This window comes from Spermophilus citellus, assembly GCF_964194105.1.
Source record: "Spermophilus citellus genome assembly, chromosome: 4".
Taxonomy (NCBI): Eukaryota; Metazoa; Chordata; class Mammalia; order Rodentia; family Sciuridae; genus Spermophilus; species Spermophilus citellus.
Genome location: NC_138185.1, coordinates 148,998,783 through 149,142,961, shown reverse-complemented (window position 1 = coordinate 149,142,961; position 144,179 = coordinate 148,998,783). Strand labels below are relative to the sequence as shown.

The 144,179-nt window shown below is 36.2% G+C and overlaps 3 protein-coding genes across 7 annotated transcripts; 2 read left to right on the top strand and 1 right to left on the bottom strand.

Annotated features, from left to right (window-relative positions):
• Positions 1–10,911: 10,911 nt before the first annotated feature.
• On the top strand, positions 10,912–11,315 carry LOC308647799 (dolichyl-diphosphooligosaccharide--protein glycosyltransferase subunit TMEM258-like). Its single transcript, XM_081292278.1, has one exon. The coding sequence runs from the start codon at positions 10,945–10,947 to the stop codon at positions 11,182–11,184; it is 240 nt and encodes a 79-aa protein (XP_081148404.1). The 5' UTR covers positions 10,912–10,944; the 3' UTR covers positions 11,185–11,315.
• Positions 11,316–30,917: 19,602 nt separating this feature from the next.
• DDHD1 (DDHD domain containing 1) lies at positions 30,918–113,250 on the top strand. Of its 5 annotated transcripts, XM_081288773.1 has the most exons (15): positions 30,918–32,165; positions 67,544–67,717; positions 68,607–68,627; positions 74,899–75,000; positions 77,156–77,284; positions 78,718–78,865; positions 84,238–84,344; positions 88,524–88,630; positions 93,623–93,885; positions 95,604–95,679; positions 99,889–100,038; positions 102,160–102,412; positions 103,409–103,600; positions 105,845–105,928; positions 110,587–113,250. In XM_081288773.1, exons 1-15 carry the CDS (start codon positions 31,310–31,312, stop codon positions 110,766–110,768), a joined length of 2,844 nt encoding a protein of 947 aa, XP_081144899.1. In that variant the 5' UTR covers positions 30,918–31,309; the 3' UTR covers positions 110,769–113,250. The 5 variants fall into 5 exon arrangements, with proteins under 5 accessions (XP_081144899.1, XP_081144900.1, XP_081144901.1 ...); XM_081288774.1 differs by lacking the exon at positions 68,607–68,627 and having other exon boundaries at positions 110,587–113,249; XM_081288775.1 differs by lacking the exon at positions 105,845–105,928 and having other exon boundaries at positions 30,919–32,165; positions 110,587–113,249.
• Positions 51,570–52,193, bottom strand: LOC308648365 (interleukin-6-like; the record flags this gene model as incomplete). Its single annotated transcript, XM_081292989.1, has 1 exon — positions 51,570–52,193. One exon carries the CDS (start codon positions 52,191–52,193, stop codon positions 51,570–51,572), a length of 624 nt encoding a protein of 207 aa, XP_081149115.1.
• Positions 113,251–144,179: the final 30,929 nt, after the last annotated feature.

The following is a 144,179-nucleotide window of genomic DNA, read 5'->3' as shown; positions in this document are numbered from 1 at the left end:
TTATCTAATTATAATAATCTATTTTAATCTCTGAGCATTCCTGCATTAACACAGGAGTCATGGAGGGACACCTCATGACTCAACCATAACACAAGCCTATTATTCCTATTTAACAGATGCAAAAATTAAGTTGACAGAAAGAAAGTTTTAATAGTTTCCCAAGGATACATAGCTAATCAGTGACAGAACTTTGGTGGGAAACCTTATACTCAAACCATAACAAATAGACCCATTAAGATGTCTATGAACCTTCAGACTCAATTCCTGAGAGCAGGATGCCATCTTGGTCTTTGATCTTTAGAAAGTCTCAGAATCCCTAGAACAAGCACCTCTTCTTGAATGGTAACAATTAGTTTGTGGTCCTGATTATCAGTAACTGACTGTGATGTCTCTATCAAGAAAGATCAGAAAAACCATCAGAGGTCCTAAGGCCTCTTACAACTGATATTTTCTCATGTGTTAATTAAACATACCTCTTAAAAATGGCTTATATGCTATTATCCTACTAAACTCCTTCATGGCCACCCCAGAAAATAAATATCAACTCAGGCTGGATCAGCCCAGTGAACCCCAGATCAAATTATAGTGTCCAACTAAGCACCGTTCCAGCTCAGCTGAATTGACAAATTGAAATTGATAATTAAGATGTTGTTTTAGTGGAGACACCTTGGGGTATTTTTACCATTATTGCACAAAAGAGAAAGTAAGCTTCATTATTTCCCCACTCTCCACTGTCTAAGGCCCAAGGGCACGTTTCCAGGTGATTTGAGCCACCAGTATGTAGCAGGGCAGGTGGGTCAGGATGGAGCTAGGTTCTCACCAGCCTGAGGCAGAGTAACATGAAGAGCTTTTAAATCTGGGTGTTAAGGCTCCATCTCAGAATTCCTGGTTCACTAGGTTGGAAGTTTTGCATTTCTAAAATTAGTTTCAGGGCTGGGGATGTGGCTCAAGCGGTAGCATGCTCGCCTGGCATGCGTGCGGCCCGGGTTCGATCCTCAGCACCACATACCAACAAAGATGTTGTGTCCGCCGAGAACTAAAAAATAAATATTAAAAAAAATTCTCTCTCTCTCTCTCTCTCTCTCTCTCTCTCTCTCTCTCTCTCTCTCCTCTCTTAAAAAAATAAATAAATAAATAAAATAAAATTAGTTTCAATATGACTTGAACTGTTAGTTGTGCAGTTGGAAACTTACTTCAAGAACTATGGAGATAGGAAATCTTGAGGAGTTGATACTTGGAGCCAGGTTTAATTATTCCTGAGAGGTTGTCAAATTGGAACATGGTTGTATCCAAGATTGCTGGTGGAGAGAACCTCCACAGATGTCTCACCATGGTCCTTGCCTTTCCTATTTTGAGCTTTCCTAGAAAAATTCTAAGAGCTTTCTAAGACATCAGGTGTATCTCTTTTCAAAGTCTTATGAAATGACATACCAATTGAAAGGACTATGTTCCCTCTTGAATCATCTGTCTTATTGCTATGTAATGTGAGAAGAGCACTTTAATGAAACTCTTGTGTTCCAGCCTTATATCAATCTTTTATGACACATCCTTGATCAACAGTAACACGCCCCAAGTTAATCTTAAAATGTGGTCTTCTGACACTCCTTATGAATGCTACTGCACACAAGGAACCACAGTGGGGCCAAGGAAAATGCAGGTATCTACATGGATTGCCTGTAATGCAGTTACACTACACAGTGGGAATAAGGGTTGAAAGCAGAAGAGGGCATGTGGCATTGCAAGAGCGTGAACAAAGTTCTGTAAGAGTCATGAAGGGGTCATAGTTCAGGGAGAAATCACTGAGAGTTTTATGGTATGGATTTTTTGCCCTCAAAGTTTTGAGCTCCTGGAAATTAACCCTTTGTTACTTGGTGTTTTCATATTTTTCACAGTACTATGAATGATTAATCTAACCTCAGTGGTATAACCTTGTCTTCTCTAGGAAATAAAAAGAGAGCTGCATAGGAAAAAAGAAAGTAAAAGGTTACTGATGTAAAGGGAAGCCAGAAGTAATGGAAGAATGAGTGGATACTCATAGTAGTTCAATGAGGGCAGGATGCCATCTTGGTCTTTGATCTACCCATGGCACTGTAGAAAGTCTCAGAATCCCTAGAACTTCTCTCTAAACTCTCTCTCTCTCTCTCTCTCTCTCTCTCTCTCTCTCTCTCTCTCTCTCACACACACACACACACACACACACACACACACACCTTCAACCCACTATGCCCTTTGCAGCTTAGCCAGAGACAAGCTAGCTGGATAATTGCAATTTTAGAGCAGCAAAGGGCATGAAACAGGTTATCAGTGCTAGGGGTGTAGCTCAGGTGTGCAGCATCACCTAGCACATGTGAAGCCCTGGGTTCCATCCCCAGCACCACAAATAAAACAAAACGGAAAAAAAATGAGTTATTAATGTTGGGAAAAGTATATCTGGCAGCCGTACCCCAGAGAAAAAACCCCAACATGGCGCCTAAGGACTTCTTCTTCCTACCTTCTTCTTTTCTGCAGTGGCGCGAAAAGTTCCCGCCCTTGTGAACTCTCCCGCCGGTGCCAATTTCAAATCTCGCTGGCGGGGAACCTTAGCCCCAATGAGAACTAATTCCTGGGCGCGGGAGCTGATATCTGGAAGAACTTGCCAATAAACGGGTGGCGTGCCATTTATCTAAGCCCTACCATCTCCCCTTTAGTTCTATATAAGCACACAGCTTTTTGCAATAAAATTGGAATTCTCCCGGCGAAGTGTCTTTGCGTGGGGAATTCTTTCAATTAATCTTATAAATCAGAGCTGTTATAACAATCATATTTGTAGTTTCACTGGGACCTGCATTCATATTTAGCATTAGAAAGAATGTGCTATGTATACTGATCTCCTGAGAATTCCAAAACAGTGAGAATGAATGAATGGAGTGAGAATGTATGTGGAATTCAAAATGTGACACAACTTTCTATTTAGTATATATTTAGTTCAGTTAGACAAAGGCTTTTGATCATACTTAAATTGAAATGGAAAAAAAAGTAATATTTTAAGCACAAAAATGAGGGAGAAATACCTATACTTTACTATTATATTACAAAGAAAAATTTAACTGTTGTTTCAGTATATAATGTTATGGTTTTCAATTTTATTTAACTACTCTAAGTATATTTCATTTTAAAAGTCAGACTAGAGCAAAAATATTATGATGATGAAGGTAGTTGTTATTTAAATAACAACAGTTTCCTTTTAGTTCCAGATCCTGGGAGACTACATCAATGAACTGTCTTTTATTTAAATGATTGTTTGATGTATTTACGACCATGCCTCCTAACTGCTGCTGGTGATTGATTAGTCATATTTGTCCATTCTGAGCTAAGCAAGTTTCCCTCCCACCCGACATCAAAGACAAAGAAAAAAAGTCTTAATTATTTATAAAGCAAAAATGGAATCAATGGAATCAAGGCAATGATGACTTTGGCAGAAATATGGATATCTATGGGGCATCATAGAAAGCACAATATTAAGTTTTGTTTTTAACTAGCTATAAGACGTTGAATAGCTCATTCAAATCTCTGGGTCTTAGTTTCTTCTTCTATCAAATAGAGTGAATGGACTTTTCTTTGGATTATGGCTTCAGTGTGTCTCCTAAGGTTACATGTGTTGAAGTTTAATCCCCATTTTGAAGTTAACAGGGTGGGAACTTAATCCAGCAATAGTGTTTAAAGGTAAAACCTTTGGGAAGTGATTTGGATTAGGGTGGAGCCTCCCTGGTGGCTTTATAACAGAAAGACCAGAAAAGACACATCCATACTTCCTGTCTCTTATCATGTGATGTCTTGCAATTATGATCAAAATTTGACAAGCAAGTCATTACCAGAGGCAGGCCCTTGAATCTTCAGAATGAACTGTGAGCTATATAATCCTCTTTTCTTTATATAGTTACATAGCCTCAGGTATATCATTATATAAATGCAAAATGGGCTAATACAGAATTGTAATTGTAACTGGTCCTGAACTATAAGCTTCAAACTTCTCAGTAGAGTTTGTTAAATGTATTCATGCCCATCCTCCCATGCCAGCTCCTACACTCCAGAGCACTATATCAGAGGCCTGGCAGGTACATTTCTAAAAGCTTCTCTATATCATACTGAATGGTCTTCTTGTTTATCTTCTCTACCTATCACCTATACTTTTCTAAGCTATGAAATTGATCTTTAGTTTCTCTCATTTTATCTTAAAGTTGAGTCAAGTAAGAGAAGTACTTATATGGAAATTAAAATTTGGATATTTATTGAACAAGAATGCTTTTTTCTCATATTCTGGTTGAAATCTCAGAATTTTAAGACCTAAAAACCATCACAATCTTAGGCTACCTCTAGAAACTTCAAAAATGAGATGTGATTCTATAGCCTTTTAAATCTTGTAAAACTTCACTGTCTTCAACACTTGGTCTGTTTCATACTGAAATATCTATCTAGATAATCTATCTATTTATTTTAATCTTTGTTTAGGAAAAATACATTCTTTATAGCTTGGATAGTCATTTAATCATAATCAATAGCATTTGTTAAATGCTTTCTTGTGCCTGATCTCATGCTAGAAGATACACAAAACAAATTTAAAATAAATTATTGCTCTTCTCTGAGAATGTTTCAAAATCAATACCCTAAATGTCTAACCTTGAAGATATACAGTTTCATGGTCTGACACATAGAATTTTCCATTGATCCATCGTGGATTTTTCTCCCCCAAGGGATTTGGATATTTCTTTATTTTTATCCACAGACCCAGCCTCCCGAACCTCCCTGTTGGGGATTGAACCCAGGGCCTCATGCATGCTAGGTAAGCATTCTACCACTGGGCAACAGCCCCAGCTCCAGATCAGCCTCTTAAAAAATAAATATGCATTTTCATTCTGATTCAATACACTAAAAAGCAGATTTGATTCCTTGACTTCTGGGAGCATCTCAAGTCTAAGGAATATGGACACTCTTTTAGCCCCCAAAGCCTAGCACACTGCTTGGCACAGAATATATGCTTAATAAATGTTTAAATAGATGGATGTGTATCTCTTTTTTTCTGGCTAACTCTCAAAGGCAAGAAAACAGTAGTCTGCCTCAACAGTTCTGAATCTTCACACATATTATCAGGAGAATGAGCATCCACCTTTCTTGTCTTGAGGTTTCTGATTTCTGGCATTTCTTCCCAGTGGCGATGCCGTGAACAGACCAAGTGAGGAACTATGAATGGGCAGTTATATAATTTATTATTTCCATTGATTTTTTACTTCAAGGGTTCTCATCACTGCCCGCTGATTCCTGAGTTGCCTCAATCTGGCTTGCCTTTTGTAGCAACTGTAACAGCTACAACTTCTGAATAGTTAATATCTGCTAACAGCTGTTCACATTTATCTTTGTCTGTACAGCATCCAGCACAGTGCTTGGATTTAATATCAGTGGGTTCAATAAATGTTTAAATTAAACTGAATTGCAGAAGTCAATGTGTTTAAAAACTATGAATGCTTGGCTCCTATGCCTAGAGATTCTGATTTAATTGGCCTTTATCAGAGTGTTTAAAAGTTTTTTAGGTGACTCTAAGGTACAGCCTAGGCTGAGGACTATTAGATATTTTTTTTAAAAGAGAGAGAGAGAGAGAGAGAGAGAGAGAGAGAGAGAGATAATTTTTTAATTTTTTTTTTTAGTTATTGGCGAACACAACATCTTTGTTTTGTATGTGGTGCTGAGGATCGAACCCAGGCTACACACATGCCAGGCGAGTGCGCTACCACTTGAGCCACATCCCCAGCCCTAGATATTCTTTATAAACACTGTCTATAGTTAAGAGGGAGATTCGTGGTTCATAAAAAGCCACAGAGTGTTAAGAAGGGATTAACATCTTAACAGAAAATTTTCTCCCTAATGTAGTCACAAAACAAAGCTCAGAAAATAAAGGAGGTACAGAGAGAAATTAGCTCAGTTGCCACTCCCTTTATTAAACCTTTCAATGGTATTTTGATGTTCCTAAGATAAGATCAGAGATTCTTAGCATGACCGACAAAGCCTCTGTCATGACCCCAATTTGGCTGTCCATCCTCATCTGGTGCCACTTCCTCCCTCACTCACTTTGAAGCCAGGTTGCTGGCCATCTTTTAGTTCCATGGACTGCCAGGCCCCTCCACTTCCAACCCTCCTAGATGCTGTGTCCCTCTTCCTGGAATTCTGCCCACTCTTTATCCTTACTCTGAGCGCACCCATCCTTTTGTCTTGCTAGCTTCTACTGACTGTGGAATCCCCAATTGCATATCACTTTGTCATGGAAGAATATTTTCCTTGATCCCCTCAGGCTAGAGATTGCTGGTCTCGTAGCACTTGTCATAGCACTCATTATAGCTATCATCAATGATGTATTAGGTTCATTGTTTAAAGACTGTCTTCTCCATATAGGGATGGGATAGGATCTGTCTTGTTCATTCATTAATAGGGCTGTGCTACTGAATCAATCTACAACTTTGGGCATATTATTTAACCTCTCCAAGTTTCAAGTTGCTAATCAGTAAAATGGTAATATCAATATACCTATCTCGTAGGATTTCTATAACAACTAAATGAGGTCATTCATTCAGAAGGCTTGCAGCCCAAAGTCAGTGCTAAGAAAAATGTTTACAGTGATTCTTCTGAAGAGGTCATTAGCTTAGATGTGGTTCCAGATGAACTCCTAAGTTTCCTTCCAAATGCCATCTCACAATTGTATGATGCCATATAGCTTTAGAATTTAGGAACTAAAGCTAAATGTCAAAATGTGAACTTTATAGTAAAATAAATGTGATAAAAGTATTATATGCATGGCTTGACACAGTGATATTGATGTAGACAACCACAGTCCCACTTATCTTGTGATATTTTACACTCCTGATGACAGAAAATATATTTTATTGATGCATAATACAAAAAAATGTGAACTTTATAACAGATAAAAACCATTTGGATAGCATAAATTTAGATATGAAGCATAGGGGGGGTTATGATCACCTCTCCTCAATTGAATTTGCCTCTCCTTGCATGCTGAGCTACTTGGTAAGCAAACCACAAGGAAGAGCAGATAGGGCATCCTGGAGTGTTTTAGTCAGGTTTTTCGCTGCTGTGACTAAAAAATCTGACCAGAACAACTATAGAGGAGGAAGAGTTATTTGAGGGCTTGTGGTTTCAGAGGTCTTAGTCCATAGAAGGCCAGCTCCATTCCTCAGGCCTGGAGGTAAGAATGAACATCATGGCAGGAGAAGGTGGCAGAAGGAAGCAGTTCACATCATGGTGAACAGGAAGCAAAGACAGAGACTTCACTCACCAGATACACCCAAAGCCAAGCCCCAATTCCCACCTCCTCCAGCCACACCCTACCACTTCAGTTATCACTCAGTTAATCCCTATAAGGGGATTAAGTCACTGATTGGGTTAAGACTTTCACAACCCAATCATTATCTCCTCTGAACCTTCTTGCATGATCTCACACATGAGCTTTTTGGGGACACCCACATCCAAACCATAACATGGAGGCAGAGTGGCTCTGAAAAAGCCACTGAGCCAAGCCACTCACAAACCAGGAGAGTTATCCCTCCTCCATGAAAGAGGGAAGAAATAGCCTGCCTTTCCCTTCTGAGGAAGCCGGTAGATCATCCACTCTCCATGGAGATGTGAACAGTGGGAAATGAGAACTCTTTCCCTCACAATGGAGTATCAATACCAGTAGAATGGTGTTTTCCACAAGATAACTTAAAGATTTTCTTTGGAAAAAAAATCAACTTACACTGTGCTATACATGGTATGTCTGGTAATAGTGTGCACAAAATTTGGTGAATGATTTCTTTTGTATTCCAAACCAGATGGTGTTTCTCAGTGTCTAGAGGCATAACAATATGTGAATATAACATTCAGAGTCTAAATTTGAGACACCTCATGAAGTTGAGGTCCAAGTCTACTCTGGCCTTCCACACTAACTGCCCACCTCTTGCTTCTTTCAGGAGAGACACTGATTTTCAGGCTGGTGTGGGATTGTGACTAGTTTTTCAAGTGTTGATATCAAAATGAGAAAAAATAAGTTATGTAATTGCTATGGTCTGAACATTTGTATCCCCTCATATGTTGAAATCCTAATACCTGAGGTGATGGTGTTAGGAAGTGAGACTTTGGAGATGTGATCCCCCATGAATGGGATTTCTGTCCTTATAAAAGAGGCCTGAGAGACCTCTCACCTCTTCTACCAGATGAGGACATAGCAATAAGACAGATGTCTATGTGCCAGGAAATGGGCCTCACTGGACCCTGAATCTGTCACCATATTAGTTTTGACTTGAAAACTTCCGGGCTTGTGAGAAATAACTTTGTTTATAAGCCACCCAGTCTATGATAGTTGTAGCAGCCTAAATAGACTAAGACAGTAACCATGTTCTTCATGAAACTAAATGTATAAAGCATTATGAACGCGCTTATCATATAGTATTTAAAACCATGGGCTCTGGAGAAATTGTTGTTGTGTTGTTGTTGTTACTTTGAACACATTACTTCATTGTTCTTTGATGTCCTCATCTGAAAAATGGGAATAACAGTATCCATCTCACAAGGTTACGTGAGTAAAATAATACATTGGAATGACTTAAAAGATTAGTCGCTGTTATTCAATTTGAAGATGTTTCTTTGTTCCGGAAATACACCAATCCTCTTATTTTGGAATTTAAATGTCTTTCTTTATGAAATAATGCCAATAGTTTATTATAAATCTATTTTAATTTTTTTTACTTGACAGAATTAAAAGTTGGCAACCTTAAATTAGTCTCTTCAAGTTTTGTTTTCAAAATTAACTTATTCACGAAAAGCAAATATCTAGAAACCACGGAACTATAGTGGAATGCTCTTGCTTTCATTTTTTTTAAGACATTAAAGATGAGGAGATATATATGTGTCAACTAATAACTTTTAGAGTATTATGAATTCTCCTGCCCCTTTATCTATATAATTTACTTTGCTACAGATGAACATCTAAGTAAAGTTCCATTAAGGACCCTCCAGGGCTCTGGAAGCCTGTGAAATTGTCTACAGGTTAAACAGTCTTTGCTTATAGGCAATTACACTACTTATTTTCCTAGACTTGGTATCCAGTAGTGTTGAATTTATGATAAAAATTACTTGATGATGCTAATATCTAGATGACAACTCTTAACATTCTCCAGTACTTGACTTTCAGCTGAAGCACTAAACAAACAAAATACGCACACATGACTGACGGAAAGACCTTGGAAGGTACTGGATGAAATTGAACCTTATTCCTATTTTCAATCAGACCTTATGAAATTGCTATTACTAATACGATGCAAACTCATATTTTGAAATAATTTTGAGATTAAATAAGGAAATAAGAACCTATGTTATTAAGGAAATGAAAATTCATGTCAGCAATAACACCCAAAAGTCTACGAATTCTATTGAAATGAACTTGAAAAGTCCAGAGCATGCTCCCAGGATTCCCTTCTCACTTACACTACAGCATTGCAGATTAAAACTCTGATTAATTCTGGCCATGACCACACTTAAATGGTAACATGTTATAATGTGAACTAATGGCCTTTTGCTTTAAACTAATACGTGGAGGAATCTTTCACTATTAAATCATCTGAACTGCTCTAGCCCATTTCTCCCAACCAGCTCTAAGCATCAGGTTTCTTTGAACGGACAAAGGACTGGTCTCTTGTCTGACTTTTGATCTGCCTTCCATGACAGGCCTGCTTTGAAAGGAACAGAGAGATTAAGGAGATGACTGGCTGCTGGAAATGTGACAAGTGACAGTTTCCATCAGCATTTATCACTACTTGGCAAAATCTAGGGAAGTCTTGGAATCAGTCCTCTGTGAACCATGACAACAATTATAAGCCACCCTGAGTTGTGCTTCCAAATCCAGGAGTACATGTCTAATATCATAACCAGATAACAAGCCTCCAACTGTGAAAATCACTAGAATTTAATCTTTCCCCTGAAATAAAACAATCATTCATTGACCAAGAGATGTGTATACATTATCTTTAATCATTACAATAACCTCTAAGATGATCTCTATTTTATGGTTGAAGAAAAACAAGACTGAGAAATATTTGGTCATTTGTACAAGAGCATACAGCCATTAAGCATAGAGGGCAGGAACCAACTCAGGCCTGTCTAGCTCTGAAGCCCAGGCTTCAGCCGATGTGCCCACCTGTCCCTTACTGTACACAAGGTAAGACTGCTCTCTGCAAAATTGGGCTGTGCTTGTGAAGCTATCTTTCCATTAAGCTTTGTCCCCAAGTACCCTCTTTGTACTCAGAGGGGACCAACCATCAGGGATTCTTAAGTGTTAGGCTTGTTTGTTCGTTCCTGTCATTTTTCCAAAACCCAAAACTAGGCATAATGTGTGCATTTGTTTCAGGGCATCTATTTCCCCTGGGTCTTAAGTTAGCTCAACTCAACCCTACCTTCACCTCAGAAAAGTCTCTCAAGCAAGTTTATTAACCATCAGCCTATAATTCTTTTGCCTGATAATGCTTCAGTGTCTGATCCTGAAGATGTGTTCTGCTGGTTTGCCACCAAGAAAATCAGAGGCATAGAAATTTGTTATTTATGATATTTAAATTAACTAGTTCCTAGTGATGGAAGGATTACAAACAAACTTGTTAAAAAGAAGTTTTTGTCAACTATAGTTCTTATCCAAAATATGATATGTTTGTCAGTGAAGTGATTGAAGACAAATTAGAGCATAGCTTTAACACCTTTGTTTGTGTTCTAGTCCCAGTGTGGCTGCCAAATCCACCTCCTCATGTTTGGGCAATAACATTCCAAGGGGAATCCTAATGTTTTAAACACACATCCAATGTCTGGCAGAAAAAGAAGGCTCAGAATTAGGAAGGCAGGAGAGGTGGCAGAGTGGCGGATTACCGTGTGCCGGGCAAAATGGAGCTCGAGGCCATGAGCAGATACACCAGCCCAGTAAATCCAGCTGTCTTCCCCCATCTGACTGTGGTGCTTCTGGCTATTGGCATGTTCTTCACCGCCTGGTTCTTCGTTTACGAGGTTACCTCCACCAAGTACACACGGGATATCTACAAAGAGCTCCTCATCTCCTTGGTGGCCTCACTCTTTATGGGCTATGGAATCCTCTTCCTCCTTCTCTGGGTCGGCATCTACGTGTGAGCTCCCAAGGGTACCCGTCAGGTGGCTTCACTAAATCCCTGCTTTTGTAAATTAATTTTTTTACTGTTGCTAGAAGTGTCCCACCTACTGCTCAAATAAAGGCAGATGTGTGACAAAAAAAAAAAAAAAAAGGAAGGCAGGAGAATGGTGCCTAAGTCCAAGAGTTAATAATCTGACTGCTACTTACCTGATAAATTTGCTAAGGAGACATTGAACCAGTTGTGCTCAGGTAGGCAGGATAGTGGAAGGCTAAGAATATTCCAGGTAGGGGCTGGGGATGTGGCTCATGTGGTAGTGCGCTCGCCTGGCATGCGTGCGGCCCGGGTTCGATCCTCAGCACCACATACAAACAAAGATGTAAGATGTTGTGTCCGCCAAAAACTAAAAAATAAATATTAAAAAATTCTCTCTCTCTCTCTCTCTCTCTCTCTCTCTCTCTCTCTCTCTCTCTCTCTCTTTAAAATAAATTAAAAAAAAATAATATTCCAGGTAATTCCTATGCACTGAGCCTGGCCTACTTACTTAAGCAAAAGTGGAATGAAAGGACTCAACTGGCTGGGTATGGTGACCCACGCCTGTAATCACAGCTGCTTGGGAGGCTTAGGCAGGAGGATTGTGAGTTTAAAGTCAGCCTCAGCAACTTAGCAAGACACTAACTTAGCAACTAAAGCAAGAACCTGTTTCTAAGTAAAATATTTTAAAGAGGGCTGGGTATATGGTTCAGTGGTGAAGTGCCCCTGGATTCAATCCCTGGTACCAAAATAATAATCATAATCATAATAATAATGTTAGAAGATCTTAGAAGACTATTACAGCCATATGTATTAGATCATCTTCCCATAAATTTATGGGGATGAGATGTCCTAGATCAACTAGGTTTGATGTTAACAAATAACATCAATTCTAATGTGCCCACTACTAGGGCTAGACAAGGTGTTAGGAAAGAAAAAAGATTAGGAAAACAACAACAAGGTATAGCAGCACCAATTCAAATAGATCAAGGAACAGACAGACATGGGTAGGATTTTCAGAAAGGGCCACTGAGACAATCAAAATTACTTGGAAATCAGAAAGACCAGTGTGGGTTCCTCAGTGGCCCCTGACTAAAGAAAAGATACAAGTAGCCCATGATCTGGTCAAACAACAATTAGCGGAAGGACATTTACAACCTTCCGTATCTCCCCATAATACTCCCATTTTTGTCATCAAAAAGAAAACGGGTAAATGGAGATTATTGCAAGATTTAAGAGCCATTAATAATGAGATGGTTATTATGGGACCTGCTCAATCAGGGATTCCTCAATTGTCTGCTTTACCAAAAATCTGGCATGTTTTAGCTATAGATATTAAAGATTGTTTTTTTTTTCGATTCCAATTCATTCCGAGGATGGTCCACGTTTTGCATTTACTATCCCTGCATTAAATCATGAAAGTCCTGATGAAAGATATGAATGGAAAGTACTCCCTCAAGGGATGGCTAACAGTCCAACTATGTTTCAAATCTATGTTAATAAAGCAATCCAGCCACTTAGAAATCAAAATCCTGAACTAAAAATATTTCACTATATGGATGATGTATTATTAGCACATAAAGATAAAAACACATTGCTGGAATGTTATGCCACACTTACAAACTTATTAAAAAATTATAATTTAGAGATAGGAATAGATAAAGTACAATTTAATTTTCCAATTAATTATTTAGGAGTTCTATTATCCTCAACTATGGTCCGTCCACCAAAAATTCAAATACGAGTAGATCAACTCAAATCACTTAACGACTTTCAAAAGTTATTGGGAGACATAAATTGGATAAGGCCTTATCTAGGCATACCAACAGGAGAGTTGGGACCTTTATTTGATATTCTAAAAGGTCCATCATCCAAATTCACCCCGAATGTTAACTCCTAAAGCTAGAAAGGCATTAAAAATTATTGAAACATATATGGAAAATATGCATCTAGATAGAATTGATATAAGTTTGCCTTTATTATTTATTGTACTACCAACAAAAAATATTCCTACAGGAGTATTTTGGCAAGAAGGTCCATTATTGTGGATACATTTATCTTATTCTCCTAACACTATTCTTACTAGGTATCCTGAGGCTGTAGGACAATTAATACTCAAAGGAATAAGAGCAGCAAAGGGAGTGTTTGAAATTTCTCCCAATAAAATTATTACTCCATATACTATGGATCAAATTGATGAGTTAGCTAATGAGTTAAATACTTGGGCAATAATCATGTGTAAATCTAATGTTTCATTTGATAATCATTTACCATCAAATCCTTTGTTGTCTTTTTGGTCTAAGCATCCTGTAGTTTTTCCTAAAATGACAAGGAAAACACCTATCATGAATTCTCCAAATATATTCACTGATGGGTCTAATAACGGTACAGTAGCAGTAGTTACCCCTGATCAAACTTTTACATTTTTAGTACCCAAACAATCAGCTCAAAAGGTAGAGCTTAATACAGTTTTACAAGCTTTTGTGATGTTCAAAGATTCTGTATTTAATTTATTTTCTGATAGTCAATATATAGTTAATGCTATTATATCCCTTAAAGATGCTGGTAGGATTTCCCCTTCCTCTACTGTTTTCTTTTTGTTTTCCACTATACAAAGTCTAATCTGGGACAGAAAAGATCCATTCTTTATAGGACATATTAGGGCACATACAGGATTGCCTGGAGCCCTTAGTTTGGGCAATGATTTAGCAGATAAAACTACACATGACGTACATATTTTCTCTACATTAGAAGAAGCTACAAATTTTCATAAAAGGTTTCATGTTAATGCTAATACTTTACAAAAGCATTTTAAAATAACTAAGGAACAAGCCAGGCATATAATAAAACAATGTCAAAATTGTGTGACCTTTTTACCACAAGTTAATCTTGGAGTCAATCCTAGAGGACTGATACCTAACCATATTTGACAGATGGACGTCACACACTTGCCAAAATTTGGAAAATTAAAATATTTACATGTTACAGTTGATACTTCTTCTGGATTTTTGATGGGCTCCCTTCATGCCAGAGAAAAAACTAAAGATGTTATAGCTCATTGCTTACAAAATTTTGCCACTGTGGGTGTTCCAAAACAGTTAAAACTGTTATCAAACAGTCCTGGTTATACTTCTACCTCTTTTAAACAATTTTGCTCATCATTTGGTATTACTCATATAACAGAAATCCCATACAATCCACAAGGACAAGACATAGTTGAAAGAGCTCATCAAACTATTAAAATGTACCTATTAAAGCAAAAAGAGGGAATTGGAAAGGGGTATATATCCCCCAAAGATAAACTTAAAATAACCCTTTTTACTCTAAACTTTCTAAATTTGGATTCATCAGGGCTTAGTGCTGCAGAAAGACATATGTATCCGAAAAATGTACATAAGCCTAAGGTACTTTGGAAAGATATTCTAACAGGACAATGGAAAGGTCCTGATCCAGTTATTGTCTGGAGTCGGGGTTCCGTTTGTGTTTTTCCACAGGGAGAACAGCAGCCGATTTGGATTCCAGAGAGATTAACTAAAGCAATTTCTACAGAAAAAGATGATTTGACTCAAATCCATAACAGCTGATATCCAGAGCTCTAGCTTGGCTATTCTTACATCTGCGACAGTGATTAACCAAGGTGTTTTTTTCAATATCTATTTTATTATTGCATTTTTCCCACATCATAAAGTTCTATTTTATTTTTGAGCTCATACAAACCTAGGTTAATGTTTTTCTGATCAGTTTTATTTTTTGACTGTGTTTTATTTTTTGACTGTGGAGTTTTTAAACATTGCAATGGAGATTTCTCCTAGGTAAAGCTACAAGGCCTTTATTGTCTTATGTGTTGTATGTTATGTGTGCACACTTCTGTTTTGTGTTGTATGTCTATATGTGTATATGTCTATATTTCATATATGAGGAGCGCTCATGAAAAAATGGATCCGAATTTTTTTTTATTCACATGATTTAAATGATTTAATTTAATTTAGGTAAACAGCTGTTAAGGATTGTTTTTAAAGGTGGTTAACAGATCTTTTTGTTTACTAATTTAAATTAAGTAAACAGCTGTTAAGGATTGTTTTTAAAGGAGGTTAACAGATCTGTTTGTTTACTTTCACCTTTCCTTTTCATTATATTTAATAATTCTGTTCAGGATAATGTCTCTTTAGCGTCATTGCCAGAATTCCCATCTCCATCCCAGTGCCGGTGAAGACTGAGTTAAAACCAAACTACAGCTTCTATAATAGCTATCACAGTAAACTGCATAAACTGTTGCATCAATGAATATAACTCAACAAGTAATGCTCAATCAAGGACTCGATTTACTTTGGGAGGAAATGGACATATTGATAGACTCTTCCACTTTGAACTGCTTGCAGAACTTGCCTGGACTATATATCAGTTGTATGCATTGTGAACTATCGTCTGGTGCAGCGAATTGTGGTACTGCTGGCATATCTTTGCTGATGGTGTCACCAGTGATGCAATTTCCTTGCCAGTGCACCCCATGTTAATTGTGGTAATGCTGGCATATCTTTGCTGATGGTGTCACCAGTGATGCAATTTTTCCAAAGGAGCCATCAATTGGCTTGGTGTCGTGGCATTTCTGTATCTTCCTCCCTTCTACTAGTGATGGTCTAAAATTTGGGGGCCAACAGAGGTGAGGCAAAGAACCTCACCCCCCCACTGGCACCAAGGCTAAATTTGGGGGCCAACAGAGGTGAGGCAAGAACCTCACCCCCCCCCCCACTGGTGCATAGGCCTATCCACAAGCATGGCTGTGACGGGTTGATCTGATTGCAGTGGTATCAACCTAAGACAGGAAGCTGACGCCTAAAGGTCAGTTTTCCCATGATGGGTAAGAACCACATGTTGAATTGGACAACCTACCAGGCACAGTCCTTAAGCCACATTGCTTGTTGTTTAATTAATCAGAAGGGGGGAGATGCTGAGGGCCATTGCCAAGTAAGAATGATGCATCGAAATTTCCTTGCCAGCGTACCCCATGTTAAATGGACTTGCCTTGGAATTTCGCTGTTGACATTGCATGTAAGGTGACCTTGCTCAAGGACCAGGGCGGATCCGGGTTTATTGCTGATCAAGTTTGAGGAAGTATCCCGGTCCTTGGGTTTAGGGCGTTCCCGGTTTAAGACAAGTTTAAGGCGTTCCCGGTTTAAGACAATATGGGTTTTAGGGAAGTTGGAGGTTGAAGATTATTGCTGCTGGAAATAGGGCGTTCCTGCTACCTGAGCTCCCGTTGAGTTCTCCTGAGATTCAGAAAAAAAGTATTGGAAAAGAAAGCCTAGTGGAGTAGGTGAATGGGGCAGGAGCAGAACTGGGATTTCCCCAGAACATGTGTGTAGAGGCCGGTGTGAGTTCGGGAATAAAGAATTGCTGTTTGAATCTACAAAGCTGTGTGGTGGCTCGTGATCTTGTGCCTAGCCAAGACATTGACAATCTACAGTGATGCATTCCTTTCTGTTAACTGTCCTCTTTTGGTTTTTTGTTTTTGTTTGTTTGTTTGTTTAATTTTAATTTCTTATAGTAGAGATTGAACCCAGGAGTATTTTACAACCAAGCCACATCCCCAGCCCTTTTTTTATTTTTTATTTTCAGACAGGCTTTCACTAAGTTGCTGAGGCTGGCCTCAAACTTGCTATTCTCCTGCATCAATCTCACAAATTTCTGGGATTATAGGTGTGCACCCCAATGCCCAGCCATACTGTTCCCTTTTAAAATTTAAATATTCCTATAAGGACTTTTGATATGATTGGATTTATCTCAATATTTTCCCTCAGGGCAGAGAAAACCAAGATAACAGAAGCACCTTAGGACTAGAAAGCAATAAAAGAAAGAAGAGTGGGAAGAGAAGTGGTATGCAGTATCATCATTCTCCAATTTTGCTGTTAGGACAGCACTGGACTTGTGAAGATCATGTCCTATAAAAGGACAATGTTCGTTTACATGTTTAAAATGAAAAAGTCAAAATAGTGTAAAAGTCTATTATTTTTTTTGCAGTACTGGGGATTGAACCTAGGGTCTCACACATGCTAAATAAGTGCTCTACCACTGAGCTACATCCCCAGGCCTGGTCTATTATTGCTGACTTATGCTCCAAATTAGAGACTAACTGTTGAACCATGAATTCTGGTGTAGTTGGATAATATTTTGAGATATTAATCTAGAGTTTCTCTCCTTCCTCCATCCATCCTTCCCTCCCTCAGTCCCCTCAGCCAGTAGTTCCTAGCACCACCCTGCCCTTCCCTGAGCCCTGGAAGCCAGGGCATTCCCTAGTCACTGTCTTTTTTGGCGGGGTGGAGGGAGAGACCAGGGATTGAACTCAGGGGCACTCAACCACTGAGCCACATCCCCAGACCTATTTTGTATTTTTTAGTTTAAGACAGGGTCTCACTGAGTTGCTTAACACCTCGCTTTTTCTGAGGCTGGCTTTGAACTCAAGATCCTCTTGCCTCAGACTCCTGAGCTACTGGGATTACAAGTTTGCACCACTGCACCCGTCCCTAGTCACTGTCTTCAGGGTAGAGCCTGGGCAGCCTGATAGGTGAGATCTTTCAGTACTCATTCAACCAGCTGTCAGTGAGTAGAAATGGCTGTGTGATGGTTCCTTTGCTCAGAAGGCCTGAGATAGCCTCACAGAATTTTCTGTATGCCACGTGGCACTTAAACAATGTTCTAAATGTGGCTCAGAGAGGTCTAGCGGGGCTGGAGGGGGCCTTTAGATTGGGACAAAGAAGATGCAACAGTGATCTATCTGTAACAACCAGGAAAACTGGTTGTTCCTGGACCATCTCGCCAGATGTTCCAGGAAGCAGAAATGATGAAGTTATAACAGATGCTCCCAACTCTGACCCTCCTTGGCATAGGGGAGCACCCACAACTCAGATGCAGAGATTTGTTTTCATCCAGGTGGAAAAGAGAAAAAAGAAAATACCTTTATCATGTAATTGAATATGTAGCCAAACATGTGTACCTACTACATGAGTTAGCAGAACAAATTACAATTTATCTAAATAGAAAAGCAATTTTAAGAAATAAAAAGGGCAAAAAGTTTACATAGAAGTAAATTTGGAGCCTTTGCCTCATGTCATGTGAGTCACACTGTGACACAGGATCCTGTTCCTGGGACCCCAGCACTAGGAATTCCTGCTGGAGCAACACTACCCACCTCCTGCTCCAGAGGCTTTGCCCAGCATATGCAAATTGTCTGGGATTGTAGTTCAGTTTGCAAGAGTTACAATACACTTCTTTCAGACCCCAAATTCTGAAAATTCCTTTGCAAGAACACTGAAGCCTAAATACTTTAAGAAAAGAAAGAGCTTGGAGTTGAAAGAAAAATATTGAATAATATAAAACACAAAAATAATATACTAATGAAAAAAAGAGAAATATAAGCAAGACATTTAATACAAAAAAATCATTAAACAGTTCTATGCCATAGTCACCCTCTTCCATTTCCTAGAACACCCCCAGCACAGACTATTTCAATAGTCTTAGTTTCCTCTGGATTAACATGATATATCAAAGTTCAATTATCTACATCTTGGTTGGGGCTAAGAGTGGCATGCTAGATTCCCCCATTTGGCAAAAGGGCAAACAAGTTTATGTAGTCATGGATGCCAGACTTGGAGGCGGAAAAAACAATCACAGAAGGTCACAGCTAGAAATAACCTTAGCTCAATTTCCTCAGATAACAGACTAGAAAAGTCAGACCAAGTGAGGGTGAAAGAGTTGCTAGAGATCACATGTCTAGTTAGTGACCAAATTGAGTCTATAATCTAGGTTTCCTAATTTCCTGTCCCATATTTATTCCTCCCTTTCATTCCAATGTGGTGATATTAGCTATGCATCTTGAAACACAGGCTTTCTCTGATGTCTAATTAAGAGTACTATTATGGTTTGGACCTTTAATGTTCCCCAAAAGGCTCATGTTTTGAAAGAATGGTCCACAATACAACAAGGTTCAGAGATGGGGCCTTTGGTAATGATTAGATCATAAAAGATGTAACCTCATTAGTGGATTAGTCCATTTGATGGATTAATAATTTGAATGGATACTGGGTGGGAACTGTAGATAGATGGCAGAAGTAGGTCACTGGGGATATATATACCCTTTCTCCCTGTTCACTGGATGCCATAATCTGAACAACTTTCCTCAGCCCCACCCTTCTGTTATGATGTCACTTTGGGCCCAGAGCAATGGAGCCAGCTGACCGTTGACTGAACCTCTGAAACTGTGAGCCCAAAATAAATTTTTCCTCCTCTAAGTCATTCTTATCAGGTATTTTGTCACAGCAACATGAAGCTAAGACAAGTACCAACATTTTTATTCCCATGTCTATAAAAATAAAGGGTGTTGCTAAGGACAGCAGGGATCAGTAAGAACTAAAGTGTCTTCCTCCAAAGAGAAAGTTACTACAGCCCAAATATTCTGTTTCCCACAGCTGGAGCTTTGTCTAGAAGGGTTCTGAAAAATACTTTTGCGAAATAGCAGTAAAAAATTTTTAAAACTGTTAATTAGCAATTAACTGTTTTAATTAACAATTTTCAAATATTAATAACTTGAAAGCTATTAATTTATTTATTTTTCTTAACCCATTACTTGAATAGAGCTCGTGGTCTAGATGACAGCAACCTTTAGTTGGGGAAAGGACAAACCATCATTGCATCAGCATGTCCTTAGTGAGCTCTAGGGAACAAGATTAAACACAGAAAGTAAACAGAAGAAATCTGGGCAGGAAAGATGGGATTTTTCTCAGTGTTACTGCCAAACAGAATTGTTATTCAGTTTTTTCTTTGAAAGAAAGAAGTAACAATTATGTTCACTTAGGGAAAGATATCTTCTAAGAAACTTGCATTATTTTTAAAATTATGTATTAGAAAACTCTTTGCCATTGGGGTACAGCCAAACTTAAGGAAGCCTAGTTTTGGTGGGCTACAATGAAACAGAGGACCACCATTAAAAATATAAGGTATAGTCATTTTAAGGAGGTTGAAAAAAATTTCTTATGTTCCACAGGAAATGAGGAAGAAGGCAGTGGCAGAGGGGCACTTTTTGAATGCAGATGTCTTTTAATATTTGTGGAAAGACTTTCTTTAAAAAGTCACTTCAATTTGAAAATGAGTTGTTGGCTGCTTTTGTGTGATATCATTTTATATAGAGTACCATGATTCATTAGCATCCCTTATCAGGGCACAAGGTCCAGTGAGAGACAGTATAACTGAAGGAAGAAATCAGTAAATAATTCAGTCCTGTCTCATGGGTTTTTCCAAAGCTAGATCTCCCATGGCATGCTTACATAAACCATTTCTGGAAATACCCCCTCACCTTTACATTATAGTAGCAATCTCATCTTCTTTAATTCATCCTACACTGACTAATTAATCTTCCTTTAAAAAATAAAAAAGAAGATATAATGGATGAGATATTACTGTCCTGCTAAAGTACCTTTCAATGTCTTTATATTATAGACAATAAATTCTAGTCTCCTGGGCATGACATTTGGGATCCTCTGTGAAGGGGTACAAACTTTGCTCGGCACAATGTGATGTGCAAATACTGTTTTTATTTTACTTTTTTCTTCTTTTTTTTGCTAATGTGCTAGAACATTTTATCTTATTCTTCTAACAGTTTCTCAAGTTTTCCTTTTCTCTTTTGCCATAACTATTCATAGCTTCTGTTCAGTATTCTGATGAAAACTTATTACTTTGCCCATCTTAGTAACTATTTATTAAAACTTACAATCTTGTGCCAGTCATGTTTATAATAAAATTTTCAGTTTGTTGATTATATTAACTTACAGGTGATTTTATTTCTAGGGCCAGAGTTTGTCCTCCTTTTAATTCAGGTCTGGAATCTTTTAAGAAACTCTCTCTCTATTCTTATTTTCTACTCAATTCATAGTAACTACCCACAGTTCCAGTTCCAGGCACAGCTGTCCCTCAGGATCCACAGGGAATTGGTTCCAGAACTTCTCAAGGGTACCAAAATCTATGAATATTCAAGTGTCTTATATAAAATGGCATAGTGTAATTGGCCCTCCATATCCATGGCTTCAGTCAACACTGGATCCAAATATTTGGGAAAATCAAATTGTATCTGTGCTGAACATGAGTTTTTGTTTCTTTTTGTCATTATTTTCTAAACAATACAGTAGAACAACTATTTGCATATCATTTACATTATATTAGGTATTACATTATATTAAGTATCTAGGGATATTAAATTATATGGGGAGATACAGGTAGTTCATATGCAAATGCTATGCCAAAAGGTCTTGAGCATTTTAGGATTTTGGTATCCAAGGCACTAGGGGAGTGGGGGATCCTAGAACTAATCCCCCATAGAAACTGATTATTGTATTTGCAAACAATGTACATACACACCCATCATTATACTTTAAATCTCTCTAATTACTTATAATACTTAATACAATGTAAATATGATGTTTGTAGTTGTTGTACTGTATCATTTAGAAAGTCATGACAAAAAATGTTTTTTACATGTTCCATACAGAATAATTTTTTTCTTAATGTTGTCTATCAGCTGTCGGTTGATTCACTTCCGCAGAAGCACCAAGAGAGCTGACTTGATGTTATACATCAACATTGACTGGTCTTACAAGTTTAGACTCTATGTCTTTGCCAATCTGATAAGGATTGTTGTGTTCATGGAAAAGACCTATCCTTTTCCTTCTAAGTGGCTCCTTTGTGCCCAAGGTAATATTGATGGACCTGAGTCCTATATATGTGATACATTCTGCCTGGAATATTTGTCTGCACCACCACCCCCATCCCCCAACCTACTTTTTAGTTACCTTCTATTCACCTTTCTGGTCCTAGTTAGGTATTTCTTTTTCTGGGAAGGTTTTTGTGACCAAATGTCCCCCCCATGTTTGCCCTCCATAGATGGTTTGAGCATGCCTCTAAATGCTATAATAGCATCCTTCAAGGCCCCCTCCATGGCTCCTTTCACATACTACAACTATATATTTAATTGTCCACCTCTCCCATGAGACTGTAAATTCTGTAAGGGTAAGGTTATCTTTATGTGTAATAACCCATAGGCATAGTGAGCATTTGATATGCATTTGTTCATTGATCTTTTGTTAGTTGCCCCTAATAATTCAGAACTCTTAGAAGTCATTTCAGTTGTTCCTTATCTTACAAGTAGGAAAATATTGCCTGGCCATTATTTATAGTAGGTGAAAGATGCCATTGAGAATAAAATTCTCTTTGCTTCTTTTTCTCCCCTAAGAATTATAACATTGAATTCCTCTAACTTATTTTCACCTCTAACTTAAACTATTAAGTCATCAAATTCAAAAACTCCAAGAAAGTTTCATTTAACTTAAAATTCAAATAACTCTAGTGGGGTCTCCATAGTTTACATGGTCTTTGAAAGAGATTTGATATTTATAGGCACAAAGAATCTTACAGATCCTTGGATTCTGCAAAAGAATATTTCAAACCATATTAAAGAGTGTGCTAAATTTTAGTTCTGAAAACACCATAGATGGAGCCACTGGTGTAAGATGGCCAGTTGTATTAAGTAGGGGACAGTTCAGAGTTGCAACAAGGATGCCACGTGACCTAGAATTCAGGTCTATGGCCTATCCAAGAAATTGCATTAAGATAGAGGAAGCCAAAAAGAGTTTGTCAACCGCTTCAGAGAAATGAATATGAGTAATTGCAGGCACTTTCGAGCACTGAGACCTTGAGTTCCTTTCCCCTGACCTCTGCATGGTCTGACCAAGAGTTCTGGAGAAGAACATGGTTAAGTGATTAAGGAATCCCAGGGCTAGAGAGAAATGCAAATAAATAAGGTATTTTAGATGCTAAACACCTTTGGTTCTACTTTGTAAGATTTATAGATAATAGGAGACCAAAGGCAAAAACCAAATCATTTTTAAATATAAGAAAGTCTTTAGTTGCATAATGTATTTTTGACAGCTATGGCAAGTGACAGTCATGGGAGATATCACAAGAGCTTTCACATATACCATCTCATTTGTGTCAATCTTTACCGCAACAGTAAGGCAAGTGTTGTTTTCTTCTTTTTTTTTTTTTTGTTTTTTGTTTTTTTCTAAGGCAAGTGTTGTTGTGTTATTATTCTCACATACCTGATGAAGAATCTGAAGCTCAAACTCACGTAGGTATTCTTTGTCAGAACTGAAAATGGAACCTCACCCTGTCTGCAATCTACGTGTGACTTCTGTGACACTTATAGATAGTGATTTTGTTCCAAAATGCCACTTAGCTAGATTGACATGGTCATGCAGGAGAGTACTTGAGAAAGAGAAATCTCTAAAGTGAGTAGGCATGGTTGATTATTAAATAATATTATTTTCCATTTTATTTTACTTATTTTAAAAGCTAATTTTTAAATTTTAGAAGTACCTATGTATGCTTATTGTATAAAGTTCAAATAATACAGAACCTAAAATCTACCTTTATTTTCTTTCCACCATCCAGAATAAGTATGTGGGTTGTTTAGAGCTTTTCTTTCAAAGTTTTACCAGTGCTTTACATATACGTAAAGATAAATAAATATGTGTGTGTGTGTGCGCGCATATATATAGTGTGGATTTGTGGGATTTTTCTTTGTATTGTTTTTCTTCTTTGGCTATATTGAGGATTAAACCCAAGGCCTCATGGATGTGAGACAAGCACTCTACCACTGAGCTACATACCTATCATTTTCTTTTAAAATTTTGAGATACGGTCTCAACTAAGTTGCTTCAAATTTGTGATCCTCCTGTGTCAGACTCCTGAGTAACTGAGATTACAGGCATGCATCTCTGTGCTCGTTTTGTTCATGTTTTTGATGTAAAAATGAAAATAAACCAGAGATAAATTTCTGCAACTTGCAATTTTCATTTAAGATGCCTTGGAGATTTCTGGGCCACTACAATCTTTTAAATTGTTCTTTGCATAGTCATATTATGCAATAGGTTATTTAGCTATTTTGCTATTTTCATTCTTATGTCAACATATTTTCTACTACAGATGGCATTTTGTTTTTGTTTAGTTTGTGATAATTGTCAGTTTTCAAAACAGAGATGGTATAGAAATGATATTGTCCTGTATTTATATCTATGTCAGTAAGGGTTTATGAAAGATAGTGTCTCTCCATCCTCCTTCCCCAAATATTTTGTAGAGAAATTACCGATAAGAATATCCATAACCAAATATATAATACTGTATTTATCAACTAAAATTCAGGTGAAAATCATAATTCCCATTGTCAAATAATAATTTATTTCCTTGTTTACATATAAAGAACAAATATCAATAACCAATTATTTCATCTTATGGAGACTACAAATCATATAATTAATCTGCTAGAAGACTCAGAGCCAAATTGTGGCCCATCTCCATTTTCAAATATATAGGACTTTACCCAATATGTTTGATTTCCTGAATTCTTATGTTTCCAAACTCAATTTTCCCCTTTCTCCAATTCTCTTCAGTTTGTTGTTGGAATGTATTTTTAGAAATCACCTTAAATCCTAACCAAAAAGTGAAATGATAGATAATTGGATAGACAGATAAATGAATAGAAAGGATTGAGTCAAAAGGCACCATTTCCTGAACTATCCTCTCAAACTATTTTTGTTTTGCAATGAATCATTGCCTTTATTATAGTAGGCTAATTAAACAATCTCTTTTATATTATACCCTTTTCTGTATTTGGAATGTTGAACTCCTGCATCTGTTTGTATGATCGTTATATTTACCATTTTCATTTTGATATACAAATGTTCCCCAAGTAAAACTTTAGGTTTCAACTGTTAAACAATGTAGATTAAATATTAGAGGTTTCCATATTCATATTCACAGTTCATAATTGGTTGAAGAAAGTCTCCCCCACCCTGCCAGATTCTTGTCTACCTGGACCCTCAAAATGTTACCTTATTTGGAAATATGAGTCTTTGCAGAAGAAATTACTTAAGATGAAGTAATTCCATGTTAGAATGGATCATAAATCCAGTGACTGCTGTCTTCATAAAAAGAAAAGGGACTCAGTGACATGGAAAAGAAGGCCATATGTCTTCAGAGGCAGAGATTGGAACAAAGCAGCTACAACCAAGAAACACAAGGAACACCTGTAATTGTTGGCATCCACCAGAAGACAGGTGAGAGGGATGGAACAGTTTCTTCCTCAGAGCCTCTAGAAGGAACTAACACTGCTGAAACATTGATTTTTAGACTTCCAGCCTCCAAAACTGTCAGAGAAGAAATCCCTGCTGTTTTAAGCCAGGTAGTTTATGTAATTTTTTTTACAGCAGCCTAGAAAACTTATCCTTCTATATCTTCCTTAAAATTATCTCAAGAGCAGTTGTTGTTTATAATTTCTAACATGGTGCTGTGGTTTGAAAATAGTTTGTCCTCACTAAAACTCATGTTGAAGCTTAATTTGTCAGTATGAAGGTGCTGAAAGGTGTTGGCACCTTTAAAAGGTAATTAAGTCATGGAGGCTCTATCCTCAAGAAGCAATTAATGTAGTTCCCACCAGGTGGGTTAGTTATCTCTAGAGCAGGTTATTATAAAGTGAACCTGGCGCTATTTATAAGCCTCTCCAAAACCCATGGCACTTGCTTCCCCTTTCCATTTCTCCACCATGACATGAGGCAGCATCAAAATACAATACAGCATGAGGCCCTCATCCTAAGCCAAGAAATTGTTGACACACGTTCTCACCCACTTACAGAATCATAAGCTAAAGTAAACTTCTTTTCTTTACAAATTACTCAGTCTCAGGTATTTTGTTATAGCAACAGAAAATAGACAAAGGCACATAAGTAGAAATATGAGTGATCAAAGTTTATAATTTTTAACTTACCCAGGAAATTAATATTAATAATCAAATGAAGGACCATAAGTTCTCATCGATGATTAAGAATTAGTTTGAATCTTAAGTTCTAAACTTAAGTGAAGAAAGAATGAATTCCAAATGCAGGGCCATTATTACTCATTACTTATATCTAAAATAGAGGTTGCTTAATCTTCAAGATAAAATTTCTGAAGAACTTTGCATTCCTACCATCCCTTTAAAATTTGTTAAAATTGTATCCAATGGTTAGCTAGTATGGTTCAAAAATGTAATAAGAGAACCATGGAAAAGTTTGCAAGATTATGAGCCTAGAATATTTTTGTTCAAGCTGAAACTTTAAATCTGAAATGCTGACATAAGAATAAACATATTTTCTTAAGCAGCAGATGTAAAAACAGTAAGTCAATTCTGCCACTACAGAAACTCAGCAAATTACTCAGAGTTGTGCTAGTAGAAACCCCTATTGGAACATAACTCCTCTTTTCCTAACTTGTTATATGAAAATCAGGATAAAACAAATACATTAAAATGCTACTTATAAATCTCTCTCAGCACAATATTATTACTACCCATTACTGTTACTGAAGATTCATATGAATCATATATTTATACTTTGTGAAAAAAATGTGTGCTTTTAATTCAGATCTGGGGTGAGGTAGTAAGAAAATCCTAAAGAATAGAAGTCATTGAATACATCTATTCTGTATCTCATGGCATTCTATGGCAATGGCTTAACTCACTTTTCTGTTCAGAAAGGGCAGGAATATAGATAGCCAATGTCTTTCTGACATTAAAAAAAAAGCTGATGAGGATTTTGTGTTGCCTCCATGGAATATGCATCAATATTGTATTGACTTACATTTTCTTTCATTTGAATATATACTTTCAGCACCATTGACCTCTATGGGATAGAGGAATATAAACCATTTTTATGGGGTATTGGTAAGAACAATTTTGTGGATATGCCTTTCATAAATCTTTAGGTAACTGCACTTGATTATTCTAAATTTTAAGTGTGATTTCAGTTAAAAATAAAACAAAAACATCTTTAAAAGAGCACTAGACAAATATTTGTTGAATAAATAAATGGAAAGATGAATGACTTTATTCATTATGTATTCTGTGTTCCTTCTGCTCACCATCTCCCTTTGGATTGTAATTTGTTTCCTCTATTGATCTGTCTTTAAGGGAATGACCTCTGTGGTGGTGATGCAGCTATACCAGCCTTCCATTTATGTTCCTCGTAAGAATGAAAGAGTTGCTATTATAGTTTATTTAAAGATACTACTAGACCGTGAATGCTTGACTTTTGAGCCTAGCAGAGTGCCTGAAACTTGGTAGACACCTATTTGGGGCTTAAGTAGCTCCCAGTAATGGTTCACAATTCAAGAAAGATGCAAGATTCTATATGCACACCATTTCCTGCCTTCTTTTCTCTGAATAAAAAAACATTTAAAAATGCATCAGCATTGAATCTTAAGATTAAAGTCAGATATAGTGGTACAGTTACATAATCCCTGCTACTCAGGAGGATGAAACAGAAAGATGATAAGTATGAGGCCAACCTGACCAACTTGGCAAGACTTTGTCTCAAAATGATAAAATAAAAATGGACTGCGGATGTAGCTCAGTGTTACAGACCCCTGTGTTCAATCCCTAGTACTGGGGGAAATAATGTTGACCTATCTCAGGTATTTTTTCATAGCCATAGAAAGCTAACATAATACCTAATATGCATCCAGCGAATGTTCTCTGTTTCAATCAAGGATGTTGTTCCATTTAGTCAATACACTGAAAACACTCTCATTTTAAGAAATTGGATAGATACTAATCCTAAACTAAAGGAAGTAAAATTTAAAATGTAGTGGGTGACTTATCAAATGAGATACAGCAGGTGAGCAGTTTGGTTATATGTCTTCCTTGTTTCTGCATTTTAAATATACGTATTCCATTGCACACTTTGGAAAGACATTTCAAGTGTGAGTGTGTGGTACTGACTCAGAATAAATTACATGGCATAAGACTGTCCCCAGTATTGTAATACAGGTGAAAACAGGTTAAAATGAACCACAGGAACAAGCTTTATAAGTAAAATGGAGAATAAAAGGCAAAGATGGCAAGAAACTGAACCATGTAAATTTTGAAAGGTGAGAAGGGGAAGATGTCCATTGTTGCCAGATAGCCCCTGCCAGACCCTAATGGGGAAAAAAGGATGGTAGAAAGTGCAGGTGACTATTTGCCTTTTGTAGTACAAACCAACTGGCTTTACCTCTTTTTTCCTTTCCACACCAAGAACGCCCTCATACTTGGTTCTACACTGCTAGTTCTAGCAGCAGAAAAGCTCATTAATGTCAGAAGTCTGAATCAACACATATTTTCCTTCTGCAAAGGAGGCTTAGTCTTGGGTAATTAAAATGTAATAGAATGCTTTACACAGACCTAAGGAAGTTCAGATACTTATGTGTCCATTGAATGAATTAATTATGTGGAATTGGTGAGGAGCCACTTGAAGCCTGTTTTAGAAGGTGGGGAATGAGGGTCCCAACCACTCTTCCCTCTTGTCAAGATTATATAACCTGAAAAGATGCTTTAGAAAGTGAATGAAGCATAGCAGCAGGAAGCCTCAGATAAAATATGACTTTCTAAAGCAGAAAAGTTGAGAAGAACAGTTTCATGACCTTTTTCTTGATGTGGCTAGGAAATGAAAAAGAAATAAACACACACAGTCACTTGAAATTAGATACTATACTTTCAAATATCTTTTGCTCACTATTGGCCTGAAACCTACTACAAGTTGTCCTACTAGTCCTAGCTAAGGGTCAGAAATAAGTTCAACACCCACACCAAATTCTAGACCTAGACAGCAAGTTCAGAGAGAGGTGAAAACACCCTTCTCCTGGCATCCAGATTATGTTGAGAATCAACATCTTCAAGAAAGATCATTCTAAGAGTGTGACTTTACCCAGTGAATCACAGGAAGATAATGTTTTCAAAATAATCAAGTAAGCACAATACTTAACAATAGAAATATTCATTCAATACAAGGCAACAAGTATTTTTATTTTACAGAGGATAATATTCACCAATAGGAATAGCATCATCCTTAAGAGTAAAATTTACTAAAATAATCTGACCAGATAACTATACAGTTAGGCTGTATTCTATCAAGAAACATAAAGAAATAAGATTTTTAAATGCTTTGATATATTTTTAAAAATTTTTTTGTAGTTGTAAATGAACAGAATGCCTTTGTTTATTTTTATGTGGTGCTAAGGATTGAACCCAGTGTCTCACACATGCTAGGCTAGTGCTCTACCACTGAGCTACAGCACCAACCCTTGATATCTTATTTTTAAGCCCTTTTGTGCTATCTTTCACACTGTACTATAATTTACCTGTTTACTTACCTATATATCCCACTAGCTACAGGTTCTTGAAGAAAGAACTTAAGTCTCTCCCATTATCTTTTGTATCAGCAGCTAGTACAGAATTTCCCGGCACATAGGTACCTATCAAAACACTGTAGAATTAATACTTTCAGGGGTAGTTAAATAGATGAAGGTGCATGTGCAAGTTCATATTCTGCATATTGTCAACAGAATCATTAGAGGAGAAATTGAGATACAGGTACACAGAAGGCATTATGAATGGAAATTGATCTTGGATGCTTTGAATTAGGGCTGCAGTTTATAATTGGTCAGGTTGTTCACTACACAACATTAACCAACCAAAAGCACAAAGTGAAGCAGAAAATCTAGCCCATGCTTCACTTGCCAACCCATGAACCACAACATCACTCTGTATCTGCTTATAGGAAGCAATGCCTTTTTTCAAATTGTCATAAAAGTATTATTATACATGCTGGAGGTGGTCCTGATTTGTGTGTGTGTGTGTGTGTGTGTGTGTGTGTGTGTGTGTGTGTTTCTGATTTTGTAACTCATTTTCTGGGATCTCCTTTATATAGTTTATTTATAAAATAAAATAAAATTTTATTCATCACCCTGTGTTGAGAATACAGAGAAATACAACGAAATCTCTGATAAGAAAATTGCCCTACCAACCTGATTTCATTGCAAAGAGAGTAAATGAAACAGTGAGGATTTCTATTCTTGAATTGAAAACACTGAGGCTGGAAATTGGGTGATGAATAAAATTTTATTTTATTTTATAAATAAACTACATAAAGGAGATCCCAGAAAATGAGTTACAAATCGGAAGCACACACACACATACACACACACACACACACACACACAAAAAAAAAAAAAAAAACCCTGAAAGAAATCTTTAAAGGTCATAGAATTCATCACTAAAAGAAATTTTTATAGTTCCCCTGGTTCAATAATCTGTTAATTTTACAGATAAGGAAAGCACAAAGATCAGAAAGATTTGCCTGGAGTTAGTTAACAAAGCTGTCTAAAACCTCTATTCTAAATTTCAATTGAATAATCTTTCTACTACACCTGGATGGACTTGCCATCATTATCAATAAATATTGACTGTGCACCTATATGTGGGAAAAGCTGAGACTTACACACTTGGTTTCCATCAAAGGCCTTACAATGTGGTTGAGAAAACAGGAAGTATCGAAAGGTAAGCAATAATATGTGACACACGAAGGGAGGTTGACTCCAGTTTCTGAATGGGAGTGATGACAATTCTGGAAATGCACCAGGTGACAGTGAAGGCCCAGGTGAGGCTGCACGTGGATTTGAAGTCATGAAGGTGAGCACGCAACTTCCTGGGGCCATTTGGAAGCACAGCTGAAGCCTCCGGTTCATGACCCAAATTGTAAGGATGAGTCGGGGAAAGCCTCACCACAGTTGGGATGGGAACTCTAAGGGGGGGGACAAGGCAGCAGTGTAGCAAGGCTGGAGAGACTGGGACAGGTTGCTGATAAAGCCCAAGGTTGGCGGATGACCCCAGCCGACCCTGAGCTCCAGGCCCAAGGGATACGGAGGAGTGGCGCCCACAGAAACCTGGCTTCCGGGGCGGTACGCGAACGTGGGGCGGGGCCGGGGCGAGTAACGCCCACGTCTGGGTGCGTCACAATGGGGCGGGCCGCAAAGCGCGGCTGCGGCAGCCGCTGGCCTCGAGGGGGCGGAGCTGCCCCTGCTGCCGCCGCCGCCGCAGCAGCACTATTCGGGATTTGAAAGATTAAAAACTCCGGGTGTAGGGGCCGGCGGCGTTGAATGTGTGGCGGAAGCGCCTGGGGCCACGGCTCGGCGCGCGGCCGGGCAGCCGGCAGCGTCTCCACACCATGAATTACCCGGGCCATGGGTCCCCGCGGATCACTGAGCATAACGGCCGGGGTAGCGGAGGCTGGGAACTGGTCTCGGATGCGGGGTCGGCATTCGGCGGCAACGTCTGCTGCTTCGAGCACCTGCCGGGCGGGGACCCGGGCGAAGGCAGCGTGGCCCTAACCCTGCTGCGCGGGGAGCCCGGGCTGCATTTGGCGCCGGACGCCGAGGACCTCAACCACCTGGCGCTGGAGTCCTGCCTCAGTGACGAGAACTATGATTTCAGCTCCGCCGAGTCGGGGTCCTCGCTGCGTTACTACAGCGAGGGCGAGAGCGGCGGCGGCGGCAGCGGCAGCACCCCGTCGCTGCCGCCGCCGCCGCCGCCGCAGCAGCAGCCGCCGCTGGTCGCGGCGAACTCCGGGGGCAGTGGGGCTGCGGGAGGGGGTTCCGGGGAGAGGAAGCGAACCCGGCCCAGCGGCCCGACAGCCCGGCACCGCTACGAGGTGGTGACGGAGCTGGGCCCGGAGGAGGTTCGCTGGTTCTACAAGGAAGACAAGAAGACCTGGAAGCCCTTTATCGGCTACGATTCTCTCCGCATCGAGCTCGCTTTCCGGACCCTGCTACAAGCCACTAGCGCTCGGCCCCAGGCCGAGGACCCGGATAACCAGCATGTGTGCGGCCCGGCTTCCCCGCTGGGCCGGGCCTCTAGCTCTGGAGAGGAAGACGAGGAGGACCGCGCCTGCGGCTTCTGCTCGCGCGCCGCTGGGCTTGAGCCCCAGATGGAGGAGCTGGTGAACATCGAGCCGGTTTGCGTGCGCGGCGGCCTCTACGAGGTGGATGTGACCCAAGGAGAGTGCTACCCAGTGTACTGGAACCGTAAGTAGCAGGCCAAGGTTGGGGCGGGACGAGCTGCCCTGCAGGGCCCGACACGCACTGGAGCTGGTTATGTGGAAGGCGCGGGAGGTCTGACGTTTGGTCGGGTTAGGATGGAAATTGTTCAGGGAGAGCCAGCCGGTGAAGGTAATGGTGCAGATGGCAAAGCCCAGGCTGTTTAGGGTCTGGAGGAGAGGATTCCGCCCGAGGTAGCGTGTCCTGGGTGAGCCGAGTGCTGCTGCCATCCCTTGGAGGTAATCCAGGAACCGGTCCCCAATCCGAAAGGTTTCATTTCATGATCCTACCAGAGCTTTGTCCACCCGGGCATCTGATTCGGTCTCATCTACCCTGAATCGCCTATTATTTAAATAGAAGCATTTCCTCTGGCTGTAGGAAGGTTTGAGAGGATCTGTATGAGAATCAACAGTTCAGTTATGGATTTAGCGGGAAAAAAGATTAATCCCTGATGGGAAAGGAAAGGTGATATGTTGTTCCCACTGGGTGCGTTCAGGAAAGGTGGAAAGCACTGCGGTAAACAGGTCTGACAGTGGGTCCTCGAACTCTCAGGAATACTTGATTTTTTCTCCTAGGTTCTCATTTATATATTTTAATTTTGCCGCTCAATCTTGAAAAATGACAAGCCCTATGCCTCGGTTTCCTCATCTATAAAGTGGGGATATTGTAAACGAGAAAATATACCTAAAGGGCTTGGAACAGTACTCAGAACACATGTGTTATATGAGTATAAACAATATTCCCTAGACAACAGCTGCATCTAGGCTTAGAATTAAATTAGGAAAAAGGCGATCAGAAATATCTGCCACTGAGTGCAGATGTTATATGTGCAATATATGGTAAGTATTCAGTAGTGACAGAAATTCCTGGCAATCAGTAATTTGAATATACAATATTAACTGTTATGGGCCCAATACCTGAAATGTTTTCATTGATTGTCATTATCTTTAGGGTTTCTGTACATCTTATAACATTCTACTTTATATTAATTGTATGTATTGATCACTTAGCTTCCTTTCAGTGTGTTTAGAGACTTATGGACACAGTCTATCACCTTTATCTTTGTACTCTCATAAGGCCTAGTGCAATAGGTATTCAATAACTAGGTATTAAATTACAACCAGTGATTCTGATAATATTAAAACATTGATATGTTAAGCACAAGTTACTAAGATAGCAATTACAACCTGTGCCAAATCATCAAACTAAAATATGCACTATGTCCTATTATGCTTTAGATGACACTAAAGGCATTTGATACCATGTTTTTAAGGTCAGATCCTTGGGATATTCTGTTACATCACCCTTTTGATTATAAGCCCACTACGGATGGGGTATGCTTGTATTCATTCATGCAGTTCTTTGGTATTTACTGAATAATTGTATGTGCTGACACAGTACTCCTGTGAAGGTATTAGGAAAATTAGGAAAAAGAAAAATTCTTACCTTTCAGGGGCTTCCCACTTAGTGTGTCTTTAAGTGACCTAAACATCCTTGTAGTGTTTTGTTTTGTTTCCTGGAGATAGAACACAAAGATTTAGTGGAGCCGAACAGTAGAAGAAAAATGCAGATCATCTTTTGAGTGGGGACTAGAAACTGAGAAATGAATCTTACCCTTAGGTTAAACTGAAGTGTTCATCTAGAATACTGTATGTTCTTTTGGTTAATGGTAAGATTTGTAATGCTAGCTTGGTGTTTCGGTTTACAAAGTGATTTTTGACATTTATTCTTTCGCTGTATTGGCAAATCAGTGCTAACTTTCAGCATAGGAAGAAATGAACTCAGTGAAATTAATTAACTTATCCAAGGTCACTCAGTAGACAGTGATAAAGCAGTTCATTAATCCAGTGGGGAATACAGTGAGGTATCCAAAAAACTTCTGACCCATCCAAGGGTGAGGATATCAGGAAAGCTTCCCAAAGGAGCAGGGTGACATAGGGAAAAGCATTTCAGTTAGATGGAATAACATATGCAAGGACATAGAGGAATGAAACAGCATGGCATTTTGAGGAAATGAGGGTAGCACCTGCAGGGGCCAAAGACACACTGGATGGATTTGGGAACTGAGGCTTCTCCAACCTTCTTTCCTGAGATGGAAACATTTAAGGGCTGGTGTTTGTTATGGGACAGAATGCAGACTGAAGCACAGTTGGGAGAGTACCGTACAATATAAATTTGCAGTGCGAATAAGGCATTTGGACTTTATTCTGTGAGTCACAGAGATCCAACCAGTTGAAAGTTCTTTGAATCTCAGGTGTGATAAGTTCCTATGCAGTGGTTGGATTGGAGAATGGGAAACATTTGTCATTAGAATATTAGTGTCATAAATTCATCAAGAAATGGTGAGGGCCTACAAAAGTTAACCTGAAGGTAAGGTGAACTGAGGCTTCTCCAACCTTCTTTCCTAAAGCAGATTAGCTATTTAAGGCCAATTATAGCTTATAAATTAAGAAAATAATTTATATTATTATCATAAGAGCAACACCTATTTTTTCCTCCATGTTTGTATTTTCTAAATAGCACTCTACAAGATAACAACCCTGTGTGTCCCAAAAACATCATACAAGCTAAATGAAAATATAGTATTTTTATGGTGCTCTATTAAGTATTCCATTTCTCACAAAATCCACTGCAATTTTGTTCTAATCGGTTCTTTAGATGTCTGTATTATATTAGTTGTCATACCTTGCATTCAGTTCCAGTGTGGTCTCTTCATCATTTCTCAAATGGAGGAACTGTTAGGATACTTGCAGCTTTTGATCTTTACCCCATATCAGTAAAGAATTCGATTTTTCATTTTAGCCTCTTTTGGAAACTTTCTGAATAGTGGTAATGAAAGTTTTAAAAAGAGGGCTAAGTTCCTACGTAGAATCCTACAAATTCCTACATAGGAACTATATAGGATGTAGAAGTTCCTACATAGAATGGTGGTAGGAGTCCATTGGCCATTTAGATTTTTGTGTCCTAATTTATCCCACTGCATCTGGATGTCAAGGTGAATAAGTTAACTACCCTTAGTCTAAAAGAAAGGAATTAATTTGTTCTTCCTTTTGAACTTTACTTGCAGATAAAATTTGAAGTACTTGGGCACACAAGAACAGTATTTGACTTTTATAGATAGGAAGTCAGTATTATGTATTAAAAATTCAGTTGTCCGAAACTTATTTTTGTTTTATCATATTGTTTAGATTTTCTTCTGGCTACATGTGGGCATTTTAGATAAAAACTGATTGTTGCTGAGTAATGGCAGAGTGAACTCCCCTGTTTCCAGTGTTCCTCCTAACTACTTATATTAACTTCATAGACTTGTTTTGAGAATTAGTATATACAACATGCTTGAAACAGTAGGTTGGCCCATAGTATAGTGTTAACTCTATCTATGTGGATCTCAATAATTATGCACCTTAGTTAACTAGTTCAGTGCGCACAGTTTGGTGTTATTGGCCTACACCTCATCAAAAGTGAAAGTCTATAAAGGATATTGGCAAGAAAGTGGCCAAAGCATTTAGTAATAACTGAAGACATATAGAACATTATAGATATATTTCACAAGCTTAGAATAATCTTGTAGCAAGTCCAATGACATTGATATGTTGTGCAGTATATACTACTAGATAGAGAGTATGTAATTTCTATTCATTGACCAAATCAATAAAATTACTTAATTGATCAAAATTGTATATGACTGTGTAGTTTCCAGAAGCAATCAACTACAAATCACAGGTTTCTCCTCTACACTTTCTGGTATACTTTTATATAAGGTCTACTTTTATATAAGGTCTACTTGCATTGTTATAATTTGAAACCACTTTCAGTTTCAGATACTTTAGAAAGTAACCAGTTGTCTTTATGATATGTTGAATTGAAAGGGAAATTATATTTCCAACAAAATGAGAGAAAAATTGGAGCTTTCCCCCCAAATATATGAGGTTTATTAACTTGGCATAGATGTAACCAGCTATTATTCATTCAAGAGTGAATAAGAATTCTTTATGTGACTTAGAGCATCATGGGAAAATAATGGAGTCCAAATGGGTTTTGTGTTTTGTTGAGATCATTGATAAGTTTCTGCCTCCGGAACTATAGGAAGTAGAGACCAGGCATTAATATGCCTGATCTTGAAAAAATGTTGGAAACTTACTTCCTATTATTTTTTAACTGTTTTAAGTCCTTACTAGTCCACACTTGAAAGCAGCCTGGGCTACATTGGAACTATGACTCCTCAAGTTTACAGAACCCTGGCAGAAGTCTTCTGAGAACCCACCCTATCCCACATCAAGTCCTCTGTAGAGTGCATTTTTCAGTGAAAAAGCACAGGGATGTGAATAGTTCCAAAGATGGAGGACGGGACTTAGCACTACCTGACAATGCAGTCAAGGTTTCCATCACGTTTTGCAATGTGCCATTAGTTTAAAAAATGATCTAACATCATTTATTGATGTGTCTTATTACATTATTATTACATTGTAATAATAATAATAATAATAATATGTTGTACCAATGCTTTATATAAATGTTTAGAGTAATTAGTATGATTTTCTTTCCTTTGTCAAACTCTTCTTTCCTCCTGTACTATTTTGTTATAAAACAAGCTTTTTGTACTGTTTCCTCTTCCAAATTTATTTCTTGGGTCTCTTATTTTCTCATCAGTTCCTGTGGTTTGTGTTTTGTGTTTTGTTGAGATCATTGATGTCTGGAACCCTACAGCTGATCCTTTTTGGTAGAGAACAAGAAAAAGCTGGATGTGCTGGTCAAGGAGTGATGATGGACACCAAGGGGAGAAGAGTGGGAAGACAGGGAGAGGAAAGGGAAATGGGGAATGTATTCACAGGAAGCCTAAGATGAAGATTTTTGGCAGAAAAGATTGGGAGGTAAATAGAATCCCTGATAATTGGGGAATCTGTTTTTAAGACCTTTATCTTTTGATGAGTCGGATGGAATTTAAACTGTACATGCTATCAAAAAAAATCTAACAGTGATGAAAGGTGTAGATGCAAAGAATTCTGTCTTTTTTGCCATGATCCATTCCTATAAGGTCAGTTAAAAAGTAGAACATATTTTATAGTTCCTCTCTTTTGATTTTGCATCTATAAGGAGAAATTGGCCGACAAGAAAATGTTGAATTACAAATGACTGGTTATTGGGATGAAAATCTTAATACAGATACTTTTTGATGATATCTCTGAGTTAGGGAGCAAGTGAAATTTAAGGTTAAACAGTTGGAATTGCTTGTGCCAGAGAGCTATAGACACACATAGAAAAACTGATACGATTGTATAGAAGTAATTCTATTTTAGTGTACTGCTTCATAGTTTTATCAGATTGCCAATAAGAATAAATTATGTTTATCCTAATGCTTTATTATATTAAGCTGTATCTAGATAATCTTTATAATCATTGTTCTTGTGCATTCAAATAAGCGCTATTGATTGACTGCCAGGGGCCAGGCCAGACTTTGGAAATTACATTGGTATATATTTTCTGTATCCCAATACCTCAGATATCTGGAGATCTTAAGAGAAATTTAAGTTTCATCTGAATGGTGGATGCATTTTCAAATAGTTGTAAGTTAAGCTTTTATGTGTTAGAATATAATTTTAACTCTTTTGAGTAGAAATTCATTACTAATTCTCTCTTGATGTGCTTCTCAATGAATCATTATTCTGAACACTAATGGAGAATAGTCCTTGAGACACATGATATGGGACAAGAAGTTGATGAACTATGCTAAAACTTAAGGTTTCTGAATCATAAGCTGTGAATGTGCTGCTCAGCAACTTCCTATGATGCATAGGGAATAGAATTGGAATTATTTCCGAACTTTAGTGTAGAAATAGTTAATGCAGACTCACTCTTATATTTTACTACGTAATAAAAATGGTTAACTTTTGGTTCATATTTTATTGACTGAATCCTTTATTCTCATTCTAGAGAATTGCTTCTAGCTAGACCTCTGATAAGACCTGCATTTTAAAACATTGTGTTTTCACCTTCCTCCAAGTTTGTTTATGATTTGGAAAACAGTTTTGCTTCAAATCAAAAGACAATCATCAGAGAGTCTCCTTCAGAGTAAACCAATTGAGCACCACTCAAACTAAGAAATGCACAGGGTGGCTGCTGAAGAACTGTCTGTGGTGCGCACTCTTCCAGTGTGCTAAAATGAACCTTTACTGTATGGCTAGCACTGAGACAAGAGTACATATCTGTAGGTTTATGACCAAGTGCTTGCCTTTGCTCATCATTCTCATTGTACTGCCAACCACTGATAACACTTCTTACGTAGGATTAAGATAAGTTACCTATATCTTGCTCTTAGTCTTTCACTAGAAAAAAATAGGACCTCATATTTTAGAGAATCTTTTTAGATATAGTTGCAATTTATTCTTTAAGCTGATTACATTCATTTAGCCTATTTTATTGTTTTGTATAAACTACATTATCTATTCTACTTTCTTTGATAGGAAGAAAGATTAACTCTACCTCATAGTGTGTACCCCAATTCTGAATGTAGGCTTGACTTTTTTGGAATTCTGATTGCCTGGCATGTCTGTCTTTTAAGGAAAGATTTACAACCCACCAAAGAATATGGTAGGCCACACCTAAAGAGTAGACTTGGTTCACATTTGTTTTCAAATCACCTTTCACCTTAACACAGCTTGTCAGGTTTCCTCTTTGCTGCCTCCATTCAGTTATAACTAGCTTTTCTAGAGAGGCAGCATTATGTAGTGGTTAAGAATGTTAAGGGCCATGGGAGCCAGACCATTTGGGCCCAAGACCCAGCTCTGCCATATACTATTTGTTTGACCTCAAGCTACTTCAATTTTCTGTGCCTTAGTTTCTTCTTCTGTAAAATGTGGATGATAGTATCTGCCTCTTAGAATTATTTTAGTAAATGAGTTAAAACATTTAAAAACTTGAAATGAATATATTGTAAGTTCTATATAACTATTAATTATTACTGTTTCTCCGTTTTCCTGCCTTTTCTGTGACTCCAGATTTATACTCTACGTGACATTCTTGACTCTTGTTTTTATTTTTATTTGTAGTCTCTTTCATGACTTTATATCTTCTTGACCTGCTGTCTTGGTGATCACCTCTTAAATAGGCAGAGCCCTGGAGCCCCTGTAACTGTCACCTGCCCCTGTGAGAAGCTGTCATTTTTGCTTGGCTTCTCAGGCCTAGAAAGATCTGTGCTATTTGAGTCTTCCTGACTTGGCCCTCAGAGAAGTGTACCTGTAATTCTCTTGTGAATCTACTGCCTATGGGAAAGAGGAATTTGTTCCCATTAAAACATTCTAAATTCTTAAGCTTCTGCTTTTATTGATTGATATGTAGATCCTCTCACCGAATATAGGAGGAACTGACTCTACCCCCAAAGCTCATTTAGATCATCTCTACCCCCTACCAGGATTTTTGATACAATTGAGAACTTTACAGTTTTCTGAAAGACTGCTCAGTTTTCAATTGAGCAGAGCCAGTAGTGTTCTTGGTTTTCTGCCATGCTGGCAAGGGGAAAATGGCCCACAACAATCCCTTACAGTGCAGGAGACCTCAGTATGCAGACTTTGATTCCTCCTGACCTGCAGCTGAATGAAGAATGACAGGGACAGCAACTAGGCTGTGGCAACTAATATAAGATGTGATTTGAAATAATCTTGAATCTACCGTTAGGGATTTGAGGTAGTCTTCCCTTCCCTAGTTTGGCAGTAAAATCTGTATGTGTTCAGAGAACAAATCTTTATTGTCAAATTGCTTTAGTTTGAATCTTTGATTTACTATATATAGCTCTTTGACTTTGAACAAGTTACAGTCTCTCGCTGGCCTAGTTTCTCCTTTGCAGATGGGCATTACTCTTACTCCACAGTTATTATCAAGATAATTATGATTACTATTACGACTCTGTTGATGTCTCACTAAGTTACCCAGGCTGGTCTGAAACTTGCCATCCTCCTGCCTCACCTTGTAAGAAGCTGGGAGTGAAATGTGCCACAGTGCCCAGCTCAGCAGACAGTTTGTAAGAGATTTTAATGAACAATTTTTGCTTCACTTTTGAAAGGTATTTGTGCAGGGTTTTATAATCCTCAGCTAACTTTTTTTGTTTCCTTTAGAACTTTAAACATGTCACTTCATTGTCTTTCATTGTGGTTTCTGATGAGAAGTTTACAGTTATTTTAATATCTTCATTCTTTGGGGTGTCAGCATTCTTATTCCTGGTTTATCCCCCATTTATCAATGACTTCTAGCAATTTTGTTATAATGTGTTTTAGTGAGATTTTCTTCATATTTCATCTGGGTAGTACTGTTGAGATTTTAGGTCGTGGAGTTTAGTTTTCATCAAATTTGTAAAATGTTGGCATTCTGATTTTCATTTTTTTTTCTTTGTTTCATTTTAGATAGTTTCTATTGTTATGTTTCTATTATGTGTTATTGAATGAATATGTCCTGTTGCTATGTTATGAGCTTAAAGAATTTCACTCACTTTCTGCAATGTCTGATATAATGTTGATCTCATTTAGTTATTTTCCATCTCTAGAAGTTCAATTTGAGTTTTTATTTGTTGTGGTTTTTGTTTTTTATCTATAAAGTATAATGTTATTTTACATGTTTTTCTACTAATTTTACCACCTTAATGTGTTTCTGGCCAGGGAAAAGTCAAGCTCAACAATACTACAGGCCGAGTTTTGTGCTTTGCATAGCTTAGGTATTCTTTGGATTTTATAGAATTCCTGTAGTATTGTTGAGCTTTGTTCAACGTACATAATTAAGTGACTTCATGTTAGTTTGATTTTATCAAGACTTTCTTTTAACCTTTGGTAGGTCAGAACAGTTTTTGGTATGGAAATGATTTATCCCTACCACATCAAAACTTTTCAGAAGACATTGGTCAATTCCTTGTGGATTAGGTGTTTGTATTCTGGCTGACTGGAACAGAAACTATTCTAAGCCCTATGTGGGCTCTAGAAATGTCCTGCCTTTCCATGGCTTCAGGCGTTTTTCTCCTGTGTGTGCAATAAATGGTACTTAGCCAAAGACTTTGAAGAGACTCTTCTGGAGATGTCCAGCTCTGCCTTCCTGGATGGCCCTCTAATTTCCCATACTTTGCCTCATAAATTCTGACCATTTTGCCCTCCCTCAACTTTGAGTTGTTTTACAACTCAACAAGATTGCTAGTTTTCATTGGATTACCTCTCTATATACCATAACCTGAAATCCTCTCCAGCACTAAGCATAAACAGCAGTGGGAATCCTCTTAGTCCTTCTGCCAGTTGTACAGTATCTTAAAATCATCATTTCATATATTTTTGTCTGTTTTTCTATTGCTTAAGGTGGGATAATAAATGTAGAATGTGTTACTCAATCCTTGCTGGAAGTAGAAATGTGTCCTTCCAATTTTGCAATTGATTTACTCTCCATATTTATCTTTTTACTTCTCTACTAGGCACAATGCAGTACTCTCATATACTCCATGCCTTCCTGCCCAGGAATGTTGAAATGGAGAACAGTAACACCTTTAGTGAGCCGATATAGATTAAATGGCTGTTTGTCAGAGTTGACTTGAAATGTCTTCTACAACTATTTTTATGGGCTTTAGGATAGAAGTAATTGTTAGAATTTCATATTGAAACTGTTTGCTAATGGCTCTTTTTTACCTGTGGCCTAATTGAGCCAATTACTGCATTTAATGATCCCAAAATGGACTGAATGTTTATAACTCCCCTAAAATTCATATGACCTTCGAGGTGATGATAGTGTGTGGAGAGAGCGGGCTTTAGGAAGTGATTATGTCATGAGGGCTGAAAGGAATCAGTCCTTTTAGAGGGGAGCCTGAGGGAGTTTGTTTGCCCCTTCTGCCATCTGAGGACAGATCCTCACCAAACACTGAACCTGCCAGTACCTTGATCTTAGACCTCCCACTCTCCAAAACTGTTGTTTATAAGTCACCTAAGTCTTTTGTTGTAGCAGCCTGAATGGACCAAGACAGCTTCCTAGTCTCCACCTTTCTTTTTCAGTCTTGTTTTTTATAACTCAGTGTAAAAACTGACTCTTACAGATCTGTTTTCACATCAGAGGACCTGCTTTTTAGGATACCGTCAGGAAGTAAATCAGCACTGAGCCAGTCACAGTGTGTCCACAGAGCTCTCCTCTTCAAGTCTTAGCATATATGTGATTCTTGGTTCTCTGGGCTTGCTTCTTCATTTTTTCTAGCATAGGGTTTTCATTTTGGAATTTGGGAAAAAAATAGTAGGAAAAATGGGCTTTGGATAAACCGAATGGCTAAGACTTCCAAAAGACTAGTCTTTCCCCACTATCCACTTTGATACAGAGGTTGAACCCAGGGGCAATCTACCACTGAACTACATCCCCAGCCCTTTTGCTTTTTATTTTGAGACAGGGTCTCCCTGAATCTGGGGTGGTTTTCAAATGTGGAATCCTTCTGCTTCAGCCTCCTAAGTAGCCAGGATTACAGTTGCGTACCACCAGACCTGACCAGAAAGCTACTCTTGATATAACCAGGTTTAACTACTACATGTGGATTTAGAAACTTTACAACATACTCCATAAGTCAGAATAATGCCATAGCATGGAATGGCATTTTAGAGTTTACACAGTGCTTTTACATGTTATTTTTATTAATGCCCATTGTTGCCCCTCTGTGAGACAATAGTGTTACACATGAAACACTGAGCCTCAGAAAGGTTAAGAGATGGAACTGGAATTGTAGCCCAGGCTTCTGAGTCCTTAACTAGTTCTCTTTCTATTTTGTAATGTCTGTGATCTCACAATTTACACCATCAGAACAGATATGAAGGTTAGGTTGCCAATAGTTCCTAACAACCTGGATTATTTTATATTAACCTATATAAGGCTTCCTTGTCCTTCTTCATTACCATTTATTCCACCTGTTTGATGATTTTCTAAAAATATTTTTCAAATAAATTTCCTGTTTTAGGAGTATCTTATGTTTTCCTCTGCTTCTTTTTGCATATGTTTAAGCTTTGCATCTGTGCTCATTAGCATTCTGAATTTGACTATACAAATCTTTCATTTCTCTTTTTTCTCTAGTTCCTCTTTCTTAAAAAAGATTTTGGTTTTTCTTTTGATTTCTACAAGGTTTCAAGTTTAACTTTTTTTCCAAGCTTAATTTTTGATGTGATTGTTTCATTTATAGTTAGTCCTCCTGAAGAGTAAGCATTTGACAATCTGACATTTGCCATCTTCCTAATGTACTTTTCTTTTGTAACATGAATTGTTTTGTTTCAATACATGTTTAAAAATCTTAATTCATCTATTCATATGATGTCTAGTAGGTTAAAAAAGGGTGGGAAGTGATCAGCTCTACTTCAAGTGAAAAACTCTTAAGAGAAAATTGTGCTTGACTTAAGTCTTATAGAAGGGCATATTATATATAAGCTGAAGGAATGTCAGGTATAAAGACATGGAGTCCTAAAGAAGGCCAGTACATTCAGAGGTTCTGTTTGGAAGGGGCATTAGGAGTATGGTAGAAGAAGAAAACTAGATAGATAGGGACTAGAATTTTGTCCTGTAAGAATAAAATATTGATAGATATAAAAATGGAGAAGTAACTTGACCAGATTTGCGTGTTTAGATTACCACGTTGACCGCTGCATAGAAGATACAAGGAAAGTTGGAAGAGTTAGTTTACAATGAGGAAACTCACTAGTTTTCTAAGTGAGACAGGGAGATTCTAGGGTGGCATTCTGGTTATTGGAGGGATGGAGAAAGATGTCAAGGTGATAGAATGTGCAATATCAGCATTGCAAGTGAGAGGATGTGTGGACCAGGTTATCTCTGTTTTTTACTTGGTTGGATTGTGGGAGAACAAACGTTCCATCCAGATCCTCTTTGGGGTGGCAGAGAGAAGCTAAAAGTTAATTTTGACATACTGCATCTAAGGTAGCTACTGCACAACCAGGTGGAAGTGTCCAGTGGACAATTGAGTTATAGATTTGGAGCTGAAAAACAGTGCTGGAATTCAAGATTCAAAGATCCTCAGTCATTTAAACCAATGGTCTTTAAAATGGGTTATGCAAAACAGTGCATTTGGGGGGTGACATAATAGAAATATTTGAATTTATATTTCTTTCTTTTAACATTTCTATTTTTGTATGTCTTAGAATGGATAAAACATTTCAGAAGAGTAATAATGCGTGTGTGTGTGTGTGTGTGTGTGTGTGTGAACATGTTCAAAATATTTTTAGCTTTTAGCTCTGAATGATAAAATTTGGAAATAACTGATTTAAACTGGTTGGGAACCATTGGTCACTTTTGAGTACTTTATAATACATAACCTGAAAATCTGCTTTAAAAATACATGTTTCTAGGGCTGGGGTTGTGGCTCAATGGTGGAGCACTTGCCTAGCACGTGCAGGGCTCTGGATTCAATCCTCAGCAACACATAAAAATAAAATAAAGGTGTTGTGTCTAACTACAACTAAAACAAAATATTTTAAAAAATACATGTTTCTATTGGGCATGCCCATAATCTCAGTGAAATCAGAAGGCTGGGGCAAGAGAGTCATAAGTGTGAGGCCAGCCTGGGCAAGTTAATGAGACCTTGTTTCAAAATAAAATTTTTCTAAATGCTTGGGATGAAGTTCATGATAGATTGCCTAGCATGCTCAAGGCCCTGTGTTCAGTCCCTAGTACCAAGAAAAAAAAATACTTATTACTGTACCCTGTCTCCAGAAACTCATTTATTAAATTGTGTGAAGGAATATGGAAAATCTTTTAATTCCTCAGTGCATATGAGAGTATTAATACTCAGCCAGGTTTGGAAATCATGGGTTAAAACATGGAAAACATATTGAGTAGAAAGAGTAGACAAGGGCTGGGGATGTGGCTCAAGCGGTAGCGCGCTCACCTGGCATGCGTGCGGCCCGGGTTGGATCCTCAACACCACATACAAACAAAGATGTTGTGTCCGCCAAAAACTAAAAAAAAAAGTAAATATTAAAATTTTCTCTCTCTCTCTCTAAAAAATAAAATGATAAAAAAAAAGAGTAGACAAAGTTTGAATAACACTCTGCTGATTTTAAAAGTTTCAGTTATATTACTACATATTTTTATTTCAGGCACTATTGTAGGTGGAATGGCTATAGTTAGCATAGAATTGATGATCTCCACTAATCTAAAATTAGCATTGAAAATTCAAATATCTGGGGCTGGGGATGTGGCTCAAGTGGTAGCGCTCTCGCCTGGCATGCGTGTGGCCCGGGTTCGATCCTCAGCACCACATACCAACAAAGATGTTGTGTCCGCCGAGAACTAAAAAAAAATAAATATTAAAAATTCTCTCTCTCTCTCACTCTCTCTCCTCTCTCACTCTCTCTTTAAAAAAAAAAAAGAAAATTCAAATATCTGTTTTAATATTGTTTATTCCATCTTTTGGCAGAAGTTTCTGTCCCATATCTATGCAGAGTCTATCAATTTTTGTTTTTTGTTATTGTTTGTTTACTTAATCAAGTACCTAGAGAGAAAAATTTCCCTAAGCCTATAAAATTCTGCATTACTTTCACCAAAATATTATTTGCATTACCAAAATATTATTTGGAAGGCTCAGTATAAAATGGCCTATGATTTAAAGTCTGTCCACCGAATTGAAATGAGATTGCTAAAAATGTCTAAAATCTGCCTTTTATGAATTAAAATTTGAGAAAAGAATGAGAATAATGTGAATGCCTCAAAGGATCATGTAACAAAACTATTGAGAATCACTATGGGTTGAATTGTGTCCCCCTGAGATTTAATACAATGGAGCTCTAACCATCAATACCTCAGAGTGTGATTATATTTGCAGTTAGGACTATAAAGAGGTGATGAGGTTAAAATGAGGCTATGAGGTTGGACCCTGATCTACTCTAATGCAGTCTGGACTGATATGCTAGTAAGGGGAGGAAATGTGGACCTCCAAAGGAAAGACTATGAGAGGACACAGAGGTATCATAAGAAATTAAACCTACTAATACATTGATCTTGAACTCAAAGATGCCAATTATAAAAAAATTAATTTCTTTTGTGTAAGCCACCTATTCAGTACCATTTTGTTATGACAGCCCTAGCAAACTAATAGAGATAGTAAACCAATTAATCAATTTTACAGTTATATGGCTGAAGAAAATGCATGTAGGTTTAAAAATCCATTTAGCAGTATTTCTTAAAAGACTTGGTGTTTAAGGTATAATTATACTGGCCAGAATATCTTACCTCTTGAGAAATTTGCCTGAAGTTGATCAATGGAGATATTATCTTTAGCCTAAGCCCGCTTTAGTATTCATAGTGTGATTGTTGCTTTCAAATATGACCCAAGGTATATTTTGAGGTATTTCTTTCATAAAATAGAATTTTGTATAATTGCTAACTCTAATCCAACTTTACAGTTATAATATTGTAGCCAAGCTAAATAATGTTAGGATATTAACTATGGCTACTTTTGCCTGCATTATTCCCTCAGTGAACAAGCAAGTATTCAGGTGTTTGAATGTAAGGTAATATTTTGATATTTAGTTCCTAGTTTACTTCCTTTCATTTCATTTACCAGTTAAATAATGATTAACTCTCTGCTTAACTTTTTTATCTTACCAATCACTTAAGTACTATCAGTTTATTATTTTAATTGTTTATTTTATTATGATAGATTTCAAACATATGAAAAAACAACATAACCAATAATCAGTAATCCCTTTAGCTAGCTTAAATATTAAAATTTACAGATAGAATCAAAATCTCCCTTTCCTTTAATCCAGATGTGACTTTTTTGAGATTTATCCATGCCAACATATCTAATTCCAGATATTTGTTTTTATTATGCATAGTACTTTTCCATTGCATAAATATAGCATAGTTTTATTTTCCTCTTTGGACATTTAAGTTGTTTGGAGTTTTTTTTGCTATTGTAAACATTGCCATAATAAACATTTTTATATATCTCCCTTGTGCATCTGTGCCAGAATTTCTCTAGATTGCATACTTAACAAATGTAGTGTTTCAAATTCTGTTTCTCTCTTATCAGTGAGTCTGAGCATATTTTATGTTATAAGTGTATTAATTATTTTGTTATATCAGTTAAAGTCCAATGAGATGTCAGAAACTGCTCATTCATTTCTAACCAAGAAAGTGTAACATAAAGACATTAATGTAGGAATAAAGTAATGGGGCAAAAAGAACCGTATAAAGAATATGGAAATAGCAGATACAGGTAGCAGCCACCACCCAGAGACTGAGAGCACACAGGAAGAAGACATTCCCTTTCCACTTAAGATTTATACTAGTTAGAGAGTAGCAGTGGTCACTGGAGTGCAGTCCCATTGAAATTGCTAGAAAATCTGCTCTGTTAGTGCTGGAGGAGAGCTTCACAGGGAGTCATGTTGTCTTGAAAGCTGCCTTAGAGTGTGTGAAGGGCAGTTCAAGGGGTGGTGCCTAGCAAGCAGGTGATATTCCACTATAAAACTCACTGGGGAATTATGGTATCAGGGGAAGCTGCACATGAGAAGATGCCATGTCTCAGCACCAGAGCAGTGCTGAAAATTGAAATGTGCATCCTGAAGGAGCCCAACAAAGTAAGCACACTGGCACCAAGAAGAGAAATCCCTTCCTCTTTCAGCATTCTTCCAGTGTCACCTACTGGCAAAGCCCAGCTTTGGGTCAGCTGGCAAGGGAAAATTATTTAGAGTTCACCTCTGCCTTAGAGCATGTAAGGAAGGATGGATTGGGAGCTGAGAGGCAGTGAATTGGTAACATAAATAATATCCTTTGCCCATATTTTAAAACTGAGTTGCTTAACATTTTTTATTTGTAGACATTTTTTATTTTTAAAGAAAACAGAATGAAGGCATTTTGTTTTTTATAATCACATTTAAATTCTTACATACTATTTTGTCAAGTGACTTTAATTTAGTTTATCTTCTTTATATTCAAGCACTCCAGGATTTTCAGTACCATGAATAACATACTAACAGTTCTGTAAAAGTCAAGCCAGGGCTTAGTGATAGGTGTGAAGATGGTCTGCTATCATTGTGATAGTAAAAAAAGTTGTAGGCTCCTTACTTGCATTAGTGTAAGTGTAAGATGCTATAATGACTATCCCATGTATTAATGCAAGTAGGATTAGATATTTTGGTAAACAGATTCATAAATTATATTAATAATGTAGAATCATAGACTAAATATGTTGGATAGCATGGACATTGAGAGTATGCAAAAAGAATATAGTTTTATTTTTGGTAAGGAAATCACTTGAGAAAAGAACTATTTGAAAGACTTTGATAAATTAATTAATTTAACAAAACTCCATTCAGTCTAAACTAACCTGGATAAGTTGCTAACTTGTCTGAGAGTGATACAGAATATCAGTAAAGAAAGTTGACAGTAGCAACTTAGACAATGTTTGATGTATTTCGGTGGTCAAAAGCTCTTCAACTCTGTTCCCACTGCAATATCCATAGCTTCCACAAGGCTTTTATAATAAAGGTGTTGGCTAGAAAATGTACAAATCCATTTAGCATATTCAATTTAATAAGGGGGAAATGTTAAATACTTTAAAAAGTTTTCCATACTTTCTGGGTTATCAGTCAATTTTGATGACATCTTAATTATTCAGATTACTACATTTCAATAACCAAAGTATTATTTCATGACACTATTTTTTTATTGTTAGAGCTTTATAGTTATACATAGTAGTTGAGTTCAGCCTGACAAACTGATACATGCATGGAAATCAATTTCAGTACATGATCTCCCCTTTTCCCTCCCCCTTTTCTCTCCTTTCTGTTCTCCCTCCCCTCTCCCATTCTTCTTCCTCTATTCCACTAGACTTTCTTTCACTCCTGTATTAATTCGTATTTGATTGATTCACTATGTTGTCTTATACTTCCCTCCCCTTTTTTTAATTTTACTCTAACTTCCACATATGAGAGAAAGCATTTGAGCTTTGAATTTCCGAGTTTAGCTAATTGACATGTAGCATGATATTCTCCATTTCCATGCATTTACTGACAAATGCCATACTTTAAATTCTTTTTTTTTTTACTGAATAGAACTCCATTGTGCGTGTGTGTGTGTGTGTGTGTGTGTGTATGTGTATTGCCATTTCTTAATCTCTTCATCTATTGATGTGAATCTGGGTTGATTCCATAATTTAGCTATTGTGAATTGTATTACTGTAAACCCCGAGGTGGCTATATTGCTGTAGTATGCCAACTTTAGATCTTGAGAAACTACCAAGTGGGATAGCTGGGTCATATGGTAGTTTCATTGGTAGTTTTTTGAGGAATCTCCATACTGCTTTCCAGAATGGTTGTACTAGTCCAACCAACAGTGTACACAAATGTATCTTTTTCTCCACAACCTCACCAGCATTTATTGTTATTTGTATTCTTGGTCATTGCCATTCTGACAGTAATGAGATGAAATCTTACTGTAGTTTTGATTTGCATTTCCCTAATTGCTAGAGATGTTGAACATTTTTCATCTATTTGTTGGCCATTTGTGTTTCATCTTCTGAGAAGTTTTCATTTCATTCTTTTGCCCATTTATTAATTGGCTTATTTGTAGGTTTTGGGTTTTTTAGGTTTTTTTTTTTTTTTGAGTTCTTTATATATTCTGTATATTAATTCCCTACCAGAAAGGTAGCTGGCCAAGATTTTCTCCCATTATTAGGCTCTCTATTCAAGCTCTTGTTTCCTTTGCTGTGCAGAAGCATTTTAGTCTGATGACATCCCACTTATTGATTCTTGGTTTTATTTCTTGCACTTTGGAGGTATTATTAAGGAAGTTGGTGCCAATACCTATATGATGGAGTGTTGACCCTGTTTTCTTCGAGCAGTTATAAAATTTATGATCTAATTTCTTTTTTTATTGGTTGTTCAAAACATTACAGAGCTCATGACATATTATCTTTCATACATTTGATTAAAGTGGGTTATGAACTCCCATTTTTACCCCAAATACAAATTGCAGAATCACATCGGTTACACATTCACATTTTTACATAATGCCATATTAGTGACTGTTGTATTCTGCTACCTTTCCTATCCCCTACTATCCCCCCTCCCCTCCCCTCCCATCTTTCCTCTCTACCTCATCTGCTGTTGTTCAATTCTCTCCCTTGTTTCCCCCCCCCTTTCCCCTCACAACCTCATATGTAATTTTGTGTAACATTGAGGGTCTCCTTCCATTTCCATACAATTTCCCTCTCTCTCCCTTTCCTTCCCCCCACTCGTCTCTGTTTAATGTTAATCTTTTCCTCATGCTCTTCCTCCCTGCTCTGTTCTTAGTTGCTCTCCTTATATCAAAGAAGACATTTGTCATTTGTTTTTTAAGAATTGGCTAGCTTCACTTAGCATAATCGCTCTAATGCCATCCATTTCCCTGCAAATTCCATGATTTTGTCATTTTTTAGTGCTGCGTAATACTCCATTGTGTATAAATGCCACATTTTTTTTTATCCATTCATCTATTGAAGGGCATCTAGGTTGGTTCCACAGTCTAGCTATTGTGAATTGTGCTGCTATGATCATTGATGTGGCAGTATCCTTTTCCCCATATCCTCGCCAGCACTTATTGTTGTTTGACTTCATAATGGCTGCCAATCTTACTGGAGTGAGATGGTATCTTAGGGTGGTTTTGATTTGCATTTCTCTGACTGCTAGAGATGGTGAGCATTTTTTCATGTACTTGTTGATTGATTGTATGTCCTCTGAGAAGTGTCTGTTCAGGTCCTTGGCCCATTTGTTGATTGGGTTATTTGTTATCTTATTGTTTAATTTTTTGAGTTCTTTGTATATTCTGGATATTAGGGCTCTATCTGAAGTGTGAGGGGTAAAAATTTGTTCCCAGGATGTAGGCTCCCTATTTACCTCTCTTATTGTTTCTCTTGCTGAGAAAAAACTTTTTATTTTGAGTAAGTCCCATTTGTTTATTCTTGTTGTTAACTCTTGGGCTATGGGCATCCTATTAAGGAATTTGGAGCCCGACCCCACAATATGTAGATCGGAGCCAACTTTTTCTTCTATTATGATCTAATTTCTAAGTCTTTGCCCCATTTTTTTTCTTTAAAAATGTATAAATTAGCAATTTTATTGAGGTAAACTTATACATTCCAAGAAATGATCTGGCTCTGAAACAGGATATTCAAACTGCCTAGACTTTTATATCATTTCAAAACCATTATATAAAATATTTCAAGTGACACTTTATAAAATTATAAATATAAATCACATATAAATTAACTCAAATCTCATAATTAAAATAGTGTCCTAACGCTCATACTGTCAGTTCTTTGTAGAGAACAAGATAAGGTAGGTACCCAGTGGACAGGACATGTTTTCTGACCATAGGAAGCAATGCCCATGAACCAATAAGCTTAGATGCCCACTATGCTTTCTGAACAGCTCTCAGGGTGAACTGCAGGAAATCCTCAAAGTTGCTCAAGATGAGTTGCATGGTCATGACCTTCTGCCAATCATTCTGTGACTCCAGTTTTGCCAACAGGTGGATATTTGCAGTTGGGCTAGGGAAGACTATTTTATTGGGATTCTTCACCTCTTGTTTCAGAATCTCAATCAGGGCTTTGGAACTGAACTGCACATGTTCAGCTCTGTCCCTGTTATTGCCTTCCTGAAACTTGTTCCGGATGTACCTCAGGTAGACCTGAAACTCCAGAAGCCCAGAGGTGATTCGCACAAGGCAGTTGTCCCGATTGTATCCAGTTTGGAAGCATCCATCTTTTTCAGTCATCTTTGGAAGGTTCAGATTGTTTTCGGACATTGCCACATGGCTCTTGATACAGGTCTCATCATTCTTGCACAGCTCTTTTCTCATTTCGAAGACTTCCTTGATGCGGTAGGAAATCTGTCCTGCGGTTTTTCCAGAAGAGGCATGTGTTGGTTTATTTCGAGTGACACTATTCTCTCCATCTTCTCTCTTAAGTTCTGAGGCGGGGAAGGCAGTAGCCACCACTAGGAGCAGCCCCAAGGAGGCAATTGAGAAGAACTTCATGGCTGTTCCTGGAGGGCAGATGGAGCTCTCTTTCTTTCCTGGTGGGCTCAAGAGCTGAATGTGCCTCAGACATCCCCAGTCTCATATTTATTGGGAGTTGAGGCTCTAATTTTGAGACTCTCTTTGCCCCATTTTGATTTGAGTTTTGTGCAGGGTGAAAGATAAGGAGTCTAATTTCATTTTTCTGCATAGAGCTATTCAGTTTCCCAGCATCATTTGTTTAAAAAGCTGACTTTTCTCTAAGATATATTTTTGGCACCTTTTTCAAATATCGGATGATTGTAGGTACATGGATTTGTCTCTGTATTTTCTATTCCATTGGTCTTCATGTCTATTTTGATGCCAATATCATGCTGTGTGTTTCTACAGCTCTCTAGTATAATTTCAGATCAGGTATTGTGATGCTTCCTTCCTTGCTCTCTCTTTTTTTTTTTTTTTTTTTTTTTTTTGCTTAGTATTGTTTTGGCTATTTTGGGTCTTTTATTCTTCCAAAGGAATTTAAGAATTGTTTTTTCTAATTATGTAAAGAATATCATTGGTATTTTTATGGAGATTTCTTTGAATCTGTATATTGCTTTTGGTAGTATAACCATTTTGACTATTAATTCTGCCTATTCAAAAACATGGGATGTCTTCGCATTTTTTAAGGTCTTCAGTTTCTTTCTTCAGTGTTCTGTAATTTCATTGTAAAGCTCTTCTGCCTCTTTGGTTAGAGTAATTCCCAAGTATGTATGTATGTATGTATGTATGTGTGTATTAGATTATTGTGAAATGGGATGGTTTTCCTGGTTTCTTTCTCATCTGTATCATTGTTGAATTATAGGAAAGCAGTTGATTTAGGGGTGGTGATCTTGTATCCTGCTACTTTGCTAAACTCATTTATAAGCTCTAGAAATCTTCTGGTGGAATTTTCTGCATCTTCTACATATAGGATTGTATCATTGGCAAACAGAGATAGTTTAACTTCTTTTCCTATTTGTATCCCTTTGATTTCCTTTTCTTGTCTGATCACTCTGGCTAATGTTTTTAGGACTATATTGAATAGGAGTAATGTGAGTAGATAGCCTTGTCTTATTTCTGAATTTACTGGAAATACTTTTAGTTTTTCTCCATTTAGTGATATCAGCTTTGGGTTTATCGTAAATGGCCTTTATGACATAGAGGTAAGTTCCTTCCAAGCCTAGCTTCTGCTGCATTTTGAACGTGAATAGGTGTTGGATTTTATCAAAAGTCTTTTCTTCATCTATTGGGATGATCATGTGATTTTTGTCCTTAATTTTAAGTAATGAATCACTTTTATTGATTTGCGTATGTTGAACCAACCTTGCATTTCTGGAATGAAACTCACTTGCTCATGTTGTATCATCTTTTTGATGTGTTTTTGAATGTGGTCTGCTAATATTTTATTAAGGATTTTTGTATCTATGTTCATTAGGCATATTGGTCTATAGTTTTCTTTCCTTGATGCATCTTTGTCTGGTTTTGGTATCAGGGTTATACTGGCCTCATAAAAAGTATTTGAGAGTGTTCCCTTACAATTTTGTAGAATAATTTAAAAGAATGGTGTTAGTTTTTCTGTAAAGGTCTAGTAAAAGTCAGCTAAGAATCCATCAGGTCCTGAGCTTTTCTTTTTTTGAAGACTTTTAATTGCTGTTTCAATTTCATTGCTTGATGTTGGTCTGTTTATGTTTTCTAGATCTCCTGATTCAATTTGAGGAGGTCAAATGTGCCTAACAAATGTATGACACTAATTTTAATGGGGTTATCGAGCAAAGAAATTGTATCTGAATAATTCTGTAAAAGAGGAATTTTTATATTTTTTTATTCTAATTGGTTATACATGATAGTAGAATGCATTTTGACACATCATACATAAATGGAGTATGACTTCTCATTCTTCTGGTTGTACACATTGTAGAAACACAAGTCATGTAATCATATATGTACATAGGGTAATAATGTCTGATTCATTCAACTATTCTTCCTACTCCATACCCCTCCCTTCACTCCCCTCTGCCTAATTCAAAAATACCTCTATTTTTCCATAGCCCCCCACCCCTTATTGTGGATTAGCATCTGCATATTAGAGAAAACATTCGACCTTTAGTTTTTTTGGGATGGGTTTATTTTGCTTAGCATGATATCCAGCTCAAGTATATTACATATTAGGCATTAAAGTGAAAAACTTTTAGTTTGACAAGTCTAATATATTTGTTTTTTGTAACCAAGTTTAAAGATAGTTACCAAAATACCAAGTTGCCTACTCTAATTTTACTAATGCTTAACAGCTTTTGCATGCCCTACACAGGGAAGTTGAAGTCTTTTAGAACCTGGTGCCTCTGCTATAGCTCCACGGAAGTCATTAGCACCATTACCTACTCAATCCTAGCTGCTGTTAAAAAACAAAAATTTTACGGGATATAGTTTCTGTCCTAGAGAAGAAATATATACCTGGAGGCCTTAGAATGCATTTTTCCTTAAGGAAACCTTATAAAAGATGGCTTGGTAGAAATAGTGCATTAATACATTAAATATATAATGGTTTAAGGAGGCCTCTCTGGGGCTAAGCTGGGATCTGAATCATCTTTTTTTAATTTTTTTTTTTTTAGTTGTTGATAGACCTTATTTTGTTTATGTATATATACATGGTGCTGAGAATCGAACCCAGTGCTTCACACATGCCAGGCAAGTGCGCTACGGCTGAGCCCCAGCCCCTGAACCATCTTTTATAGCATTAATTGTGTAAGAAGTATATTCAGAGTTCCTAGATAGTAAGTATACAACAAATCTTAAAAATGAATAACAGCATTTTCCTTAATTTTCTACCCTTCTTGTCTTCCATGTCTCCATTCTCCTCTCTTATTTCTAATTGTTGGTTGATCTCTTCTTCCCTTGAATACCAGTGCTTCACCATTACTATTTTTTGTGACTTCCTTCTTCCTTAAGTCAAATGTGATCAGATGTCCATTATAAATTTTTGCATAGGTGAATTTTAGCCATGCCTTGGATCCTAAATGGGAAAAGCTCTAGGGGCATGGATGAGCTCCAGGGAAAAGGCCCTTAAGACTTCCTTTCTGTTCTTATCATACATTGCAAAATAATGTAGATATAAATTCTTCTCAAATACAGAGCTTTAGAAATCTTATTCTTGTCCCTGCTGTCTCCTGGTGTGAATATAATTTTTTATACCTAAATATCTTTATTACAAACCTTTCCCCACCCATGCCCAAGAGATCCACTCAACATTTGCATAAAGGAAATGTTCATAGTATAAAATGGGCCCTGGAAGTTCTTCAACTTTCCAGTGAAGAACTCTTGTTCTGAGGACCCAACATGGCGGCCGGCGAGGAGGCAGCACTTTCAGTGCCTCCGCAGTAACGGGATCAGAGACACCCATTAATACACCTACATGTGACCTGCGGAGAAACTTCTAGCAAAATTCCGCTGAAAGGAGACCTGCCGGGAATTAGTAAGTTTAATGGAGGTGTCAGTTCGTCCAAGACGAGTGAATCTCGGCAACGCGGAGCAGGCTGCCGCCGAATGGCCGCTGCCCACACGTTGCAGCGAACGTACGAACGGCCGCTGCCTGCCTGGGCCCCCGCTGGCCCGGCTCTGTGAACCGCCTCTGACGGTTCGGCGCTGCAAACAACGACACCCCCCCCCCACGCTCATGTGAACAGCTCCCGCCCACTCAGCTATGCAAAAGGCCCCGCCCACATGGCGAACGGGCCCCGCCCGCGTGGCTCTGTGAACAGCCCTGCCCACACGGGGGAATCAGGAGTGGCGCGGGACCCGCAGTGCGGAACTCCCAGCTACCGCTCCCACCAGTGCTGACAACGGAGGTCTCTTGCACCAGCTTCCGGGGGCGTGGCTACCAGAGGGCAAGCAAATTCGCTGGGGGTTCTCAGCCCCAAGCTCTACAAACTTAGGGTCCGAGGGAATGGCAAACAGGGAGAGTGTGCCCAGGCGTTCATGAAAACATGGCTCACAGGAGCAGCAGACCTGGCGTGTAGCCAGTATTGTGGTGAGCGTCACCGGTGAGCGGGGCCTGGCTCGAGGAAAAGTGGGGAAGTGACTAGACACAAGAGAAGGCCCTATGCACTCAGGATTGGAGACCTGCCCATTCCGAAGAAGAGCTGCTGCACAGTGATTGGCTCCTGCCTACTGAGAGGAGAAGCTTGGCCCGGTGGGCACAGCTCCACCTACTGGAAGAATACTTAATTGAACTCTAAGACTGCATTTATAAAATTTTTTGTTGTTGTTGTTGTTTTAGAATTTTTTTAATTCATTTTATTTTATTTTATTTTTTAATTTTAATTTTTCTTTTTATTATTATTATTATTTTTAATTCTTTTTAATTTTCTATTTTTTTTCTTCTTCTGTCTTTTCATTTCTTTTCAATTTTCTTATTCCCCCTTCCTTGAATTCTACCTGCTTAATCTAATTCTCTTTAGTGACTTCTTCCCTTCCCTTCTAATACCTTTCCTCCCAAGCATCAAATAAATTTACAGGAGTAAACAGTAACTCAGCACTCAAACAGAACAAGAAGCAACATGAGCAGCATGAAAAAGCAAGGAAGAAAAGGTGTACAAACAATGCAGGACAGCCTAAATATTCAGGAGGATATAGAGTCATCAGAAAAATGGTCATATAAAGAACTCAAGGAATACCTTAGACAGATGGAATGGAACCTTAAAGAGGATACAAGACAGCAAATTCAAGCAGCGAAAGAACACATTGAGAATGAATTACATAAACAGATAAAAGAAGAAGTAAAGCATCTTTATTAGGAGATAGAGATTATAAAAAAGAATCAAAGAATAATCTTAGAAATGAAGGAAATTATAAACCAAATTAAAAACTCAAATGAGAGTATCACCAATAGAGCGGAGCAAGTAGAAGCCAGAACGTCAGATAATGAAGACAAAATATATCTTCTTGAAAAGAGTATAGCCAACTCAGATAGGCTGGTTAAAAATCACGAGAGAAACATCCAAGAGATATGTGATAACATAAAAAAAAATTTAAGAGTCATCGGGATAGAGGAAGGAATAGAGATTCAAACCAAGGGAATGAGTAACCTGCTAAATGAAATAATTACAGAAAACTTTCCAGAAATAAAAAGGGAAACAGATATACAAATTGTAGATGCATACAGGACACCAAGCATACAAAATCACAGTAGACCAACGCCAAGACACATTGTTATGAAGATATCCAATATACAGAACAAAGAGAAAATATTAAAAGCTACAAGAGAAAGGAGGCAGATTACATTCAGGGGTAAACCAATAAGGTTAACAACGGATTTTTTATCACAGATGCTGAAAGCGAGAAGATCCTTGAACAACATATTTCAAACACTGAAAGACAATGGATGCCAACCAAGAATTCTGTATCCTGCAAAATTAAGCTTCAGGTATGACAACGAAATAAAAATCTTTCATGATGAACAAAAGCTAAAAGAATTTGCAGCCAGAAAACCAGCATTGCAAAGCATCTTGAGCAAAACACTACACGAGGAAGAAATGAAAAACAATAACCAAAGCCAACAGGGGAAGTACCTCAGTAAAGACAGACAGCGGGGGGAAAGCTAATCATGGAGAAACAAACCAAATTTAAAAAAAAAAAGAGATAAATAATCAAACATGGATGGAAGTACAAACCATATATCAATAGTAACTCTAAACGTTAATGGTTTAAACTCTCCAATAATGCGACATAGGCTGGTAAGATGGATTAAAAAAACAAATCCAACAATATGCTGCCTCCAGGAGACACACCTGACTGGAAAAGACATACACAGGCTGAAGGTGAAAGGTTGGGAAAAAATATACCACGCACACGGTCCTTGCAAGCAAGCAGGGGTGGTCATCCTCATATCGAATAAAATCAACTTCAAGACTAAGTTAATCCAAAGGAATAAGAAGGACATTGCATACTGTTAAAAGGAACCATTCACCAACAAGATATAACAATTATCAATATTTATGCACCAAATAATGGTACTGAGAAGTTCATAAAACAAATTCTCCTCAAGTTCAAGAATCAAATAGACCACAATAATCATGGGTGACTTTAACACACCTCTCTCACCATTGGACAGATCCTCCAAACAAAAGTTGAATAAAGAAACTATAGAACTCAATATCACAATCAATAACCTAGACTTAACTGACATATATAGAATATATCAACCATCATCAAGTGGATATACTTTTTTCTAAGCAGCACATGGATCCTTCTCAAAAATAGACCATATATTATGCCATAGGGCAACCCTCAGTAAATATAAAGGGGTGCAGATAATACCATGCATTTTATCTGATCATAATGGAATGAAACTGGAAATCAATGATAAAAGAAGGAAGGGAAAATCCTATATCACATGGAAAATGAACAATATGTTACTGAATGATCAAGGGGTTACAGAAGACATAAAGGAAGAAATCAAAAAATTGTTAGAGATAAATGAAAATACAGACACAACATACCAGAATCTATGGGACACAATGAAAGCAGTTTTAAGAGGGAAATTCATCGCCTGGAGGTCATTCCTCAAAAAAAGGAAAAAACCAACAAATAAATGAGCTCACACTTCATCTCAAAGCCCTAGAAAAGGAAGAGCAAAACAATAGCAAATGCAGCAGAAGGCAAGAAATAATTAAAATCAGAGCAGAAATCAACGAAATTGAAACAAAAGAAACTATTGAAAAACTTAACAAAACTAAAAGTTGGTTCTTCGAAAAAATAAATAAGATTGACAGACCCTTAGCCATGCTAACGAAGAGAAGAAGAGAGAGAACTCAAATTACTAACATACGGGATGAAAAAGGCAATATCACAACAGATGCTACAGAAATACAGAAGACAATTAGAAATTATTTTGAAAACCTATATTCCAATAAAATAGAAGATAGTGAAGACATTGATAAATTTCTAAAGTCATATGATTTGCCCAGACTGAGTCAGGAGGATACACACAATTTGAACAGACCAATATCAATGGATGAAATTGAAGAAGCCATCAAAAGACTACCAACCAAGAAAAGCCCAGGACCGGATGGGTGTACAGCGGAGTTTTACAAAACCTTTAAAGAAGAATTGATACCAATACTTTTCAAGTTATTTCAGGAAATAGAAAAAGAGGGAGCCTCTTCCAAATTCATTCTGTGAGGCCAACATCACCCTGATTCCAAAGCCAGACAAAGACACCTCAAAGAAAGAAAACTACAGACCAATATCTCTAATGAACCTAGATGCAAAAATCCTCAATAAAATTCTGGCGAATCGAATACAAAAATACATCAAAAAAATTGTGCACCATGATCAAGTAGGATTCATCCCTGGGATGCAAGGATGGTTCAATATATGGAAATCAATAAATGTTATTCACCACATCGATAGACTTAAAGATAAGAACCGTATGATCATCTTGATAGATGCAGAAAAAGCATTCGACAAAGTACAGCATCCCTTTATGTTCAAAACATTAGAAAAACTAGGGATAACAGGAACCTACCTTGACATGTAAAAGCTATTTATGCTAAGCCTCAGGCTAGCATCATTCTGAATGGACAAAAGTTAAAGGCATTCCCTCTAAAATCTGGAACAAGACAGGGATGCCCTCTATCACCACTTCTATTCAATATAGTTCTTGAAACACTGGCCAGAGCAATTAGACAAGACGAAAGAAATTAAAGGCATAAGAATTGGAAAAGAAGAACTTAAATTATCACTATTTGCAGATGACATGATTCTATACCTAGAAGACCCAAAAGGGTCTACAAAGAAACTACTAGAACTAATAAATGAATTCAGCAAAGTGGCAGGATATAAAATCAACACACATAAATCAAAGGCATTTCTGTATATCAGCGACAAAACTTCTGAAACGGAAATGAGGAAAAACACTCCATTCACAATATCCTCAAAAAAAATAAAATACTTGGGAATCAACCTAACAAAAGAGGTGAAAGATTTATACAATGAAAACTACAGAACCCTAAAGAGAGAAGTAGAAGAAGATCTTAGAAGATGGAAAAATATACCCTGTTCATGGATAGGCAGAACTAACATCATCAAAATGGCGATATTACCAAAAGTTCTCTATAGGTTTAATGCAATGCCAATCAAAATCCCAATGGCATTGCTTGTAGAAATAGATAAGGCAATCATTAAATTCATATGGAAAAATAAAAGACCCAGAATAGCAAAAGCAATTCTAAGCAGGAAGATGAATCAGGCAGTATAGCGATACCAGATTTCAAACTATATTATAGAGCAATAGTAACAAAAACAGCATGGTACTGGTACCAAAACAGGCGGGTGGACCAATGGTACAGAATAGAGGACACAGAGACTAATCCACAAAGTTACAACTCTCTTATATTTGATAAAGGGGCTAAAAGCATGCAATGGAGGAAGGATAGCATCTTCAACAAATGGTGTTGGGAAAACTGGAAATCCATATGCAACAAAATGAAACTGAATCCCCTCCTCTCACCATGCACAAAAGTTAACTCAAAATGGATCAAGGAGCTTGATATCAAATCAGAGACTCTGCATCTGATAGAAGAAAAAGTTGGCTCCGATCTACATATTGTGGGGTCGGGCTCAAAATTCCTTAATAGGACACCCATAGCACAAGAGTTAATAGCAAGAATCAACAAATGGGACTTACTTAAACTAAAAAGTTTTTTCTCAGCAAGAGAAACAATAAGAGAGGTAAATAGGGAGCCTACATCATGGGAACAAATTTTTACTCCTCACACTTCAGATAGAGCCCTAATATCCAGAGTATACAAAGAACTCAAAAAATTAGACAGTAAGATAACAAATAACCCAATCAACAAATGGGCCAAGGACCTAAACAGACACTTCTCAGAGGAGGATATACAATTAATCAACAAGTACATGAAAAAATGCTCACCATCTCTAGCAGTCAGAGAAATGCAAATCAAAACCACCCTAAGATAACATCTCACTCCAGTAAGATTGGCAGCTATTATCAAGTCAAACAACAACAAGTGCTGGCGAGGATGTGGGGAAAAGGGTACTCTTGTACATTGCTGGTGGGACTGCAAATTGGTGCAGCCAATATGGAAAGCAGTATGGAGATTCCTGGGAAAAATGGGAATGGAACCACCATTTGACCCAGCTATTGCCCTTCTTGGACTATTCCCTGAAGACCTTAAAAGAGCGTACTACAGGGATACTGCCACATTGATGTTCATAGCAGCACAATTCACAGTAGCTAGACTGTGGAACCAACCCAGATGCCCTTCAATGGATGAATGGATTTAAAAAATGTGGGATCTATACACCATGGCGTATTACGCAGACAAAATCATGGAATTCGCAGGGAAATGGATGGCACTAGAGCAGATTATGCTTAGTGAAGCTAGCCAATCCCTAAAAAACAAATACCAAATGTCTTCTTTGATATAATGAGAGCAACTATGAACAGAGCAGGGAGGAAGAGCAGGAAGAAAAGATTAACATTAAACAGAGACATGAGATGGGAGGGAAAGGGAGAGAAAAGGGAAATTGCATGGAAATGAAGGGAGACCCTCATTGCTATACAAAATTACATATAAGAGGTTGTGAGGGGAATGGGAAAATAAACAAGGAGAGAAATGAATTACAGTAGATGGGGTAGAGAGAGAAGATGGGAGGGAGGGGGGGGATAGTAGAGGATAGGAAAGGTAGCAGAATACAACAGTTACTAGTATGGCATTATGTAAAAATGTGGATGTGTAACCGATGTGATTCTGCAATCTGTATTTGGGGTAAAAATGGGAGTTCATAACCCACTTGAAGCTAATATATGAAATATGATATGTCAAGAACTTTGTAAGGTTTTGAACAACCAATTAAAAAAAAGAACTCTTGTCCTTTTTTTTTTAAAATTCCAATAAAGGCCTTTCTTTATTGTTTAAATTCCAATAAAGGCCTTCTTTATGTTTTGCTAAAATTATAATTACAATAATGACTTCAGTTTTTTTTCTGATAAATGCTTTTTGTAAGTGTTGGTCTTTACATTAAGTTTAAATTGACTTTCAGTGACTATTGTTATAAACTAAAAAAAAAAGCAATATTTTGGATATCTTGTTCAAATTTATTCTTTGCATCAGTTAATCCTGAGCAAAATTTTTCTCTGGTCCCAATCTGTAACTACAAAGTGATGTTACATTTAAAAACTATATATGTGCAGGTGTATATCAGTTAGCAGTAGGTTCTATAAAACATTATAAAAAAGCCAAAATGATAGTGTCTTAAATGAGTACAGTTCTCGCCACATGAAAGAAGTGTAGCTGTCCAAAGTCCAAGGCTATGTGGTAGGTACTATGGCTTGTTATTCACAGGAGGAATTACCATCCTTTGTAAGTGACTTAGTTCAGAAATTCAAGGCATACAGGTGACACAATTGCTTCTGAAATTAAACAAGTAAAAAGTGGGAGTGCATACTTGGATTAGACTGAAGCCTACCTAATAAGGGATAAGTTTTCGAGTGACACAGTAAACACAGCTTAGTGTCCAGTTTAGTTGTAAAAAAGCATTTAAGGAGGGCAAATTTGGATGACTCCAAGTTTTCTGACTTGATCAATCAGCTAAATACAGTCAGCATTCCCTTCACTAAAATAGGGAATACAGGTTGAGGAACAGATTTGTGTTTTGTTTTGGTTTTTTCTAGGAATTGAATGTGTTCCATAATTATTTGTGGTTCAGCACAACTAAAGAACCTGTGTACCCTGGGAGAGAGCTAACGGGGTGCTTTTCTATTTGGAAAGTTGCATAGTTTAAAATAACTTGAAGAAGTTAGGAGTCAGTTTAGGTTGGAATCTTGTTTTACACATTGCCATTTATGTGCTTTTGGGCAGTTGATTTAGTTTCATTGACTCAGCTTATTGGGAAATAAAAAAACTATAATTTAAGATTATTAAGATTAAATTAGTTGAGCTTCTTGATCTGAAAGGCAATGGAAGCAGTTGTGTTAGACCACGATGCAAAGACCATGGACTCCAATTGAAATCAAATTAAAGCAAGCTTATAATTTCGACCAGCCGGGCAGGAACAGAAGACAGCCCCTTAGCTTGGAGCACAGCTTTATAGCACAGAAATTTACGTGAAGCGGGCTTTGAGAACTTACAGATAACAAAATTTTGACAAGCATAGCAGAAAGGCTAGTTAATATTTTAGCGGGCCCTGACATCAGAATTTATGAGGGTCATTAGAGCTTCAGAGAGCGTCGTTATCTGGTCAGGGAGAGCCAGGCATGAATTCAAGGCACGGGCAGGCATTCCAAGCAAGTTTAGAAATCGCAGTAATTTATAGCAAACCGAAATTAGCTTTTCATGCCTTTTGGTGAGATGGCTCCTAATCTTAAGAGGGAATTGGGCTGGGTTTATCAGTTGTCCAAATCTAAATCTCTCCAGTGTCTTGACAAAGAACCATAAGACCAAAAAGGATATTCCTCACACCTTCAACATTCCTATGATATAGGTACCATGAATTTTTCATTACCTTTATGTAAACAAACATCAAGTTAAAACAGTTCCTGTTGCTGCTATAAGCCTGTGAATGTGAAGAGTAGGCAAGAGGAGGCCTAAGAAGCAATGAAGAGGAGAGGGGAGATAGGTTAACATAAACCACAGTCGCCCAAAGAGAGAGAGTACCAACAGTAACTGCTAAAATACAAATCCTATAATTAGCTACAGGGAAGGTGTGTGAGGGAGGGGAAGGGGAAGTGAGAGGGACCAGAAGTAGCAGCAACTGAGAAGTAGTGCTCCTGGAAAAGGAGATGAAGAAAAGCATGGTAGTGAAAGGAAAGAAGGAAGTAAGGACAAAAGGGAAGGGCCCTAGAGAGATAAAAGAGAAACAAGGCACATCCCCCCAACTCCACCCTGACATTGTCTGTTAGAGGGGCCCCTTTCCAGTGTGAAGAAGCAAAGATTCTTAAACTGAGAACTCTGCCCACAAAATGGCCAAGAATAGAATGAATTAAATGCTATACAAAGCTATTTTAAGAAAAAAAAAAAAAAAAACAGAAAAATGTGAATGAAAGCATTTCATTTGGTAGAAATTCTTCCCCCAAAAAGCAAACACAAAACAAAAGGAACCTATATGTCAGTGTTCCAACCTAACAAAATATTCTCAAGCTAACTTATGGACATACTCAAAACAAAATACCACGTAGAAGCAAAAATTGAAAATCTAAGAGACTACAAAAAAAGGAAGAACTGTGACATGTTTGATTAAATTCAAAAGAAATTGAAGAAAAAGGCAAAGCTGGGCATAGGGATGTAGCTGAGTGCTGGAGCACTTGCCTAGCAGGTCAGGTGCAAGGCCCTGAGTTCAATCCCCCACAGGCACCCCCCCACACACCCTCAAAAGTAAAGCCACATTATATCCAGGGGAGATTAAATTAAAATAAAAATTTAATTGGAGGACTGGGGATGTAGCTCAGTTGGCAGAGTGCTTGCCTTGCAAACACAAGACACAAGGCCCTAGTTCAATCTCCAGCACCACAAAAAAAAAAAAAAAAAAAAAAATCTACTTGAGACCATTGATGAAAAGAAGGAAAACAGCTAAAAGAATGAAATGAGATACAGAAAGAAGTAAATAAATAAATAAAGCAAGCAAGCAAGAAAGAAAACTTTAGAGAAAGAGTAGTTAAACTACAGGCAAAAGAAGACCCAAACACTTAAAATTTCCTTGGATTTAATTAGTCCCTGAAGAATAAAAGTCAGTAGAACAGAACTAATTAAATCATGATGCAAGGAGAAAAAGTATCTCACTACTAGTAAAGGAAAATTAGAGAAATAAAGGAAAATTAGAAAATCAGATTCCTTAAGAACAATATTCAAAAGAAAGCTACAGTAGAACATCATTTTTTACAACTCTAAAGTGCAGGCAAGTGCAGTTTGAATGTGTAAGAGTTTAGAGACTACTTAGTAAAAATTTAACATACTTAAATATAAATCCAAGACTGAAACAGTGGTTGGGACATGAGTATAATTGTTATATGTTCTTACAAAGGGAAAATAAAAATAGAATAATATAATTCTCTATTGTATACAGAGTACGTTGGAGTCATATTATCATATAAATGGACAGACCAAATAATAAAAGGTTAAGTAAGCAAAAAGGAGATTTGACACACACAAAGGTATACACTAGAACAAAAATGCAGATCTTTCTTAGACCAAAAGAAAGTACAAAACCACAAAAATACCATATAGAGAAAAAAAGAGGGGCTGGGGTGGTGGCTCAGTGGTAGAGCGCTTGCCTAGCATGTATGAGACACTGGGTTTGAGTCTCAGCACTGCATATAAAAAAATACAAGTCCATTGACAACTAAAAAATATTTTTTTAAAGTATGAATGATAAATTTGGCAATTATAAAAGAATAAGAGTTGAGTTCAAATATAATATAGCTATATCAAAATTACATAGCCATATAAACATTAATGGACTTATTCAAAAGAAAAATATTTTCAAATGACATCATAAAGCAAAACCCAATTGGATGTTATAAACAAGAGACATGTCTAAAAATGTGATTAAAAAAAAAGATTTAAAGGGATGTAGCCAAGTATAGAGATGTATGCCTATAATCCCAGTGACTCGGGAGGCTGAGGCAGGAGGATCCCAAGTTCCAAGGCCTACCTCAGCAACTTAGTGAGATCCTGTCTCAAAATAAAAAATAAAAAGGACTGAGGGTATAGTTCATTGATTGAGTGCCTCTGGGTTTAATCGCCAGTACACAAAAGATAAATAAAGAGTATCACAGGCAAATGGAAATAATAAGAAATCAGGGGTTGATAAATAAAGTAGAATCTAGGTTTAAAAAAAAAAACTTGACAGAGTACACTTATAATATTAAAAGTCATAATTTACAATGAAGTTACAATGTTTTTTGTATGCACTAAATATTAGCAAACACCACCACATAGCAGAATTACTATAGCAGAATATTGGAGAATGCAGGAAGCAACAGAAAAACATAAGAAAATTTTAACATCATAGTTCAAATCTAGTGGGGTCAGATGTTTCAAAATCACCTTGTTCATTTCCTGTTCCAAACCTAGAATTAGCTATTTTATAAAGGAGACTTGGATTCTTGTGAGAAATATTTGGAGATCTTTATATTGGGGGGGCGGGGGGTGCTCACATATTCAGTCTTTGTTTCTAGACTTCTCTAGCTTGAACTTTTTTTAAAAAATGCATCCTTAGTTCATGCTGACATTTATAATTATGATTACAAGGGTTTTCTTTGATTTTTATATTTGTATCTCTTGTGTTAAAATTCTAGTTTCCTAATGATTTTAATAGATCAATACATTCACCTTAACCTATGGTTGAAAATGAGCAGTACCAATTTTCTTGTTAAAAGTGTGATTAGTGCAGAGAGTTTAAGATAATATATGTTGGGCTGGGGATGTGGCTCAAGCGGTAGCGCGCTCGTCTGGCATGCGTGCGGCCCAGGTTCAATCCTCAGCACCACATACAAAGATGTTGTGTCCGCCGAAAACTAAAAGAATAAATAAATATTTTTAAAAAAAGAGTTTAAGATAATATATGTTGTTCTTTATGTCCTTAAGATATTTCCTAATATATATGTTTAAATTTAAGTTAAGTTGAAATGATTTCTCTTTATACGGTTAAATCACCAGCTCCCTACATAGTTTTTTTCATTTTGCTTTTTACTCTTAGAGTTTTGTTATTTTTATTCTGATTTATTTTTCCTTTATTTTAAAACTTTAAGGATTCAAGCAAGATAGCTTAACTAACAGCAGAAATAAAAGTTAGGCTTTTGGAAACAGTGTTTAATTGGAGAAAAGTTATTCAAGAAAATTGTTCTTGATTTTTTTTTTCTAAAATTGATGAGCAATTTATTAAGAGTTTCATTTATCCCCTGTGTGCTAACTGGGATCCCATAACTTTCAAGGGATCCCTAAAAAGTATGTCACACACACTATTTCCAAATACTAGTTCTGGGATTTTAATCTCAATATATTCGATATATTTGGAATTCTCAGTAAAGCCTTGTATGAAACTTCTTAACCCTTTAGTCTCCTTATTATGGTTACTCAAGTCCTCAGTTATATAAATAGTTGCTTATCTGTCTGTCTACTGCTAAAGTAATCTTTATGTGTAATATTGAAGTAAAATTTATGCTGATACACCCTGGCTTGAAATCTGGATTTTAAAACTTTAAATGATTATACTGGGTCATGAAAGTCTGGTTTTGTGACAGTAGCAACAATAAGTAAGATTGTAATTATTGTGTCTCATTTTAAGTGGTTTAATTCTACAATATATAATTTTATCATTTTTCTTTTCAGAGGCTGATAAAATACCAGTAATGCGTGGACAGTGGTTTATTGATGGTACTTGGCAGCCTCTAGAAGAAGAAGAAAGTAATTTAATTGAGCAAGAACATCTCAGATGTTTTAGGGGTCAGCAGATGCAGGAAAATTTTGATCTTGAAGTATCAAAATCCTTAGATGGAAAAGATGGTAAGACCAGTTAATATATTTAATACATTCTGTAAATTGAGTAAATTATTGATAAAGTTTAAGAGTAGCTTATAAATTCGGTAGTAGTAATTCAGGAGGATTAAAATTTATAAAATTGGGCTGGGGATGTGGCTCAAGCGGTAGCGCGCTTGCCTGGCATGCGTGCGGCCCGGGTTCGATCCTCAGCACCACATACCAACAAAGATGTTGTGTCCGCCGAGAACTAAAAATAAATATTAAAAATTCTCTCTCTCTCTCTCTCCTCTCTCACTCTCTCTTTAAAAAACAAATTATAAAATTTTGTTTGTTTATTTTTTGTGGTTATGGGGATCCAACCTAGAGCCTCAACATAGTAAGTAAGCAGTGTACCACTGAGCTATAATCCCCAGCCCTAAAAATATTTGATAACTATTCTAAAATTAAAAACTGCTATAAATTTCAGAGCTGTCTCAATATTTATTTTACTAAATATGTATGTTTCACTGCATGATACTAACACCATGTATTGCAAATATATGTATATATTTTACTCCCTAAATTAGTCTTTTTTGGCAGTTTTTTAGTTATCCAAAAAACCTTGAACTTAGTAGAAAAATTCCTTATTATATCAAAGAAGCAGTTTTGTTAATGTTGGTTCTTTTCCTAAAGTTTAAAAACCTGTAACTGCTTTTGTGTATTCTTAACTGGTCTCTCCAATGAGAACATATCAATTGCTAATTCGAAATAGTCTGCCCCTTATATATCCTTATTCAGTATTTGGATATGTTTGCAATAGTTAAAAATATAATAGTAGCAAAGATTGCTGTGTTTTCATTATGTGTCTGAATCTTGAGTAAACTTTAAATGCATGGTAAAGTTAAAAATACTTCTATTGTTCCATTTACTGCAGGCAGTGGGATCAACTATTCTGGTGAGTATAAATGTACAGGTAGATTAGAATGTATAGCTATCTCTAAATTTTTACCTTAAAGAGTTTCTTCATCCATGCTTGCCTCTATTTGGAAGGTTTCTTGGCAAGCCCTACTGAACCTAGTGAATTGAGGAAAAAAAATACAAAGTGAGAGATTTCTTCCTCCTAAAACATTTCTAATGCAGAAAAACTCAATATTGATCAGGTAATTCACAGACTACAGCTTGAAAAAACAAATTACATGGTTGGAAATAATTGTTCATATAACAAGTAATGGCAAAACAACAATAAGCTTTATATTAGCCGAAAATTTTTTTCTATTAGTAAGTTCTCTTTTTCTCTTTTCTTCTCTTTATTCTTTTATCTTTTTCTGAATACACACACACACACACACACACACACACACACACACACACATGAGCATGTAAATTATACAGTTTAGCTTATATCAAATTAAAATATCTTTTGTATCTACTTGGTTAAAAGTTTGTATAACTGAGAAAAGTTGTGACTTCTTAATAAATCTACCAAATTTGTATAATAGTTCTGTTATGTGCAGATATTATATTCTAGGAATTTGAAATTTATTTTCTCATTTTCTTATCTGTAGAATCAAATATGTCCTTATTTCACTGTAAAATTCAACATGAAGGTTTTATATATCAATATTACAAAGCAAGTTCAGTATAAGAACCATAGCTATATTCCTACAAACTGCTATAGAAATAATATTTTATTCTTGTTCTAAGAAAAATATTTATACAAATAACTTTTGTATACTTCTGGTTTTATGTTAGTAACTAGAATATTTTATAACCTCCCATCACTGCTACCAGAAAAATCTCAGACCTACTTTTTAATATCTCAAAGATGGACCCATTTTATCATAAAATAGTTTCCTTGCCTTTAGTGAATTATGAGTTTTAGAAATTTTTTCCCATGTGTTCTTAAGTCTTCTACCTCAAAAATGTTAATTCACCTTAATACTCGTGCATTAAACAAGTCTAAGAGGTTGGAGGAGGAAAAGGATAAGTCTGTAAAATATTAGTACAATGTTCTCCTTTCTCATACCGTATTGAAAACATTTTTTTTTTTTTTCCATTTGCTTTGTCATCCTGTGGAGGTTAATCATCAGCTCTGTTTCACTTGTAGATCCCTGGTCTTATCTATTTGGAATCTTTTTTCAATTCAAATTAAACTTTCATATATCCATTTACTCTTTTCCCTGCTTAGATGTTAAATGTAGCAAGATTCTTCAGTTTTCCTCAAAAGTGCCCCAATTTAAAGAAGTCTGATAGGAGAACATGGTTTATTTGTGTAAATAGGTTTTTTAGTGTATGTCTTTGATGTATCAATCCTAGGATATTATAGTATTGTGGGGTTTTTTGTTATCTTTAAAAATATACATTGAGTAGTAAAATTCTAATTAGTAATAGCAATATGGTTAAACTGATAAAAGCATTTTTACATTATAGTCTATCAAAAATAATGATTCTTTGAGGTTCATTAGAAGAAAATTTTATTTTTTTAAAATATGCCATGACACAAAGGTAAAGATTCAGCATGCTTTGTTACTACAGATTACAAATTCAATTCAGAATAAATATAACACTCATAATTTTCCATCATTTTGTTATTCAGTATTATATTAAACATACATTTATATATTAAAATGTGACATTGACTTTGAAGATTATAGGAAATTTTGTAGTACATTTGAAAATTATTGCTGGTCTTAAGGAAAGAATATAGCCCCCTGAAAAGCTACCATCATTGGGAAAATAACTCAAACTTAATCCTGTCTACAAAGATTAAAAAATATGATCTTTTAATTATTTTGCTCTTACTTCTAAGCTTTTAAATTTTTATGTTTTATTAGTCAGTGGAGGAAATGAACTTCTCACCTTAATTGTCTTGCATATAAAGCCTTGACTCTGCATGTTGTCAAGAGAATTTGAATGCTTTCTTAAGTTAATAGTACTGTGGTAGGCACCTTTGTGAAAGAATAAACAAGGTTTTTTGCCCTCAAGGAATTTTCAATATTTTAGAGAAGAGAGTGACAACATGTGAGGATAGTTACAAAGTAAGTACAAGATAACACAGTAGACAATGAATATTAAATATTCTGAAAAGAGTTTTGGAATAACTAGAGTCAGTGATTACAGTGCAGTGGAGTAATTAAAATAAGACTTTCTGGAAAATCCCATTTAATGAAAACATTTAAGAATACTATATTCAGGGACTCTTACTAAGTGCTCTAAGGAATTTCAAAGAAGCTAAACAAAATTCTTGCCTTCAGAGACATTAAAATAAAATGATAACTCTCTTTTTCCTGGCCTTAGCTGGTTGGGGTAGCTGTTGTCACAAATGAATTGGATGTGTTGAATATTTTCTCCTTATTAATATCCCTATTAGTCTCAACATAAGCATGGAATTAAAGATATTGATGAAAGTTTGATATAACTCTTTCTACCATCCCAATAAAAATAACCTACAAAACATTAATTAATTTTTGTAATTTAAATACTTGAATCTAAACTTAGTTCTTAGCCAGGCACAGTGGTGCATACCTATAATCCAAGTGACTCGGAGGTGGAAGCACAAGGAGGATCACAAGTTCAAGGCTAGCCTCAGCAACCTAATTGGAATCTTAGCAACTCCAGTGTCAACATTTAAGAACACAAAAGGACTAGAGTTGTAACCCAGTGGTAAAGTACTCCTGGGTTCAATCCCTAATATCCAAAGTAAAATAAACTTGATTCTCTCTGAAAATTAAAATGAAAATTGATTCTCTTTACCTCATAGCCTAGGAAATAGCTATAGCCTAACAAATGAAAATTCATAGTTTCACTTGAAATAAGGTGTAGAAATCACCTTCAAATAAGGAATTTGGTAAAATCTAGTAATGATTACTCTTTTACTCATTTATAGTTCATTCAAGCACATGCAATAATTTTAAAAGAAAAAAATAAGTTGAACTACATGGGTTAGTGTTGTACACCACTCTGACCAAAAAATGCATAATCTCAATTCCATAGTGAGGAAACATCTGATAAACTCAGATTGAGGGCCATTCCAGAAAATAACTAACCAATAGTCTTCAAAGTCATAAAAGACAAGGAAAGATTGAGAAATTTGTCACAGGTAAGAGAAGACATGACAATAAAATGCCATATAGTATACTAGATTAGGTCCTAGAATAGAAAAAGACATTGTAGAAAAATAGAGAAATCTGTACAAAGACTGTATATTAGTTGATAGTACTATACCAGTTAATTTCTTAGTTTTGATAATTATACTTTAATTATACACAGTGCTAACATAAGTGGAAGCTGGGTAAAGGAAATATGGTAGGTAACTCCCTGTACTGTTTTTCCTACTTTCTATTAAGTCCAAAATTATTCCAAAATGAATTGTTTTTAAGGCCAGTAGAGGAATTAAAATAAAATACTAAAACTCTTAGCCCAAAAACAGGGAAAAACAGAGAAACAACAGGTGAGACAAGGGAAAAAAATAGTTGGCCTGAATTTACCACATCTGTAACTATAATAAATGTGAACTAATACTCCAGTTAAAAGTCAGAGGTTGTCAGATTTGATGAGAATGCAACACCTAGCTAGATGCTGTCTGTAAAGAGTCACAATAAAGTCACAGATAAGTTTAAAGTAAAAGTTAGGGTTTTTACAGTTAAAGCTAATTTGAAATGCAAGCTAATTTGAAATGCTGTGACCATACAGATGCTGGCAGCTCTCTGATGTTACAACAGCTTGCATTTTGGAAGGCAAAGTGTATATTCCCATCACTTGCTAGATAAGGATATCCCATAGTATGAAAATAGCATTTCAGGAGTCAGTTTAAAAGATGGGGAGTGTAGTAACCTTCTAACCAGCTTTCCTTTTCTTACTTGGGTGATTAAGATTTCTATCTTCTAGCATTTAGTTATTATTTTTTTATAAATTTATCTAACTTAATTTCTCTGAAATCCAAGAAAGATTGCTGGGAGTTTTCTCATTATCATTAGCAGATTTGAGAAGCACAAGCTGCCTTCCAGAGACTGTAGTTTTCCAGGTTTCCCACTTTTATACAGGGAAAGGTTCTTGAGTTTTTGTATTGGAAGGATTAATATGTCATCAGCCAACCCCCTTTGGATATTCTTACTGCTTTCAGAATTATATGAAAATTTCTTTAAGAGTGAATTAGTAAGGAAATATCAATAGTGTTTTAAATCTTTTTCATTGCTGTATAAGACTAATATTTGAAAGACTATTTTTTTAATATTACCATTTAATAAATTGACATTTTCACTTGTAGTTTTAGTTCATGCATGTTTGCTAATAAGATTTACTAACTAAAACATGTATGTATGTATTTATGTATCTCATTGCTGGGGTTTGCACCCAGGGCCTCACACATTCTAGGAAAGTGCTCAACCACTAAGCCACACCCCTAACCCTAAAATTTCATTTTAAATGAAAAACAAGTTAATTAGTACTTTCTATCCTTGTGTGGATTGATAGTGAAACTTTTTTTTCTTCTACTATACTTGGGGTAATACCTGTAATACTGTGCTTTGGGTTGAAAAAAATTAAGCTCTTTGCTACAAAATATTTGACAAATAAAATAAATGATGTTCAAATGAAAACAAATTTGGAAGGTAAACCATATCTATTTAACTTGTGGAAATGTTTTCAATGTTTTTCTATTTTGAGGGTAAAAAACTTTTTTCCTCTCTTTCTCAGTATATTGGGGTGTTATTCTTTTACTTTAAGTTACTATTCTTTTAGAGAAGAAAACCTTTATAAGATGGTATTTGGTTCATGTTAGTTTTACTACTAGATTTATAAAATCTAATTTTTGTTTCTCTGTATAATAAATTCTTGAGTTTATGTCAGTTTGGTCCACTTTGGTGTGTTAGCTTCATTTCCTAATTTAAAACTGTTTCATGGCTAAGTGGTACATCTGTTCCTGAATAACTGACCAGAAGGCACATGAAAGAAGAAACATTTCAGGGATGAAAATTGCTTCAGTTGTCATATTCTACCTCTGTAACATTGAAATCTTTTTATAATCCTGTCATAGAAACCCAGCTTTTAGCCCTAGTCTGCAGTGCTTATAGCCATATAATTACCTAGAGATATAGTTAAGTATATAGGTATAGTTATTAATGCCTCATAAACATTTCCAAAAATACCTTTATTGCACAAATCTTTGTATAATACCACATCTGTATATACAACAGATTTGTTATATTCTGATATTATATAATAAGAATTTTTTATTTGAGCAGTATTTAACCTTTGAATGTCAAATTAATGTAAAAAGGGAGTGAGCATGAAAATTAGAACATAAATTTTAACTAAATCAAAAATATTGTTATTTATTCAACTGAACCACAAATAACTGATGTGTAAAATTCAATTCCAGACAGATTTTAATAATTGTATACTTTAAACATAAATCTATGAATATATACAGCTAGCAAAGTTTGGCAGGGACCATGTTGACTTTAAGGTTATCTACTGATTTACCAAATATCAAGTCTGTGCCTTGCTTTCCTCTATGTTGTCTGTTAAATGCTTTCAAGATGTCACAGCATACATTTTTACTAATGATATTCTTTTTATTCCTAAACACTAATAAATCTTTCCAAAAGGGATAGTTAAAAGTGTTTCTGATTTGGTTTTCTGTTTAAAATATTCATTTTTAAAAAGTCTTTTAACCACTTAAATGGAGTTATGAAAAGACATTTGTTTCTGAAGGGGACCTTGGGCCACTGCACTTCAGTGCTAGAAAGCATCAAATGAAATGTATACTGTGCTGTCTTCTTAGACAAGCTGTATTAGAGGTTAAAATGTTATTCACTGCATTCTCAATTTGTACAGTTGTTGGCTGTTTCAGAGTCACAAATTTGGTGAGAGTAAATAACCTTAGTATAAAGATGGAGTTTATAAATCTCTTCAACATTCAAAAATACCATGTTCTATTTTTTATTCTATTTATGCAAAGACAGTAAATGATAATCACATAACTGTAACTAATAAATTTAGCTATCATTTGCCTTTGTTTTTTTTAGTGAAAGTAGAGCATATATTTGATAAACATTAAACTAATTTTTGCTTTACTGAATTTTAACTAAAAAGTATATAAATAAAACATTTAGAATAATGTTTGTCAAATACAACTCTTTTTTAAAGTTAATTCTAGATCAAAAAGGCCAAAGGACAAAACTCATTTAAATTTACTTTGAAGCTCAGTGTTTTTGCTTTCTTAGTTGTCCACCACCTCCCTCCCTTCTCCCTCCCTTCTCTGTTCAAATGGAGAGGATATAAGGAGAGTACAGATGCGGCAGGTCTTAAAAGAAAGCGTTCCCAAGGTACAGTAATTGTAGTTTTATTTCTCTGTGTAGTTGTATTCCCAGCTTATAGCATTCCGTTGTGTTTAAAGTATGAAAATTTTAGTTTTCTTTTAAATGTGTGCATTATGCTATTTTGCTTAATGTTACTTACTTTATTATACATGTTTATAAACATTTGTAAACTATGTATGGCCCAGTAATGAAATGTGCACCAGTATTAAGATGTTTTACTTTAATACAATATGTAGCTGATTTTAAGGAAGAACAAAATTTTGCTGACATAACACTATTCTCTAAATAATTCAATCATAGTTTCAATATTTTAAGCATGTGTTGCTGAAAACTTTTTTAACAAAACTTTGGTTTACAAACAATTGTTAAAACCCTGCACAAATTTTTTGATTTATGAAGAGTTCTACTTAAAAAGCTGAACTTGTACATTGTTTTCTTTGGAACTGAAGATATTATTTATTGGGTTAATTGAATCTTGATCTTGGTTTAGTGTCAGTAATATATCCTGTCAGGTAAGTAAGATATAAGTTGGTTTTTATTTTTTTCATTAACTTTTGAAATTACATTTGTAGCATATCTACATTTTCTTATAGTGTATTGTGTATTCTAATAGGAAGTAGGTTTTCCTTAAAATGTCTTTTGACCTTAGATCTTGACCAGGGCTGTATCATTTTTTATATTTAGCTTAAGGTTATTTTCAGCTCCTCTTCAAATCAGAAGAATTAGACTCTGCCAGTAATTAGCTTTGTGGCAGGTAATTTAATCTCTTTGTACCTCTTTATCTTTATATATGTAATGGGGGCTAATATTTTGCCTTAAATGGAGTGTTTTTTTTTTTAAAGAGAGAATTTTTTTTTAATATTTATTTTTCAGTTTTTTGGTGGACACAAGATCTTTATTTTACTTTTATGTGGTGCTGAGGATCGAACCCAGCGCCCCCGCACATGCCAGGTGAACGCATTACCACTTGAGCCACATCCCCAGCCCATAGTTTTCATCGGACACAACATCTTTGTTTGTATGTGGTGCTGAGGATCGTACCCGGGCTGCACGCATGCCAGGCGAGTGCGCTACCGCTTGAGCCACATCCCCAGCCCTTAAATGGAGTTTTAATAGATAAACTAGATATAAAGTGGAAGCCATTTTCTTGGAAGATGAAAATTCAAATTTTTCTTGTCTGTGTGTCAAGAGATAGGAAAAGTTTAAGGCCTTCAGAATATAAGAATATGAAAGTATGAGCCAGGCGTGATGGCGCACACCCAGACCAAGGTGAGAGGATCGAGAATTCTAGGACAGCCTGACAGCATAGCACAACTCAGTCTGTTTTCTCAATTTATTGCTTCCACAAATATTACTGAATTCATAACAGGTTCTAGGCACTATGTATTTTGTGCTAGGGATACAAAAGTGATCGAGATACATTCCCTGCCTCACAGAGCTTATAAAGTCCTGACACATAATAGGTTTGGATTTCTTTCCTTAAGACCTAATTTTTACCAAGCATAATCCTGTTATAGAAATGAAATAACCATAATGATGAACATCAATGGATGAACATTTCTTTAATTTTTCACTAAACATCTATGGGTTTATGACTTTGGGTTTCTTCTGTGATGAGCAATATCCAGTGATAATTGGCTTTAGTATACATTCCAAAATTACCCTATATTCTAATAGATTATTCTCTTCTGAGTATCTTGTTCTGTCTTGTACCAAGTGATATTTTTACAGATCTTTTGATACCTTTAGTAAAATCAACAGAAAAATTGAAACTTAATATTTTAGTGTCAGTTATTGAGGACTTTCAAATAGGTATGTATTCCTTAGACCTAAAAGTCATATCACCTGGGAGCACAGTTTTTAAATAATCAAAACAGCTGTTATTAAGTACATATGAGAGGCTAAAATCATGGTAGTTTCACCAGTCACTCTGTTGTTTTAACAAGTTATCATTTCCCTATGGCATTATTAATCCTTTATAAAGTCCTTATCTATTACTTTCTTGACTTAAATTTTTTTAAACAGAGTAGTTTTTCTGTTGAACTGAATATATTTATGAGTTTTTAGATAATATTGATTCAAATGTCTGAGCATTATAATTTTTCATACAAATGAAGTTTGTCTTCAGACCTTCAAGTTAATTTTTTCCTTTTTGTAACAGCTATTTATAGTTTCAAATTGAGTCGAAACCATGTGGACTGGCATAGTATGGATGAAGTATATCTTTATAGTGATGCAACCACATCTAAAATTGCAAGAACAGTCACCCAAAAACTAGGATTTTCTAAAGGTAATTGTTAAATATTACTATACTTTGTCAAGTTTTGGGGAATTGGGATGGGTTTTTTTCCCCTTATATCCAAAGTAGACAATTCAAATTTTATTTTCAGTTTATTTTATTTATTTTTATATGAATGTATAATCTTTTTAGTTTATTTTAAATAGGTATTAAATTTAGTGTTAGATGAAACTTTAAGGTGATTGAATTGACATGCATTCATCAGTTAATAATTATATATTTAGATTGATCTGACAAAATTAATAGATTACTTTTATACTTCTTAATACACAAAAGCAGTCAAACCTGAGGCAGTAAAGATAAAACATGGCAATTGGCAGTTGAAATATAGAGTCAAGGGAAGTAAAGTCTGAAAAATTTCCATTGTATTTAATGACAGTGGAGGTCACGGGTAACTTGGTGGGGCAGAAGCCAGAGTGGCATGAGTCTAAGCTTAAGTGGACAGTGAGGAAAATGAAGGCAGAGGAAAATGAAGGAAGTTCTTTTTTTTTTTTTTAATTATTTTATTGTTGGTTGTTCAAAACATTACATAGTTCTTATTATACCATATTTCACAGATTGATTCAAGTGGGTTATGAACTCCCATTTTTACCCCGTATACAGATAGGAAGTTCTTTTAAGACAGCTCTTAAAAGAACTTTTACTACGAGAGAGAGAGAGAGAGAGAGAGAGAGAGAGAGAGAGAGAGAGAGAGAGATATTGAGATTGGTACCTAGGAAAGAGATGAGAGTACTATCAAAAAATAAATTTTAAAAAATAATTTCAAAGTCTGACAGAATTTTACTATCTCCTTTTTAATTTTAATTTCTTTAAAATGTGCTATAATATCTTTTCATATGCTTACTATATTTATTTTGAAAATTACCTTATCATTTCTTTAGCCCATTTTACTATATAAATGATGTTCTTTTACATTTTGATTAGCAAGATCTCCTTGTATATGTAGGGAGTTGACTTATTATGTGTCATATTTTGCCTAAAATTTCCTAGTTTGCCATTCATCCTTTTAATACTTACTAGTATTTTTTAGTTTCAAGGAAGTTTTTAATTTTTATGTATTCAGTTTATACTTGCTTTTCTTTTTCCTAATAAGTTCTGGCTTTGGTATCATGTCTAGTTTACTTTATATCAACCAAACCAATATATCATCTTTTTAAAAAAAATATTTTTAGCTGTAGATGGACATAATAACTTTATTTTATATATGGTGCTGAGGATCAAACCCATTGCCTCACACATGTTAGGCAAGCACTCTATCACTGAGCCACAACCCCAGCCCCCAATATATCATCTTAAAAATGTTATTTCCTCCTCTGTACACCAGTACAATTTTTTCTTTATATTGTTATTACTACTTCTTTAAACACTGTAAAAATTCTGTCTCTCAGAAAGATGGTAAACTAAGAATCATAATTTTTCTACAGCATCAAGTAGTGGGACCAGACTTCATAGAGGTTATGTAGAAGAAGCCACAGTAGAAGACAAGCCATCACAGACTACCCACATTGTGTTTGTTGTGCATGGCATTGGACAGAAAATGGACCAAGGAAGAATTATCAAAAATACAGCCATGTGAGTTCTTTGATGAATATATTCTACATCTACTCTAGAATGCAAACTTTTATCTAGGGTATGAGAGCTATTAATAAAGTTTACTTGTTCTGCATGTTTCTCCAATGGCAGCTATTCTAACATTGGCCAAGTTTCTGAAACAAATTTTGAGAGTGATTGTTATCTAGATAATGATGATGATGATGGTGATGTTTTATTCTTTCCCCTACTGTATGCAGAAGAGGAGGGATCTGAAAGCCTTTTTAGACTAATAAGTTAATTTACATTAATCTAAGGTTAAAAACAAGAGAGAGACCTGGTGTTAAATTTATATCTTAATCTCTGAACTTCAGAAACTGAGAATACTTCAAAGTTGCACAAGTCTGAAAGGGCTCAGAATTATTTAAATTGCCAGTTAGCAGCTTAACCTGTCCAATTAATTGCCACCAGAGAAAACATTGGCTACGTCACCAATACACAAGTCATTTATCTCATTAATTTAAAGAGATTTGAGCATAAAGCTGAATCAGTTATAGAAGTATGGATGTGTGGATTAGTATGTATCAAAAGATTTAAGTACTTGTGTTAAAAAGGAAATATTAAGGCTAGAAGTTCCACCACAAATTTGGCCCTGAGCCATTTCTTTAAAGGATAGCCACTATAGAAAAATCTGATAAGGTGCAGATTTATGATATAATGAAAACAAGTCAGTTGCTATTTAGAAACAGTTGTCTGATTCTGAGGCTTCAAGTAAGTGTTTCTTGAGTCCTTATAAAGCAAATAATGTGTGATGCTGAAGAGTATGTCCTCAGCAATATTGCTATAATAATATAATGTTGAGAGTTTCATTTTACTTTTTATTATAACATCTTAATGCCACCTGATAGATTAAAGTAAAAGTATAATACAACTTTTAAAGAGAATTTTGTGCCAGGGATAGTGGCACAGTCCTATAATCCCAGCTACTTGGGGTGGGGGTGGTGGAGGTAAGGCATGAGGATCACAAGTTCAAGGCCAACTTAAACAGCTTAGCAAAAATCCTGTCTTAAAATTTAAAAAATTAAAAAGAATGAGTGGCTCAGTGGTAGAGTGCTTGCCAAGCATACACAAGGCTTTCAGTTCAATCACCAATACCAGAAAAGAATATATTTTGGATTCTGCTAAGCTACCCTGATCCTTTTTGATTTCCATAGCTTTTATTATAGGAATCTTCACTCTGATTCTAGTTATAGTTTCTGATGAATTGTACATTATTTCCCATGATAATTATATACTGTGTTCAGATGTTCAATCTTTTACTTGAATATCTAGGCTCCTAAGAACTAAGTGTACTGACATATTCTTTCTGGAATAATTGACAAATAAGAAAGTTATTTCTTTGGGTACAAGTGAAGGAAAACTTAACACAGAAAGGCTTAAGCCACAAAGAGTATTTAGTAACTCATTATGCTAAGGAGACTAGGAGTGCTACTGCCAAATAAGTCACCAGAATTCCATCAACTTTACCCTGCTTCATTTTGGAGCTACTCCTGAATATATATTGTGGTTCCAGATATGGTATGTAGCTATCTTCTATTCATATTCAAAAATAAAGGACAAGTCTTTCTTTCCAGAAGACCCAGTGAGTCTGTCCATTTCATTGACTGGTGATATTGCATCCAAGAACCCGAATTTGTACATGTGGCCATGCAGAGTCTGGCCAAACTTGTCATAGTCTCTTTCTTCTGATTTCAAAGTATCAACTAAACATTCATTGCCTGGCAGAGAGAACGTGAAAGTTTAATAAGCTTCTAATAAGACCGAAATCATGATTTATATGCATAGCATTAAAATAGCATAATTTTGGTTATAGTTTTAGCTATAGTAAGACTCAAGATTATTAAAATCAAGAATAAAAAAGGGGACATTTCTACCAACTACCAACCTTATAGAAATAGAAAGTATTATAAGGTAACATTATGTATAATTCTATGTTAGTAAACTATTTAGTGTAAATAGACAAAATTTCTAGCAATTATAAAAACTACCAAAAAATAGAGTGTTCAAATAGATCTGTACAAAGTAAAGCACTTGAAATAAAAATCAGAAAACTGCACTAAAACAAACCAAAAAAGCCCAGAATAGATTACTTCACTGGTGAATCTACCACATATTAAAAGAAGAATCAGCACCAATTCTTCACAAATGCTTGAAAATGTAGAAATTTTCCAGCTCATCCTAAGAGGCCAGTATTACTCTGATATCAAAAGCACTAAAAGGAAAAAGAGACCAATATTCATTACAAGTACAAAACACAAAAATATTCAACAAAATATCAGCAAACTGAGTCCAGAATATATAAGGAGAATTAGATATAATGATAAAGTGAGATTTATCCCAGAAATTTAATTCTAACTGAGGTTACTCTTAAAGAGAAAGAGAAGGAAAAATGAAAGAAGATAACAGGGGAAGTGGGGACAGAGAGTGGAAGAGAAAGATGGATATGTTGTAGCCATGTCCCCAAATTTGCCTTCCTAGAAATGATGCACATTAATTAATAGAATAAAAGGGAGAAAGCACATCATGTGGTTTTTGATATACAAAAGGCATTTGACAGAAATCTAACAACCTTTTGTAATAAAAAGCACTCAGGAAACTAGAAACATAAGGAACTTTCTCAGTCTAATAAAGGAAACTCTAAAGAGCCCTCAGCTAATATTATGCTTTCTCCAAGATCAAGACAAGGATATTACCTGCCACCACTTCTGTTCAACATTGTACTGTGTGTTTAACCCATGACAGTCAAGAAAGAATGGGGGGGGGAACATCCAAATTAGAAAGAAGTAAAATTCTCTGCTTGTGGTGACATGATGTGAACACAAACACACACACACACACACACACACACACACACACACACAATGTGAAGATGTGTGGGCTAAAATAAAGTCAATAGATAAAAATTGTTATGGAATTCCGTTAACTATAGTATCAAAAAGAATAAGGAATAAGTTTAACAACAGAATCATAATATTTGGGTGCTAAAAACTACAGTATATCCTTAAAAAAATTTAATTCTAAACAAATAAATGGAGAAGACATCAATGATTATGGATTAGAAGATAATGTGAAAATACTTTTCAAGTTTACCTAACATATTTAATGCAGTCCCTAGTAAAATGCTACCTGTCTTTTAGTAAAAATTGACAGGCTGATTTACATGGACGTGAACAGGACCCAGAATAACCAAAACTATCTTGAAAAAGACCAAAGGTGGAGGACTCTGACTTCTGATTCTGCAACTTACTGCAGCAAGGGACACTGTCAAGAAAATGAAGACAACACTCAGGATAGGGGAAAATATTTGTAAACCACAGATGAGGGTCTGGTATCCAAAGTCTTCTTATAAGTGAACCATAAAAAAGAATTCCAGTTTTTTTTCAATGGCAGGATTTGAGTAGACATTTTGTCCAAATAGGATATATAAACACTCAAAAAGTACATGAAAAAGATGTTCAGTATTATTAGTATTAAGAAGATTTGATTCACAGTGACAGATGCCCACTTTGATCATTCTTTTAAAAAAATGAGAAACAAGTGTTAGCAAGGATGTGGAAAAGTTAGCAACCAACAAAAACCAACAAAGTTGCTGTTGGGATTGTAAAGTAATGTAGCTGCTTTGCAAAACAGTTGAGCGGTTCCTCAAAAGGTTAATTGATAGTATATGGGCTGACTGTATCCCTTCTAGGTAGAACTGAAAACATGCCACACCAAAACTTCTCAGAGAATGTTCTCAGCAACATTATTCATAATAGCAAAAAAAAAAAAAAAAAATGGAAGCAATGCCCATCAACCAATGAATAGATAAAAAGTGGTATATCAAAATATTATTCAACAGTAAAAAAAACCAGTGAAGTACTGATTCATGATACAGAGTGGATGAACATTGAAAACATGTTAAATGAGAGGTCAAACACAAAAGGCAGCATACTTTGATTCCATTTATACATTAAATGTCCATAATAGGCAAATCCACAGAAGCAAAAAGTAGTTTAGTAGTTACCAGAGGCTAGCGGGGAGAAGGATGGGGAATAATGCTAAAGAGTATGGTATTTCTTCTTGAAGTGATTAAAAAAAAAACTCTGAAATTAGTTGCATATTTGTGAATATAGTAAAAGCTACTGCATTATTCAAAAAACAACAAAGAACCAGTAAGGCTGTGTCAAAAGTACTGAAACCAAAACTCACAGACCAAGAATGGGAGACAATTCAACCTTCATTAAGGCACACAGCCACAGTGGATAAAATGCCCCACACATTTAAATCTATGAATTAGTAATGGCATGTGGTATGGTCTGGATATCATTTGAGTGACCCTCAAAACTTCATAGGTTGACATTTAGTCCCCATTTTCAGGTGTTAATAGGGTGGAAACTTAATCCAATTATGGTGTTTGGTAGGGCCTTAGGGAAGTGATTAGGAACCATATAATGTAACATCAAAATTTATATCCTACAACTTTTTATTTTGAAAACTTAGTAAAATGGAAGAGTTAAACATTTATCCTGCTTTTTTAGATGAACTGTACCTCAATTCTTCAGAAATTATCTGGTTTTCAAGGTATCAGCATATAGATTACATTTTAGAAACATATACTATTTACAGAAAAAATTATGTGATATCTGGAATTTTCTTTAAAGTATGGGAGAAGAAGCCCTGCACAGTAGCACACTCTTATCTTCTAGCAAATGCAAAGGCTGAGGCAAGAGGATCACAAGTTTGAGCCCAGCCTCAGCAACCTAGTGAGATCCTGTTTCAAAAAGGGGCTGGGGGTGTAGCCCAGTGGTAGAGGGCTTCTGAGTTCATCCTTGGTACTGCCCCAGAATTAAATAAATAAAATATGGGGGAAAGGTGTGATTGTTACAAGGGTAGTGAGAAGGAGTTTTTGGAATGAACTGTTTAGTGCCTTGATTGTGTGGTGTTAGCCACAATCTGTACATATACTAAAATTTATATAACTGACAGTAAAAGAAACAAAAATAAATTCATTGATCTTAATTTCTAAAATTAAATTTATATTATAGGGGAAATGAATTGAATAAATAAGAAAAGCCGTGATTTGTTAATATTTGGAGGTAGGTAATGGCCCAGGGGTAATCATACTATTCTGCCTACTAAAAATTCATATAATAAAATGTAAAAAGTTGGAACAATTGAAACCATTGATGGAAAATTTAGGAAGATAACTTTGAAGGTACCCTAGTGCTGCATACTTGCTTCGAGAAGCAATAATTGAAATATAATTAGACAAACTTATAAGGCAATGGAAGTATTATGATTAAGGATGTTTTATATCATAAATACATATGTGAAGTTACTCTCAAAGTTTTGTTTTGCGTTTATTTTATTTTTAGGATGAGAGAGGCTGCAAGAAAAATAGAAGAAAGGCATTTTTCCAACCATGCAACACATGTTGAATTTCTGCCTGTTGAGTGGCGGTCAAAACTTACTCTTGATGGAGGTATATTTTGTTTCAAAATCAAGATTTTTAGCCATTGGTAAACTTAGCAAAGTAAATGTAGAAAACTTTTAGAAACAATTTTTGCCTGTTGGGAACAAAATACCTTCCATTTGATTTTCTTGGCTTATACTCACGCATTGCTCTAGATTATTTAAGAAAATAAATCCATTGTTTTGGTATGTTTTTTAAATAATTGTATTGATTTTGTGTCATTTGGACCATCATATGATTTCACAGATAGCACTGTTTTTGTATGTCTTCTGTGGGTTGGGGGTAAGGGGTAACATGGAAGGAACAAAAAAAATTCTAAAATCCATCTTTTCTAAAATCCAGTTTAGCACATTTATCATCATGCTAAAATGCCTCCTTGATGATTTTCAAGGATTCTTCCAGGTCTGTGATATTGTCTCATAGTCAAGAATGTTAGTTGTAGCTTATCAAGCCAAAATGGAATCAAAGGTTTTAATGGGTTGTTAAACAAATTCTAGTGACCAAAAAAAGAGCTCCCAGCAATAATAGTTCATACATAAAGTTCTGTAAAATAAAAACAGTGTCCTTGGGCTTTCCTCATTCCCCTGATAAATTTCTTAGGCTATTCAGGGATGCAGACAATGAGGATGAATTAATATTTACTAAAACCCCTGAGTTTGTCATTTCTGTTAGGTTTAAACTACTGTGGTAGTTTTGAAGTCACTATGATGAGTGAAAGAAGCCTATTGTGAAAAAATATATACTTGGTGCTTCATTTTTATGGTATTAAGAAAAGGAAGAACTATAGGAACAGAAGTCAGTATTGCCAGGGCTGAAGGAAAGGGAAGGGTTTCAATTCAGAGGGGCAGCGTGTAGAAGCTTTTTGGAGATTGAATAGTGCTGTATCCTGATCATGGTGGCGGTCGAATAAAACTGAATGCATTAGAACTCAGTCAGTTTTACTTTGTAAGTTTTTATATAATAATAAAAACATGCTCTAGCAAACATAAGGGTACTTATGAGTGGTGAAAGGCTAAAAACTTTTCCTTTAACTCAAGAATATGCTAAAGATGCCCATATTTAACATTCTGCTTTGAAACCTCAGCATTGCAATAGTTTAAGAAAAAATAACAGTGATAAGGAATCAAAAAACATCTGATCTGATTTGCAGTTGATGTGTTTGTCTATCCACAATATATAAAAGAATACAGAAAAATTTTTAGAATTAGAGAGTTTATCATGGTTGTAAAATATAGAAGATCCATATAAAAGTAATTTCATTTCTGTATGTCGGAAACAAACAGAAATAACCAAAATACAAGGTCCCAAGAAATAACTAACAAAAGATATATATTTATATTAAAAAATAAAACTTAAAAATATCAAATTTTACTTATATATAAATACAGATAATTTTCTTAGGTTGGATGATTTAATCTCATACAGGTGTTGATTATTCCAAATTGATGCATAGATTCCATGCAATTCTAGTCAAAATTTCAATGGAGTTTTTCATGAAACTTAATGTTTCTAAAATTATTACAGAAGAACAGAGGACCAAAAAGAACACAGAACAAGGGAGTAAAAGGGAAGTCATATGACTACTAGATAGCCAGACCTATTACTTAACTTTTGTAATTAAAGCAGTTGAGTATTGGCAAAGGGAAGGCAAATAGACCCCTACCCCAATGTAGACTTCCTCAACAGACCTGTTCCAAATGTGGAAATCTTATGTATTTCAGAGCTGGCATTACAGCTCATTGGTGAAAAGTAAGTTCTGTAAGTGGGCTTGGCAACTGGTTGTCCTCTGGGGAAAAAGGAGAAAAATGAAATCCCTACTTAGATTCTAGATGTATAAAAAAATCATATTATGGAAGCTAAGACTTTAAAATCTTTTAGAAAAAACTCAAAAGAGTACCTTTATTATCTCAGAGTAGGGAAAAAATTCTTAAAACATAAAAATATCTTAACTAGGGCTGGGGATGTGGCTCAAGCGGTAGCGCGCTTGCCTGGCATGCGTGCAGCCCAGGTTCGATCCTCAGCACCACATACAAAAATGTTGTGTCCGCAGAGAACTGAAAAATAAATATTAAAAAAAAAATTCATTCTCTCTCTCTCTCTCTCCCCCTCCCTCTCCCTCTCCCTCTCCCTCTCCCACACACACACTCTCTTAAAAAAAAAAAAAAAAACTATAAAGTAACTTGAGTAGATGTGATTAGATTAAAATAAGGGCCTCTCTCTATCAATAGACTTTAGACCACAAAGAATGAAAGACAGTCCACAAACTGAGGAGAAGTGTTGCCTCAGAGTAACAGTCAGAGCTACCAAAGGTTTAATATCCAGAGTAAAGAACAGGAAAAAGGAAGAGGGAAAAAGTATGCATAGATCATATAGGAGAAATACATAACACTAATAATCAAGGAGATACAAATTAAAATCACAGCAAAATATCATTCACACTAATAAGGAGAAAAATTAAGAAAATTCCAGTGCCAAGTGTTCTAGAGATGTGCATCAGTGAAGATTCTCATTCACTACTGGTAGAAATTTAAATTGGTACAATCATTTTGAAAGGTGACATTATCTTATAAAGTTGGGTGTGCATTGACAGATACTGTGGCACAGCAATTTCAGTCCTAAATATTCACCCTAAAGAAAATCATAAAGAGCTAGAAACAACAAATGTCTCTCAAAGGAGAGGATAAATTGTGTTCTATGTGTGGACTGGGTTGTAATCAGCATTAAGAATGAGTAGAGGGCTGGGGTTGTGGCTGGGTGGTAGAGCACTCACCTAGCACATGCGGGGCCCTGGGTTCAATCCTCAGCACCACATAAAAATATATAAAATAAAGGTATTGTGTCCAACTACAACTAAAATAAATGGAAATGGAATAAAATATTTAGGTACTGGCACATAGTAAATGCTATACATACAAGTCATTGACTGTAGTTATTAATATTATTAAACATGTAGTAAATCTTTAAGGAAAGAAAAGCACAATTTATCCCAGCTTCTCTTTGGTGATTATATCTAGGAAAAGAGAGAGGTCTGATAAATTGTGTTCTATGTGTGGACTGGGATGTAATCTATATTATATATTTATATATATATTTATATATAGTGGGCGTTAGACGATGGCAATATTCGTTTTGTTGTTGGTGATGGTGCTAGAACTAGAGCCCAGGGCCTTACACATGCAAAGCATATGTTCTCTACCATCAGGTTACACCCCCAACCCAATGGCAATATTCTGAGCAATGTGGTAGAATTGTTTCTTTTTTGTAAATTGTTATTTCAATTGCTCATATATTATATACTTCTTTTGTATGTATGTGAATTTCACAATAAAACTTTATTGAATGTATTAAAATGAGACTTAAACACTTTTTATATCAGCAGGGTAATCATACCTTTCACTTTAGCAATTTAAAAATAACATATGATCTATGCACAGCCACATTTTTCCCTTTACATCTTTGAAAAGACTTCTCTAGTCTCTGCTTGTCATTGCCTTCCATTCCTTATTACATTGTATTAAAGTGGGGGAAAAAAATAAAAACAATATAACATAACTCAATGCAGTAAAAAACTGAAAGATAAAAGAAATTGGAGTTACTAAAATTGTAAGCCTTCTTCTGTCCACCTTGTGCTTTCAAGTAATGATATTTATCTATATATAGTCTTTTGTCATGTTTTTATTAAGAAATCTGAAGTTTTCTGCATACTTTTATTAGGTGACTTTTTTTTTCAACACAGTAAATTACCAGCTTTATCTTGTTACTGAAGAATCCATTGCTAATTTATTTCACTTTATGCATATCTGTCATTATACAATTCTTGCCCATAGAATCTTTGGTTCACTAAAGATAGATAAATGAAAAGCATGGGAAACTCTTCTTTTTTTAATTTGTTGCTGTTAGTGGCACCAAGCATTCCACATGGACATTTCTAGGCCCAAGACACTTAGATCAAAGAAGTTTTGATGACAGTGGACTTCATCCTTTAATAATGTTCCCTTTCTTTTCATGTTCCCTTTTGTTTTTTATTGTTTGGGTTTATTGTTTTTCTTACAGAGTTTGGCAGGAAGGGAAAATCTGTTAGAATCAAAGCCAGTCTTGAATATTTTAAGTGTTAAATTGTTTCAGAAAACAATTTTTCCCCAAACTAAAGACCTCATGTTTAATTTTGTTCTCATTTTGTTTTTGTAGATACTGTTGACTCCATTACTCCTGATAAAGTACGGGGTTTAAGAGATATGCTGAACAGCAGTGCAATGGACATAATGTATTATACTAGCCCACTTTACAGGGATGAAGTAAGTATCATTATCTTATTGCTGTTGAGTATGTTTTCAAGTGATAGCACATAAATGACCTAAATTTTAACATCTTATGGTCTTTTTTAAAAAAAAAGCTAATGAGAAATTGTAGGAATCAGTTAATCTATAAATAGCCTGTATTTAATAGTGAATTTGATACTTCAAACTAGACATTGTGACCCTTTCATAAATGGATAGTCCCTTGGGTAGAGGATTGCTTAGAAAATAGTTATTTGAAAAATACCAGTTTTTGCAAATCTCATTAATTATATCTCTGTTGTCTTCACAAGAGTTTGAGACACTTAAGAGATTTCCCTCAAATTATTTGTATGCAATAGACTGACTTTCATTGCCCCACTTCTCTAATGGATCCAGGTAGCTCTCAAATGGTAGTGTTGCTCATACATCACCCCGATAACACTGAAGCAGGTAGGAGGTGAAGGTTTATTCAGTGGGGTGAGAGAAACTCAACCAAATGTGCCTTGTCACTTTTTTGGAGAAGGAATTCTGTTTCATAGGAATAACAAATACTTGTTAATTACCTAATATGTATTAACATCTAACCTCATAAAAACCCTGTGAAGTAAGTGGGAGTAATATCCTCACTTAAAAGGTAAAGAAACTAATGGAAGGAGAGGTTAAGGGCCTTGCCCAAAGTGTCTCACCTAGGAAGTGGCAGAGCCAGGGTTTGAACCAGGTGATAGAGCTCCATAGCATGTGCTGTTCACCACTCCTCTCTCTGTGTTCACAGTATGGCCCATCTGCTGTCTATTCACTGGTTGTTTTTTGACTTCTCTGGGCCTTTAACTTAATCAATACATATTTAGTGAGTGCTTACTCTATACCAAATACTGGCTAACATTGGGCCACTTTGAACTGTTAGCCCTTATTAGTAGAGAGACGGGGAGTGTCACTGTAGGTGTTTGAAAGTAAAATCAGTTGCTTTGGCTAAATTCTTTTATCAGGAATCTTAAGTAAGATTTCATGATATATATGCTAATTAGCTGCTAGAAGAAATTTTGAACTAAGGAAATTATCGACACATTTATTGAAAATTTGTTTATTGAGAACTTATTATGTATAAGACAGAGTACACGGTGGAAAGGGAGGACAAAGATAGGAGGACCTACCCCCAAGAAGGTTTAAAACAGTGTGTTACAGTACAGGCAAAAAAAGAGCCTTATGGGGGAGACTAGAATTGATACCTTCATCAATCTGAACTCAGGATATCTAAAATTTGTGCATATAGATATTATGTACATTTGTAGGTGAATGTGTTTATATACTTGCATGCATTTCCAAGCTTGGTCCACTAAATGACAAAAAATGCAGAGACACCCTGGTCATAGCAAACATAACCAGCACCTAGATCTTTGCCTTGAAGTATTTACTGTATTTGCAGTAAGTATTTACTGCCCCTGAGAAACTCTAGGGTTCCTCATGGAAGTGGCCAATTCTGTGTCTAGGACAACTTGTTATGATAGAAGGTGGGAAAATCTTCAAAAAGACAACAGGGTAGGTCTCGAGGACACCAGAGCCCAAGCAGCAGTTCCCACTGGCCAAATCTAGAATAATTTGAGGACCAAAATGTTAACTAATTATTTGTATTTATTGTAAGGAATTGTTAGTATATTTTTATGGGATTATAATAACAGATTGAATCACTTAAAAATCCTACCTCAAAATTAGTTATAAATAGATAAATGGGAAGAAGGAAAGTTCCTTGCTTACAGTAGAATGCCAGAGGCTGACTGGAGGGATGCTGGAATTGGAAAATCATTTGCAGCCATCATGGTAGGATCAGATTAAAGATGATTAGGCACAAATCATCAATGAATACTAAATTAGCAGCAATTTTTTGATGAAGAGCAGGATATTTGCATTATCTTAAAGTGTATCTGTACAAGGCTGCTCATTAGTTTAAAAAGCAGAAAAGGTAATTATACATGGGAGAATTCAGGCAACACTTACACTAGTATTCCTGAGGGACAGATGGACATTATGTACCTCCTGATACTGTACCCAGAGGAGGACACAGTGTTACTTATGCAGTGTTCTAATTATGAGGAAACATCAGGGACACAAAATGAGGACATTCTAACAAAATGTAGGAATAGGACTGGGTTCTTTAAAAATACCAATATCATAAAAGATAAAGAATGGCTTTGGAAAATATTCAAGATTAAAGGAGGCTAATGATAGCTAAATACAGTATCCCATGCTAGGCTGTATCCTGTAATGGATGAGGGAAACTGCAATAAAGGACTGACTGGATTGAAATATGAATGGCAAACTATAAAATTTTGCATCAAAGTAAAGTTATGAAATTAATAACTATGTTATGATTATTTCTAATTTTAGGAAATATAAAATGAAGTATATAAGGGTAAAAGACCATGATATATGCAGTATATCCTCAAATGTTTCCCAGAAATGTTCATGTGTGTTAAGGAAGCAGAAATACAAATGATAAAGCAATTAACTATAATGCTAATAATAGGTGAATCTAGATAAAGATTATATGTGTGATGTTTGTGCTGAATTTTATTTTGCAACATTTTATGCATTTGAAGTTATTTTTAAATAAAAAGGTACAAAAGGGAAGTACAAAGAAAAGTTTTCCCTCCCCTGGAGAGTCTAGTCCAGTGGATCTGAGATGAACCTGTGGATTTATATTTTAAGAGTTGCCCCGGTGATGCCATCAGGGAGTTTTGGGAAGCACTGCTTAAGGCATTTTGAAGGACAAAAGAGGTGTGTAATAAGTGAGAAGTGGGCAAAAATTATTATTTCTTTAAAAGGAGATTAAAATTCATCTAACATGAACTTAATGTAACGCAACATACTAAAGTAAATTATTTAAAAGTATATATTTCCACAAAGATGGGGGTGGACCTCTTGAAAATTAAAGGGAGCTCTAGAGGAAAAAGGGACCAAGGGTGGGGAGGAAAGAGAGGGAGTGCTGGGGAGTGATATTGGCCAAATTATATTATTGTGTACATGTGCGGATATATAACAACAAATTCCATCAAAATGTACAACTAGGGGCTGGGGTTGTTGCTCAGTGCTAGAACTCTTGCCTAGCATGTGAGGCACTGGGTTCAATCCTTAGCACCACATAAAAACAAGTAAATAAAAGAGGTATTGTGTTCATATACAACTAAAAAAAGTATTTAAAAAAAAAATGTACAACTATAATGCACCAATAAAACAATAAGAACAAAAGTGGTAGAATATTTCTGGGTTCAATCTCTAGTACTGAAGGGGAAAAAAAAAAAAAAAGCAAAAACCAGGGACAGGAGGTGTAACTTAGTTTTAGAGCATGTGCCTAGCATGTACAAGGCCTGGAATCAACCCCAGCACCACCCAAAAAAAAAAAAAAAAATGTTGTCACTTCTAAAGGAATTTATTTTATCTAAGCATTAGGTCTTTCTGCACCTCCATCATATAGATTGTAAATCAGGAAAATTACAAAATTTTAAGGATTATTGATATTCTTATAAAAGCCAAATCCAAAGCATTACATGATAGCTGTAATGTAATTCAAACAGCCCTATGGTTTCATATCACACTGCATACCTCTGAAACTACATTAACCAGACATACAGTCCAAGTCTTTGAGGGTCTTTATGTGCATTTTCCACTGAAATAGTTACTGAAGTGTCATCCCTATGCTAGCAGCATCAGCACCTTGTGGGAACTATTACAAATGCAAATTCCCAGGCCCATCTCAGAACTTCTGAATCAGGAACTCTGGGGTGGAGCCTAGCAATCTGTGTTGACCAAGCCCTCCAGGTGATTCTAATGCATGTTGAAAAGTGGAAAACGATAGCACTAAATCATAGAAGTAAAACTCATGCATTCCTCCTTAGAAGAAATGCAGCTTATAATCCTTCCACATTCTACCACCTCATCTTATTCAGCTCTTTCTTCATTGACTGGATATATTTCAGCAGACATGATATGTGGTTTCAGTAGTTTTAACTAGATGTCAGTATTATGTTATAGAGTTCTGAGATATCAACAAAGAGTACATCATGCCTTCATTCCTGTCATTTTTATCCCTGCACAATCATAAAATGCTCAAATGATTTACATCAGCAGGTAAAGAAGGAATGTTCAATAAAATTTGGTGGAGGATATTTGTCTCTTGATATAATAACAAGATTGAAAGTAGATGCAGCAAATACTAATCTTTGTATCAGAGTAGCAATCGACATACTAAGAAATACTGATATGAGAAATAGAACATCAAGCAGAATATAATCAAAGAGAAGTAAATCATGATAGGAAGAAGAGAAAACTGCCTTAAAACCAAGTCAGGACCCCAGTATAGGTCTGAGTAACAAAAGAATCTTATTCAAAATCTTATGGAATATTTCAGTAATACTTGTTGATTCCTAATTTCATATAAAGCAGTTTTACAAAGAAAAATTAAAAGATACTTTCTACTTATAAACCTCTAAATTTTAAAAAACCCTGCTTTTTAACCATAAAAATCAACTTTTTACTCATTTAATAAATATCACCAATATAATGGAGATTTTAGAATATCAAGTATGTTAGTATATCACTTATAAACTTACATACTCATTTTCTAAAATTTAGTATGACTAAAAATCACAAAGCACAAAAATTTGGAATTGCATATATATAATAAGTTGCAAAGAGGAAGAAATTTCCAGGGGCCTTTGGAAACCTAACTGGAATCTTCATGGAACTTTTTAATCTGTAGAACTGCTGTCTCCTATAGTTGATTTAATGACATAATGGATCTTTGTGGATAATATCTGCATATATATTCTGTAGTGATGATTAGGACTGAATATTACATATATCCTCATTCCTGCAAGGTTGTAAGTCAACTGAGTTAATTCTAATAATCTAAGTATATTAGGTCAGTATTGTTTGTTTCTCTTTATATATTTTAGCTTAGAAGTGAAGCTTATAATACTCAGTGATAACTCTAATATATTTTCTTATTTCACACAGCTAGTTAAAGGCCTTCAGCAAGAGCTGAATCGATTATATTCCCTTTTCTGTTCTCGGAATCCAGACTTTGAAGAAAAAGGGGGTAAAGTCTCAATAGTGTCCCACTCCTTGGGATGTGTAATCACTTACGACATAATGACTGGCTGGAATCCAGTTCGACTCTATGAACAGTTGCTACAGAAGGAAGAAGAATTGCCTGATGAACGGTGGATGAGCTATGAAGAAAGACATCTTCTTGATGAACTCTATATAACAAAACGACGGTAAAATAGCCTCATCCATTGAAAGAATTTTTAATGTCTGTATGGAATTACTAGACCTCCTAGAAGAAAACTTCAGAATTTCCATGAAAAGAAATTATACATTGTTTAGGATACAAAAATTACTAGATAACATCCCTAATCAAGCTAGAGACTATTAATTTTCATGTTAATTATATGCATTTTCCTGTAGCATTAAATAGTTTTGGAATCCTCCTGATTTTCCTTCCATCTTTCCTCACAAGTTACTAGGAGTTAAATCTAAAACTGATCCCAGCCTGAGTCAGTGCATAAGAACCCTTATTAAAGATCTTCACTGGTTTGTAGATTGTAGTTTTACTGGTCTATAGAGGCAGATCTCTACCTTTTTTCTTATTGTTCTGGAAACAATTTTAAAACACTTTTTCTTGGAAAGTATGTTTTTAAATATGTTATATAAACATAATTGTATATATAATATAATTATAAACAGATGTTATTTAATCATTTGTGGCCTTCCTGATACTATCTTTTAATTCTTTGCTGCATTCTCTCTAGTTAATAACCCATCTTCTTTGTTCTCTTGATGACTACATTCATCTGATATATTCTGATAAAACAATGAAAAACCATTCATTTTGATAGTATTATATAAAGACAGCTGAGTTAATTGACTATAATTTTATTTAGGAAGCTTTTTTATTTTTTAGTCTTAGGGAAGGTATCCAAGAATTTCCTTTAAGATCTTATTAAGAAACAGAGGATAGACACATAAATATTTTAGTATCAAAGTAATTGGTAGTTTTCAAAGAAAATGTCATATCTGACAAGACTCAGCTTTTTGTTTGCATTCCTGATACTGGGGAATCAAACCCAGAACCTCACATATGCTAGACAATTGCTCTACCACTGAGCTATACCCCAACCCCTACAGCAGCATTTTAGGTGTATAAGTCCAATTAAATTTTGTTGAAAAACAGGCAGAAAATTAACTATAGTTTATTTTATTTTTTGGTGGGGGGTAACTTAGTTCCATGGTTATTAAGTATAAGTTAGTAGGGAAATTGAAATGAGAAAAAGATGAAATAACCCAAATATTTATCAACAGAGAAGGGTCAAACTGTGATTTGTCATATGATGTTATAAAAATTGAAGTAGGACAGGAAGCAATGAAATGAAAAGAGCTCTTAAGATTCATTTAGGAAAGGACATTTTAAAAAGAAAAGATAATGGACAAGTGAGTATTAACCATATGGTGTAATTTTTTTAAAGATATGTATGTGCATATATATATATGTCTGATATTTTATTAAAATAAATTACTATAAAAATAAAGATGGATTGGGTTTGTAACTCAATGATAGCATTTGCCTAACAGGCCCTGGATTCAATCCCCAGCATGGTGGGGGTGGGAGAATTACTAATAGCAGGTGTCATGAGAAGTGGTGTTTTTTTATCTTTATTTTATTTATTTTTTTCTTTGCTATGATGCTGAGGATCGAACCCACTGCCTCACACATGTTAGGCAAGCAGCATTCTACCACTGAGCCCCAACCCCAGCCTATGAGAAGAGTTTTGAGTCATTATTTTTATAAAATATTGTCAACAAGAATTATTGTTAGGGATTAATAGTGTCATCATTTGCTTCTTTATAGACATTTTAATAAGTGTCTAATGAGATGCTAACCCTTAATGATACATTATAAGTGTGTTTGTGTGTATAATCTCATGCCACTTCCTAGGCTGAGGGAAATAGAAGAACGGCTGCATGAATTGAAGGCATCGTCCATAACACAAACACCTGCCTTAAAATTTAAGGTAAGGAAAAAGTGATCAGTTTTTTATTATCTTGGTATTTTTTAAACATTTAAATATGACTTTATGATGCAAATGAATGTTTAATCATGAATGTTATTGAACACATTTTCTGAGATGGCTACTGTCAGTTTATAGGTTTTACAAAGAAAAGAATGGACAAGATAGTTCTTCAGCCTTCAGAGTATAACAAAGTATTATTATTATTATGGTTCTTCAGCCCTCAGGATATAACAAAGTATTATTAGTGTATTAGTATCATCAACAGTATACAAAATGATACATACACAGGAGAGGGAAGTTTTAATATTGCTTGGAAAGACGAGTATACTAGTAAATGTCTAGCGCACTACATAACATCTTCTTTCTCATATAACAAAGGAATGATATTTATATTTAATTTCTGAGTAGATTAGATTTGACCAAGTGAAAAAAAAAATCAGAGATGCTATTCTGCGTAAAAGGAACAGTATAAACAAAGGTATGGAGGGATATAATTTGATAGTACCTCAAGAAACACCAAATAATCTAGAGTAGCACAGAATAAAAATAGAGATCTAGGAAATATAAATATTTACTATTTAGAATTAACAAATCTTAATGACCAACTAATGGTCAGTGGTGAGAAAAAATAAGTGGAAGTATAAAAGCAGTGATCCAGGAACGGAAAGCTGGAACTTCAATCAATGAAGAGTATATGACAAGAGCCCAAGACACAGATTCACACGATTGGTTGGCTGAAATTCTCAGGACTTAAAGGGGACTATAAGCAAGCAGGAATAACTAGAAATAAGAAATTTATGTCTGAGATGGGCAGTGGGAACCATTTCAGAGTTTTTGAACATCAGAATGACCTATAAAAAGCTGGGGCTCAGGAAAATATAAAGTGGCAGAGAGATGTTGGCATTGACAGGTCTATTGGGAAAGATACACCCTGTAGCTAAACAACAAACAGCTGTTTGTAGTAGTAAGTGGAGGATGCTATGAATTTCCTAGGACTTGCTTCCTTTTGAATATATGTTCATGTCTAGTATATTACATTACCTCTTCTTTCTCATATCCCAAGAATTTAAAATACAGGTTTAACGTGTGGAGTAATGCAGAAAATTTTCTTAAATGGATTTATTGACTATTGATTTACAAAGTTTTTTTTTAATACATTAAAAGATCGTATGGTAGGGCTGGGATTGTAGCACAGTGGTAGAGTGCTTGCTTAGCATGTGCAAGGCACTGGGTTCAATCCTCAGCACTACATAAAAATAAATAAAATAAAGATCATCAACAACTAAAAAAAAAATTTTTTTAAGAATCATATGGTAAACTTGTAACATTCATTTAAAGAGCACAGTCTTTGGAATTACCTATACCTAGAATTTCAGTTTTGTCTTTATCATTATATAATTAATGCTAACTGTATAAAATTGATCTGGTAGAAAAAGTACACTCTTCTGTTTTATGTTCTGGATGTTTACAAGTTGGGTATGATCCATTAAATGTGTAAGGATCTCAGAATTCAATACCACATTACTAGAATACATATACTATAATTGAATATCTTTCTGAAACATAGTCATATATAGTCTTAATATGGGTTTTTAGTTGTTATTTAATTAGAGAAATGATACAGAAACTGAATTTAGAAATAAATATCTAATGTATTGGCAAATGACATCTGCCAGTTTAGGAGTCCAGGGACTTAAAGGGAACAGAAGTTTTCATGCCTATAGTCAGGAGATGGATTTACTTTCAGAATACTGCTGTTAGTTCTGTCACAGTTGACCTCTGAACTTAAAAGAGAAGAATATATATAAAAAAAAAAAGAAGAATATTAACAAGCATCAGTGTGGAGAATGAAAACTGTGTTCTAGCCATTGGGTGTTCCCCTAACTAGTTATCTAATGTTAGAGAAATCATTTAACATTCCTGAATTTATCTTTTTGTTCATCCCTGAACAAAGATGTTAAACCAAATGTGTAAAACTCTTTTTTACTCTTAAAATTTTTGATGGCTAACAGATATCACTAAAGCTGTAATTACCCTTTTATGAGAGAATGACCCCTTTGTTTATCAAACTGCAGTCTCATCATTATCAAAAGAAAAAGTTGTTTATTCTAGGTATAACAGTTGAGCAAGCATTTATGAAATGTCTGACAGATATGTGAAGCAGTTTGCTAAGTAGAGCATATGTGTGCATATGTGTAATCACTATATGCATCAAGCAGAAAGAATTTACATGACTTTCTCTTGTGCTACTATTTTTTGTATCTTTTTTGATACTTCTTTTCTCAAGTTTTAGAAGAAATGAATGTTATTCCATTCAAAACTTAGTATTATCCTCTGTGACTCTATTACTTAAAATGCTTTTTCTTTGGGCTGGGCATGTAGCTTAGTGGCAGAGCACTTGCCTAGCATGTGTGAGGCCCTGGGTTCAATCCCCAGTGTCACAAAATAAAATAAAAGGCTTTATTTTTAATTTTTATCTACATAAGTAATTTTTATCAACCTTCAAACATGTTGAAAATTATCCTTTAAAAAATATGTATGTATATGTAAATTTTTTGATGGGGGTGGGAGAAAAATCATTCCAGAGTCTGTTGAGAAGGACTAAAGGTATATAAAATTAGAGGCAAGGCCTCTGTCACAATATAGTTCAGATGAAGGTGATGAGGTGGAATGTTCGGGTTAGAATCTGTTAGAGTGATTTATTGAATGATGGGAGTGAGAGGGAAGGATGAATGTGGGATCTTACTCATCAAGACAGGACATATGAGAGTTTGGGTGGATTTTGGCAGGAAAGATGTTATATTCTCTATATTACCCAGTGCTGTTGGCCACCCATATTTCCTTGAAACCCTCACTTCCCTTGTCTTCTATGATCCCACTTTACCACCCTGTCCCTTTCTTCTTTTTCCTATCTCTTTTGTAGCTTCCCTTCCACCTGCCAATTAAATGTAGATACACATTCTACATATAACCCTTTTCTTATTCTTTGCACTTCCTAGGCAAGCTTACTGTTTTTTTAGTTTTTACATGCTACTTCTATGATGGTGATACATAGACTCGGATAACACATCTATCTGTATCTCTTACCCCAAAATTTTAACTACATATTACATGTTACAGATACCTCAAACTTATTGTGAACAAAAATGGAATTTACCTGGAGATTCTTACTACAATTAATGGAACCATTGTCCTCTCAGTCAGGCAGACCCAAATCTTGTGAATTGTCTGTCAGCCATTCCTGATCCCCATCTCCATTCCATAATGTTATCTCACTCTGTTCTCATATTTCCATTTATGAATGGAACAGCTTGACCTGCCCTTTTTAAGATAATCTCTTGCCTCAACCTTTTCAGTATATTTCTAAATTTTCTCAAAGTCAGTAATCTCTCAATTTTTTAATTCATCCATACACTACTATCAGGTTTATCTTCTAATCAGACAAATCCTTTTCTTTACTACCTGTAAAATTAAGCCCGACTTCCTTTTTTTTTTTAGCTCAACTTTCTTAATCTAACAATGACCTGCGCATTATCATCCTTACCTGCATTTGTTCCATACATAATTTTTCAGTCATATCTATTTCTGTTCTCAAAAATAAGGACTTCCCCTTCCTCTTTAGTTCCTGTGCATCTGTCATTCTTTTCAGCTCCAGTGTCCCAACCTCATCTGTAGAAATTCTTTTCATTTTTACTATTTACTGCAAATACGGCCTGTCTCTTAGAGCCTTAAGAGTTAGAATTAATAATTCCTTTCTCCACTCTTTTATGGCACTCTTTCTACTTGTTAAGCCCTTATTTTATTCTTCATAGGATTGCAAACTCAGAAGAACCTCTTACTAGTCCTTTTGATCTTGACCCATTCACAACACCTAGAATATTCATACAAAGTAGTAGCTCAGCAAATCTTTGAGTATATGGAAACACAATGAAATGGTCTTCTTTCTCCTTAGTTTTCTTCTAATTATATTTTGGCTCTTGTAAGATTTGAAAATAATGAAATCCTTCCTGAAACAGATTATTTTAGAGTGATAAATGGTTGACATATAATTAATAAATAATTCAGATACCATTTGAACAAAGCTTTTTAAAAACAAATATACTTAGAGATAATTTTGTTATTTATATTTCACTATTTAACATGTTATGTCGAAATTCTGTTGAAAAATAACAATCATTTTTAAAATTTAGGATGCCTTATTCATTTTAGGTTGAGAATTTCTTCTGTATGGGATCCCCACTAGCTGTTTTTTTGGCATTGCGTGGCATCCGCCCAGGAAACACTGGAAGTCAAGACCATATTTTACCTAGAGAGATTTGTAACCGGTTGCTAAATATTTTCCATCCTACAGATCCAGTGGTGAGTTATAATGTACATTTTTTTTCTCAATACTAAATTATTCCTTAAACAAAATCTATAGAACACCTTGCCCCAGGTATCATTGAATTTACAAAAAGAGTTTATCTGATTTATTGCAAAAAATTATATTCTTTGTGTCTTGGTTCATTTAGAGCTCATGAAATAAAATACTTTAGAAATCGTCTGTTTATGTTGTAATATAAGGACATAATATTGCCCCTGGTCAATTAATACAAGAGATAAGGGTCTACCAGACTTTCAAACCTTAAACACATTGTGTTATCAATAATTAGGAATGAGAAATCTTAAAAATCCTGATTTTTAAATACCTTTTTCTCCTACACATGTTCCAATATTAGAAGGTTTTATAGATCCCCTTAAAAATAAAAATATTAAATATGAAAAAGTGAAACTATTTTAGCCCAATAGAAATGTTGGATTTTTTCCATTCTCCATTTTATTTGTGTTGTAAATAATGATTTTTAATGTATGCACATTCCAAGGATCTTGCATCTAGGTAAACTGTGTAATGCCAAATAAGATTTTTTAGACAAGAAAAATACTCTGGGCCAGGGATGTAGTGCATTGGGAGAGTGTGCTTAGCACACAAGAGGCCCTGGTTTCAGTCCTCATCCCAAACAAAACAAAACAAATATGTTTCCAAAAGTCCTTTGGGAATGAAGGCTAGGAATAACTAAATAGTAAAACAAATAGAATGGCATTCATTCTCTGAATAGTAGCTTTTGTTATAATTCTGTGAATCCTTTCAAAGAACCCTTAGTCAGTACCAACTAATATGCTATTTACTAATACTCAAATATTAGAAAATCTCCCATATGTGAAGGACTCATAACTGCCATATTTAAGAAACAAACTTCACCTGGAATTAAATTACTGGAAATAAACTTCAACTAGATAACATCTGGGAGTCTCTGATGTTAGACTCAAATACAGACTACACAATCTTGGCTAAGTCATTTCTGAGCCTGTATCTAATGTATATGATGCAGTTAATAATATTTTACCTTACAGGGTTGTTTTGATTAAGTAAAACGTGTGAAAGTACCCAGCTAGACAATAAGCATTTCATTACTGTATGTTCATCTTACCGTTTTCTTATAATGCATTTGAGTTTATAGCTGAACTGTGAGCCCTTTTCTTCATATGTTAAATTTGTATTTTTTTGTTTGTTTGTTTGTTTGTTTGTATTAGGGCCAGAACCTTTCACATGGTAATAAGCACACTGAGCTATATCCCCATTCCTGTGATCTTTTTTACATTAATATGTTAACTTCTTTTCATTGTTTGTCAGAACTGTGCTAGACGATTTTCTGTTCTACTTCACATCCCTGTAAGGGGAATGCGATCCTTTCTATATCAGGAAACTAAGGCTCTGAGACCTTGTGACCTAACAAGTATCAGTTAATAAGTAGCAGAGGCCAGAATATAAACTTGGAGGATTCTGATGCTACTACATCCATTGACTTTTCTGCTACATCATCTCAGATTTACATTGGGCAAATAGTCTTTTTTTTTTAATATATATAATTTTTAGTTGTAGATGGATACAATGCCTGTATTTTATTTATTTTTATGTGGTGCTGAGGATCGAACCCATTTCCTCACATGTGCTATGCAAGCACTCTGCCACTGAGCCGCAACCCCAGCCCTGAGCAAATAGTCTTTTGTTGGCATTTAATTTATGCTGTTACTATATTAATCTATTTGAAAATCAAGTTTAATAAGAGATTCTAAAATATAAAAAATTGACCTTATTTGTTGTACTCCATGTTAGCATTTACTTCCTTTTATGAGACTGACAAATCTAATTTTTAGATGATATCAGAACATAATAAAATTAATCTATACCTCTAAAAAATGAATTAATAAACACTATTATCCTAGACTAACTCTGATTTTTTCATAATTTAATCATTAAGGTTGCATATTAATAGCCCGGGCACATATTATTAACAGTGAACAAATAAAAAATACATGTTTGAAATATCTGCTTTTTAAATATCATCTACTTAATGTAAAATAGTTTAAAAATATACATTGTCTTAATATTTAATCATTGTGCATTAATGTTGTGTTTCTTTGAACTTTTTTAAAATCAAGGCTTATAGATTAGAACCATTAATATTGAAACACTACAGCAACATTTCACCTGTCCAGATCCACTGGTACAATACTTCAAATCCTCTACCTTATGAGCATATGAAGCCAAGTTTTCTCAACCCAGCAAAAGAACCTACCTCAATTTCAGAGAATGAAGGCATTTCAACCATACCAAGCCCTGTGACCTCACCAGTCTTATCCCGCCGACACTATGGAGAATCTATAACTAATATAGGCAAAGCAAGCATATTAGGTAATTTCTCTTTTAAGCATTTTTTATTCATGAATATAAGCATATTTTTATAGGTATTAAATTTGGGAAACTTGGAAATACTTGGTGTATTACTAAACTTTTAATAGCTAATCTCCTAGAATTAACTACCCTCCAACTGCCAGTTGAGGACCAAAAGTTCTAAAGTGCACTGATTAGATCAGAGCCTGAAGTTTTATGTGAGATAAGAAGAATAGATACAGAAGAAGCATAGTTCTGAGAATCAATTTCATCATTTTAATCTGGACCATATCACCTACTAGGAGATCGGGAGCAAATTCTACAGTTTTTAATGTTCCACTTCCTCTTCTGTGAAATGTGTTGTAAGAGCCTCCCCTCACCCAGTCCTCTGATCTGTTCTATGTCTCTTGAACTGTGCTTCCTGAGAGCTGCAAGGACATTTTGAATGATCTCCAGTACTAGTGCAATGTTTGTATCACTTAGTTCTGTGCTTGAATTTGTTCATTGCTTTTGGTAACAAGCGGCCTTAATACAAAATGCCACAAGATGGCACTAGAAATGAGCTTTGTCTACTAGGCTCATTTGATGTTTTACTTGGTCATAGGCACAGATGGTTTATTAATGGATTTTTATAATATATCTGCTTAACTTCAGTAGTAAGTATATCTGTCAATAGTAAATTGATACCCATGTCAATGGCATGGTTCTCTTATTAAAGTTTTTAATCTTGCTAAATATTTCAATAATGGTGATCACTTAAATAAAATAACATCGTTATTCCTTTGTTTATATTCCTATAAACTGGACTCCTAGAGTTTATACAACTCTCCTTCTTTTTTAACACCACTTGTATTTAGAAACCTACAGGATAAATTGTAATTTTCTTATGTCTCCACCCTGGAAAAGCATGACTAGGACTTGGTCCCTCTGCCAATTGGCTGCAAGTATGGGTGGTGCTCTTCAGCTTAGTGTGTGGTATGTTTCAACAAAATGACTACCCTGTTTTGTAAAATGCAGGAGCTGCTAGCATTGGAAAGGGGCTTGGAGGAATGCTGTTCTCAAGATTTGGACGTTCATCTGCATCCCAGCCATCGGAGACATCAAAAGACTCAATGGAAGATGAGAAGAAATCAGTTCCTTCTCCTTCTACTACCACCGTGGCAACCCAGACCCTTCCACATAGCAGTTCTGGCTTTCTTGATTCTGCATGTTAGTTCATATAGTTCTTCCATTGAGTTTATACTGCTGTCTTTTTAAAACTTGAGAAGAGCAGGACATTTTAAGATATTAGCACTAGCACTAAGGTATGCTCAGATCTAAAGCATACCTTAACTTAAAAAAAAAATACTTTCCTCCTACTTATATTTTTAAGATTACTTTCCAGGTAAATGCAGTTTCTGTTTCTGCATTGGTAAATTGATAGTTAGATCATTAATAATCAGGGCCTTGTGGCACAAGGATCTAAAATATCAAGTATAAACAAACCTCTTTGGGGTAAGTACCCCTGATTTTTATAAAGTTGATTTTTATAAATATGGTCTTCTCAGTCTTAAAAATTGCTTCAAATCTATGATGTATCTGGTCTGAAACTTTTTAAAACTGCTCTGCCGGAGCCATCCTCCTGCTAATTCCACGTTCCCCTCATCTAGCCTAATTACGAGACCTTCAAAGCTTAGAATTTTTATTAGTTCCACTGTATGGCTTCCAGTCCTGTCCCAGTTGGGCTTAGCATGAGAATAGGACTTTAATTTTTTCTAGTGGACTTATAAAGTTTAAAATCTTGAATAACTATGACACACTAATGTACTTAGTGTATACTCACATCCAAAAAATCTGAACTTGAACATTATTTTTAAGTGTTCAGTAAAATAAAGCTAATAGTCAAGGCCTTTTTTTCCTTTGAGATGTATAAAAGGAAATGTAGATTCTGAAAAAAATACACATACACACACTTATATACATTCTAAAAATGTTCTATAACTATAGAAAGAGGAACAATTGCCTTCTCTAAAAAATTTTAAACATATTTCAGTTACTTGTATCATTGTGTTCTTTCTGTGTCTGGTGCTCTGAATTTTAAAATTACCAGCATTCATTGCCATCCATAAAACTTGCTTAAAAAGGAAGCAAGTTCAAGTTTAATGGTCTAAAGAGGATGGATATTTCCTGCAGTCAGCCCCACGCCAGGGTAAATTGTCAATAGGGTTGTACATTTCTAACTAGGCAAACAGCATTTTTTTTAATTTGTTCTTATTAAGAACTGAAAACATGATTGCAGGTCTTTTGAATCCTATCTAGAAAATTCTTCTTAAACTTTAGTATTTGTATATAATAGTTTAGTTTTCCTGTAAGAGTTTTATACTGTTGCTGATTTCAGTTGTCATTTTTACTTAATATCAAAAATGTGATGGTAAAAACAAAATTTTGTCATGACATGCAGGTGTCAAAAGATCACTCTAACTTCTAAAGAAAATTAATTTCAAAGAATTTTGTGACCTGACAGTTAAATCACAGTTCTTTGTAATGCTATTAAAATACAAGAGTGATGCTAATTAACAGAGTAAATGAGGAAACAAGAAAAGCCCAGAAAAACGGTAATGAAAACATGTAATCTATAGGATCCAAAGGAAGAAAACTGCTTTAGTTTGTTCTTTCTCAGGGCTTTTGTTTGGGGTTTTTTTTTTTTTGTCTCTATTTAACATATTAATTTCAAGATGATAATAGAGAAACCTACTTCTAGAACATTCCATAGAGATACTGTAATTTTTGACTTAGACAAATTTCTTACATCATAATTGCTGTCTTGGCTTTATCTTGTAAATCAAAAAATTGTTCTTCCTTAATCTTCTTTCTGAAATTTGGTGGTTGTGATTAGGTGATTGCCTCGGTTCTTCTGGATAACCTTTCTTCTGAAGCTACTCTCTGTCTTGTTTTCCTCACTGTTTTAGGGTAAGAAGGCAACAGACTTCGAATTTGTGGTCAGTCAGGGCTTTTGTCTTTGAAGAGTAATGTGGTCAGTTGAATCAGTGTTTCATCAAGTTGAAGCATCTTATACATCTATTATATATCTATTCTTTGTTTCTTTTAAAAAGTCTAGGCTTCTTTTCAAAAGTTTTGTGGTTTCATTTCTTGTGTCCTTCTGTGTTTGTAAAATAATTATGAAAGGAAAAGATCTGTTTCTTTTAGCATTGCTCTGGGTTGGAGCCTAAATTAGCTGTAAATTTGGGGACCATCTGGGTAATAATAGATTATAAAATTATATTTCAAAGTTAATTATGCTTGCATCTTTCATGAAAGAGCGCTTCACAAAAACCAAGGGGTATACTTCCTTATGTATATTATATAGTCAGCTTATTTGGAAGTATTGTTCTAACTTTTGACCACTGCAACATTGAAGGCCATTTTTAACCATTAGCCACATCTTTACAGCATCTTGTGTTTTTTTTTTCACAGATTTCAGACTTCAAGAATCGTTCTTTTATCTCCCACAACTTCTTTTTCCGGAAAATGTAATGCAGAATAAAGATAATACCCTCGGTATGGTATATGACAGGAATAGCACTCAAAACACTATAAAAATGATCTACCTAATCTTCTGTAATTGAAAAATTGGGTCAAATCATCTGAGATCACCTTCATGTTACCACTATAGACTATTTTATATGTATTTCCCTCCCATATATTCTAATCTTCCTGAAACCTGGGTATTGATTATCTGCTTAATGTGCTAAAGCATATAATATTCTTGTTATACTCCTATAGAGAAGGAACCTTTTAGAATGGGGAGATATGTCAGTTTCTTTCTATCCTTCTTCTATGATACTGGGGACTGAACCCAGGGCCTCAGACATGCTTTATCACTGAGCTACATACCCAGACCTTTTTTATTATTTTTTTGAGACAGGGTCTTTCTAGGTTGCCTAGGATGGCCTCAAACTTGTAATCTCCTTGCTGTAGCTTCCTGAGTAGCTGGGATTACAGATGTGCCACCACACCTGACTCCTCTTCTTTATTATCCTAGCATCTTAAAAGAGGTTAACTGTTCTTTTCATGTAAATATAAAAAAGATTTCATGATACAGAGAACTTAATCATTCCTACTTATTTCAGGATTCAGTGATTTTTAACACTTAGGGTTGTAAATATATCATAGTTGGTATCTAGTTTCAATACAAATATTTGAAGTACTTTAAAGAAGTAGATTCACTTTTAAAAATAGTATTATTGGAGGTAAGAGATACTTTCAGCCTCTTTGTAATTTTCCTCACATTCTCACACCAAGAACTAATCTTAACAATTTAAAAAAAAAATTTATTCTCATTCCTTTTTTTGTAGTTTTTAATATTAGATTTTGTCTTTGATTTTAAAAATTACATTTGTCTTTGGATATTTTAGCTACATTTAATATTATATTCTGCTGATTTTTATAAATATTTTTAATAGTCAAAAATGGCTTATCAAGTTAGTGTAAGAAGCTTTTTGGGGGGGGAGGCTTCATAGCAATATTTTGTATTGACTAAATTCAGTGAATTCCCCTCAAGAAATGATCTTATGTAGGTGATCTCTCTGGTCCTTGCTGATCAAATTAGCCAGTCACTTTCATAAAGAAATAATTTTATTTGTGCCTTTTGCATTTTCAGTTGGAGGAAGGAAAATTAACCTACTCATATATTTGTCCTATATTAAGAAGCCCAAGCAGTTAGATCACTAATCATATCTGCATCAAACAGATTCAGGTGGCAAAATCTATTTGACTTTCATTTTCTCTTTCCTTGTTTTTACTTATCCAATACCTTTATTAAATGTTACTATGAGCCAAGATATCATGGTAATCACTAGAAAAGATACCAAGATGAAACAGACTTATAGACCATAACTATTAAATGCTGTCATAAAAATTTAATGTTTTATGAAGAGCATATGTTCTAGTAGGGAAGGTGCTAGTAGGAAGGTATAGATAACACCTAACAGGCAGAAATGAAAGGAATCTTGTCAATTCTGAGGAATGAGAGCTGCTTTCACCTGGAGAAATTAAAAAAGACTTTGTGAAAGAAGTGTGGTATGGACATGCAGAAATGAAAAGACATTGCAGGAAAAAGTTACAGCATGGGCAGAACTAGGGCTGTGAAGCATGGGGGACATGTAGAGAACTGTGCATTAGTTTTCTTGAGAAGAGGAAGGGAGTGGAAGGGAAAGTAGTTCTGAATTGAATATGATTAGAAAAGTTTGTTAACCAGCCTATGTAGAGTCTAACAACTCTGGCTATTTCCTGGAGTTTTTAATACTCAAAAAGTGTGCCCATCTGTGGTCATTTACTGAGTATTTGAATGTCTTCCAGAATACTTTTTATTTTGAGAAAAAAAAATTTGGCAGAGATGACAACTGATTATAAAGCTGATTTTGAAATTTTTGTTAGTATTTTAAAATAAAGAATAGTTGGAAGAACCAATACTTAACAAATTATAAGTATTCCTTGCATGTTAAACATTTAACTACATGAAATGTTTAGTTGCTCTGAGGCCACTCAGAAATAAATAACTTGGGATCAAGAACTCTGAACACATATTCTTTCCTTTCTGGGTAATCTTTTACCAGTTATAAAAATGAGAAACTCAATTATATACTTATATAAATGAGTTTATATAACTCATTTATATACTCCTTATATACCCAACCCTGCTTTGGCCAAGAGCAGGTCACATGGCACATGTAGGGGATGCTGCCATATAGAACTCCACTCCCTTGGGAATTCCCTGATCTACATAAAAGAGAGGGCACAGGCCTACCAGTTCCATTCATTTTTCCACACAACCAGCATAGATAACCACACTTACAGGCAGATTGTATGGAGTAAACCTTTTAAGGAGGATGAGGGACTAGAATAGGTTCATGAGGTATATGCTGGCTACTTAAATTCCCATTTTGATCAGTACAACCCAAAGATTAATAGAAAAGGAGAGGGAGCCAATCTATCAGTGACATTGATTAAAGTTCCTATAGGTGGTAAGAATGACAAGGGCACATGGTATAACAGAACAAAAATTAACATTTGAGTGTCTGTGAAAGATAGTGTTATAAGACAGTAGAAACATATTAAAAATAAATTTCAGGGCCACAAAATTAAATAGGAGCCAGAGAAACTTGTAACAGGGAAAATCTCCCTTTTACTTAAAAACAATTTCAACTAAAGACTTTGGACTAGAAGCTATGATGCAATGGCATTTGAAAATGAGTTCTTAGAAAGTATAACCCAGTGGTCCTTACCAATCTTAACACATATGTTTTTCTATCTCTTCTGTTTTTCCTCCTCTTTTTTCTTTGTAACCAACGTCATCTGGACTTGCCTTCAATTTGCTTGAGAATTCCAGTTTTCTTCTCTTTTTTCATGTTCCTGACTGTTGTGCTGGAATGTGCCTACGAATGTAATACAAATGTTCACAATTCCACACAGAGTTCAGCTATTTCTGATTTATAATGGATTAGCTTAATTAAATGAAATAGTCATAATCAAAAAGAACTTTGTAAAAAACCTAAGTCAATGTATTTTACAAGTATGTTCTAGCCTCATTGGTATTTATACCTCTTAATGTAAACCTTTCCTGAATATGTACAGATAAATCCATGAACATTTCTTGTTAGAAAAACATAATTGAATAGCAAAATAATAACTATATGTATGACCCTTTTAAAAAACTTTATTTTATTTGTTTTAATTTTTTTAGTTGTAGTTAGACACAATAACTTTATTTTATTTATTTATTTTTATGTGGTGCTGAGGATCGAACCCAGCGCACCTCATACATGCTAGGCGAGCGTTCTACCGCTGAGCCACAACCCCAACCCCATGTGTAATCCTTTTTAAACTGCCAAATAATATTCTTACAAAATACCCACTTAAAATAAGCATTAAGTAAGCACTTGCTTCATAGAGTGATAGGATTTGTGTGTGTGACTACCAAATTCCTAGTATAAAGCAAAACCTAACGTTTTCTCCAGCCTTCTTGATTTTTACCAATTCTTACTTTTGACCATCTTTGGCACTTTGAAGAAAGAGCAGACTTTAAGCAACGTCTGGTTGGCAGTGACTTGATGTTTTTGTTTTATAAGACAGACCCTTCATACCACATGGCTCATGCAGTTTTAAAGGAGTTCCTGAAGATCAAAAAGTCTTCTAAATGTTTTCAGTAAGGATTTATCAAATAAGTCCATTGAGATTCTCATAAGAGTCTAGATTTGTTTAAGGGGATTTTTCTTCTAACAGGTATTGTAAGAACCTTATGTAGCTTTTAATAAGAGACTTAATAAATTCATTGAATTTTTTGTGGTGGGGAATACCAGGGATTAAACTCTGGGGCACTCGACCACTGAGCCACATTCCCCAGCCCTATTTTGATTTTATTTAGAGACAGCATTTCACTGAGTTGCTTAGCACCTCTCCCTTGCTAAGGCTGGTTTTAAACTTACGATGCTCAGCCTACCAAACCACTGGGATTTCAGGCGTGTGCCACTGCACCAAGCTACTGAATTATTTGAGGACAGCACTATTGTACACGTAGTCCTTCTCCTAAGAATTACCACTGTTCTCCCAGCTTCTCCTGCACAGACACCTAGGGGTTCTAACATTTTAATGAGCACTTGCAGTTTCGTGCTGACTGAATGCAGAGTAGGGTGTGTAGTGGTGGCCTTTAAGGAAGGAATTCAGTCTAGTAGGGAAAACATTGTGACTATAAGATGGTTATCTTTGAAGACAGAGGCCTCCTATATAAGAAGCCATTGAATGATCTGTTATACTGCAGTGGGCATTATGCATGCAAGCTTGGCCCATAGTTCTTCAAGGGGAGTGTTTTTATTTAACAGATTGGGAACAAAGAATAAAAGGTTATGCCAGAATTTAAGCCCAGTTCCTTTTACGCCAAAAATGTGCCATGGTGCCTAGTGAATTTTTTTGGCTGTCTTCCTTTGTTGTTCCATATTGACTTGCGTAAACAGAGGAATAGACTCCACCAAATAGAATCCAGTGCTACTGAAGCTCTTTCAGGTGTTTGTTTCATAAGAATAGAGTAAAAGACTTCTTTTTTTAAAAGGGCAATTAGAAAAATCATGTTCATTGGCTAAATTTTTACTCTTAACTGTAAAAGTCTATATTGAACTATCTTATTATAATCATTATTCATTTAACTTCTTTCTTCTTTTTAGTGGAATTGGATCACAGGATTGATTTTGAACTCAGAGAAGGCCTTGTGGAGAGCCGCTATTGGTCAGCTGTCACGTCACACACTGCCTACTGGTCATCCTTGGATGTTGCCCTCTTTCTTTTAACTTTCATGTACAAACACGAGCACGATAATGATGCAAAACCCAATTTAGATCCAATCTGAACTCTAGAAGGACATTAATGATCCAAAACTGATTTTTTTTCTGTTAAAATATGTGTGTCAAGATATGAAGATTTCAGGGTTAAGTATGTTCCAGTTTTGTTTGGGGCAAGAAATATTTGAATTTAAAAGCACTTTATTTTAAAAAAAAAACACACACATTTTCAGTTCTAAAGAAGTTACTTACAGTTCCATTATTTCGATTATGAATCTGACAGAACTCCCTGCAGAGAATCAAGCAAGACCTGGAAGTGAGGAAGGTTTGGGTGAACTGCATGTAAAGGTTACAAATTACAATCTAATTTCTCCAAAATATAAAATCATATTAATGGGTTGAATCTAATGTATTAACCAAAATATGTTATAAATCTAAAATGTTCAAGGTTCAATGTAGTCTGTGTAAAGATTACAGTGTGGTATATCATTGTTTTAAATTTTATGAAATCTTCCATTTTTCACAATTCCTTTGAAAGAAGAGAAACTAATGCTAAAAAACAATATTTGAGTTGAACTAAAAAAAAAATATTTGAACTACTATATTTATAATTTATGACCTCTGACTAATTGCTTTATTTCAGTGTATGAAACATTACATTTTTTAATGTTTCCTTTGAATTAATTTAAGAACCACATTTAGTTTCTATAGTGTTAAGACCCTTTTTTCTCAGAATTCCATCTTTGTACTCTTCAGATGAACTATAGACACTGTGGCATACTTTCGATATTTTTTTCATTAAAAACTTGTGTTTCATACAACACTAGTTCAGTTTTTCTTTAAGTGAACTTTTTATTATGTCCCATATATCTCAAAGAAAATAAAATTTTTCTAAACTTGGCAGTACTCCATATTGGGTACATTTCATTAACTTTATTAGAAAACCATTAAACATCTTTGGAATAAGGAATATGAAAACAAAAAAATGTATAAACATTTATGTGCCAAATATTAACATAGATGAAGGTATCGAGGGCTACTAGCAAATTTTTAAAGTATTAAAACAGAGTAGGCACAATGAGTCAACACACTGAGGCCCTAAAAGGGTTTTTCTCAGCCGTGATTGTTTCCACAGTGCTTTTCATCTGGGGAGCTCAAAGGGCTTTAAGAGACATGCATTCAACAATGTGGGTAGTTGCTCCTCCAGGTAAGTAAATGAGCATTGTTTCCATGTTACCTGTTACTATACCAAGGCACCAAAACGTTTAAAGTGCCTTGCATTAGATTACATAGCAAATCAGGACTTGGATGAAGGCAGACCATATTATTTTACATGCTGTTTAAAATTCACATGTGACCTGTTAGTTTGCAGACAATAGCAGAAGTTGAAGAAATGACCGTGAAACCAATATATTACCCTGCATATCCATTCTTGGGTCTTCACACACAAAGAAGTTTTTTTAAAAGAGCTGATAGTAGCCATCTCTGCCACAGCCAACCCTCACTTCTGAGTGCTTCCACTAGGTTCCACTCAAGGTGCTGTTTTTATTTATCTTGCAAGGAATTTCTTAGCTTCCCAGCAGTCACTGTTCGAGGGTAGGGGTAGTGGAGTCCGTCAGTCTCACATCCCACCTCCTCTCTTTATAGGTTAGAACCTCTGGTTTATTCAGAGGCTTTATTCCACACCATCAGTACTATTGGCTGTTTTGGCCTTACATTGAATTTGCACAATATGAAACACTTCTTTTTAATATTTAAAAAAGTCTGAAGGCTCCATGACCAAGTTCATGACTCAGTAAGAAACCCTTGCTATAAAAGGCTTTTGATGGTATCTTAGCAAATCTGAAGCAATCCCCTTTTAATTCAGAGTTACCTATGAACTCAGGTCATTTTCATAGCCTGTTTATTTTTTAGGTCTAATTTAGTTCTCAGGAAAATTAAACCCATGTCATACGACTGTCTTTAAAGGTACTTGAACATATGTTGCTGTATTTGGTTTGACACTTAAATGCCCAAGAGCTTTAGGGGTTCCTTCTTAACCACTGCAATGTGAAGAACCTTTTTTACCTTAAAAGAGTAAGATTCCATCACACATTTTAATTTAATATTGAGTAAGAAGAAAAGTAAGTTACCATAACTGAAGGAATATGTCCACTTTCTTTACTTCATATTGGAAAACAGTCAAATTTTACCACTCAGAGTTTACTTGAATTCTTGGAAAGAACAACATTCAAAACCTTCTTTTCAAAATAGATATTCTGAACCACTGGGCAGGTGTTTGTTTCCAATTATTTCCTCGATGAGAGATGGTGATTTTAGTTTTATCGTATTCTTGTTTTCATGTCTCTGCATGTTTATCATGGGATGTACTTGTATATATTCAAGTGATATACAGAGTATGTGTAATTCTGGCTTGATATAGAAGCTAAGTCCGTTACTGAGTAACATTTTACAACTTTATTCCAGCAAGTACTAAATTGGCCAAAAAAAGTCCTGTTTTTGATACTATTAAAATTTTATTCTCTATTTTGCGTATATGCTATGATTCTCTTGATTACTGATCAGATTATTCAACTTTAATCCAAAGAGTAGTTGGAAATTAGAATAAGGAGAATGTTTTGGAATAAATCTTGCTTTATTTTACCTTTAAAATTAGCCTTTCTAAGCCTTTTGCTGGTTCATAACTATCTTCAGCAGTAATTTTGCTTATAATTCAATATTAACTGTATTTTAGAACATAATCATAAAATAATACTGGGTATTCCAATAACAAGTCCTTTATATGTGAAGCAAGGTTTTAGGAACCTATGTTTTACTTCTACTAAATTGTCCAATTGGTTTTTTACTCACACAAAAGGCCTCAAGACACAAAAACTTTGATCAATCCTTCTCTCTTCCTCTCTCCCCCCTCCCTCCTCCCTTCTTCCCCTTTTTCTCTCCCTCCTTCCTTCCCCCCTTCCCCCCTCCGCCTCCCTCTCTCCCTCTCCTCTCTCATCCTCATTGGATTCTGCCCTATAAGACATGTAACACATCACATCCCAGTTTTGCATCCCCCAAGAGTCAGAAGGTGCAGGGTCACAGCTCAGCCACTTGTCAGCTACCTGAGCCCCTTTAAGGGGCTTTAAGTGGAGTCAGACCAAACAATGGAATCTTATGTAAGGTCTAGAGTAGAGTCATTTAATTTATTTATAAAAGAGTTATAAAGTTTTGTCTCCTCAGTTACTAATGAATAAGACTTTTGGAAACTTGAGAAAGCCCACTGTAGTCCATATCCTTAAAATTGCTTTTTAATGATCTTTCAGTGTTTTAAAAATGGGGCTAAAGAAGAAAGGAGATGTTAAGGAAAGGTCAAGGTAGAGCTAAAAGAGAATATAGCAATCATATACTGAAAAAATAAACTAGAATTTTTCTAAACTGAGTGTTGGACCATTGACTTCTGTGGTTATTCTGAAGTTTTCTATCTCGTCCATATTTTTCTGTCTTTCCTGAGTCTCATGCCTCTGCCAGGAATCTGACAGTACTCTGCCTGATTTGAAACACATGAATTTCATCTCGAAGTTCTCATATTTAGTAAACGTTGGTACTGGGATGGTGACAATCTAGGTTTATACACCCTATATTAATCTTCCGTGAATGCTTGTGAATATTTTCAGAGTTTATGTATTTCAGAGTTCTAGTCCAAACATGTTTTAGTTTCATGGAAGCCATTTAAATATCAGTAAAGGTCCTGATGAGGAGTAAAGTGAAGCTGCAGACCAAGTCCATGGTGATAAGAGGGAAGTGGTGGAGTGTCTAAGGGAAAATACTAACCAGGATAGAGTTGACAGCTAGAAGGTTGTTTAATCATTTTCCAAAGCATGCTCTGCAATTGTTAACAGTGTGTCAGAAAATAAGTCTGGGAAAGCCAAATTTAAAGGTTCCTGTAGAGCAGGACTTTGGGAGCCTCTACTAAACTAAATGCATTACAAGTCTACCTGACATTGCTTGGAAAATTCCAAACTTATTTAACCAAAAATTCTTTTTTTATTTGGAATATCCTTAGAGAAATACTGATGACATTGAATGCCTTTGTTTTACAGTTTCATCCCCTCACATACTGCCTTCCTCTTACAAGTCAGTGCTCCTGCCCTACACAACCTCATTCTAAACAGTGACAGTCAGAACTAGTGCCTGATTACCAAGCTGTGTTTTATACCAGACTACCTGTTTCCCCTAATAAGGAATTCCTAAAGGGCAGAAGCTGCCTCTCATAGTTTGTTGTCCCATCTATCTCACACACAGACCTCTTGCATAACCTGATGTTATGCTTGCAATAAACTATTAGTAAAAATGTCTGTAGACTTCAGTTTTCCAGTTGGCCTCCCTTGTTCCTCCCAGGCCCTCATGAAAGAGTCCTGCAAGGTAACTACAAACTTAATGTCTCACATTCAGAACACCCAGGAAGGAAAAAAAAAGAAATGCAAAACAAAAAGGATATAACAAAATATCCAGGAAAGATTTTATTAGTTTTCCATTTCAATGACAATGCAAATTTAGTGTTAAATAATGTTTAAGAGTTGCAATGTTAAATAATGTTTCTATCCCTTTCATTCCTTCCCATAGTGTTTACATGTTGATTATCAGTCATGACACTCCTAAAATTTCCAACATAATATGGGCACTGCGGCGCACTCCTGTAATCCCAGCAAGGCGGGAGGCTGAGGCGGGAGGATTTCAAGTTCCAGGTCAGCCTGCCAACTTAGATCTTATCTCAGAATAAAAATAATGATAATAAAAAAGGTTGAGGATATAGTTTAATGGTGGAGCACCCCTTGGTTTAATCCTTAGTACCACCAAAAATGAGACTATTACAACATAGTTTAACTCATGGAAATATAAAAATTTAGGTGCTGTACTTTTTGGAGACTAGAAGAGCTTTTGCTAATCTGTGTGTGTGTGTGTGTGTGTGTGTGTGTGTGTGTGTGTTCCCACTAATAGTTCTTGGCAGACTGTTAGCATGAACTCTTCCTCTGCCTTTGTGTTTGAATAGGGGTGGGTACTTGCTCAGTATTGTGTGTCACCTTATGGTTTTTCATTTATAGGTAACAGAGTGCAGCTTACTTCCTCCCCACCCTACAGTACTCAGGATATGTTGGGAAATATTCCTTAGAAAGATTACATCTGTCCTGCTGGTTGGAGTACAATGGAAAAAAATGTATTCATCCCTGGGTGTCCATGGGAATTGTTTCCAAGGCCCCATGCAGATATCAAAATCTGCAGTTGCTGTAGTTCCTTATATAAAACGGCATAGTTTTTGCATATAACTTATGCTTGTGCATCTCTAAATTACTTTTAATATCTAAAACAACATAAATGCTGTGTGAACAGCTCTTATACTGTATTATGTAGGGAATAATAAACAAAAACAGTCTACTCACGTTCAGTGCAGATGCATTTTTTTCCCCGATGTTTTTGATCCTTGGTTGTTAAATACATGCATGCAGAACCCAAGGATAGGGTATACTAATACACTGCCTTTAATGCTGTCCTGGAGCACATCAGATATCGAAGATCATCCCTAAAACCTCTTAACATTCATACCCCCTTTTTTTTTCTTCTTGATCTCTAAAAATATTGATTCCCTGTGAGTTTTATGAAAGAAATTTGCTGTTCCTGAGGTTGTCATAATAAATCCATACTCTGCCAGTAAAGTCTAGGAAGCTTTTTGCTTTTTGCTCAGATAATATTTCTCAGAAAGAGCACTATTACTCTCCTGAGACTTGTTTTCCCTTTCTTTGAACTCCTATGACCTCTTATACTCACAAGTTATCAGATCTAAATGCTCCTCAGTGACTGCAGTAATAACTCTTAGAAGGTGGCCTTTTTCCTTTTGTTATCCCTACTTCTCCCCTCCTCCCAGTAGTGGAGATTGAACCCAGCGGGCTTAATTTTGAAAGAGGGTCTCATTAAATTGCTGCCACTGTTGGGGCTGGGGATGTGGCTCAAGCGGTAGTGCGCTTGCCTGGTATGCGCGTGGCGCTGGGTTCAATCCTCAGCACCACATACAAATAGAATAAAGATGTGTCCACCGAAAACTAAAAATAAATATTAAAAAATTCTATCTCTTCTCTCTCTTTTAAAAAAAAATTGCTGCCACTGTTCTCCAACTTGGTGAACCTCCTGCCTCGGACTCCCAAGTCACTGTGATTATAATTCTCATTTTCAACAACCAAGGCAGGTTAATTTTCTCATAATCTTTAGAATCTTACTGAAGCATCCTTTGGTCTCTGTAGTGATCAGCTTGGATGGCATAAAATTAAAGCTTTCATGCTAGCTTTTCTAGTTCTGATTTTTCTCACCTGGAACTGGTATTTGCCCATTTAACAATAAAAAGTTTATGAAGATTAAGAGACTAAAATTTCCCTCAACATCAAAGGATAAGTACAAATATAAGAAAATATTGACACATTCTTATCTTACAGAGTAAAATTCATTCACAACTTCTCTGTCCAGGGTTCAAAAGTAAACCATAGTTCTCAAGTTTTCAAGCTAACTCCAAGAATCTGTGCAGACTAGAACCAGCCACTACTATGTTCCCACTCACCTCTCCAGCCCCCACACAAATTTTGGTTAGTGCCATTGTGACTAAAAAGAAATCCATGTGTATTGTTTGAAGAGTCCATGAATTTCAGTATTGGACAAAAGTAATTTACTGTATTGAGATTTGAAAATGTTGGGAAAAAAGGAGATCCATGTGTGGTCATGGAAATCTTACAACATAAACATTAATTAGGAAAGTTAGCCCAGAGGCAGTGTTTCTGAGGGTACAGGGTCTCACGGGTCTGAACACAACATTCTTCAACCAAAACCCTTAGATGACTCCACTGGTCATTCAAGGCTCCCCACAACCTAGTGCAACCTCACTCTCCTGCCTCATCTTCCTACTAACTCTTCCTGTTACGAACTATGCATATTAACCTCAGTGTGCTTGCATTTTATTTAATGTAGTGACTACCTATTTTTATCTGCCTGACATCCTATTTTCCCCTCCTTTTGGTCCTCTCCTACCTTGTGAAGTACTACACTAGCTCTGTCTACTGCACAGGATTCTAGTAGGGGCCACAGAAGTTTTCTGAAGGCTTTCTCACCCCTAGTTAAAATTTTTCTGCTTTATGGGATCCTATGAACAATAACCACTCAACACTATCTGTCCTGTGGCCAAGGAATTAGTGCATGACTCAGGCCAGACCTTATTTGCCACCCATGAGCCACAATGGTTGGCCAGGAAGTGGGCACATTACCATGACTGGATATGAGCAAACGCCTTCGTGGGATTTTATTTTCTGGCCCCCAATAGCAGATAGCTTTCTATGGCTGATAAGCCATCCATTTGCACAAAGTGTGATAGGCGTATAGAGCCATCTGTTCCCACTCACCTACTACTCCCATGACATTGGATCATGTCCATATACCATGGAAAAGAAGGAAGCCTGCACACATCAGACCAAGAATTCCTGGAGAACTGAACTGAAGCAAATGCCAACCCCAGATTCCTAGCTGTGCTTGTTTTTACTTAAACAGTTTTGAAATAGGTCTCTTTCTCTTGAATCATAGAAGAGTTCAAACTAATAATCATTCCATCAGAAATAACTATCACATCCGTAATGGAAATTGTCTTTGAGGACAAAGTCTACTAAAGCCACCTCTCAATCCTCTGGTTGAAATTAATTAATCCTATGGTTGTGCACCAGGGTTGATTATATGTCTCTGTCTCACTTGTTCATGGAAGATGAATAAGGGGCATATCTTAACTATCACTGGACCCTCCACAGAGTATTATAGGTGCTTGAGTTTACTGAATTAGACTGGTACCACATACAGGCTTTAAGTGCTGAGAATAATCATGAATTTAAAAACATAAAAATCCTGCCTTCACAGAGTTTACATTCTAGTAGGAAAATTATCTGAACAAAATTCATGGAAATTGCTGAATTAGAAGAAACCTTGAGAAAAGGCAAACACTACATGGAAGCAAGAGGCTCAAACAAAAGGGACCTTGTTTTTCCTTAAAAAAAAAAAAAAAAAAAAAGCAAAACCTGTAACTGTTGGGATAGAGCAAAAAAGTGGTAAATACGTGTCTGGATGAACTTGAAAACAGCACTGGAATATACTAATTTTAAAAATTGTATAAATCTGTGCCCAAACTAAAGTGCCTAACAAAGTATAATTGTGGCCACTCCCCAACTGTGCCCCATAGAAACTCAATGGTGGTTTCCCACAAAGACCAAGAAGCTTTCCTTCCTTGCCCTGTGCTGTCCCATAAGCCGTCACTCTGGAATGTGTTCTATTTTCCATTTATTAAACTTTTATTTTGCAGTCAGTAATCACTGCATCTCCATGTGAATAGGTATATTTCCACTGCTTCCTGATACTGTCAGCTACTGTTTTCTGTCTGTACTAGACATTAATTTATGATTCACCAACTCTGCAACTGAAACATGTAAGTAAAACAAAGTAAGACTGTTATAATATTGTTGTTTAACACTGTTCACCAAGGCACAAAAAAAGTTAGGAAACCAGACAACAGTTGCACAAAAATCTTTCAGACAGTTCTCTAAAATCATGTGGTTATATATATAATCATCTATAACATTATATAAAATTATTTTATATGTATTATATAAAATTATTATATATGTATTACAACATGAATGCACTCAATTTCTCAGACATGTAAAGGTCTCTAAGGATAAATTTTAGATTAAAAATTGTCATCCAAATCTTAGTAGCTCAGGAGGTGGAGGCAGGAGGTCCATGAGTTCAAACCCAGCCTCAGCAAAAGCAAGGCACGAAGCAACTTAGTGAGATCCTGTCTCTAAATAAATTACAAAATAGGGCTAGGGATGTGGCTCAGTGACTGAGTGCCCCTGAATTCAATTCCCAGTACCTCCCCCCAAAAATTATCACCCAAAGGAACTGAATCGATTATTTTAAATCATGTTTTACATTTCTCTGAGAGGCTCACCAGACTGATTTCCATTTATCTGAGATTTGCAGAGACTTGTAACCACAACATTTAATCATACTGAAGGCAAATTTCAAGACCCAGGAGTACCTGAGTCATGTCTATAAAAAGTATTCCTCATATAACTTGGTTGAGATCAATTCTATTAATGAAAGGAGAATCATGATATTTGTTGTATCATTTTCCTACACTTAAAAATATCTTCTAGCTTTATATGCCATAAGCCTAATTTATTGTAACAATTTCCCTTTTTCCACATTTTTATTGATTTTTTATGACAGTGGAATGCATTACAATTCATATAACACATGTAGAACACAATTTTTCATATCTCTGGTTGTATATAAAGTATATTCACACCAATTTGTGTCTTCATACATGTACTTTGGATAACGATGACTATCACATTCCACCATTATTTATAACCCCCGCCCCCTCCCTTCCACTCCTACCCCTCTCCCCTATCTAGAGTTTGTCCATTCCTCCCATGCTTCCCCTTTCTACCCCATTGTGAATTAGTCTCCTTATATCAGAGAAAACATTCAGTATTTGTTTTGGGGGGATGGCTAACTTCACTTAGCATTATCTTCTCCAATTCCATCTGTTTATCTGTAAATGCCATGATTTTATTCTCTTTTATTGCTGAGTAATATTCCATTGTGTATACATGCCACATATTTGTAACAATTTTCTTTTGCTGCCTGTTTTTCCTGACCAATCATTAATTTCTCACATACCAATAGTTAATATTTACAGCTAAGGTGTTGCCATCATACGTGAATAAAAGGTGATACACAACTCCATCACATCTTGCTATTTTCTCAGGAAAGTCTAATTTCATGATTTCAGCAACAGTCTTTTTTTTTTTTTTTTTTTTTTTTGGTACCAGGGATTGAACTCAGGGGGCACTCAACCACTGAGCCACATCCCCAGCCCTATTTTGTATTTTATTTAGAGGCAGGGTCTCACTGAGTTGCTTAGAGCCTCACAGTTGCTAAGGCTGCCTTTGAACTCTCGATTCTCCTGTCTCAGCCTCCCAAGCTGCTGGGATTACAGGCATTTACCACTGCACCCCAGCGGCAACACTCTTAATGTTCAACAAATCAGTGAGATCACCATACTGAACAGCTATCTTGTTTATAACTCATCTTTATCCTCTTACCAGCCAGGTTTTACAACCAGCTCTCTGCCTTGATAAATATTTCATCACTCACATGCCTTCAATTTCATTGCTTAGAACTTGCCCCAAGTTTTTGTGTTTAGCCTTTGTCCTACTTTCTGGTTGTCACTAAACAGGCTAAGCATTCATTAAACCATACACTGTTCAGATTCTTGCATAACATTCTAGTTTAGAACACAGGAGTCTTTTTGTTGCAGAAGAACAAACCAAAGAACGAGCTAAAGAATGTTCTTGTTTGTGTGGTGGCAGAAAACTCAGATGTTACCTAGGTATGCATATGAGACTGCTGCATTTTTAAGAATAGTTTAAATAAGTCAACTCTTAATTGTACTTGGCACTGAGGAGAAAAGTGTTGACTAAAAAAGAACGATGAATACAATATTTGCTTTGCCATTGTAATTAAAAAAAAATTATATTTGTGCCTACACATATTTGAGTCCTGAGTAATTCAGGAACTAATGCAGTCTCCTTCTCAGCAATCTCAAGATGTCTGTATGAGGGCGATGGTATTAGGCACCCAGTTTATAAAATGTACTAGTCAACTCTTTGTCACTGTGACCAAAATACCTATAAAGAACAAATTAGGGGGCTGGGGCTGTGACTCAGTAGTAGAGCACTCACCTAACACACGTGAGGCACTGGGTTCCATCCTCAGCACCACATAAAAATAAAATAATAAAGATATTATGCCTACCTATAACTAAAAACAAATTAGGGGGCTGGGATTGTGGCTGACTGATAGAGCACTTGCCTAGTATGTGTGAGGCACTGGGGTCAATTGTCAGCTTTGTGTACAAAAAAAAAAGGTCCATTGACAAAAAATATTTTTTAAAAATGTACAGGGGTAAAGTTTATTTTGGCTTATGGAATCAGAGGTCTCAGTCCCAGGTGAACTAATTTCATTGCTCTGGGCCTGAGGTGAGGCAGAACATGATGGTGGAAGGGCATGGCAGAGGAAAGCTGTTCAATTCAGGAAGCAGAGAGAGCAAGGAGTTAGGGACACTGCCCAAGAGCACATCCCCAGTGACCTACTTCCTCCAGCCATGCCCTACCTGCCTAGAATAACCACCCAGTAATCCACTCAAAATCATTAACTCACTGAATGGATTAATCTGCTGATCGGGTTGTGATTCTCATAATCCAATCGTTTCACCTCTGAATATTCCTGCATTGCCTAACATATGAGCTTTTGGGGGTGGGAGGTGGACAGTAAAGATCCAAACTATAACATCAAGTTTGGGCTGACCTTTATTGAATGGTCATTTATCAAGTAAGGCATTAAAGATAACTCTTCAGTCCATTAGATCTTTATTTAAAGACTTGAAGATCCTCTGGCTGGAACTCCAGTATGCCCAGGTGTGCAACAGAAGAACATTATCTCACAGGAAAACATTATCTCACAGGAAAACATTATCTCAAGATCTTTGCCTTCCATAATCAATTCACAAATTCCTCTTCCTGTTTACACCCTTGTGCCAAGACTTTCTGAACACCAGTTCAGTAGAAAGCTTACTTAAAACTGCTGTGTATCTAAAGAGAATAGTCCAAAAATCTTTGAGGAGACCAAAACCATTGATCCCAATGTCACATTCAGGAAGCCACTTATCCAAGTACCATATTCAGCAAATTCCCAGGCATGACTGAACTTGCCACCAAACCAAAAAAGAGAAAATCTGGGAAATGGGCCAAGATCCTGGGTGTCATTGTGCAACATTCAAGCCAATTTCAAATTTCAAAATTCTTTTGAGATTGCTACTCCATGATTGGAATGCATTCCACAGTGCTTGGCCACAGATCATCACACAAGAAATACACTGCAGAAGTGTGCTTGTATTAATTTAACTCTTGGTAGAAAAACTTTTTTCTTGATTTGCATAAAACCTGTTGTCAAGATGTTGTTAAATAGTAGGCCTAAAACTTTCCTAATTGGATGTTCTAGCATATTTAATATTGGGCTAATCCCTATCTCATATCTGCCCTGCTTAGTTCCCGAAGTTACTGTGAAGAATTAATAAGATAACATTTTACATGAGGTATCATTATTGTCAAGCACAAGGAAAGCATGACTCCAAAGATATGGAAAAGAAATGGTAAGCCTTCAATGATAAGCTTCAGCAAGCGAGTAATAGTCTCCCTACATAATTCTAAGGAGAAAAAAAAGTAATGAGGATGATCAGCCCCACTATAGACTAAGTGTATAATGCTACTGTGGTCAAAACACTATAGGAATAGCATATGAAGAGATGAGAGACCAATGGAATAGACTTCCTAGTCCAGAAATATATCAAATGCATAGCAAATTTTAGAATATGATAAATATGACAGGTCAAATCATTCAATAAGAAAAATATACAAAGTAAATTAGATACCACTTTTTTCCTGTAAGATTAACAGCGTTCAAAAAATCTGATAACATGCTCAGTTGAGGATATGAGGAAAAAAATATTCCCAAACATTTGCTAGTGGAAACACAAATAGGTACAACCTCTTTTGGAAGGTAATTTGGCAATATCTACCAAAATTGAAAATGCCCATACCCTTTAACTAATTCTGCTTCTATAAATTTATCCTGCAGTAATAGTCTTACCCCAGGTCAAATGACTTGCTTATCAAGTAATTTATTGCAGAATTGTTGGTAACAGCAAAAGATTAAAATAAATGTTAATGTCTGTTGATTTTGGATTAAAAAGTTGTGGTTCCTTTATTAGTGGAATAATGTGCAGATAAAAATGCAGAATAAGGATTTTTAAAAAATTAAAGATAAGGCAGTCCTGCATGAACAGGTATGGAACAATCGCCAAGCTATATGGTTATGTGAAAACCCAAATAATGAACCTCTTCAAAATTTCAAAATGCATAAATCACCCATATTTCCCTAAGGAGAGACACAAGAGCTCAAGTTAATTCACTTAGAATTTCAAAAGAGATGGTAATTTAACTGACATCAGGGTCACACCTCCCTGCACTCAAGTACTGCACTATGAGATCGTGAAAGAGACAACAAACACCCTTGTCTACCAACAGCATGAAGCAAGCACACTGTTTAACAGCCTTAAGTGGGAGTGCTTGGAATTATCCACTCCTCCTTCTAAAAGTAAACTTTCAGAGGGTTAAGCTAACCCAGTCTTCAAATCTGGGTCAGTAAATCAGTCTTCTTAAGATCATTTAATTTACCTGAAGATGTTTTGGGTTAGGGTCTCACTTAGTTGCTGAGGCTGTCCTCAAACTTGTAATCCTCTGGCCTTAGCCTCCCAAATCACTGGGATTAAAGGTAAGCACCATAATACCCAGCTCTGGAGATTTTTTTTTTTTAATACTTGCTTTCTCCAAAAAGCTTCCTCAATTCTTTCTCCAAAGAACTTTGTATGTCATTACTTCTAAAAATCTCCATATGTTCTTTGTCTAGTACTTTTTGAATTAGATCATTTATATTTAAATCTATGTTGACTTATCTCAAATTTGTTTTGGCATACAGAGTGAAGGAAGGGGACACAACCTCTTTTTTCTTTTTCTTTTTTTTAAGATGATCATTCAGTTAATTGTCCAACCATTTTCTTTTTGAATAAATAAACACTTTTTGCCTAAGAAGCAGGGCATAAAGTTTTCTTTGCAAAGGTGACATAAATTTCCCATGTAAAGGTGTGCCCTTCTCCTGTGCCACAAGAAAGGAGCCGCTCTTAACACCAGAGGAGGAAAATCAGCACTGGGATGACTGCGTAAACCAGACCTTACTAAATAAGCCTTATCTTCCATGAAGTTCTCCCATAGATTTCCTAGTCATTTTCCCACATGTACCACCTCTAGAAGACAACCCCCCAACACTCACTTAATTTTGTCCCGTCAATTCACAATGTATCACCTTTTGTTATGGAATATAAGCTGCTGGGTCTAACTGCTTTTTTGGGTTCTTCACTTTTTTTCTTTGAATCTCCATGCACATAAAATTGGGGTTTTTTTGTTTGTTTTTGGATACTGGGGATTGAACTCAGGGGTACTTGAACACTGAACCACATCCCCAGCCCTATTTTGGATTTTATTTAGAAACATGATCTCACTGAGTTGCTTAGTTTCTCGAAAAACTGCTTGAGGCTGGCTTTGAACTTGCAATCCTCCTGCCTCAGCCTCCCAAACTGCTAAGATTACAAGCATGCACCAAACTGGCCTTCTTCTGTTCCCTAAATTCTTTTTTTTTTTAGAGAGAGAGAGAGGTAAGAGAGAGAGAGAGAGAATTTTTAATATTTATTTTTTAGTTATCGGTGGGCACAACATCTTTGTTTATATGTGGTGCTGAGGATCGAACCCGGGCCACACGCATGCCAGGCGAGCGCGCTACCACTTGAGCCACATCCCCAGCCCACCCCTAAATTCTTAACAAATTACATAATGATTCAAACTATAATATGAAGATCAAGGAAAAATACATCCCTCAGATACATAAAACTATTAACACTGATAAAATGTGTATGTTTTTATCTTGTTAATCTATTTACAGTTTAGCTTAAAGTGTATCTATCCAGTTTAACTCAAATATGAAACCTTAGAGGATAAAGTAAAACATTTTTTTCCTCCCCTATATATTTACCTTTGTTGAGATTTGGTGTCAGGTATAGGCTGGTTTTATGATGAGAATCTAGGGGCTTTTCTTCTTTTCTGCATATTCTACAACATTTGGTTTCTTATATGCCACCTAGAAGGTGAAAGAAATGTGCAAGTAATATATGCACATATCAGGTAAATTTACTATTTCTTACTTGAAACAGTTAATTCAAAATAATCTGTGACCAGAACATTATTTATTTGTTATTTTTTGTAGGAAGATTGATAGCTTTCCACGTTTCTCTAATAATAATCACGTTTTCTCTCTCTTCTGAGGACAGCATTGACAATATTTACTAAAAAATCGTCCATCGATGTATTTTAAAAGGGATTTTTACACAAAGCTAATAAAAAGGAGCTTTTAGAAGTCTTTTAATTTCCTATGTCTGCAGTTATTAATCCATTTCCATATCCAACTTTTTAGTATATTTGCTTTCTCCCTCTAAAACGGTTATGTACAGTCTGGGAGTATAGCTCAGCAACAGCACAGTTTTCTAGAATGCTCAAGGCCCTGGGATTGATCCCTAGCACCATCAAAAATAATTTTTTAAAAAAATGTTAACTATCAATTTGTAGGGTTAATTTATTATCAGTACTATTTTTCTGGTTTTTTAAATTTGTTTGTTTGTTTTGGCAGTGCTGGGATCAAGCCCATGTCCTCATACATGCTAGGCAAGCACTCTGCCACAAACTGCTCTCCCGGCTGTTCTCTAATTTTTTAATACAAAATTTTTCTAATTTTCTAATTTGAAAAAGAAATTTTTAATTCTTTTATCTTTATGCATTCCTTCCTTCCTTTTTCTATATTGCATGCAAAAATGCCAGTTTGTGCCTGATGAAGCATTTTGAAAACTATTTAAATAAATAAAAATTTAATATGTCATTTCTATTTTTCTCCATATGAAGAATTTTTTAAAGAAAGAAAATTAAACTTCAGTGAGATGAAATCCTTAATTCTTTCTTCAGGTAAGTACAATGACAATTTTACCTGTAATGCATTCTTTGATTTGGGAATTGTTAAAAATTCATTTTTCCTAACCACAAACCTAGTCTGATATAAGAGTTTGTTTTTTTAAATTTCCTTTTGTGGGCTTGCTTTAAACTTGCCTTCTTCTGTTCCCTAAATTCTTAACAAATTATATAATGATTCAAACTATAATATGAAGATCAAGGAAAAATACATTCCCAACTTCTCTTTCTGCCAAAAATCTGCTTTATTTATTGATTTGTTTAAATATGTAGCAAATGTTCCTTCTTTGTATGTGGTTTTGATATTATGGGTCAATTAGTTCCTTCTTTTGGTTCAATTCAATCCAACAGTTATTTACTATGTGCATGCAACTGTTCTTGCTGGACAAACTCAATTTACCAAGGCTCTCCACCTCTGCCTCCCAACCCCCACCCTAGGAGCCCACAGCCTGTTCTATTGGTACAGATTCCTCTTCTGCCCTCAGTGAGACTACAGAAATATGTGTCACAAGGAGAAGGGAGAATGGCTTGACCCAAATCACTTGCCATTTCTGCAAAAAACAAGGAACAAAAGTTAAAACTGGTTAATATGCATGCTTAGTAGTCAGAAAGATCCTCACATCCGTGTTACTTGTACCAACCTTCATTAGTCTGAATGAAGCTCTTATTGGACTCTAAATCCTTCCAGTACTGAATCCCCAGATTGGATTTCCCAGGGAGATGACTTGGTCCTTTGTGCTCTGCAAAGGAGTTAAAGGTACAGAAGCCTCTATTTCCTCATCCATTCCTCTCAATTCTTGATGCCAGTGGACAGTAGGAGTTGCAGCAAAAGAACTTAATTACCTCAGAGATGTTTATTTTCTCACAAATGCAAAATATCCTCAACTATTTCAATTCTTCTTTTATACATATTTCTTTAGTTGTAGATGGGCACAATACCTTTATTTTTACGTAGTGATGAGGATTGAACTCAGTGCCTCACACATGTGAGGCAAGCACTCTACCAATTCTTATATGCCACCTAGAAGGTGAAAGAAATGTGCAAGTAATATATGCACATATCAAGTAAATTTACTATTTCTTACTTGAAACAATTAATTCAAAATAATCACACATCATCCTCAGAAATACTCTGGGATAGAGCACCTTGGACCTTTCATGAAATTGCAAGGAAAGAACCTTGGTTTGTTCTTATTTGAACACATTAAAACCAGAAGGCAAAGCAATACTCTTCTTCTTTTTTTTTTTTTTTTTTTTTTTTTTTTTTTTTTTTTTTTTTTTTGGCAGCAGGTGTGTAGGTTTACCAGGGATTGAACTCAGGGACACTTGACCACTGAACCACATCCTCAGCCCTATTTTGGATTTTATTTAGAGACAGGTTTCACTGAGTTGCTTAGAGCCTCGCTTTTGCTGAGACTGGCTTTGAACTTGTGATCCTCCTGCCTCAGCCTCCTAAGCTGCTGGGATTACAGGCATGTGGCAACCAAGCCCAGCTGCAATTCTCTTTCGACAGCCTTTAACTCAAACTAAAATGTCAGTGTAGATAAGATTATGATAGTATACAACAGTATGCCTTTGGAATACTGGCACCACCACCAAAGAACACCTACTGTCCCAGGACAGTATTCAACTGCTTCTGGATATGCTCCTCTGCCTTCTGGACTCCTCCCTACAGAGCCACTCTGAAGCATCCCTAATGGACCTGGGTCTTGCCATCACAACCACTGGATATAAAGTCAACAGTGGCAGCATCCAGTTGTGCACAGATCCCACTTTTGCTCACACTCCCAGAAGGAATGGGGGCATTCTGCCCTTTTGACTTCCACAGTGGAGGGCTTCCCTGTTATCATCTTGGGTTTTCCCCCAATAAGAAAAGTGTTTGGATGCTGAGCAACCTTAACTACAATGATCTGTGACATTTTTGTTTTGTTATTCGAGTTCATTACTTTAGAATGATATCTTCCTTTTTAATTTTTTAATTGACACATAATAATTTCACATATTTGTGAGATATAGTTTGATATTTTAATACATATCTGCAATGTACCATGATCAATCAGATCAAGGCGATTGGCAAATCCATTCTCTAAAAAGGTAGTCTTTTCTAGAGCTACTTTGAAATTCACAATTAATCGCAATTAATTGTTGCCAACTATCATTAACCTCTGTACTATAGAACATTCGAAGTTATTCCTCCTTTCTAATTGCACCCACATACATATCAACCATCCTCCATATCCGATTCCTCCTGCCCTTCCCAACCTCTGGGAACCACTGGATGTATACATAATATTTCTCTGTACACATCTTTATCCAGAGAATAATATCTTTTAAGTAGAAATTCTGCCATCCAATGAGCTAGAAACTCAGGTTTCTGCTGCTACACACTTTCTAAGCTATCTTTTGCATTTCTCCAAATTTAATCAAACGGTTGCAGAAGATAGGGTCAGAAGAAAGTATTGTGACCAGGTTTCCCTCTGGTTTGAGAATCAAACTTCAGGAAATTTTTATCCATCCAGCTTTGGTACTCTTCACTGCTTGATCACCAATATGCCTCTTGCCTCTTCAGAGATACCAAGAAAGTTTTCGTGGGAACTTTCTGACAGTTACTTTTATGTGTCACCTTGACTGTCATAGGAAGCCCTGATTTCTGATTAAACATTACTTTAGGATGTGCCCTGAGAGTGTTTTTGGAAGAGATTAGCATTTGAATTGGTAGTCTGAGTATCAAGGATAGTCCTATAAGCCCTATTAAGAAGTGAGTGGAAGGGGCTGCTGTTATAGCTCAGTGGTAGAGCACTTGCCTCTTGCCTCACATGTATGAGGCACTTGGTTTGATCCTCAGCACCACATAAAGATAAATAAATAAAATAAAGATATTATGGCCATCTACAATAAAAAAAAACTTAAAAAAAGAAGTGAGTGGCATTGTCATATCAGTTGGTGATAAAGGGATAGAAAGGTTCATTTGGGGACTGTGCATTTAGCAACCATGTCGGTTCTATCATCCTCTAGAGATATAGTATCCATCTCCTTGGTACAGAATGAACAATGCACAATACCAATTTTAGTAGGGAAGTAAACAACCTGTAATTGGGCAGCAAATATTCATCCATTGGCAATAGAGCACTAGCAGAAGTCAAAAATCTGAGGGATTTCTAGATTGTGTACAGTGACATTGCAGACTTCAAAGGCTCATCTGGAGTCAGTGTGAATAAATGGTGCCATTTCTTCCTTTTGCAGTGTGCAAGCACTAGTAGGAGCTGTAAATGCAGCAGCTTGGGTTGACTCTACAGTGGGCAAAGAGTGTGTCCCAAGTGCTATATGTGGGAAAATTACCCAGTTACTATGTTTCCCTGGAAATTTCATCTACCGGAGCCATCACAAAATAGAGGTAAGTCTGGATTGTTGAATGGGGTATCAAAGAGTTCTTTTAATGGTTTTAAAACTATTTCTCTGACTGCAAAGCAATTGCATGAAATGGAGTGAGATTTCCCATCATCAGGGAAAGGTAGTAGAGAAGCCAGAGTTCAAGTGTTACAATGACATAAGATGATGGAGGGATTGTTCAGAGGTAGTATGTTGCTGTGTAGAGAGGTGCTGTATCTTAGGAACTTATAAGAGAGCAAATACAGTCTGGGGAACACAGAGGTGAATGGCAGGTCCAATGTGAAACTACTGGCTTTGTCCACTAGGGTGGCGAAGCCCTACTCCCTGGGGACATGCCTGCTACCACTGGGTTCTACTGATATAAGAAATATGCCACAAGACATATCTGAGACACAAATGGTTGTCCTAGAAAACCTGTGGAAATCCCATTACTTTCATAGCAATATAGATAAGTGAAAAGATTCATCAAAATTAGGAGATCCAAGAGCAAGGGGTGTGGCCGATCCTAATTTTAAGGCTTCAAAGGAGGGTAATGCCTCTTAGGGGCATGAAATAGGTTTTGAGATATTGTCTGGGAGGAGCGCATACAGACATTTAAAAGGGCAGCAAAATTAGCATTCCATTAGCAACAGCCAGCTTCCGGCTGCAGATAGATGCGGTTGTGTTTGGAGTTTTTTTATTTTTAGTTTTTTGAAAGAGAGAATGACAAAATTGAAATTTAAATAGGGAAGCTTTCTGCTACACGCCACATGAAAGAAGGAGTCTTCAAGAGCACCCTGTTTAGTTTGGTTACAAAGGAAGAGGTCATCAGCATACTGAACAAGAGTGGAGCTGGGTAATGCCTAACAGAGTCTAAGTTGGCATTAAGGACTTGGAAAAATATTAAGGGAGACTCACTGTATCCCTGAGGTATGCAGGTCCATGATGTCCTCCTTTAAATGTAAATGCAAACAGAAAATGCAAGCTAAGGTGCAAAGGAATCAACAAGAAAGCTAGACAGGTGTCAATTACTATAAACCAGGCTGTATCCACAGGAACTGAGGTAAGAATTGGTGCCTGTGTTAGGGACTATGGAGTGGCAAAGAATGATACAGCAATTTGTGTCTCTCAGATCTTGTACAAATTGATAGGTTTGATTCTCATCTGAATTAAATATCCCTTCTTTGCTTACTGCAAGATTGGGGTGAGGAAGTAAACATGAGAACACACTGCCCATAAGAGTCTTAGGCACTGAGTTCCTTACTCCCATCTCATGAGAGAGGGTACTGGGCTACTGATGGAAAAGGTTTGCTTCTTCTCCAGGCAATGTGCCCAGGCTCTATAATGAGTAGCAATCCAACCTCAGGTACATGTGGGACCCAGAAACTAATTGGAACATTTTTCAAGTTTCCTTCCTGTTCAGCAGATTTTAAACTGAGATGAGTTCCATTAGAGGAGGTGAAAAGTCTCTGGATTGTTCTCAGGGAAGGAAAACAAAAACGCCTATCTCATTATATTGTAAGCTGACATTAAACTTGCATTAAAATTTTTTAATGAGAAAATTTCTGGTGAGAACTCAGAAACTAGAAAAGCAGGATATATGTTAAGAGGGCCCAAGGATTTGGGGGCAGCCTGAGATGTGGGCAGAAATTGATTGCTCAGAGACTCCAACAACTTGAACTGCATCAGAAGTGATGAGCAGAGATAAGTCCTCTGAGAGAATGGCAGAGAAAGTCACACCAGTAAAAATTAAGAAAACCAGTTTCCGATTCCATAAGTTTAATGGTGGATTCTGAAGTGTGACTAAAGATCAGCTGACCCCATTGATTAATGGGGAATTTGTCTCACCAAAGGGGAAAAATGACATTTCTGAGGTTGTTGGGGCTCAGGGAGATTGGTTTAGTTGTTGTTGTTGTTTGTTTGTTTGTTTGTTTAAGTTTCCTTTCTTTAAAATACAAGGCAGTTTGTTTTGCAGTGTCCTGGATTTTTATATCTGTGAATACCTAGAGTCATACAGGCTCTGTGGAGGGCAAGAAAAATTAATAGGATTTTGAGCTATCCCTATTTGTTTCTGTAAATACTGAATTTTGCAAGGCAAGGGCTATTGATTTTCATTCCTTTTTCCTCTTATTTTCTGTAAGCTATTTTCAAAGAATTACGTAACTGTTTCTATATAAATGCTCAAAGCCTGTCTTACCAAACCAACCACACTATTTTGGATTTGCCTCTTTTTATCAAGAAGATTTCTAACCAAGGCAAAAATTAAAAGATTTTTGTTTTAGAGCTTCCTGGCTTAATGCAGTGAGCCTTTGAGAAGTTGTAGAAAGCACTCCACTATGGCCTTAGGATGTTGTCCTTCCTTCTGAGTGTATGACTCAATCTTAGACCAACTTACCTTGGGGGAAAAGCCTCTATGATCACTCCTTCAGACCCTCAGTATCATTCTCTGGCCAAACCATTTCCTGGCCATTGGCAGGAGGGTCTGGGAGTTCTGGTCACCTCTGTCCTCTGTGGAGGGAATTTCTCCTGTCGGGGCAAAGGGAAAGCTTAAAAATTGAGTCTGCTAAAATAAACTGAAATAGACTGATAGCAGAAAAGACATGCAAATTTATATACGAGCATGTGCATAAGAACCATACAAAATATGAGGCTCAAACAGGGCCAGATGATTGAAACTTCAATAGCATTATGGGCTATAGAAATAAGTGGGGACTTGGAGGTTCGGGGAAGATAAAAACAGGAAGGAATAGGGGTCCAAGGCTGTCTTTCTGTGCAGAAAAAGGCTTTCTGTAGTAGTCCTCGGAAGTAGGTAGTGTATTAATGTAGATAGGTTGAGATATTTAGTCTCCTGCCAGTAAATGGATGGAGTTGGAGAATATCATGCTAAGCAAAATAAGCCAATCGCAAAGAATCAAAGGTTGAATGTTTTCTCTAATATGCAGATGCTAATTCACAATAAGGGGGCAGGGCCCTAGAGAAGAATAGTGTTACCTTAGATTAGGTAGAGGGAAGTGATAAGAGGGGAGAGGAGGGGATGTGGGGATAGGAAGGATAGTAGAGCGAAACAAACATTATTACTTTATGTGTATATGTGACTGCATGACCAATGTGATTCTACAACATGTACACTCAGAAAAATGAGAAATTATATCCCATCTATGTATTATCATATAAAGTGCATAAATGTCTGTCATATAAATAAAGTACTGTCATGTTTAACTAATTGAAACAATAAAAATTTTTTTTAAAAAAGCCCTGGGAAGGCACAGCAAAGCAAGCCTGGCTGTGTGTTCCTGGAGACCAAGAAGATTTATTTTCTGGCTGACAGCATTTATGCAAGGAACCTGTACACCTGAGGCCTAGAGATCAGGCCAGAGTGATTTCTCTAAATCTTGCAGGGAAATGAAAATTAAAGCAGTAGTTGGGTGGATGAGGGATTTTTCTGGGAAGTTGGAAGAGTTTTAGGCATTAAAGAATCTTACTGACAACATAGAGCCAGATTTTGAGGAGTGTGCTTAAGCCAGGGGCCCTGAGATTCAAACAATCAGATGGTCAGGGACAGAGAATTAGGGGTAAATGGGAGTATGGGTGAGTAGCGAGGAAGATGTATACTGGGCATAGATTTTAGCTCTTGTGCTAAGTCTACTTCTGTTCTTTAATCATGCTGAGGGAGAGCCTAAAGCTTGCCATTGCATTTCTGTATCCTCATTTCAATCTGGCCATCCCACGGGTATTAATGGGACCATTTTTGGGGGTGAGAGCTCTCTAAAAATTTTTCAAAAGTAGAAGTTTTACCAATTCAAAAGATTCATCATCTGGCCATTGATGAATAGAATCTCTAAGGGTATATTTATTCCAATAGTAGATAAAATCAAGAGGATTTTTCATGGAACCCCAGAAGCATATGGGGGTCTGCATAAGAAAACAAATACCAGAAGAATATAGAAAAAAGAAAAAAGAGGGTTTCTTGCTTCTGTCCCAGAGGCTGTGATTCTGCCCATCAGTAGGAACAGGGGGCATTTAAACAGGAGATTCAAAGGCTACATTCAACATGTTCTTTGTTGGAGTTGTAATTCACTTATTAATTTGGGAGCTAGTCATTTCTGAGATCTTCTGGTGCCATCCCCAAATTCTGGATACTTTGCTCCTATGGTGGGTGTGTACACAAGGACAGATAAATCTGGGAGGTAACTTTCTAAGCTCACACAAGTCTAAGAGGCATCCCTAAAGTGGGTGCAGAAAGTGCAGCCTCCATGATCCAAAAAAATGCTGCTTATCATCTGCTGCCTTGGGCTCCCAGGTGGTTTTGGATGGCCACCTGACACAACCTGACAATTGTGCCCCCTAGGAAGAGGAGGAGGTCAGAGAGGCTATTTTCATTGGTCATAAAGCCAAACTTTCCCAGATGAAGGAGAATTTCATCTGGTTTGATTTTATTGATGACCCCCAGCAAAGTCTGTCTAAACAGACACCAGACTGATGAGAACTCACTGATCTGCGAGGTCGGCTCAGGCAATGGGGTTATGGGACTTGTACCTGTGCTCCACTATACAATTTTCCTCCTTATGACACACAATACAAAAGGAAGAGGTGAAAGAAAACAACAGCTGTATCTAGGAGAAAGGGATTAAGCAGAAAACAAAAACTTGAAAATAAAATGCCACCGTTGCTTTATCCAAAGAACTACTTTACACCAAGATTTCCTCCTGGTTATCTAAAATTAGAAAGGGAAAAAAGAGAAGGAGGCCCTTGTGGTTCGATTTGATCATACCTTGCATGCAGAGATCTGGGAAACTGATGAAGTAAGAACTCGAACTTTCTGTCAGTGTCAGAAAGTCACAGGGTCTCTCAGTTGCAGGAGCCCCAGAGCAAGCAGTGAAAACCCCTCCTCATCACCAGAACTACCTTTGTAAGGTTTCCATCTGGTCCTAAGAATTAAACTGACATAAAACAAATTAACAGGAGAAAAGCATGAAAGTTTCATGAAATTTTTACATGTACATGGAGGTCTGCATAAGAAAACAAATACCTGAAAAAGTGACCAGAGCAGAAAGCTTTTACACATTTTAGACAAAGAAATGATCATTTGTGAAGAAATAATGAAAGGGTTTAAACTAGGGTCAGTAAGTTGTGGGAAAGAGACTAGGAATTGTGGGGGAGGAGTAAAACTAGCAGGAGATAAAGGTTATTTTAGCAAATTTGTACAAATCCATTAATTTCTGGTAACAAAGAAGCTCTTCTCTTCCTGGTACCAGGAGGGCTTCTGGCTCATGAAAAATCCTATGGCTTGTTCTTGGGTAGAAAATGACAGGTCAGAGAGTTCTTCCTGCATCTGTTGCTACTCAAGTGCTCTCAGCACAAAATAATCAACAGGCCAAAATAGCACATTTCAGGGTGGCATCTCCTTGGCTCCTTCATTAAATATTCCTAAACTCGAGAGTATCCTCCTGCCCCAGTCCCTGCTTTACAAATAGAATACAGCCAGGCACAGTGGCATACACCTATAATCCCAGTGAGGCAAGAGGATCACAAGTTCAAAGCCAACTTCAGCAAAAGTGAGGCAACTCAGTGAGACCCTGTCTCTAAATAAAATACAAAATAGGGCTGGGGATGTGGCTCAGTGGTTGAGTGCCCCTGAGTTCAATCCCCGGTACTAAAAAATAATAATAATAATAATAGAATACAGCCTCCAACTGGAAGAAATAAAATGGGTACAGATTGTTTAACAAAATTTCAGGAAACCAGAACCCAGTCCTCCAACCAAGATGCATATTTCCTCAGCTGATGTCTCTCTTATTCACCCCCTGCCATCACCTTAGGTAATAGAATCATGTGAGGACACAAAATTTCTCACTCTCACACTGTGGTGCAGAGAGAAAATAAACAATACTTCTGGGGGAACAAGAATTCAGAATCAAAATGAATAGAGAATAGAAAAATCTAAAGAGAACGTCAACCTCATGGGGGAAAAAAATCCCAAAGCAATCTTATAAATACACTTACTGTTTTTAGAAATTCAAACAAAGGAAAAGAGTATAAACGTGATAAACATGACTCAACTTAGAGTAACAATAAAATTTCTTACAAATGCTTTACACTATTATATAACAATGTTTTAAAAACATGAATTAAATAAAACAAAGAGCTCAAATATACTGTAAAAATTTAAAGTTGAGAGAAAATGAAAACAAAACAATAATTATAAATCAATAAATAAATTTAAATCAAGAAGGAACAGAGTAGAAATAACTAAAATTTGATTTACTAACATAGAGCAAGGTCTTAAAAATCTCATTAAAATCAAATTAAAAAAAAAAAGACTAAGAGATTGAAGAAAGTAGTATAGAACACCATAATATACCACTTTATAATAGGCCTTTTGGGTATAGTAGTTATTTTGAGCCATCATAAACACTGTAGTAGTTCTAAAAAGAGAGCAGAAGTTATCCTTTTGTTGGGGAAATTTCAATCTGTATTTATAAAGGAAACCTCCATTTGTTAGAGTGACTCCTTTCTTTACCAGGGAAAGAAGGATGATTCTAAATCACTAGAAACTCTTATAAATAGAGAAGGAACCAACTTAAACCTGCTTAACCAACCTTACACTTGTTTACCAGGCTTTTCCTGGCATTACACTACCCTGGCCTCCCTCCCTCCCCATAACTGGCCTTCTCCACACCTTTCTTTGTTTTAGTGGATGATGGTATTTAAACTTGAAATCAAAGCCACCCTTTGAAATGTATTCATTTCTCTGGGTCTCTCACAAGTATACATGAGGCGTATATGTTCACAAATTTGGTTTTCTTTTATTAATGCAAAATAGTTCCAGCATTGCCCAAAAGTCTAAGTTCAAAGTCTCATCTGAGACTCAAGTCAAACGCTTGACTGTGAGCCCCTGTAAAGATCAAAAGCAAGTTATCTATACCCAGTATTCAGTGGCACAGAATATTCCCATCCCAAAAAAGGAGGATTAAGGTCATAGAAAAAAGGGATGGGACCAAAACAAGATTGAAATCCAGCCTGGCAAACAGGTCCCATAATTCTATATACAGCATGTAGAGTACATGGCAGCAAGATTTGTTCTCCAAAGGACTTGAGCAGACCTGCCCCCTTATCTTGCCAGTTGTAGCCCACATAGCCTCTCTTTTAGCCTGGCTCGCTCTCTGTAGCTTGCAGCTTTTCTTGGCAGATAGTCCACATTACTGGCATCTCTTAATTTCTAGGGTCTCCATTCCAGCTTCAGCTTCATCTTTACAGCTTTGCACATCACCCTTTTAGTGACAGCCTGCAGGGACTCTGACCCCGTTACACTTACCCTGGCCTCTCTTCCTTTGAAATCTTACTGGAAGCCTCCATAATCCCTTAACTCAGGCATCCTGCATTACTGTAGAACCAGCACCACATGGATGATAACAAAGATCTGCCACCAGCTCAAGCAATAGCTGGGCCATCCAGAATCAGCTGCAGTGGCCTCTGAATGCCTAGGCAGCTGAGCATAGTGAAACAATTGCCTAGCCCCCGCCCCTATAAGCAGAGTACCCTCATGGTCTCTTGTCAAGGAATTTTTGCTTTTATTCCCTTGAATCTGCAATGGGTATAGTCTAGCCAATTCCTGAGATGCCCTCAAGTCATCTTTTCTTTGGTCTCTTTGCAAAGTACTTAACTCTCTCCCTCTCTCTTACTTTACTTTTATTTTTTCTATACTAGAAATTGAACCCTGGATCTCATTCATGCTAGGCATTAGCATCTCATCAGTGGTAATAGTCTCTTAAACAGCCATACCTTCTTTGACCCCAGTTTTACATGCACTTTTCTGGTCAAACTACAAATTTAAAAAAAAAATTCTTCAGCTCTGTTTTTAATTTTTGCTCCAAATTCTCACAGTAAACCTGGCTAAAAGCTGCCAACAAGAGCCATGTCACTGCCTAAATGCTGTGCTGCCTTGATATTTCCTCCATCCGATTAATTAGTTCATTACTTTTAAATTCAACCCCACACAAAAATCAAGACATGAGCAAAACAGACAAATTCTTGTCCAAGTCCCAATAGAATTCTCACTTCCCTCTGAAACCTCATGAGCACCATCTTTTTAAAATTTATTTATTTATTTTAATTTGTTATTCATGACAGCAGAATTCCTTTCAATTCATAATACACATATAGAGCACATTTTTTCATATCTTTGGCACAAAGTATATTCACACCATTCGTGTCTTCATACATATACTTAGGGTAATGATGTCCATCACATTCCACCATCTTTCCTACTCCCCATGCTGCCTCCCTTTCTCTCCCTCCTCTTTGCCTTATCTAAAGTTCCTCCATTTCTCCCATACTATCCCCCCATCCCCATTATTGATCAGCATTCACAAATCAGAGAAAACATTCAACCTTTGGTTTTTTGGGATTAGCTTACTTCACTTAGCATTATATTCTCCAATTCTATCCATTTACCTGTAGATGCCATGGTTTTGTTCTTTTTTTAATGCTGAGTAAAATTTCATTGTGTGTATAATGCCACTTTTTTTTATCCATCTATTGAAGAACATATAGGTTGGTTCCACAATTTAGCTATTGTGAATTGTGCTGCTATAAACATTGATGTGTCTGTGTCCCTGTAGTATGCTGTTTTTAAGTTCTTTAGGTATAAACTGAGGAATGGGATAGCTGGGTCAAATGGTGGTTCCATTCCAAGTTTTCCAAGGAATTTCCATACTACTTTCCAGATTGCTTGCACCAATTTGCAGTCCTACCAATAATGTGTGAGTACACCTTTCTCCCCCCACATCCTTGCCAACATTATTGTTGTTTGTATTCTTAATAGATGTCATTCTGACCAGAGTGAGATAAAATATTAGAGTAGTTTTGATTTGCATTTCTCTAATTGCTAAAGTTGTTGAACATTTCTTCATATATGTGTTGATTGATTGTGTATCGTTTTCTGTAAAGTGTTTGTTCATTTCCTTGGCCCATTTATGACAGCCCTCATAGAAATAGAAAAAGCAATCATGAAATTCATCTGGAAAAATGAGAGACCCAAAATAGCCAAAGCAATCCTTAGCAAGAAGAGGGAAGCAGGTGGCATCACGATACCAGATCTTAAACTATACTACAGAGCAACAGTAACAAAAATGGCATGGTATTGGCACTAAATTGACTTGTACACCAATGATACACAATAGATGACACAGAGGCTAACCCACACAAATACAGTTATCTCATACTAGACAAAGGCACCAAAAACATATATTAGAGAAAAGATAGCCTCTTCAACAAATGATGCTAGGAAAACTGGAAATTCATATTCAGCAAAATAAAATTAAGCCCCTATCTCTCAGCATGCACAAAACAACTCAGAGTGGATCAAGGACCTAGGAATTAGACCAGAGACCCTGGGCCCAATAGAAGAAAAAGAAGACTCAAATCTTCATCATGTCGGATTAGGCCCCGACATCCTTAATAAGACTCCTAAAATGCAAGAAATAAAATCAAGAATCAATAAATGGGATGCATCCAAAATGAAAAGCTTCTTCTCAGCAAAAGAAACAATCAGTTCAGTGAAAAGAGAGCCTACAAAATGGGAGCAAATTTTTACCACACACACATCAGATAGAGTACTAATCTCTAGGATATATACAGAACTCAAAAAACTTAACACCAGAGAGACAAATTAACCCAATGAGCACCATCTTTCCTGTCTGCATTCCAACTGACATTCTGGTCTTCTAAGCTCCCACCAGAAGTGCCATTAAACTCTGCTTACAACATTCTAAGTCTTCTCTAGCTTTCAATTCCAAACTTTTCCAAACTCCTCCTGCAAACCAGTTCCAAAGGTTTCTGAACTACATGGTCAGGTAGTCACAGCAATAACTCCACTTACTTGGTATCAATTTCTATGTTAGATAGCTTTTCATCACTGTGACTAAAATACATAACAAGAATAACTTAGAGAAGAAAAAGTTTATTTTGACTCACAGTTTCAGAGGTTTAGTCCACCGTCAGCCAAACATTGCTATGGACCCAAGGTAAAGCAGAATATCATGGTATGAGGTCATGGTGAAGGAAAATTGTTCAGCTCATGGTGGCCAGGAAACAGAGAAAGAGGGGAAAGGGGCCACAAGAAAGATAAACCCATCCAGGGCACACCCCAATGACCCACTTCTAGCCATGCCCCCCCCCCTACTTACAGTTACTCATTAGTTAGTCCCTTCAAATTGGGATGGAATGATTGGTTACAGCTCTCACAGTTCAATCATTTCATCTCCAAATATTCCTACATTAACACAGGAGTTTTTAAGGGACACCCCATATCCAAACCATAACATGGTGGGACCTTTACCAGGTGATAGCTCATGAGAGGTCATTGAGACCCCTGCCCTCAGAAGGGATTAAGATAGTTCTCATGGCACTCCTGAGTTTGTTCCTAGGAGAAAGCTGTTATAAAAAGAGCAAACCTGCCGGGCACTGTGGTGCATGCCTGTATTCCCAGCAGCTTGGGAGGCAAAGGCAGGAGGATCGTGAGTTCAAAGACAGATTCAGCAACACTGAGGTGAGACCCTGTCTCTAAATAAAATACAAAATAGGGCTGGGGATATGGCTCAGTGGTCGAGTACCCATGAGTTCAATCCCCAGTAGCCCCCCCCCCAAAAAAAAGAGCAAGCCTGACCTCTCTTTTTTCCACTTTGGCTTCCTGTTTTGAAATATGATCTCTCCTTTTCATATGTACTCCTACCATTGATAAGCCATCTGCCATGAGGTCTTCACCAGCGTTGAGCCATTGCCAGCACCATGCCCTTGAACCTCCAGAACTGTGAACTAAAGAAACTCTTTCCTTTATAAAGTTACCCAACTTCAGGTATTTTGTTATACCAATGGAAAACAGACTAATACAATCCCTGAAACAAAGAAAAGTGAGCCTGCAGACTTATTAAAGAATGTATTGTGGGGCTGGGGATGTGGTTCAAGTGGTAGCGCGCTCGCCTCGCATGCGTGCGGCCCGGGTTCGATCCTCAGCACCACATACCAACAAAGATGTTGTGTCTGCCGAGAACTAAAAATAATAAATATTAAAAAAAATTCTCTCTCTCTCTCTCTCTCTCTCTCTCTCTCTCTCTCTCTCTCTCCTCTCTCACTCTCTCTTTAAAAAATATTTCTCTCATCTTTATTAAAAAAAAAAAAGAATGTATTGTATTTCAGAAAACTTCACCATGAGACATGAAACACTATGACATATCTTGGCCTATTGAAATGTGAAAGCAAAGAAAGAATTCTTCAGGCATTCAGGCAATACCAAATTGTCTACAGGGGATAGACTGACCTTTGAAGTCAATGACACAAGACAGTGAAACAATGACTAGTGGAGTATAACCCAAGGACATCAATCTAAATATGTTTCAGTAGACAGACAAAACAGACTTCCCAAACATAAAAAGAATCAAGAAACACAGTACCCATGATAGCCACCTCCCTCTCTCTCTCTCTCTCTCTCTCTCAAAAAAAAAAAAAAAAAAACCACTAAATGAAGATATCCTGGCAATTAAGAATTAAAATAGGAAATAAAGGAACAGAAGATATATTAAAGGACTTTTTTTTTTGTACTGGGAACTGAACCCACTTGACTACTGAATTACATTCCCAGCCCTTTTTATTTTTATCTTTATTTTTGTTTTTATTTTTATTTTCACTAAGTTGCTTAGGGCCTTGCTAAGTTGCTGAGGCAGACCTCAAATTTACAATCCTCCCACCTCAGCTTTCCTGAGTTGTTGGGATTACAAGGCATGTGCCACAGCACCCAGAATAAAAGCCTTTTGACAGGACTCAGGGTGTAGCTTAGTGGTGGAGTGCATGCTTCGCATGCACAGGCCCTATATTCAATCCCTGGCACGAAAGGAAGGAAGGAAGGAAGGAAGGAAGGAAGGAAGGAAGGAAGGAAGGAAGGAAGGAAGGAAGGAAGGAAGGAAGGAAGGAAGGAAGGAAGGAAGGAAGGAAGGAAGGAAGGAAGGAAGGAAGGAAGGAAGGAAGGAAGGAAGGATCTTTGAAGAACTCAAAATCTATTTAAATATAAATGACACATTTTTCTCTTTCTGGAAGGAAGGAAGGAAGGATCTTTGAAGAACTCAAAATCTATTTAAATATAAATGACACATTTTTCTCTTTCTGGAGTAGCTTCCACCCACTCCTTCAGGGACAGATGAAAATGGTCTCCAGATGGGGTGTGGCACTTTGGGACCTGGAGTGCTTCACTGGGGCTCCAACAACCTCTTCTGGCTCAGCCTCCAGGGACCTTGTTCAAGTTACCAACAGGCTCTGCAGGGAGCAGGAATGGAGTGTGGCTGGGGCCCTTCCTACACAAAATCTTTTCAACTTCCTTAAAATTTTCCCCTCATCCCTTCAATGTTTTGGTAGCTGTGGAGCCTCTTTTTTTTCTTCCAACTTGTCTAGTGCTTCCAGCCACAGGGGAGACCCAAAACCCTGAAGAACATCCCGGAATGCAAAGCATTTGCAATGAGTCACAGCTGCAGAAGTGCCAACAAGGGCTGTTCCAGACTTAGAGAGGGAAGGGGCGGGGTTGTCAGTCCCTGCAGCTGCAGAGTTTGTGGCAGGAGAGAGGAGCCTAGCACTGGCTGGAATGAGGAAAATAGAACAATGAGAAAACAGTGGTATAGGGACCGCTTGATCTAACTCTGCTAGCCAGCCACTTTCTCTAAATCCTAAAAATGTTCACAGGAAAAACAGCCTTCTGGATTACAGAGGATTGTAAATTGGCTTTTGGAAAATGATCCCTGACAATCTTCTAACCAACAACCATTAAGGACTGAGACCAGAGAGTTTTGCAACGTGCTATTTTAAGATGCACTTTTAAAATGCAGTGGGCGTTCTTGCCTTTTATGCCAAGAGAGAGGGCATTCACTGGCTCTCTCTGTTGGCACTCACTGGCTCTTTCTCTCTGCCTGAGACTATACCCTGCCTTTTAAGTCCTGGAGAGAGTATTTGGGTGTCAAAACTTAAGTTCTTTTACTAACAATTATGAATAAAGGATACATTCATAATGTTCACTCAAGACTTAAAAACTATAAAATAAAAAGTAAGTGTTCGTCTCACTTCTATCCCATCCCAGTCACCCAGTTCTCCATCCTAGAAGCAAACACCATCACTTATTTCATGTCTATTTTTCCAGAAATATTCCTTGCATGTGCAAGCATGTCTGATGTGTATAAGGGTTTTGCACAAATAGCATGCATTACACAATGTTTCCCTCTTTGCCCTATTTTGTAAAACAACTTTAGGATACTATTTCATGTCAGTATAAATAGATCTGCCTTGTTTTATTTGGTCATTGAAACTAAATATTTGAACAGAACCTTGTTTATATGCATGTTGGTCATTTCAATCTTTCCCTGTTACAAACTGGGCCTCATTGATTATCTTTGAACATATATCACATGCAGGTAGATATATACAGGCAACATTTCTAGAGGAGGGATTTCTGCACCAAATTTTGATAGATATTTTGTCAAATTGCCCTTCATAGAGTTTATAGCAATTTATACTCCCACACATGAGAGCATCTGTTTCCCATATACACAGAGTACTCCAACATAAATTTGCTAATTGATAGATTTTTAAAAAACTGTATCTCATTGAAATTTTAATGTGATTTCTTTTTATTATAAAACTGAACGTCTTTACCTATGCCTGAGAGCCACTTGCATTTTCTGTTCTGTGAACTATGTTCTCTGACCATTTTACCTGGCTCTGTTATTATAATCTGTTGAACTCTCTATATTAAGGGAAATGACCCTTTGTCAATGTATAAACAGGAATTTTTTTCCAGTTTGTTTTTTTTTTCTTCTCTCCATACTGTCCATGTTAATTTCATACAGAAGTCTTTTGGATTTTATGTTGTTGATTTTTTCTTTCCATCCCTGGTGTTGTAGAAAAGGAACTCCCCCCTCACTCTCTGAGGGTTTGATAAATTGAGTCCATGAAATTAATTGACAGTAGACAGATCAGCAGGAGAAAAGCCTTATAAGCTTATCTTGTGCATGGAGCATCACAAGAAAGAAGAGTGAGTTCCTAATGACCTAAAAAAAATTGAGAAGCCTGTATAGTCTCTTTGTAGGGAAGAGGGAAGAGGGCATATAGACAACTCCAGGGAAACTGAATGATTTTGGAGACAGAAAGAATGTGACTAAATAACACGTGAGAGCCTGTGACTAAGTCTGTTCACCTTTGGTCTTCTTTCCTGTGATATGAGTCAATCTCCCCATGATGAGATTGTTGGGAAGGGGCTGCAGGACAATTGAATTCTTTCTGGAGGATGTATTCTCAAGGTTGATAGGGGAAATTCAGAGAAAACCT

Coding starts and splice junctions, on each gene's coding strand:
- LOC308647799 (XM_081292278.1), top strand. CDS start 10,945: ATGGAGCTCGAGGCCATGAGCAGATACACCAGCCCAGTAAATCCAGCT.
- DDHD1 (XM_081288773.1), top strand. CDS start 31,310: ATGAATTACCCGGGCCATGGGTCCCCGCGGATCACTGAGCATAACGGC. Junction 67,718..68,606: donor ATCCTTAGATGGAAAAGATG/GTAAGACCAGTT, acceptor CATTTACTGCAG/GCAGTGGGATCAACTATTCT. Junction 93,886..95,603: donor CTCTATATAACAAAACGACG/GTAAAATAGCCT, acceptor GCCACTTCCTAG/GCTGAGGGAAATAGAAGAAC.